Source organism: Podarcis bocagei (assembly GCF_964188305.1).
Source record: "Podarcis bocagei genome assembly, chromosome: 5".
NCBI classification, from domain to species: Eukaryota; Metazoa; Chordata; class Lepidosauria; order Squamata; family Lacertidae; genus Podarcis; species Podarcis bocagei.
In genome coordinates, this window is record NC_138129.1 from 69,482,112 (window position 1) to 69,626,290 (window position 144,179).

Below are 144,179 nucleotides of genomic sequence, written 5' to 3' on the forward strand. Positions count from 1 at the left end.
TGGGACCACCCAGTCAAATGGGTGTGGTATAAATAGTAAAATTATTATTAATATGGAACAGGATGTCCCTATCTTCATCAGAGAAATGTTGGGGGTATGTTCTTCATATCAGACAGTGATAACAGGGCGTCTGTTCTGCAACACTACGCTTGCTGCTTGAAATTTCCAGTGTTTTGTTTACGGCAAACATAATTAAATCCTAGTCCCCTACATAACTGCAGAGTCTTTGAAAGTCAGTTCCAAATACAGGATGGAATGGTGGACGGGGAGGGGGCAAATTACTTTTAGTAGAGCTAAGTTTTCTTTTCTGAACACTGATCTGTTATCATTATCATCATCAACATTATTAGCAGCCGCTCTGGTATTGCAGCACTCTTGTTGACAGATTTAATAGAAGGGATTCATTTCACTGAATAGGCGGAGAGTTTAATACTTAAATCTAAGCAATTATGTTCACCTGCCATTTGAATGGTCCTGTAAATTTAGTTTTTTTTACCAAACCCTCTTGGAGGAACCGTGCGCTTCTGAAGGACTCTCTATCTGTAGATCTCAAATAAGTTTTGACTCCTTAAAATCAGTCTATCAGTGATTAAATTGGACATGAAGAGCTCTTATTGGAATCAAATTTGATTGTTTTATGCAAGATACTTTGCTCAGACACAGGAAATTGTGTTACACTGAGTCAGACCATTGGTCCATCAACTTCAGTATTGTCTACACAAACTAGCAGTTATGCTCCAGCATTTCAGAGAAGAAGCCCATCTGTCTCGAGAGTTGATGGAATGTGATTCCGGGACTGAAGGCAAGCAGCTGTGTTAGCAGGACATAAACCTGGCAGGCAGGGGTTCCCAGACATCAAGACCCCTTCTCAGCCTTGCTGATGTAGTCCAAAGGAAAGCAGAGCAATACATTTGGCACCAGCTTGGCTGCAGGAGTTGCCAGAAGGAGGTTACAAGATTCCATCCAACCATCTTAGGGATTCCTTGGCCTTTTCTTCTACTTAAGATGTTCTGCAAGGCAGTGGAGGTTAAGGATAAGAGTTTTCCTTATCTTAGATGGGCTACATTCACAGGTTGATGAGACCATCTGCCCCACACCTCAGCTTAAGTACAATGTTAATGTGGCATACTACGGGGTACGTATGGATTGTGACTAGCATCTTGTGTACTCAGCTTCAAACAGCAGTGGTGGAGAGCACTGGAACTGGAATAAATGGGAATGTGTGTACCGCCTTCATGATGCAAGCCCCTTAATTGTTTCCATGTAAATGAGGCATTGATGCACACACAGAACCACACAATTACATCTACAGAAAGAGAGAGAAACCTTATTTTTAATCTAGCTGTTTTCAACAGTGGACACTGAGTTTTGATAAAAGTAAAATCTTTTTATTAACACTCTAATGGAATTTACTCTCTTTAAACAGCAATAAGCTAAATTATTTTCATTTCCAAGTCAGCAGGTATGACATTAATAGCAAAGCCACTCTCAGAAACAGCTTTGCACACTGGGTTTGCTCCCTTCTGAGCTACAACCATTAGCCCTGAAGAGTCCTGAGCTCCTTTAGAAGCCTTATTTGTTACACAATAAACCAGTCTGTCTTGTATAGATATGCTGTTTGTACACAATATAGTGTGCCTGAATGCACATTTAAGTACAATATCTATACTGGAGAGAAAGTAATTGATTTAAGAGAGATGACAGCTCAGTAGCTCATTTCATACTTTCACAATATAGCAATTTTTCTAAAGCCTCTCGTTTTCTCCTTTCTTCCACGGTGCTGCTCATCTTAGCTTTCCATCAATTTACCTTAAGCATCCAAAACAGCAAGGGACGTTTCTGAACAACCTAGAGTATTCATCCTGGATCTGAAATGAAAAGATGGAATGAACACAGTGGCTTATTAACAGGTAAATATATGTATTTTAAGCATCTTCCAGAGAGTGTGGCTTATTCTGTTATAAAGGTTTTTACATAATTTGGCCTCAGAGAGGATTAGGGACGATGCCGAAGGGGTTTTCAGAATGCAGACTGCAGGATCTTACATAAAGGCTTCAATCCAGAATCGGATGACTATAGTTAGTAAACCTCTTTAATTATTTCATAGGATTATTGCTGTACAATCTGAAATGCATTGCTTCTTAAATAGTAGATCTGTGAGACATAAATCAGATTTCAGAGTCTTAGGACATGATTGTGAATTATGTATGTGCACGAATTATTTTATTCATCTACGGCTGCAATCCTTAATACACTTACTTGTTAAGTGTGGCCCATTTAAATAAATGGGACTGCCCAGTTAATATGGATAGGACAGTAATGTAAATCTTCTAGCTTCTCTGGCTCTGACAATCTATTACCCTTTTCTCTCTGTTGATGCTTCTCAGACACAGAGTACACCATGCTGCCTTCTGCTAAGGGGCAGCACAATCCCCGAGCTGGGGTAAAAAAAGGGGTCAGCTGAATCAACTTCCCTTTAAATACCCTACCTGGTGAGCTTTCCCATGCATGTACCTTTTGGGATGACTCCTGTGCGAGAGCAATCTCTGAGGTTAAAGGGCGGGGGGCAGAAAACTTCTGAGAGGGATGTTTAAAAAGGAGGGGTCTTTTCAGTTTACAAATTTCAAGGGAGGCTTTGGCACAGGTGTGCCACATGAAGCATTTCTAGGTAGAAGAAGTACTCACTTTTCGTGACAAAACACAAAGAAATATGAAGATGAACAGTCCTTGAAATGCATTGAAGATTGTAAAAAGGTATGCAGTGACCACAGATCCCTGGATGACATGAAGCACGCCAAAGATCCACGTTGCCCCAAGGAGGAAGAGGAGGGAAAGAGCCCCCCGTGCACAAGATCTAGGTAGAAGCAAGAGAGTTAGAATTCTCTTCCTCCCTCCCTCCCTTTCCCACCATATGCAGAAAATGATTTTTGCAGTTGAAAAATCCCTGAACGCTGCATGGCAGTTACATGGTTCCTCCTTTAGGGTGTGCTGCGGTGCTGTTGCCGAAATGATATTCTCTTGCTCTCATAACGAAATGGAAAAAACACAACAGCAACAAAAATCGCAGAAGAAAGAGTAAAAAGTGGTCGGTTTTTTAAAAACACTGCCTGTCTTAATCTTCAAATCTGTTTTCTCTGGTGTATTGCAGAGCCATATGATTTGATTTTAAATCTACTGTTAGTGTAATTCCCCAAGGTAAAACATATGTCTGTTATGAAGTATACCCCCTAAGAAACCTTGGAAAAAATGTATAGTATGCTCTTAGGTCAGCACATGTGCATGACATCAAAGGGATCTTTTGGCTGTTTCTCAGTTTCAGCCTCGGAGATAGTGCTGGCTGTAAAACCAGACTTTCTCTTTATATTAAAAGGATTTCGCTTTTACAATGCAAGGGAACTTTAAATTGTGGCAGGGTCAGAATACTGATGTCCTAATAGCATACAAATCAATTGCCTCTGATTCCCCCACCCTCTTTTTTTGTTAACACACTGTAGTCTAAGTACACCCAACCCTGCTCATGGACTCTGACAAATTACACCATGTTGTCTCACAAATGAGCTCCTTGATTAGTTTTTCTTTTTCATTTTCAGTCCAGCAGTTGCTGGACTTCCTTTCCACAAGAAAGCCTTTTCTCTCCCCCCCTCCTCTTTTTTTTCTTTTTCTTTTTTGGTGCTGCTTCCAGAAAAATGAATAATTTTTTGACTTCATTAGAAGCAGTGCACTGTGTGAAGCTGATAGGGCGAGGAACAGGAGAAAAGTGATCAATCAAACAATTGCTAAATCCTAACTATAAATCTAACACAGCAAGTTGAAACTGCAGGAGTGTTTCTAAGCAACAAAAACAGTAAGTTGTTTTCAGTGGTCCCTATAGCACACACACACACACACACACACACACTCCAGCCTTGCCAGCACAAACGGTTTTCAAGGTCTCTATAAATCAGTTTTAAAGAAAATGAGTTGATCGGGAAATCATAGCAGCACACAAAATAATAATTAAACAATCCCGAGAGACAGAGACAGAGGCAGGTTTGTTGAACCCTCCCCCTATTTCCCTCTCCTCCACCAACAGAGTGCATCACCCAGAAAGCAAGGAGATGGAAGAGAACTGTTTTTTTCAACCCCATTGATTTGAATGGGAGAGTGAAACAAATTCTGAGATCTCCCTTAGTGGAAAAAATGGGCATCCTGACTACAATCCTATACTCACTTACTGGGGAGGAAGTCTCTGTGAACTCAGTAGAACTTATTTCTGTGTTGGCATGCATAGGATTTCACTGTAAGTTGGGACTATGCCTGGAGTTTGGCTTAGGAGTTTCCCCCCAGCAAAATGTATTGGGGAAAAAGGACATATGGCAACAAGTATAAAGCCTAAAAACTTAATTTTGGGGGATAACTTTGCCCCTCAAAAAAAGCTCAACAACTTTGCCCAACCCCCAACAAAGGCATCCGTTGGTCAGGGTTGTGGCAGTGATGGTCAGGGTTTTGGCCGCTTTGGGGTGACAGGTTGTGTGGGAATCAGCCGCGGCAGCGGTGGGCGGTTGCTGGCAGCCCTGAGGGGGAAGTTCTGCCTGCTTCCCTGCCATGCATATGTGAGGAGGTGTCTTCTCCAGGCACTGAAGAAGTGCCGAGAGCAGTGGTGGTGGGGCAACGGATCACATTGTATGGAAAGGTGAGTTGTGGTGCAGGGTGGCTGAGTAGCCGGGCCCTCTTGGGCCCATCATCCTCTGCCCGGGAGACATTGATCACCCCTGCCAAACCACCCTGCGGAGGCAGCTATGGCCATGCCCTGCCACAACTGCCGCTCACCCCACCATATGGCAATCCTAATTCATTAACAAGATTTCTATTTCCATTTGAAGCACAGTTTTAAGACCCAGATTCTTAAAACTGCAGAATTTAGAGTCCCCGGAACCATACCAATCCATCCTTACTGCCAACTATTTTAATAGGGTGCCATCCAACTAAATAGTTTAGCTGGTGCAAGGACTTTAAGCAGCAGATATTCCCCACCCTCTCCTTTCCCTGTACACACTGTGCACGCCCTGTGAATTCCCAGAACAGATTTAGGTGTTGTGGGGGTAGAGGAGAAGGTGGGGAAGTTCCGCTACATATCCTGTTGAGTTCTGTGGGGCTTACTCACAGGTAAATGGACACACAAGTACAGTCATAGGCTTTTGTCAGCAAGAAAAAAAGCCTCAATGCAGTGTAAAGTACACTTTCCTTCAGGAGTGATGTTAATATAGAATTACATCAGTGGGTAGCTGTTTTCAAATCAACTGGTTTTAGTTGTTTTAAAAAGAGTCAAAGTTGAAATTTACCTTATATTTTCATAGCAGCTAACTTCTGGCTTTAGCATGGCTGTTTGTTGAAATACTTTATAGATAATGACACCAAAAGCAATCAAATTAACCTGGAAATATATACATATATGTATTCAGTTTAACAAGATGAACGTTGGAATTATATCTGTATTTCATATTTAAAGCAAACAAATCAAACCCCTTCTTTCTGTTGAAAGGAAAGAGCCATTCTGATCCTTTTAATAGAACAAAGAGTACTACAGTAACCTAGGTCAAAGACGAATGTAACTCTATATCCTTTCAAGTGTATAATTAACAGCAGTCTGCAAATGTTTATTGAATTTATTGGCAAATCTCTTTAGGTTCTGGATCAGAATTCTCCCCCAAAGTAGATGTATGAAATATGTATTCTTGGTTAGGCATTATACAGATATTTCATTTGAAAATACAAACCCATTGTTTCCTACTAAGTAACATTAGCAACATCACGGGTGCGTTGAAATCTTTGGGTGTAAAAGATACAAGTGAAAAGTTTTGAATTTCAAAGGTACTTTGGTAAAAAGGATAACATACTAGGGACTTGGTATTAAGCTTTGCATTTGTTTGACTAAGAAAAAGCCAGAAAAATATGGAAACGAGGCATGGAACAAATAACAGTATACCATAAATCATAGAACCAACCACATACGAGACAACCACAAACAATACTACTGAGCAGTGATGGCTTTGTCTTGGAAATAATCTGAGCTACCACCACAAAAATGAGCAATAGCGTGCTTTATCTCTGGGTCAAAGCCCTCTTTCCCCTAGCCACCCAGCCCTTTGATTCCCCAGTCCTCCTGTCCCATTTTCTGCTGGTGGCAACAGTAGCAGCATATAGTAATCCCACAACTTACACCTTCCCTTGTCCGGTGCAATATATAGAGGGCACACCAGGAAAAATGGTGCTGATGGCCCTCAGGTGCAGTACATTTCCCCAAAGACTCCAGGACCTTTTCTCCTTCTCCAGGCTCTGGAGAAGGTAGGGAGAGACCATACCTTCTTCTCTCTTCCTGTGACTGGAATGTCATTATTGCTGCTGATGCCATTGCTGGCAACTCAGACTTGTAGGTAGAGTCTAAACCAAAGGGAGACAAAGGGTGTTGTGGAACAGGTGGGAAGGGGGGTAAACCAGGAATTCCTCCATGGCTTGGATTTTTAATTAAGCCAGAAGAATTCAGGGCCTGCAATGCTCACATCTTCTTTGACGTGAATGCTGTGAGCCATGAAAAATGTACCTGTGAACCTCACTGATGTTTGTTGAGTGCATATATCACATGGAATAAGAAAAGAAAAGGTCCAAATGTATACAGTACGCAGCATAATGTGATATAGTATCCGATATAATATCTTATACCAATATATCTTAGAGATCAGGTGCTTTTCACTTTGAAAGAAAGCAGCTCTCCCACATAGGAAGTGCTCCTTAGAAAGTAGCAGGGAAGCACTAGGTTAGGTACCTGTGAGGTTTGTTCAATAAAGTTATGCTAGTGTTTGAAGTAAGTGGAAGCGTCTGATCAGCTATTCACAAGCAGCCGTTATTCACCAAAAATATCCATGAGTAACAGCAGATCAGTATTAAAAGAATTATATTGCGGAGTCCACCTGCAACTCTATCAATAACACCAGCACATTCCTTGGACAAAGTTTGCCTGAAGAAAGCTTCTGAAGTAGTCTTTGGTGCTTTATAAAAGCTGTACAATACTCCTCAAAGTAAAATAGGGACACTTGGATATGTATAATTCTCTCTAGTTGAAGAATCAGTGCCTGAGTATCCCCCTTCCGGTATTTCTATGGTCCTTTGTATGCTATGGTCCTTTGTATTCTTAAAAAGCAGAGACATCACCTTGCCAACAAAGGTCCGTATAGTTAAAGCCATGGTTTTCCCGGTAGTGATGTATGGAAGTGAGAGCTGGACCATCAAGAAGGCTGATCGCCGAAGAATTGATGCTTTTGAATTATGGTGCTGGAGGAGATTCTTGAGAGTTCCATGGACTGCAAGAAGATCAAACCTATCCATTCTTAAGGAAATCAGCCCTGAGTGCTCACTGGAAGGACAGATCCTGAAGCTGAGGCTCCAATACTTTGGCCACCTCATGAGAAGAGAAGACTCCCTGGGAAAGATGGAGGGCACAAGGAGAAGGGGACGACAGAGGACGAGATGGTTGGATGTTCTCGAAGCTACCAGCATGAGTTTTACCAAACTGTGGAGGCAGTGGAAGACAGGAGTGCCTGGCATGTTCTGGTCCATGGGTCATGAAGAGTCGGACACGACTAAACATGTCCTAAACTAAATGTGCTACTATGTGCAGAAAGAGGTAAGTGGTCCACCAAGACCCTAAACAACAACAAATTGTATGCACAGGGCTTCACCCCCCTGCCTTGTTTATGTGAAAGATCCTACACCAGGTGTTCCCAGGCTATGGTCCATGGACAATCAGTGGCCATTGACTTTCCTTCAGGTGGTCTCTGACATATCTGTGAAGGACACTTAATATTTTAATTTTATAGAGTTCTATGGTATTCAGATTGTAATGCAATTAAATATGATATAACAAATAATAGACACAATTAAAAACTACATCTGAAAATCACACAGCATCTAGCCTAGTGTATTTCAAGTGCTACTATATGCAGTAAGAGGTAAGTGGTCCACCAAGACCCTAAGCAAATGGTCGGGGGAGGGGAAGTTGGGGAAACTATGGCCTGCACAATCTAAATGGTATGCAAATGGTATGCAAATTGTGTACAGGCAAAGCCCACACAAGTAGAGTTTGTACGTGCCCACAAACTTGTTCACACCTTATTTCCCCAGCATGCATGGAATTGGTTCCTCAGATAAAGAAATCCATCTGGCATAACTGAAGGGCAAGCCAAAATCTTTTACTTGAGAACTGTCAGCTTTAATTGGAGGTGCTGCTGGTGAAAATGGTGGTGAATAATATCTATTGATATTAACCAGTTGGGACACCTTTTTATCGATAAAACTATTCAATTAGTTTTAAATGTGTTGTTTTCATTTGTTGATGTTGTACACTACATTGAATGCTTTTATAGTGGGAAAGTGGAATAAATATCTTTCCATGAAGTAAGTAACCCCGAGAAAAAAATGTGTTTGAACCACAATAATTAACATAAAACAGGAACTGTTGTAGGCACATGCATCTCCAAGCCTTACCTAGCTGTTTCCTGACTTCCTACCCCACCCTGATTCTCCTTTCCGATGAAAAGCATCCTTTGAGTTTAGTCCTACCTGCTTTTTCATTCACCCAACACCACAAACCTCAGTTTACACAGTGACACTAAGTGGGTTTGTACCAGACCAAAAGTGCAGGTAGGTGGGCACACAGAGAGAGCCTGCTGTGGAGCAATGCCTGAGGACTCCTGCTGTTGTGGGCCATTGCTGGTGTCCTACCCCTTCCACTCATCTTTCCCCTTGGATTTGTGAAATTCTAAAAATATACTGAATGAGCCAATTTCAGCTGGCTAGCTTTTTGCATTCTGTCTGTGAATTCTTGATTGCAATTGTGCCAGTTGGTTCTTATGGATTTGCATCTGCTGACTGAGTAATATTAATGAAACATCCACTTGTTTCCTCATCTATATGCTTCAAGAGGAGGGGGAAAACCCCCACTCATATTTAAAACAGCAATTGGAAGCCCAGTGTAGGATCCATGATGGGAAGCCTAGATGGGAGACTTTGGTGGGGTGGACAATTAAGAATTTGTCTTAACCACAGTCTGGGTTTGATCACATGCACCCCTGCAAAGGCATTATTTCAGAAATACATATGCTTTCTGAACAGAAAATCCTGCATGTAGGTGACCCAGGGCTATGTGTGCCAGCCCTGCCTCCAACATCTCTCTGTGTGCAGACTGTACAATCTCTCTATTCCATACCTTCCTGTGTTGAGCAAGGAAGATCTGATGGGAGCATCTACCTGCATTTTTTTGTTCTATCCACAGTGTAGGGAGGCTAGTTAGCAGAGCTCATGCTTGTATGGTGATTTCTACTCACCTTCAAATGGATATGGATAGAATCCCCTTCAGACCTTCTATGTTCAACATCAAAAGGTCTGGGACTAAGTGGGCAGGCATAAGGATGTTTGGAACAGTGACCCCCAACATGGACTGATGTTTCCAATTCAGGCATAATGCCAAAAGAGGGGGCAAAACAGCTCTGTGATGTATTATCACACTTAACAGTTCACAACCCCTTGTGCTTAGTAATAACTACTAGGTAGTTAGTGAGGAAACAATTAACTACCTGAGATAGTCCATCTTTTCAGGGGCCACATAAAAGAACTGAAGAAAGTCTTGGGGGTGGGGGGCAGGGAAGAAGAGAAGTCCAGGCCAGGAAGTTTATGTCATGCATTTAACACATTTAAAATATTAACTTTGTTAAATACATGTTTGCTAATGTACAATAGATGTGGAGGTCAATATGAATGTGGCAGATAGAAAAATGGGGCTAAGGCCTTTCCCATGCATACGGAATTCCTAACACCAAACCCCGAAGATGCTGTTTGGAGGGAATCTGCTATTAGCACCAATATTTAAAATTCTGATATACATAATACTTCTGAAACCAGCAGTTCTTGAAGTTAATTATACAATTAATTTGACCTTTATAATAATTATACACAGGCTTTTATATAATATACATATTCTGGTGAATAACAGAGGAAATAATTCACTTTATCTCTAGCTGGCATAATGTGAGTTTGGAATGCTCTTATTAAAAGTGGGGCAAAATGTAGTCGGAACACAAAAGGGTAATACTTGGAGGATGCCAGAAGTTTTAGGAAACTAGATAGCTAATGTAAGTGGCATCAGCCTAATCATCTAGTCCACACAATGCTCTCATACTCTTTGACATCAAGGTGGCATCTAAGAGGCAAACTAGGAATTTAATTTCAACTTCATGCGTCTCTGTCCTAATTATGGGTTGGTTTTGGAGTGTAGTTCTGCTCATGGAATGGTCATTCCAGGTTCCCACTCATGGAAGAGAAGAGGTGAATTTCACTGATTCCCTATTTACCCATCACCATGCATCCTCCCATCTACTTTTTAGTGTAAGGATCCCTCCAGCATAGTGTGAAAAGTAATGTGAGAGTTTACCAGAGGAAATGGGAATCCAGAAAATTGCTTCCCGACTCATGGGTAGGAGCTTCCACAGATGGAAGGGCGCCATTGGATCTAACCCAATGTGCCTCCTGTTGTATGTTTAATTCTTCTTTTCTCCATTTGGCTAAACATACCTGTCATCATCTCCCTTAATTTCCATGCCCTATCCCTCTCTTTCTGTCTTCTGCCATGCATCTTTCTTTGCTTCCCTCTGTTTTGAAAATGTGATTATGTCATTTTAAGTGCTTTCTCAAGATATGTTCCTGTAACAATGGATGCTATCTCTACGTAGATTTGGAGACATTATTGTAATGCTCACATCCCCCCCCCCATAATTTGTGCCACACCAAAGTCCTGGTGCTTGAGATACACTATTTATCAAAGTTTCTAAGCTTGTATGGAATTTACAGATGTCCTTTGAAAGTTCTTAAGTGTTTAAGTAACAGTTTTGAATATATTCTTAGAAAGGTGGGTCCCCTTCCCGCCTGTTTTTATTTTGTGGTCTTACACCATCTGCTGTAAGTGGGTGAGTAGTTGAAGTGTACTAGAGGGAGAATTAAACTATCGTCTGAGTTTTAAATACACCAAGAACACTCATAAAAGCAAGAAGTTTCTGGACAAGAGCCAACTATAATTCCTATTGCTTGACAAAGGAAAAGCCTTGGACTCCCTGTACAATTAAATAAACAAATACCTGTCTTCTCATATACAAAAGAATGTAGCTTTCAACCCAGAACCACCCACATGACTCTGGCCCTAATGGTGTAATTTTCTGCTTGTGAGAGATTATGTGCTGTTCATGATTAGTACTGTTTAACATTAATGGCTACTAGTATTTATTGTTTCTTTTTCATTGGGTGAAATGACATGTCGGGTCCAAATAATGCTGTTAATAATAGGATGATGTTAATAGCGGGAGGTTCAGAGATGCGACCCATGAGGCACAATCCACTGGAAAGATCTCCTGCACAAGTCCCATTGAAACCAATGCGTATTCCTCAAGAACACATTAAATGACAGATGGAAGATGTGCAAGAGCATGGTCAAATGTGCCCTTCTGTCATTTCGATGTCCTGTATCATAGCTCTCATTACCTCTTTACATCATTATCTGTGGTAACAAATGTCTAAAGTGAGCTGCTGTAAAAAGATAGGCTATGCAGGAGACTGAAATCTGCAATTTTTGCATTCTTACATCAACATGAAAAGGCTTATGCTTTTTCCTCAACAGTAATGTGAATGCAAAATCTAAATGGGCAACAATGAAATTAGCCTTATTTTTTCTGTTAAGGTAGCACAACTCTCCACTACATCCCCCCAAATGCACTTCCCCTCTAAAGCCACTCCTCTTTGAGTTGAGAGAAAGGATTCAATGATTCTATCACATATAAATAAATGGTTGGACGAGTCAGATATGTGTGGGTCTCAAAATCAAGTGCAAAACTCTCCACTGCATTTTCCAAAATGGGAAAAACTCAAAACAAAACTATATTGGAAAAAAGGTCACAGAATCAGAGAATCATAGAGCTGGAAGGGACCAGAAGAGTCATCTAGTCCAACTGCCTGCAGTGCAAGAATCTTTTTGCACAACATAGGGATCAAACCCATGACCCTGAGATTAATAGTCTCATGCTCTACCAACTGAGGTCATATGAATCCATCATATGATTTAAAAAACAACAACAGCAAGGAGAGAGGTAAGAAGAGAGAAGATGTGAACTGTGGCTAATGTCATGTGTACACTGCTTCCCAAACCAGTGGTGGGAGCACATTGGATGCAGATTAAATGGGAGTGTGTGCATAGCCAAAGAATTAAAGGGAGGGGGTATGGCTGAATATTGTTTAGTAGCTCAACGGGCAATGCTGTGTGATCCTTTTGGGTTAACAAGCTGAGAAGCTTGTCTTGCACAGATATCCATGAGAGCCAAGGTCACTTATTAAAGTAGAGCTACTCTCAAACAGCAGGGAAACCCATTTTCAGTGTCCAACTGTGAGAATGCTTCCTAGAAAGAGATTCAGAAAGAAAAGGCTTCTGGGCTTTTGAGGGAATGCAGACATAATACGGTAGCCTACAAATCCGCTCCACTTCCCAGTGGGGAGGAGTTACGGTGGACCACGTGGCCATCCACTCCCCTCCAGGAGCAGGGGACGAAGTCCCACATCATCCAGAGATTCCCGGCCACAACATTCACCAGGCAGCCAATCTGCTGGCGGGGGGACGGGGGCGGCGGGGATGGGCCCCATTTAAACTGAGGTGTGAAACAGAGAGCTTCCTCTTGGCTTGCTTCCTCGATCATTAGGCACTGGTTGATCTTATGATGGGCGAGGGGAGGTGTGGCCATCACCTGCCCCTCCAAGCTTAAGGGTATTCCATTAAAGGAATCCGGGGGTGTGGATCTTGTCCGAAGCCCGGGGTAGGGCTAGGGCCATTCCATGACCCCGTTGGGAAACCAGGGGGAGCTCGAGATGGTTTGCATCGACAGGGCTCCCCCTACTGGTGGTTGAACCTTACTGGACTCCCTACGTGATGGGCAGGAGTCAGATATAGTCGGGTCAATTCCAATGTCTATGCCAATCCCGCTCACATTCTGTAACCAATGAAACTGTGGCCTAAATTTACCCAATAACATTAACCTAATATCCATGTTCTTGTGTCTTATTCACCAACAAGGGGGTGGTCTCGGGGTCTCAGCACGCAACATTTTTTCTTTCTACTAGCTGTCGTAGAGAGAGATGGACTGGTAGCATTACAGGAACAGTGAATGGACTGAATCGAGATTCTCAAGTTATGAGAACGTGAATCTGGATTATTTCCAGGTACAAAGGATATTGGATCATTCTTGTGGTCCCCAGCTACAGCCAAGCCTGTTGTGGGGTAGCGATTTGTATTTGTTCCTGAAACCATTTCAAACTGCTTGATCCCAAAGGTATCTGACAAGGCATAGCTGCCCATACTGTAGCTTATTTATATTCTTAGCAATATCTGATTCCACAGCTTTCTGTGTAAACAACAAAAAAGTAAAACATCTTTTAAATGAAAAGCTATTGAACACTACAGTATACAAAGAAACCCGCCAATGTACTAACACTATTGTGCCTGCTTACAGATGGAAAAAAACAGCAAGTATGAATCATTGTAATTCTAAGTTCCTTCAGAGAGAATTACAAGACCATATGATATCCTAGCGTGTTAGATTTTGCATTAGGATCCATGACTGAGTTGTAAGACATCCAGACAGCTCCATATTGAGCACACATCTGAGGAATACAAGTTATTTCATCTTCTGTTGGCAGTTTGCTTAAACAGCTGGCTTTGAATGTGTTTCTTGCCTTATGCTGGCATACTGGAAGAAGAGCTGAATTTTGATTTGCCTAGCCATAGACTTTGTTCAGAATTATCCAAAGAAAGGCCACAAGCATCTAATAGTTTTCTAGAGCAATTTTTGGTGTACATATATATGATTGCTTCACTTAGATTTTGTCACCTCAGCTTCAAAGGAGAATAATTTATCCTGCCTATTCATAGTAAGTTATGGGAAATCTGATGGTGTTGGCAGGAGGAGGGTGAAGCATGTTAAATTGCTGTGAGGAGAGTAATTAAATCCACCAGCTGTAATTTTGTGGTAATGGGTGGCATTTAGCAGAGGAAGACAAATTTTGATGATGGAACCTCAGTTTGAAGAATGAGGGAGAAGAAAGGATAGTGTTAGAATAGGCATAATACACTGTCTTGGCTGACTGGTAGTTAAGGATGGCTGAATCAGTCAATTCCGCTTTCTCTCATATTCTCATATTCTCAGTTGAGCATTCCACATTTCCACATCAGTTTCAAATATTTTGAACAAGTTCTCATGAAAATTCGGCAGCATTTTTACTGTGAATTTCTCCTGATAGACATCTTTTAATACACATACCTTTGCAAAGCAATATTGCTCTATATAATGCAGTTCTGAATGCTATTTTCACAAACATATGCCTTTCCGTGCAGATTTTATCCTTATATATGCATTTTTTGTACACATTATTTTGCCGGACAACTGTATTGAAAAATTCAGAGAAGTGTGAATTTGAAAAGATGACTGGGTTTTGGTTTACACATTGTTTCAAAAATAGCTTCATCTATAAATGTAGATCAGATTTCTCCCCTGTCCCAATCTGGTGGGCATTGCACTAGGTGAAATGTGGTTTTTAGCAGATAGGCAATGCCCTATATAGTATGACATGGAAAATTACAAATGAACTAAGACGGAAGCACTACAATGTTCTGCCTTAGTGGGTTTGTTACGGTTCTTGTGCAGTAACTTTTAAACAATAAAAGAGTTACTGTTAATCTTCTGCAGTCTCTGGCATTCATTAAATTAGGCAGGGATAGTGGAAGCATATACTTACTAATGTTTTTGATCCCCTTCCTTTGTTTTCTCATTCAGCCTGCGTAATAATTGTGAATGTTTGTGATAGAAAATAGTTGTTATTTTTACCTGCCCATAGTCTTTAAGATGGGGTATAATTACACTGAAACAAATGAATGGCAGCTTTCTAAAGATATGACTGGGAACAGGATGGGAAACATGACGTGTTCTGCTTTAAGTTACTAACAACCCAACAGAAGCTCATTCAATGAAAGGCAGGTGCATGACATTGCTTTATAGTTTGTTTCCTTTAGCAATGACAAAAGGCTTCCAGTTTCTCTCCATTAACCATCACTTTGAGCAGCAGCGAAACTGCAATCAGTAGTGCTGTAATGTCCTAAAAAGACCCAATGGGAATGATGCTATGTCATGATGTAACATTGTTCCCTTGGCCATTGTTGGGAAGAACAATGAGATATTTAAATTCAGACATGACTCACCAAGAACACCATCCTATTCATACCAGAAGTCCACCGGCAAAGTCACTTGGAAGAATGTGTGTAAATTGCATTGGGCCATTCTGTGGGTCATTTCAGTGCCGTGAAGCTGCTGGCTGAAACTCTGACAGTACTTCAACTGGTGGGAAACACTTTGTTTGGTTATGGGAAAGAAACTGGAGAATCTCCTGCTGCCTCTTCTCAAAATGGGTAAGTCTCATTTGCCTCCTCCTAAATTGCCTCACAAAATGGCTTTTCTCCCTGCACACTTTCAAATGCATCTTTACATTACAAATCTCACAAGGGGAAAACATAGCTTGGGGGATGCAAGGCAGGACTTGGAGCAGAAGGGTAGTTTGTGGGAAAAGAAATTATCTTCACACAATGCACAACTTCTCCATTTTTAATTGCCTGCTCTGAAACTGCTTTTTAAAAAGAAAGAAAAAGAAAGGGGGAACTTATATCATGGTTCTAATATGTGCATTTGCACATAATGCACCGTTAACCCAGAAGAAAGCCTTCACTTGTTAAAATGCTAGTCATTGGGATGATAGGTCTTCACAATGTTTTTCACAGAGCAGGAGAATGCCCTGATGTTGTCTTATGAGTACATATATTAGTGCTTGATATTATGTAAAACAATTCTAGAGTTAGCATAACCAACCATAATTTTTAATTGAGTGCTAAGGGTTTTAAAATACACAAAAATCTGTTAATGCATATGCAACAGATCTGTGTTGACTTGGAGTCATAGTCACAGTGGAACCCATCCAATCAATTAATCATAGATTGGGGTGTCCCCCCCATTCTTCTTCTTCACATAGTAAGAAGAGTGCTTGCTCTTACAAGGTGCTATTGTTCCTGCTGTTTTTCCTTGTGCAGTCCCAACGATTTCAGAAAGGCTACTGTGGGTGGCATGTTTGCAACTGGAGATGTAGGCAGCAATCTCAAATGACTGGTTTGAGGACCTGCAGAAGATGGTGAAGCCACCCCCTGCCCCAGTATGCAATTAGCCTGCCCCAACATTTGCTTGAATTAGCCTGTGATTTTATATTCATTTACCTGGAAGTAAGCCCCACTGAACTCAGTAGGACTTCTGATAGGCATAGGATGTTAGTGGATTATGTATGAATGTAAATATCCCATCGAGACCAAAGGAATTACTTCGACGTCCATTGTTAGGCCAAGTCTTAATTGCTCCTGTCAGTGAGGCAAGCTATAATTTTTTTGCATCTTTATGCCCTATACGTTTTGCGACTGTTATTATTATTACAATTTATACAGATCTTAATTGGCAAAAGCATTCCAATTTTACTCGGCTCCATTCTTACTTTTCCGTAATGCGCAACAACACACTTTTGTACCTGCATGAAAAAATATGAAGCTGAACAGTGCAGAAAGGGGGGGGGGGAGCATTATAAAAATAATTAAGGTTAAACTGCTTGGGGGCAAGTGCAATCAAAACAATCCTTTACAAACTGTACTTTAGCTGAACAATTCAAAAAGCAACTATTCTGAATATAAGCAAATTCAAAGGGAGACGATCCCCTTTTGTACCCCCCCCCCGGCCTTCTGATAGAAGACTACTGAAAACTGTCTGGTATCAAAGCTTCTCATGGATTAGACCTTCTGTGGCTCTCTGTTTCTACAAAAGAAGAGACAACCCAGGAAAGGGAAAGCTAATTCTAAAGATTTTGACACACTACTTCTGAGTCTGTTGAGTGCTTCACATTCAAAACTTCAAAAATGAAGCTCCCAAATCATATCTTTTCTACTTTCTCAGGCTCTTGCTCAATAATTGATGAAACCATCTATATGCTGATGTCAAATCTTAGAAAAACGGGGATGGTGGTGGTGGGGAGAGAGATGTCTCCTGCTGCTCTTTTAGTTATATACTTGCTTTAAAAAAATATCATATTAGATATGGCTCCTTCAAAAACGTCTGATGTTCAGGAGCAGCTGCATAGGCATCATTCTCCCCAATGACCCTTATTATCAATGTTAGAATTAACAAGCTTGAATTCTGATGTGCAATCTGGCATGAATGAGGACAGATTTCTGTCTTCTGGCTAACGGATGGGTGAAAATGCTGCTTCGGTGCTGTTCAGTCAGGATGGCAGGGAGTTAAGCTGATAACAATGCAACAGCTTAAGCCGGAAAACGAAAATGTATGCCATATTAATTGCCCGAAATTGCACACAAGCTGGCAGTCAAACAATGAAAGGTATGTCTTGCTGTCTGATTTCTCTCATTATCATCTCCCTGATGAATACACCTGCCCAAATGCTTTAGTTATTTCCTCTAGTTTGACACAGCACTGGAAAATATTTAAGAACAACAACAAGAAGAAATACTGGGAGGGGGGAAGAAAAGAGGGGAGAAGAGATTAAAGGTTCTGTGAAGGGTATGCCTAATTTTTTTTTAAAAAAAAATTATTGTAGAAAAACTGGACACAGATACCAGTAATAAATCCCACTGAACTCAATGGGACTTGCTTTTGAGTAAGACATGCATTCGCTTCAGGGGTCAAAACAGACATGACATTAATTGCATGATTGCAAGTTTAAATAGCTGGCATTCAGCATCAACACTGTGTGCAGGGGAAAGTTTTATGTTTAATCCTTTCCCCTATGTATGGTCCTGATGAAATCCAGTCCTCCCACAGTGGAAATTATTTAAGAAACCCACAAATGGGGCATTTTTGGGGGCAGAACTGGATCAGCACCCTTTGCCGCTGTTGCATGATGTCTATGGGCCTGATCCAGGCCTCTTCACCATACCAGCCTTGAAGTCTGTTCAACTTCAAGTGTATTTGTCCCTGCCCCCACTTTCTGCACTGGCGGCGAAAATGGTGATGTCTCTCAAGCCCTGTTGTTACTGGAAAAGGTTTGGGTTAACCCCTAAATAAATATAATAATTATTTCACCCTATCATTTTATAGCACATCTTGTCCATGGATCATAATTATTCTTGCCTACTTATGCTGGCAGCTTTTCTTTATTTCCCAATCTCCTGCACCACCTTCATTACTCTGTTTTAAAATTAGATAATTGCAAACCCTCCCCCGCCCCATCCTACATGACTTGTGTGCATTGATCTAATCTGAAACACAGCCTTAGATATATTGGTTGCAGTGCTGGAAAGGCTGTTAAGAGAAACAAGTTGGGGAAATTATCTTTAGCTTGCAGCTTGTTTTATGCAGGTTTAAAATACTCCTTTCCCCCTGTAGTTCAATCTATCAAATGTCTGACCCAGTCCTTTTCATGTATACTTACCCAGAGAATAACAATAAAAAATGCTTGATATGATCAATGAGGCTAATGGCATGCACTTCAGAATTCTAATGGCAGATTGGTATTAATGAGTATGTATGTTAGAGGGGAAAAGGTGTTGTTGATATGCTCAGAGAAGAACAAGTGCTTTTAGAGAAATGCCTAGGTGAACTAGGCTTTTCTATGAAGACATGTCAGATTTGCCTCAAAAGAAGTATCTGAAGTACCCAATGCAATCTACAGTCATGCACTCATTAAGTTATATGCAGCCTTCAAATAATATCACAGCATAGTCTAGCTCACTAAACTCCCCTAACACAGTCCTTTGCAATAGCAAAAATATGTGTTTAAAATATACGCCTTCTATCCACAGGACTGTGTGACTAGTTCTGTCTGCCCAAGAGAACTTTGGACTTGTGTTTCTTCAACACTTCTTTTTTGCAATGAAAAGATAGTTCAAAAACAGTTGGGTTTTGGCATGGTAAAAAGGTAAAGGGACCATTAGGTCCAGTCGCAAACGACTCTGGGGTTGCGGCGCTCATCTCACTTTACTGGTCGAGGGAGCCGGTGTACAGCTTCCAGGTCATGTGGCCAGCATGACTAAGCCACTTCTGGCGAACCAGAGCAGCGCACGGAAACGTTGTTTACCTTCCCGCCGGAGTGGTACCTAATTATCTACATGCACTTTGACGTGCTTTCGAACTGCTAGGTTGGCAGGAGCAGGGACCGAGCAAAGGGAGCTCAGCCCGTCGTGGGGATTCAAACTGCCGACCTTCTGATCAGCAAGCCCTAGGCTCTGTGGCTCAGCCTCTAAATGGAGTAAGACAAAAAGTCCCACTAGGCCCATGTCTATTGTCCAAGCCCTTTGGTGCACCCCAAGGAGTTATTTGGATCTTGGCTGTTTTCCTGCTCACTAAAGGTATCATGTTTCTAAGAAAGCAGTAAAGCTGTGGCATATTTGTGTGTGCTTTACTTGAGAGCTGAAGTCCAGAAAAGCCTGCTATGAAAAGGCTATGAAATTGTTGCCATCTACCCGAAACAAAATAAATCCCCCCCCCTTCCAATAGCACTTTAGAGACCAACTAAGTTTGTTCTGGGTATAAGCTTTCGTGTGCATGCATACTTCTTCAGATACACTGAAACAGAAGTCACCAGACCCTTATATATAGTGAGAGAAGAAGAAGAAGAAGAAGAAGAAGAAGAAGAAGAAGAAGAGGAGGAGGAGGAGGAGGAGGAGGAGGAGGAGTTTGGATTTGATATCCCACTTTATCGCTACCTGAAGGAGTCTCAAAGTGGCTAACATTCTCCTTTCCTTTCCTCCCCCACAACAAACACTCTGTGAGGTGAGTGGGGCTGAGAGACTCCAAAGAAGTGTGACTAGCCCAAGGTCACCCAGCAGCTGCATGTGGAGGAGTAGAGACGAAAACCCAGTTCACCAGATTACGAGTCTATCGCTCTTAACCACTACACCACACTGAGTGGGGAGGGGTATTACTCAGAAGGGTGGTGGGAACAGGTGATTGGCTGATAGGTGTGGTAAACCTGTTGACGACTGTTAACGACTGCAATTGGTCTTACAGGGAAAAGCCAGGGGTGAGATGGCTAAAATAGCTTTATCATGTATAATGAGATAAGAATCCAATGTCTCTATTCAGACCAGGTCTCTCCATGGTTTTAAGTTTGGTAATAAGTTGCAATTCAGCAACTTCTCTTTCCAGTCTATCAACCCATTAGTGCTTGAAAGCCACAATCATGTACAGCTTCATTCTGGCGGTTTCAGTTATTCTTCTAATTCCTGCTCCATAAAACAACACAGTGCCCTATTTCTGAAAACTCCTGCCATCTTGTTCAAAATAGCTTCTTCACTCCACCCAGGCAAAAAATAAAAATAAAAATGGAATGCAGCTTACTGAAACAGAACACTGCAAATATTTATGTTAACAAAATTTGTAATGTTGCCATACGGAATCTATATGCAGGGGTTACCCATAACTCAATGCCTCTCAATGAATGACAGCTGCCATTATATTTTGGATTGCGCTTCACTTCCTCAACCTGAAATTCTTGTTTGCAATTGGGTACTAAGCCATGTTTACTTGTGAATATTTCAAGATGTTTTGATTGTCAGGTTAACATCATTGCTGATGTGTTCAGGAATGTGTGCATGAACTCCAGGCATCTGGGCATGTGTGGGGACTTATGGGTCCCTGGATCAGGAAAAATCAGTTTATCCTTTGGCCACAAATTCCTATAATCTGAAAGAACTTGTATGTACGTTGGTCCTAATGGTGTTCAGCACATTGGTTCACCAAAGTTTCTGTTAGTGGAATAAGGATTTGATTCTTCTTTCCTGATGAAGACCCCACCACAATCCACTCTGAAAGGTTGAAGGAACACATAGGAACAGAGTAGCTGAAGTATGGAGAGGAGATCAGTTAAAAAAACCCTTCCCTTTCCACTAATGGACGCCTTTGTCGGATCAAAGACAGCCTTCTGTCTGTGTAAGGGATGACATTGGATACAAGAGATGGGCGTGTGCGTTATTTTGCTTGCCTTTTCATGAGAAACTACTTAATTCACACTTCTTGAACCAATACACAAACTGAAACACATAAATCTTTGAAAATTCACACTTTTCTAAACTTTGCAGTGCAGTTATCCAAACATATGTACAAAAATGCATATACTGTGGAAAATATGTGCTTCGACATGCATATATTTGTGAAAATGACAGATTATATTATATGCATTATATTAGGGGGGATTGCTGGGGGAGATATCAGTGATAGTCAAAAACTACACAACATTGTGTTTATTAGGAGAAATTCACACTGAATTGTTGACGGATTTTTAATGAGGGATTTTTATTTATTTTAAAAGTGCAAAGTGTGGGTAAATTCAATCATGCTTATGATTATTTATTAGTTGCTTTCCTCACAAAAGTGGCTCAAAGCATCTTACTAAAACAATATTACAGTAAGAAGCAAGTATAGCAACCAACCATGAAAACCTCACAATGCAACTGTACTGATAAAAGACAGGTCTTACAGACCCCACCTCACAAAGCAGGCTACAAATACCTGAAATTCTTCAAATTAAGGCCCAAAAACCAAGGTTAAAAGGAGAAGTTTTTAAAATTGGAAAAATGAGAAAGTGAGAGAAACTGAAACTGGCAGATCCCTATTAGAAACAGCCCTCTATCTATCTATAATCTATCATCTATCTATCTATCATCTATCTATCTATCTATCTATCTATCTATCTATCTATCTATCTATCTATCTATCTATCATCTATCTATCTATCTATCTATCTATCTATCTATCATCTCTCTATCTATCTATCTATCTATCTATCTATCTATCTATCTATCTATCATCTATCTATCTATCTATCTATCTATCATCTATCTATCTATCATCTATCTATCTATCTATCATCTATCTATCTATCTATCTATCTATCATCTATCTATCTATCATCTATCTATCTATCAAACTGCTTTATAGATTGATAGTTGCAGTATTGTGTGCTACTTTAATCACATTTTATTAACAAATAAATAAGGACCAGAAGCTACAGCTTAATTGCCTACTCACAGCATCTGCTCTATCGCTTTGCCTTCTAACATTTCTTACTTGATCTCAATCCATTTTTACATGTGTAACTTAGCGGCACTTTGAAAATATCTTCATGCACTCAAGCGTGTTGTCATTTTAAAAACACACACCATGTTTTTGCTGCTGTTGTTTATAATGGGACACCAAAAGTTTCAGAAAGATCAAACCTGAAAACATTTCCAGTAGGAATTAAAAAGGCTCCTTTTTCCCAGAAGAAATAGAGGCTATCAATTCTTGACTTGCCTGCCCATGTGAAATAGTGGGTTTTTGTCTCTGATGTCGCAATTTTGTTTAAAATAGCCTTGATGATGGCAGGGTACACGCGAATGATAAAATCATAAAGATGACAGCCTAATCTTCAAAGATGACCGATCACAGATAAAAGATTAAGTAACTCAGCATTTGAAATACCAGATTATCCGTCTCCTGGCATAGTGTCTGTGTATCCCTCCTGCTGAGTTCTGCAGAGATATCACTGACATGTAAAGATGCTACATCTTACATACCAGAATTGCTACAGAGAATGCCGTTCCCTCAGGCCGTCAGGTTGAAAGAAACAGGCCCTCAAATGAAATATTAGTTAATCAAACATATGTCTGTGAGACAGGCAAAGTACTTGGGCGCGTAAAAGATAAGCATATTTTAGCGTGGCTATTTAAAAACAGCTAAAATAGTTCATTTTACCATATAATTAGCACTCACAGGTGGGACAGTGATGGGTTAGTGATTATTATACACCTTTTATTATCAATTTTATGTACCCCAATAATAAAAAAGCCATACTTACAAGAATGATTAGACATGCTGGTCCTATAAAACTCCATATAAAGTTGTTCTTTGTGCTGAGCCAACATCTGAAAAGTAAACAGTGCATAATGTTTGCAAATTTGCTTACAGATGAATCACGCCTGTCTTTGGAATCAGGTGTTTCTGAAGACTGGAAATGACTGCTAGTTGTGATGACTATATATTACCTCCAGTATCAGAATCAGTATGCTTCTGGGTACCAGTTGCCTGAGAACATGAATGGAAGTGTGTCATTGAGTTCATGGCCTGCTTGTGGCAGGGCCGGATTTAGGTTTGATGAGGCCCTAAGCTACTGAAGGTAATGGGGCCCTTTATATGTCCAGCTGTCCTTTGTCAACAACAAATTGTCACTGTTTTTGTGTGTGTTGAATATATGCTATAAGGTAATTTATGGACCTAATAGGTATGTAGGTTTTATTTTATTTGTTTTTTATCTTATATTTTGGAAATGTATATGCATTTTTTCCCCTTTAAGTTTTTTAGGGGGCCCCAAGAGAGTGGGGCCCTAAGCTATAGCTTGTTTAGCTTATATGTAAATTCGGCACTGTTTGTGGGCTTCCCATAAGTATCGGGTTGCTCTCTGAGGGAACTAAATGCTGGCTTAGATAGGCTTTGAGTCTACCGGGCTCATTTTGTGTTCTTACGTTATGGCCACTAGATATGTGGTATTCCTCATTATAGGAAGCCTATTGCTGAGGGAAGCCACAAGCCTGATTGTCTGAATTACCAGACTAGTGACCCTGCATGATATGTTTTTTCACCCAACATATCATGTTAAACCCGAAATAGTAGTCATCATAAAATAATGTTGTACACCACCCCAACCTCTGAGTGTTGCGAGATTCTTTTATCAATGCTGGGAAACCATCTTGTTGTGGTTTCAACAGAAGGAAAAAAGGACCATTCATTTCACAGAAGGGGGCAGTTCTGTACAGACATGATATGCCCACCTCCTTATAGATATGGCAGCTTGGGTTGCACATCTGAGCTACCACAAGCATAAAACCCCATCTGGATCAGGGCATATGCCTTTGCGTCTAGAACTTAACAGTAAAAATTTCAATAAGTATCACGGTATGTATTCCCTGCAACCCAAGAAGCGATGTGTGCAATCAAGTGTCTATGCATTCATACCCTGGTGGGTGTGGCTTTCATGCCCAAACGTGCATCTGTCTGGGGCTAGATTCCTTCATCTAGTACTCAGAACTGCCTCAGAATATCCAGAGACTGGATTGATAGCAGTGTGCACAGCACTGACAAAATGGTAGGGGTGGTGAACATTAGCTTCAATAATCTGTTTGAGGGAAGAGGAGATTGCATACACCTTTCATAGTTGCAGAGAGGCCACACATCTCTTTCTGAAAAATAACCACCATAGTTGTCAAAGCTGGCTGGGCCAACCGTTTCTTCGATGGGTAGTCGCAGTCCAATATAATGTACACAGGAGTGTGCAGGCAACTCACTGTTATGTGAACATAGTTTCCTGTCAGAAACATGCTTAGGCGATCACATCTCAGTGGGCTGACGCAGGAAGAAGTCATGTCAGAACTATCTATAACTAAAGTCAATATGTAAACAATGAATTACACATCAGTTCTTTCGTAGTATTTCGATCCCAGTGCAGCAGAAATGCCAACCACCACTGCTGGGCTCACATAGCCAAAGATATAGAAATTCTTGTGTAAGAATCCTTTATTGTAGATTACTCCAACAACTATAAGGTACAGGTGAATGCCTTCGATACACATCCACGCGAAGGCAGCTAAGAGGAAGTAATGGAGTAATCCAGCAGTGATTGAACAGAATAGCTAGAAGGGAAAACAGAAAAAAAGCATAAGTGAATAACATAAAAGACTCCATATCTTGCAATGCAGGTTAAAAATGTTGTCATAGTACAGTACCAGCAAAACCTCTTCCACTGGAAATTTGTCTCGATAGGAAAATGGCCCAGGCCCTGTCATTACTTTTCTGTAAGTACACAGGAAACCACCAAACCCATTTCATTTTAAAACTCAGACCTCATTCTCATTTCTTTTTGCCTGTGTGCCTACAATCACATGAAATACACAAACTGATGAAGCAGATGATATATATTTTCCGCAGAATGTGTTCAACCTTATATATACCCCCTGTTCCACATGGGCATGTATGCAAGCAACCCCTTTTCACACTGAAACAAGACCAGGACAACCCCTGTCGAAGTAACCTTCTACCATCACCATCAATCCCCGGCATTGAATGTGTTGGCCTAGTGTGGGGCTCCGAGGAGAGCTTGGCTGTCTGGCGGGTGTACTGGCCACCTAGCGCACCAGCAGCCACCCTGTCAGGCCTATTGGAGGCGGTGGCCGGCTGGGCCTTGGAGTTCCCTAACCTATTGGTATTGGGGGACTTTAACATCCATGCTGATGCCACTCCCTCCTCACAGGCTCTGGACCTGGTGTCTTCCATGGCAACACTAGGGCTCTCCCAGTTTGTTTCGGGCCCAACACAGCAAGCAGGCCACACGCTGGATTTGATCTTTGGCGTAGGTATAGATGTGATCATGTCTCCTTCGATGAAGGTGCCATGGTCTGATCACTATGCTCTGAAAGCCAGGATTGACTTTCCACCCCCACCCTGCTTAGGTGGCGAGTCAATTTGGGCTCGCTTGCAGAGGCTGATGGACCCTGATAGATTCCGCCAAGCCTTGCGGGACCTTGCTCCCCCTGGCGACTCATTGACTGAGCTTGTTGAGGGCTGGAATACCCAGCTCCTGGCAGCCATCGTGTGCCCGTGACGGAGCCTCAAGAACATCTTATAGGGCTTTTATGAAAACCTACGAGATGGCAGTGAAGGCTGCTAAGAAGCCATACTTCTCGGCCTCCATTGCATCCGCTAGCTCTCGCCCAGCGCAATTATTTAGTATAATTAGGTCTTTAACGTCCCTTGAGGGACAGCCAAATTTAAATAACAATTTGACACACAGCTGTGAGGCATTTGCGAGCTTTTTTGCGGAGAAGGTCTTGTTGCTCCGCCATGACCTCCCTGCCAATTTGGATACAATAAAGGAACTGGAGGCCCCTCGACTGTCCTCGAGTCCAGTATTGGACCATTTCGACTGGATATCCCCAGCCGATGTGGACAGACTCCTCCGAGCTGGAAAGCCCACCACCTGTCCTCTCAACCCGTGCCCGTCTTGGCTGATTAGAGCGTGTCCAGACGAGGTGCGGGCCCTCCTGGGGGATGTCATCAATTTGTCCCTTGGCACGGGGACATTCCCAGGGGAACTGAAGGAGGCAGTGGTGCGCCCGCTCTTAAAGAAAACATCATTAGATCCTTTAGATCTATCCAATTACCGCCCGGTTTCGAATCTTCCATTACTGGGTAAGGTGATTGAGAGAGCGATTGCTGAACAGCTTGGTGGGTTTCTGGATGAAACATCGGCTCTGGATCCATTCCAGTCCGGCTTCCGCGCTGGTCATGGGACCGAGACGGCTCTGGTTGCCCTAACAGATGATCTTCGTAGACAGCTGGATCGAGGTGATTGAGAGAGCGGTTGCTGAACAGCTTGGTGGGTTTCTGGATGAAACATCGGCTCTGGATCCATTCCAGTCCGGCTTCCGCACTGGTCATGGGACCGAGACGGCTCTGGTTGCCCTAACAGATGATCTTCGTAGACAGCTGGAACGAGGTGGGTCGGGGCTGCTGATTCTTCTAGATCTGTCAGCAGCTTTCGACATGGTCGATCACGAACTTCTGGACCACTTCCTTGCCGACGTGGGGATCCAGGGCACAGTCCTTCAATGGCTGTGCTCGTTTCTCTCTGGTCAGGGACAGAGGGTGGCACTTGGGGGGGAATTGTCATCGCGCCACTCCTTGGTGTGTGGAGTACCTCAGGGTGTGATACTCTCCCCAATGCTTTTCAACATCTTTATGCGCCCCCTTGCCCAGCTTGTTCGGAGTTTTGGGCTGGGTTGCCATCAGTATGCCGATGACACCCAACTCTATCTGTTGATGGATGGCCATCCTGACTCAGCCCCAGACACACTGACCAGATGTTTGGAAGCTGTGGCTGGATGGTTACGTGGGAGCCGGTTGAAGCTAAATCCTTCGAAGACAGAGGTCCTGTGGCTGGGACGGGGCGATATGGGATTGGGGGGGGGCAACTCCCATCTCTTGCGGGGGCGCAATTAGTGCCAGCACTGTCCGTTAAGAGTTTGGGTGTAATCTTCGACACCTCCCTTTCCATGGAGGTGCAGATTGCAGCTATAACAAAGGCGACATTTTTCCATCTTGGCCAAGCTAAGCAGTTGGCTCCTTACCTCTCTCGCCCTAACCTAGCCATTGTGATCTACGCGACGGTCACCTCCAGACTGGATTATTGTAACTCGCTCTACATGGGGCTGCCCTTGAGGCTGACCCAGAAACTCCAGCGGGTGCAGAATGCTGCAGCGAGACTCCTTACGAGGTCTTCGCTGTGAGATCACATTCACCCGGTGCTATACCAGCTGCACTGGCTCCCGGTGGAGTACAGGATCAGGTTTAAGGTGCTGGTTTTAACCTTTAAAGCCCTATACGGCCTAGGACCCTCATACCTACGGGACCGCCTCTCCTGGTATGCCCCACAGAGAAACTTACGGTCTTCAAATAAAAACATCTTGAAGGTCCCAGGCCACAGAGAAGTTAGGCTGGCCTCAACTAGAGCCAGGACTTTTTCGGCTGTGGCTCCGATCTGGTGGAACACTCTGTCACAAGAGACCAGGGCCCTGTGGGACTTGACATCTTTCCGCAGGGCCTGCAAGGCAGAGCTGTTCCACCAGGCCTTTGGCCAGGGCACAGCCTGACTCCCTCCCTCGGCAATCTTCGCAGAGCTCTGGCCCAATGGTTGCCAGTGGCTTGAATTAATTTACTTTATAATGAATGATTTTATAGTGTTGTTTATGCTGTACTTTTGTACTGTTTTATTGTTGTTAGTCGCCCTGAGCCTGGCTTCGGCTGGGGAGGGCGGGATATAAATAAAATTTAACATAACACAAATTGGCATTAACACCTTCTGATATTATTGGAACATGGTCAGTTTAAACTCAGTTAAAAATCTGCTTCTATTTTGTCTTAGTTAAGGCTCCCATTCTCAGAGTAGACCACTGGCAGAAGACCCTTCCTTCTCTTCAATGAGGCTTATACTTTCTGAATGGGATTTCCTGGAATCCTTAAATGAGTGTTTTATATCCACAGCTATTTGTGGGTAAAACATTCACGGGGAAACTGGGAAATGCTACTTGCACCTCTGAAAAAGGCACTTTAGAGTAGACATTTGCTTTCCTACCCAACATGAAATGGCATGAGGAAAGGTCACGTACCTTATTATTGTTCATGTTAATTCCAACAAGAAAAATTAGCTCAGCCAGAAAAAGGCTGCAACAGAGATTTTTGTGAATTGTTGTCCTTGTACTTTGAATTTCACTGAAGAACCAGAAAGTGAAAATGCACATGGAGAGGCAGATCAAGGAGATAATTATTCCAAGCTGAGTAATTCTTGTGAGAATATAATAATTCTTGTCATCCTGGGAGAGGGAAATAATAATATAACATATTGGAGAGAATGGCTAAAGAATAGCTTCTTTAAAACCTCATTTGATACTGGAGTTCTGATTCTATTTCATTTACCCCCTCCATACTCCTTGTTAAAATACCCAGCCAAGTTATTGGTTGAAATGCTTTACACATTTTTAAATTGATTTTATTAAGGTACTAGTTGGTACAAGGAAGTGTGCAAGGAAAAATCATAGAACTTGGACGATAGGACTTATCTCCTCCTCTGCCTGTGCCTTCTAAATTTGCTCTGGAGGATTGGGGGAAACCCCAGAACAGGTTTGGGGGAGTGCAGTGGGGGTGCAGGCTATCTGTTATCTGGTTTTGCATTGGTATGCCTGGATAAATATAGATATTGATTTCTTCAGGGACTGTAGAGATCGTCAGATTGAATTGGCAATTATCTGTCACCAAAAGCCATAGAGCCCAGCATATTTCTTTTCCAAGTAGCTGTCATTAATTTAACTGCCCATTAATACCTTATGACAGAATAATGTAATGGATATCATTTGAAGTGCTTTGAAAATTATCCCACTCAAAGAGATGGAGCATAAACCTGGGGTTTTTTAAGTTTTATTTTTAGAAAACGAAAACAATTCACTCTTGACTTGTCTTGTAACTTGTGCCTCACTTGCTTTCAGATTAATATTTTAAACCCAAATTAAGTAAACACCCCGCAGATGCAAAACACACTCTTGTATTTGAGGACTCCTCATGAGCTGCGAAGGAGTCTAAGTATAACTCGAGGGAGGGAGCTTTTTATTTTTGGACAGAGGATTTAGCCGACTTGAGAGTATTAGCACAAACACATTGCATTGACACATGCTGGGCTCTTCATGCTGACAGATTCTGCTTCTTAGTTGCTAAAAGCAACTTACAATTTCAGTTCAAATGTGAGGGGGTTTTTGGGGAAGTGTTTTGACTCTCTCTCTCTTTTTTCTGTGATCACTTGGCCTGTATTTAGAATCCATGTCCATTTTATTGCGATCTTCCTTTAATCTGATCCTCAGCTATGTACTTCTTTTTAAATTTCTTACTGAGAATATTTCAACTGAACAAAATAAAATAGAAATAAAAAAGTGAATAAAAAAATCTAAAAGGAGGGAGAAGGTATGTTATATCACTATATATGCAAATGACTACAATTCCATATATGATTGTCTAATATTAATGTTATTATACACAGCAGTTATTTTTGTTGAATGCTAAGTGCTACATATTGGAAATGGGTACACATGGCCATCACAATAAAGTATTTCCACTTTTTTGTATCATTCTACATTTGCTTTTTCTTTAAATAAAAAGCACTATGGTTTTGAAAAGTCTGAAGTTCTGTTTGTTCATACATTTCTTTTTAGTCAGGTTTACTTCTGAGAAAAATTGGCCTATTGCATATTCTGTGGTCATATCCGCATCTTACATAGTTTATGCCAATTTAACCAACCTAGCTTCCCCGAAACAATCCTTGGAACTGTAGATTGTTAAAGGTGCTGAGTATTATTAGGAGGCCCCTATTCCCCTCACAATTCCCAGGGTTTCCTGGGAAGATTGATTGTTAAAGTGTTCTGGGAATGGTACGTCTATGAGGGGAATAGGGGTCGCCTAAAAACTCTCAACACCTTTAACAAGCGACAGTGCCTGGGAATCATGGGGGAAACCGTGACTGTTAGTGGCATAAATAGTACTTTTACAGCTGCTCAGTGACCGTGAATGGTCTCTCTGCCCCGTTTTCTGTTTGTAAAATGAAGATAGTAGTGACTTAAGTCTCGAGGTTATTGATAAGCATGAATAATATATGGATAATAAATATTATGGGAGTTGAAAAATGCTCAATGGCAGTTAAAAACAAATAATAAATGGGGGGAGAGTAGAGTAGTTAGCACCCATATAAGAGATAGCATGTGCATTACATTGTTATAGGGATGTGGGTGGTGCTGTGGGTTAAACCACAGAGCCTAGGGCTTGCCGATCAGAAGGCTGGTGGTTCGAATCCCCACAATGGGGTGAGCTCCTGTTGCTCGGCCCCTGCTTCTGCCAACCTAGCAGTTTGAAAGCACAAAGTGCAAGTAGATAAATAGGTACTGCTCCGACAGGAAGGTAAACGGCGTTTCCGTGCGCTTCTCTGGTTCGCCAGAAGCGGCTTAGTCATGCTGGCCACATGACCCGGAAGCTGTATGCTGACTCCCTCGGCCAGTAAAGTGAGATGAGCACCGCAACCCCAGAGCCGTCCGCGACTGGACCTAATGATCAGGGGTCCCTTTACCTTTACATTGTTATAATGGAATATTCACAGCGTAAAGTTCAGGGACATCCTAACCATGAAAATATCTACTGCTGCTAAAGAATTATCCCATTGTGTATTTGCTCAGTGAGAATAAAGTGATAGACCAAGCGAGGAAGGAAGTAACAATTTAACGGCAGAGACCAATTGGTTCTACACACAAACTATTTAAAGAAATTAATAAACACTATATTTAAAAAGAGCACTTACAACTTCAGAGTTGTTTGAGGACATCAAAACAGCAAAAGGGGTAAGATGATTGCATCTGCATGTGGTATGGGTGCTATTGAAATGTGCTCGTTCACATCCTTCTGTAGACCAGTTTCCTTCCATTGTGTCTTCTGAATAATTCCAAAATGCACACTTAACATCTTTTTTGTCTACAGTCTGGAACAGAAGGAAAAATTTTAATGGATGGCAAGAGGCACAAAGCCACTCAACAAGAAGTATCTGCTACATTAGCAGAGGCAATTCATCACAATGCCTTTATTCCACAAAACCCAGAATCTGAACTGTTCATAATTCAGGTTCAGGAGAAACACAGGAATAAAAACAAAGAAAATCAGAACAGAAAGATGAAACAAGATAGGTAAAAGAAGGTAGACTAAAGAGAGGAAGGAAAACTATATCTGCTTTCTCCTTCTTTTCAAACATTGTTCCTGAGTTTTAGAAATCAACAGTCCAAATAATGGATTTAAAAATGTCTGTACAATTAATATGTTTGCTCCTGTCCATTTCTAGTGGCCTTATTTTGACCAGGACTTGCTAATTCTTCTCTTTCCAGAGAGTGTATATGACTGTACTACAGGCCTTGGACTTTTTGCACCACCTGACCTTCTAGTCTTTGAAATGGGTTTGTGGGAGGAGAGGTCATTGTTTTGTTGATTTTGTTTTAACTACTTGCATGTCAAAGCCCCCCCCCCCCCGGAGAATAAAGACACTAGGACACGGAATTTTAGGTTAATGCTAATGGGCAAAATTTAGGCCACAACTTTATTGGAATGTGAGCCATATTGGTATAGGCATTGGCACCAACAGACTATATCTGATTTCCTGCCCGCCTTGCAGGAAGTCTGTAGGGGTAAACCACCAGTAGGGGGAGCCCGCTGATGTGGATTGACTCGAGCATCCCCTGGGTTCCCGATGGGGCCGTGGCATGGCCCTAGCCCCTCCGCAGACTTCGGATGAGATCCAGACACCTGGGTTCCTTTAACGGAATACCCTTGAGCATGGAGGGGCAGGTGATGGCCGTACCTCCCCCCCCATATAGCTATTCCAATGCCTAACTGCCACATGAGCCCAAAGCTCGCTGCCAATACCCTCACACCTGCAACCAAACTCCTATTCTTTTGATAATATCAGCCAACCAGGCGTCATTTCCGCCACTGGAAAGATGAATGCCATCTGCCCAATAGAGGGCCTCATTGTTATAGACAATTCCTGGGTGGCAAATCACATGGCAACCCAGTGCCAACAACTTCCATGTTACAGCACGATCCAAGAGTTTCCTGGCCTTGTTAGTGGAAGCTGGGCAGCGACTGTCGTGCCAAATGTGTCTCTCTATGAGTTGTGACCATAAAATAGCCATTTTGGGGAAGGTTATTGACAAGTCCTCAAAGTCCTTTTTAATGCTTAGTCTCAAGTTGAAGCCCTTCCTGGAGGGAAAGTCATTCTCGCCCAGCTGCACCACCAGTGCTGAAGGCGGCCGCCCTGGCCTTCACCATCAGCAAAAATTCTTCCCAGGGGTGATTCAGCGATGTGCCGGGGTTTAAATTGCCCCGGCCATGCCCCCTGACCTGCCCAATCGGCCGCTCACTGCCTGGCATGGCCAGGCCCTCTCAGCTTAACGTGAGACACAGTCCCACCCCAACGCTGAGGTGGGGGTGGGCCTGGCGGCGAGACTGCAACCCGCCCCCACTCAGAAGTGGAAGTGATTTACTTGTGTTTTTACTTAATATTTTTATCTTGTAAACTGCCCTGAGATCTTGCGATGAAGGGCGGTCTATAACTCATAATAATAATAATAATAATAATAATAATAATAATAATAATAATAATAATAAATGACCCATCTTTCTTGTTTTAGGCCTCATCTGCACCATACGTTAAAATCAGCATCATGCCACTTTAACAATCATAGCTGTAGTTCATTAAGGGAGTGGAGAGTTGGCAGGAGGCCGTTAATTACCTCGCAGAACAACAATTCCCAGAGTTGCTGGGAAGAGGGATTGATTGTTAAACCACTTTGGGAATTGTAGCTCTTTGAGAGGCCTTAGAACTCTCAGCATCTTTAACCAACTATTATAAGGTCAGCCTGGATAGCTCAGTTGGTTAGAGCATGGTGCTGAAAGGGGCAAGGTTGCAGGTTTGATTCCTGTATGCGACAGCTGTGTATTCCTGTATTCCAGGGATTTGGACTAAGTGATTCTCAGAGTCGCTTTTCCTATTCTACTGTTCTATTATTCTAGGATTCTTCAGGGAAAGTCACGACTGTTTAAAGTGCTATGATACTGCTTGCCTAGTCTGGACTTTCATTGTCCATATAATTGCCCTTATCCTCCTGCAAAACAACATCAAAACCAAAAACCTTTCCTCAGCTTACCTGCTAAAGGTGCATACTGAATCATACCCATTTAATATTCTACTTTTTATTTATTTATTATATTTGGATCTTGACTGCCTTCCCCCAAAAATCATGATGACTTCTTCACAAAAGCCCTGGGAGGTAGACAAGGTCAATACATCGTTACTTCGCCAAGAATACTGAGTGGGATTTATGGCTGAGTCACGATTTAATCACAGGATTTAATGCCATTCTACTTCCTATCAACTTCTGTCTATCATACACTATGTAACATCATGTCTTTTAGCACAGGAGGAAAGAAAGTAATTATATTAATTTCTCTAAATTTTCAGTGAAACTGTTCTTTTTCTGCCCCCCCCCATTAAAAGACTTTTGAGTCACCTTTCAGGTCCAGTGCCCTCCCAAGAAGAGATACAAGATAGTTAATAAATTACAAGCACAATAAAAATAGCAATATAGTACAAGAAACAGCAAATTATGCTCCTGAAAATGATAAGTAACTTCATCATAGAGTGGCTGGGGAAACCCAGCCGGATGGGCGGGGTATAAATAATAAAATTATTTAATAATAATAATAATAATAATAATAATAATAATAATAATAATAGAATTGCAGATTTGGAAGGACAATCTGCCATACAGGTATTGAAGTTGCACTCTTGGCATTATCAGTACCAGGCTCTATCCAGGCTTAGCACAGCAGCTAATGAAAAGCAGACTGAAATTAAAGATTTTAAGATTGTTTTTTTTAGAAATTTCCAGTGGTGGGACTATAAATACCTCCTGAGGTGTGAGGCTGCTTCTGAAAGGCCACATCTTTTGAATCTAGCAACCTCTGATCATCAGGCTAGAGAGCAGAGCCCCAGAAGCTTCAAGCTCAAGCATAGAATTGTAGAGTTGGAAGGGACTGTGAGGGCCATTTGGTTGACCCCTGCAGTAAAGGAATCTCTTGCCCAACTTGGGGCTCGAATCCACAACCCTAAGATTAAGAGTCTCATGCTCCACCATCCAAGTTATCCCAATATCCCATTCTCATATTGATGTAGGTAGCCCTTTGGAAAACCTGATTACAAACCATCTAGGGTCATAAATAACACTTTAAATAGGACCCGCAAACAATAGGCAGCCAGTGTGACTGGTACACAATACAGTAGGTGGGATGTGATCTGATTCTTTGTCCCCCTCAGGCATTCATACTGCCACATGCTGTACCAGCTGAAGTTTCCAAATAGCCTTTAATGGCAGCCCACGCACAGCAGATTACAGCAATCTACTGCTGATTGCCCACCATGTCACCTGTTTGTGCGATGCAGCACCAGCACCATTAACTTCAGTGCCCTGCTAAATTTTGCTCATCTGCTTTTGCCTCTCTAGGCAAACGTGGCAAATGCAACAGATGCACAGCTTGTAAATGGAGGATGTTGAGAGGTGAGGAGGAGATTCGTATGACACTAACCAATTATTGACAATTGTGTAGTAGAACCAACATGCAGTTATTAGTCTTGTCAATTCCTATCAACACTTTGCAGCACTAACACACTCCCTCCCTGGCACTTGCTGAGTGGAAATCAGAATTGTAATTTCCCCTCTAATCATATTATATGCACATATCAGCAAATGACATAGGTGTGAGTGAACAACCAAATGAAAACAGAGTAGCTCCTTGTTACAACATAATTGTAGGCTTACTTTTAATCAGGTGTTCATTAGAAAGAAAACCTACCTGTGCATGTTTTAAAGTCAATGTTATTTTCTCTACTGGGTACAGCATAGGTGGCGTGGAGTGAATTGCGACAGCTATAACTGATGACCCTACTGTCTCTCCATGCTCTGAATTTTCCTCCAGTGAGAAGTTCTGCGATGATGAGAAGAGAGAGCCAATATTGCTGTACCGCAGAAACACAACTGCAACGGTGCCTATCAATCAAACAAATTGTGCTTAGTGGGTTGTAGCTTGTTTCCTAACAACCCTGAAGATAATAAGGAAATGACAAATAATAGATATCTGTATTTATTTTGCATGAAATATGCATAACATAATTTTTTTTGCTACACAGTTATTGAAAAGGTTAAGAGACAGTGAAGAATGTCGGCCTCTCAAGACAATATAACCCACCAGTATTAAAAATGAGTGTTTGTGATGCAAAATTAAGCAGATGGGTCCAAACGTTCCCTATTGTGACTAGAAGGGCTTCTTTGATTCAGAGAAGGCATTGAAGTCCAGCAGAGGCTCCTGCTGAAATGAGGAGGAATATTTTGTTGTTGCTGTTGGCAATTTCCTCCATTGCTCTTGCAGCTCCCAGTGCCACCTCCCACACTGTTCTCCCCCCCCCCAAACTTCCAGAGCAGATATTCAGGGGGAACAGGAAGCTGCAGGGAGGAGGAAAATAGCAAAACCTGCCCCTCCTTTCCTCTGATGTCATAGAATCGTTGAGTTGGAAGTGACCATGAGGAACATCTATTCCAACCTTCTTCAATGCAGGAATCTTTTCGTCCAATGTAAGGCTTGAACCCACAACCATTAGATTGAGAGTCTCATGCTCTACTGACTGAGCTACCATGTTTCTGCCTTTGAGAAGAAATCTGCTCATGTGAACTCTGGATCCAACCCAGTGCCAGTGAAAATCTGTTCTGAAGTGTTTGGGAGAAGTTTGCAGTCTAGGGGAAAAAAGTGGCTTGGGAGATGGTGGGAGAAGGAGGAAATGAGTGGAAATCACCTCCCCACTTTTCCCAGCAGGGAACACCTGCCGGGCCTTGGCTCCTTCTGTGTACAGGTCCATTCATGGAAGTTAACTGGATCTATTCCAGAGGTTTGTTTCGTTGTTGCTTTGCAATTATGCTTTGAATATTTCCAAGAGCAGGCATTTGATCCTTGCCAAGGGTGCATTTCTAGTGAAATACCTTTGAGAAATCATTGAAATTGCCTCATTGGGATTGGCTATCCCAAACCCTCCTGAAGGATTTACTTTCCTGAATTTTGCAAAGGAGGAGGCTTCTGGAAAACCCCATTGAACTTCACTTCTATAGCCTTATTCCTTGATTCACATTTCTCTCCCTAACCTTTAGAAGTAGTTGCTTCCTTTTTCTTTGCAGAGACCTTTATAATCTCTCCTCCCAACTGCACATGCTGGTGAATGTGCTCCATGCGCTGTATATCAAAGGCAAGAACTTTGAAAGCTGCAAAAGAAAAGAAGAAAGGGGAAAAACTCCTTTGGAACTCACAATTACATCCCAGCCTACTAAACCTCACACTTCTGCAATTAGGTTTACACTCAGCTGAACATTTATTACAGATGTCAGCACAAAGTCCAGCCAGGTAATTTAAGAGCGAAGACGCATGCACACACACGCACACACGCACCATTGTGTGGTTCATATTTGTTCAGGAGTTCGTTAATTCTAGTAGGCACAAATCTTTTATTTCCATTTTTGTACCTTTCCTTGGAAAAATGCAGCCCCTAATTTGCTTTGCGTTCAATGCATTTCCTAAAGAATAATGGAAACTACTTTCAAAGGAACAACCTTTTTATTAAGAATGCATTTCTGAAATGGAATATCAATTGCCATCTTTAAAAGCATAGTACCATTGAACAGTTTTTATTTTATAATATTTGGAGGTAGAAATGAATATTTTATTATTACTACACAAAGATGCACTGCGCTTTAATGATGTCTGTTGCTGAAACCAAAGAAAGCAACCTAATATGAACCACCCTGGACAAAGAAAATGACATTAGAGGGCATAGAGTCCTTTTTGTTGCTTTGCTCTGATCAATGTAGTGCTTCAGTCACCCATAAGGCAGCATAAAGGTCAATCAGACAGTTAAAAGCAAAGCAAAACAAGCATTTGACTAATGGGGTGGAATTACTTGGCTGGACTGTCTGCTACTTATAGCACAGAAAGCACACACACTTGTGATCTGAAGTTTCCAGCAAACTAAATATCAGCAAATGTTTGGTCCTCTTGACAAGGGTGTCCAGCACAGCTGGCTTATATACATCACGGGTCGGCCAGGCATGAAAGCAGACAATGCCTGGCCAACCATAAGAGTCTCTGATTGGACTGGCCCATTTAAACTTCAGGTTTGGGTGGGCAATCACGCCCAGCGACCGGCCAACCAGAGAAATTCCCAGGTAGGCAGCTGGCAACATGAACTCTGACTGCCCAGGGATGGCAGCTAGGACGGGGGGGGGGGAGGGCGTTTCGAAACCTTCACCCACCTGGGAAAAGGTGTATAGCCATTTCAGAGCCTAAAAAGTAATTCCTGTTAGGGTTGCCTGCAGCTTATGCACTTCTATGTTGAAGTGTTGCAGTTTTATGATGAACTTTTGAGATGAAGAGCTGGGTGATGTATGCTAATAGAACGCAGGTGGCGCAGTAGTCTAAACCACTGAGCTTCTTGGGCTTGCCGATCGCATGATCGGCAATTCGAATCCACACAATGGGGTGAGCTCCCGTTGCTCTATTCCAGCTCCCATCAACCTAACAGTTCGAAAGCATACCAGCGTGAGTAGATAAATAGGCTTCACGGTGTCCCATTGCACCAGAAGCGGTTTAGTCATGCTGGCCACATGACCTGTGGTCAAACACCGGCTCCCTCAGCCTGAAAGTGGAGATGAGCGCCACACCTCAGAGTCAAATTCGACTGGGCTTAACCATCCAGGGGTCCTTAACCTTAATCTGTATGCTAATAGACTGAGTTCTGCAATGGCATGGCACAGCTGTGGTTACTACTCACTAACTAGCATGAGCAACTGCAAACTCTCTGTCTCAGTTTTGTGTCTGATGCTGACCTATCTCATATGAGTTCCTGTGATGCCATGGATGCAGCTCTTGGAAGACACATGCAGAAGGCACAGTGAAGAGACCCTTTAGATTTCCAAACACAGAGAGAGCTGGGCAGAAGAGTAGTGTGAAGACAGATGTCTTAATTGAGACTCTACAACAACAGCCTCTGCAAGGCATTCACACAACATTGCTTTCAATATCAACAGTCTGTCCTGGAAGGAAAATGGGAACAGTTTTCAAATCATTTGCTCCCTTTTGCATACCTAAATCACTGGCATTAACCTCCACTTCTGTTGTCTTTTGAAAGCTCTGTGACATGAGTGCCGTGGTTTCTTCTGCAGCATGCAGCAGTTTAGTGAGGCTTCTTCTTCTGTTAACTTCCGGGATAGCTTCCCACGCTGCAGTTTTATCCTTCTGAACGAAATTGTTCACAGTATTAATGAATTCCTGTTAGATTAATAGTAAAAAAGTACTTTAGGTTATGTACTATATCTTATAACTGCTCCCCACCCTGCAAAAATAGATCAAATCTGCTGCACGGCTCGATTCACTTACATTAAGAGTTAGATTATAGAGCATTTCATTGTCAGAAATCGTGTTATTCACGATGGTTAGCAAGGGAGAAGATACAGATAATGCTTCTATGTAGGAAATCACATCCACAGGTGAAATTTGCCCTACAGTGTTTTGATTGATTTCTTGTAATACAGCCAGGGGTTCTTTTATTTTTCTAATCTGAAAGAAAGTTGAAATCATTAGGCATGACATTCCTAACATTTACAGTCAAATTCATATACATTCATATTCATTTATCAACATTAGTTAACAAGATGAGCCGACATGAGAGAGTGAATAGAATATTGGATGTCGACTTGGAAGGCTCAAGTCTCAGTCTATTCATGGCTTACTGCAGGGGTAGGAAATCTCTGATCCTCCTGTTGTCATTGGATTCCAGCTCCTAGCAGACCCAATCAGCATGGCCAAGGAATGATGAGAGCTGTAGTTGAATAATATCTGGAAGCACACAGGTTCCCCAGACCTGGCTCACTGGGTAGCCTTGTGTAGGTACCCATCTTTCCATATTGACTGTACCATATAGGGTAGCTGTAAAAATAAATCTGGAAAACCCAGTGTACAAGCAGGTGTGTCTAATATAGGCTGTCCTAGATACAGGGCTGGTCCAAGACATTTTGGCACCTGAGACGAATGACAAAATGGTGCCTCTCTCCACCAGAAAAGAAGGGGTAAGTGAAGATCTACATCAGGAACAATGGTGGCAGCAGCAGCGGGCAATGCCACATCTACTGCCCTGTGGATCCTGCTGCCCGAGGCAGTTGTGGTCCCATAGGTGGGCTGCTGCTGGTCTGATATGCTGCAATAAGCAGCCATAATGGCACTGCAACTGTCAGGCAGCCCTGCAGCCCGAGTAGCGTAGGCCATTGCAGCTGCCATCTTCTTAAGATTGTAGTACCAGAAATATTATCAGTATCATTTCAGGACAGAGGGAAAGTAAAAATAAGATTTGACAATAGATAAATATGCTAGTTTTACTTACTTTGGCTAAGGTTCTGTTAATATTTTCAGCTATGCAGTCATAGTTCAGTTCACACTTTGGCGCTGGGATTGCTGCTGAAATCAAAAGGGAATATTAAGGTCTTGGCATACAGTCATTTCAGTCTGGCTGATAACTAAAGCTCCAGACTTCCCCATTCGGTCTGTTTTAAAAGCCAGAGATACTTATTTTGTTGTTAAATTTGGTTGGATTTGCATGCGGCATTGTGAATGGCTCGACATATATTCATTCATAGCTAAGTGTGAGGTGCAGGATTGAACACAGGGTAATCTCTTTGGGGAGAGATATGTACCAAACCACATATGCTCAGCATGTATACAAAATTGAATTGGACACAAAATAGACGAATATCACCCACTCCTATTTTAAATGCATTTACAAAGCCATGGATAGCAGCTACCTTCTCAGAAGTTGCATTTCTCCTCCTTTCACACACAGGGCAGAATGCCCTTTCTAAGCTGCTGCTACTGCTGTGACTTTTACGAACTTTTTGTTTTTATTTTTAAGAATGCTCTTATATATTCAAGAATGTTTTATGAAAGTTAAGATTTATGTAGCTATAATAATAGATGGGCTCCTGCCAACCTAGTAGTTTGAAAGCACATCAAAAGTGCAAGTAGATAAATAGGTACTGCTCTGATGGGAAGGTAAACGGCGTTTCTGTGTGCTGCTCTGGTTCACCAGAAGCAGCTTAGTCATGCTGGTCACATGACCCGGAAGCTGTACGCCGGCTCCCTCAGCCAAGAAAGCGAGATGAGCGCCGCAACCCAGAGTTGGTCACGACTGGACCTAATGGTCATGGGTCCCTTTACCTTTAATAATAGATGGGAGCTCATCTGATTAATTATGAAGCTTCTTTAAAAAATCAGTGACATGCCTGGCTTTGTTCTTTCTCTTTTGTGGTTTTGTAAATTTGATTGTATGGTGTCTTGAACCTTTTCGGGATAGATGTTGAATGGTCAAAACCGACAAGTGTGGCTACCCTATGAGGTAACAGCACTGTAACTCCATGCTATCCATGCTGTGGCATCACAACAATCTGCATTTCTCTGCCCCAATCAGTGGCAGACAATTTTGTGGAGTGAGGGTGAGGAAAACATGGTATATCATGGTGATGCCACAGCATGAGGTAAGCAATACTGCATGTTATGGCAGGTGCAGTTAAATGTGTGATGGCCACATACTCACTGTAATGCATTGATACTTGTCAATGCGTTTGTAAATTTTTATTTTAAAAGCCACTTGTATTTAAACTGACTTGGACGAAAAATTCAATCTGAACCAAAAAGACACGTGCATGAAAGCATTAAGCAAAGGTGATTTCATTGTACCAAGTTAGCATTCCTGTTTACGTGTTTTGCCCAATCTTTACTCAAGTGTAGCACAACTCTGGAATATCTCTAAGGCTCTATTGATAATAGCAAAGCTACAGTCATATAGTGTATTTGACCCCTTAACGGTTAATGGACTTTGGTTGGTAAGTAATAGACGAAAATCAGTTCTGTATTTTATAATATACGACAGGCTACTTCTATTTTTCAGCAAACACACCTATCAGTCTTTTCTCCATCTTTTAAAAAGCACAATAATAATGCAGGTATTCACATCTTGCCACTTTTTTATATCCAGCTGATTAATCTAACTGAAGATAAAGAGTTACCGGTGGGCCTCTCAGAAGATATAGTTTTATAATAACACATAAAGCTCTATAATATCATTTACCTTGGCAGGAAGTGCCATCATTTGGCTTAAACTGTAATTTTCCTGTGGATGGTTGATAACCTTCCTTACAGGAGCAGTTATATCCTCCATACACATTTTCACATTTCGCATGATCTCCACAGGCAGCAGTTACTGGTTCAGCGCACTCATCTATATCTGCAAATATTGTGAGAAATTGAATTTTAAAAAAGGTTTTACATACTAACACCTTGCCGCTTTGTTGGTAGTAGCCTGATGTGCTGCAAGCAATTACATATTGAAATTTCACATCTACATTTTTTTTTAGAAAAAAGCAGCAGCAGCAGAAAGCTAAGCTATTGATCAAATGGAACAGAAACATGTGTGGCAATTAGGCAATTATAGTGCCTTGTAGGATAAAAGTCAAGGGAATGAGAGCAGGGCTAAATCTCAAAAAATGGAGATATTAGTGTGGCTCAAGTGAGACTGAAAAGTAGACCTACATATATAATGTATACATATAAGCTATACATATACATACATAATGTATACATATAAGCTAAACAAGCTATAGCTTAGGGCCCCACTCTCTTGGGCCCCCCCAAAAAATTAAAGGACAAAAAAACTGGATGTAAAATTCTAAAATATAAGATAAAAAAACAAAATAAAACCTATATACAGCAACAGTGTTTTGTGTTGTGTAGGCCCCTATGATGTAAGAAATGGGCCCCGCCTGCTAGCCTGCTCCCTAAGATATCACTGCTTTGCTCATGCCTACATTCTGCTATTTATAATTATTAGTAGTTTGCAGCATATATTTACACCTATTATTATTTCATGTTATAGGAAATTTCTAGAGACTAGATTATGAGTCTTTCTAAACTGTGTTTCTAAAGGAACTTTTGTTATTGCCAAATGCCAATGTGTTTGCATTACAGTGGTACCTCTGGTTGCGAACGGCATCCGTTCCAGAGGCCCGTTCACAACCTGAAAAGAACGCAACCCGCGTCTGCGTACATTCGGGTTGCGATTCGCCGCTTCTGCACATGCGAGTGACATCATTTTGTGCTCATGCGTGAGCGGTGAAACCCGGAAGTAACCCTTTCCGGTACTTCTGGGTCACCGCGGGACACAACCTGAAAATGCTCAACCTGAAGCAAACGTAACATGAGGTATGACTGTATTAAGTTTGTTATGAATAAAAATTCATTTTAAGTTAGAGCTTAATAATTATTTCACTGTTAATATACTTCTTAATTGTATTTCAGTCTAGCAATTACTTTGATAAAATACATACTTTGTTATGTGCAAATGGCTTTAGATACCTATTAGGTCCATAAATTGCATGGACAGGCGGAGTCCCCAGATCCCGCACGGTCCCCCCGTCATGTGGAATAACGACTCAAGACAATGTGCTATGGGATTAAATTGGCCACAACTTTATTAAATTTCAAATGTGGGTAGACCTTGGCTCAGACATTGGGCGTTCTCCCTCCCCGGTCCCCAGCCGGGGACCTAGGGAGCACCAGGGTTATCCAGTGTGTGTGTGGGGGATGGGCCGGCTCTGGAGGACATATGTTCAAGCAGAGATGGCCGCCCCCATAACGCCGCCACCGCAGGAGAGAGCAATGACGACCTTTCGGTGTACGGCCAAAGCCTCCCTTCAGAAAACCCCTTTAACGGGGAACCCTGGTATCGCCGCCGCAAGAGGAAGATGGACAAAAGGATTCCGCCCAAGGCCTGATACCGCCAAAGTTGTGACGTTTTGCTACGGGAAAGGCAAAACCTGCCAATGCAGGGAAATTCCTTTCCAGCCCTTTAACAGCGACCTTAACGTAGCAGCGCCCGCATACCTGTGAAGAAAAGTTAACCTGCAAAACCTGTGAAGAAAAGTTAACCTGCAAAATAAGACATTAACTGAGGGTGGGTAGGGTGGGAGAAGCTCTGGAGCCAAGTGAGGATTCCTAGGTAAGATCCTCCCTCTATTGTGTGGGCAGGTAATCCCTCCCCTACCTGGCCTGGTCTCCTTGGCAACGCTTCCCCCAGGTGGGATTGGACAACTGACTGAGGTAGGCGGAGACCTCCAGGTATCCCACCTGAGGGAAGGCAAAGCCAAGCCTATGCTGTTGGGGCCGCTCCAGATCCAGGGGCTGCATGCGTCCACGCAAAAGGCGCCCCCCATTTTAAGCGGGGAGCGGTCATTACCATATAGCATATATTCAACACAAAAAACAACAACAATTTGTTGTTGACAAAGGACAGCTGGACGCATAAAGGGCACCATTACCTTCAGGAGCTTAGGGCCTCATCAAACCTAAATCCAGCCCTGGACCTACCTGTACCTGACAGGAAATCCTGGCCCCTAATCTCGATTGTGCGAGAACTAGCTGTGGTTTCCCTGTGTGACAGAAATGCACTATGCTGATGTTCGGGGGGGTGTACTTTTGTATGTTTTATTTATTGCAGTGGTGTAGCGTGGTATGCTGGTGCACAGGGAACACTAAATGATCCCAGCCTCGCAAAGTGGCTCAGGGCTGGCAGGGCGGCGTGAGAAGGATTCAAAGCTCTTCAATCCCAGCCTTGCCCTCACTTGAAATCCTGATCTCCAGCCAGCACTCTTTACCTATCCCAGGATAGGGGGCACAATATAAAGCTCAATGTCTTTCCATTTATCATGCTGCATGGAATATCATTGCTAAAATTTCCCACAGGCAGCATCACCCTTTCCTCTCTCGACATGATAAAAGAATAGGCTCCACGTAACCTCTGCATAGTAGGAAACTGTAAACAAGACTAGTTTGATAAGCAGGATAATGCAGAACACACTGCTACAACATAGATTCACTTGTCAAAAAATGCAAGTGTCAAGTACAAGGAAACCGTGGCAAAACATCCCTTTTCATAATGGTTGAATAGATCAGTCGGAGATCAGTTTATTATTACAAGGGTTTTTCTCTTCATGTCAGCTGCAAAAAAAAAAAAAAAAGGGGGGGGAGCTGCATTCCTAAATACAAATAAATGGCTTTCTACCAAGGGACAGACAAACTTGGAACAGCCCGCAATGCCTTTTAAGCTGAGTGACAAAATAATATACTGCATATCGATCAGGTTTAGAAGTGCACTTATAAATAGAGTATTAAAAATTAATGCATAAATTAATACGAACAGCACTTTCTCCCCAAATGCGATAAACACTGTGCAAAGATAGTTATACATAATTCAGCGTAGTTCAAAATTATAAGCACAAAAGGAAGAAGTTAATCACCACCATAAATCATTTATTATAAGTTCCTTCCCCACCCCAACATATAATTCGTAATTTTAATAAACTCAAGGTGTAGTTCAAGAACTGCTTACACAAGGACTGGCCAGTTGAGGCCAATTAGAAAATACATTGGATTGTCTTTGGAAATCTAAGGCGAGCTTCAAGGATGCCCAAGCATGCTGGCCATCTGCCAAAATGCCCATCATCCAGCAGGGGGAACACTGTCATGAACCTCCTGGATCTACCCTTTGTCTTCACCATTGGATCCTGTTTGTTTATCTGCTCCTCACTCCAGCCCATACGATATAAGGGAGAAAAGGAAGGGCAGTAGATCCCATGCCCTGCTTGCTCTGTCTGACAAGCAACCAGAAAGTGATAGCCAGAGGATGAGGAGCAGCAGCTGATAACTGGGGTGGTGATGAGATAAAGCTACTGTGGCAGGCTAGGAATATTGCAGTTAGCCCAGTACTGTTTAAGGTGAAATAGAAAGTTGCCAGGTTGCACAATAATCTCTTCTCTCTCAACCCGGTGGCTACCACTGACAGCTCTGATCATCTTTTGCAGGGTGGAAGTGGAGAAGATGGGTTTTAAGCAAGCATGCTCACATTTTCACACCCTTAACCAATTAAGTGCTGCCATGGCTGACGGTCAAAGATTACAAGATCAATGTAGGATCTGAAACGGCAACCTTAAACAGAGTAATCCCCATTGAACACAATGGGATTAATGATACATAGGACTGTGCTGCCAGTGTCCATTTTGTCTGCCACTGATATTCTGCTACTTCTCAAAAGCGAGATGGGCGCCACAACCCCATAGTCGCCTTTGATTGGACTTAACCGTCCAGGGTTCCTTTACCTTTTACCTTTACTTCTCAAAACTGCTATTTTTGTTGTTGAGTCCAGAGATATATTCTTGTTAAATGTGTTTGTGGGAAGGGGAATTATTGGGTTGTTTTTGTTTGTTTTATTATGTATTTTGTATTCTCATTTTGTATTTCATGTTTTGAACTGCCCTGGGAATTTTGGCCGACAACAACAACAACAACCGCTCTTCACATCAAATGGGGGGGGGGTCTTTTTGCGTGGTCGCACACAGCCCCTCCTGATCCTACGTGACCCCTGGAAATACTGCCTGGCTTCGCCCGCCCCCCCCCCAAGCTGGATACCTGGAAGTTCCCATCTAACCTCAGACAGTTAACCAATCCCAGCTAGGGAGGCGTTGTCAGGGGAGCTGGTCTGCCCTACTCACACAATAGAGGGTGGAACTTACCTAGGAGTCCTCAATTGACTCCAGAGCTTCTCCGACCCTGCCCTCCCTCAGTTATGCTTTCTTTTGCAGGTTAACCTCTTCTTCACAGGTGTGTGAGCGCTGCTACATCATTGGTTGCTGTTAAAGGACTGGGAAGGACTGGGTAGCCTTCCCCGTAGCAAAACTTCACAACTTTGGTGGTTTCAGGCCTTGGGCGGAATCCTTTAGTCTATCTTCCCTAAATGGGGGGGGGGCGTGAAGCGGTGACCCATGCCCTCTCCACAGTGGCGATCCCAGGGTTCCCCGTTAAAGGGGTTGTTTTGAGGGGAGTCATGGGCCATACACCAATAGGTTGTCAGTTCTCTCCCCTGTGTTGCAGCGAAATGGGGGGCGGACACTCTGCTTAAACATACGTTTTCCAGAGCCAGCCCAATCCCTACACTTTAGGATAACCCTGATGTTCCCCAGATCCCCGACCGGGCACTGGGAGGGATAAAACGTGTTCTCCCTAACAGAGAGCACGTGTTGCGGTTGGGGGAACAGGCCACCCTGTCATGACTAGGCAAATTTGGTGGAACCCTAGCCTTTAAGAGGTTAATTGGGTTGCTGGGGAATTTTGATTGTTGCCAATTCGGAGGAGGGGTCAGAGGCTTTAAATACAGAGGCCAGACGATGGGATGTCCTCTTAGCCGTTTTGCACCGGATCACCCGCCCTCCCTCCCTTTTATAGGGTGGTTTTTTGTTTTGCTCGCTTGACCTTGCTATGCCTGTCATGGGGTCGTTCGCCTTGGAGCGGGGGCCTGGTAGGAATTTTGCCATCTGGCTGATTGGCTGGTGCCATTTGGTTTTTGCCTACTGCGTAGCAAATCGTCACAACTTGTAAGGTTGGCGGTTAGGCATTGGTTAAATTGGTGCTTGGAGGGGTAAGTGCCTACCCCTCCAAATGATGCGGAAAGGGAATTCCGTTAAAGGAATCCAGGGGCTTGCCATTCTTTTCGTCCTTGTCCATGGACCTGGACTTGGGCCGTGCAAGCCCCACAGGAACATGAGGGTGAGAGGTGTGGGTCTGTGTCCCAGCTTCATCTCTCACCCAATACTTGTTTCCCACGCTGGCTTCCGGTGGTGTCCGGAAGGGACCAGCTCTGTCCTTGGGGGGCAAGGACAGATAGTCATAACCAATGCCTAAGCAACCACTCACATTTTTTGCATTTGAATAAAGTTGTGGCCAAAATTATGCCAAAAACTTAAACAAATATTGAAGTGTGCAGTGTGAATTATTTTGGGGGGTGGCATTGTGGGACTCAACACGCAAACACCCAATGCCTAAGCCAAGATCTCCCTACATCTGAATCTTTTAATAAAGTTGTGGCCAATTTCAATCCCATAGCACATGAGTCATTATTTCATCCGGGTGTCGCCTGGGGTTGGGGGGGTCTCCACTTGTCCACGCAACAACAACAACAACAACTAACAACAACAACAATAATAATGACCACTTTCTCTGTGTGATCTCCTATCAAGCCATGAATCCCATTTATGGACAACAGGGTCTCACATTCTCAAAATCAAGAACAAAATACTTATGGCATTGGGGTCAACAGTGTTAATAAAAAAGAGTTTCACAGAAGTATGAAGCAATCTTAAAAAAAAAAAAGTTAAACAGTCACCTCCATAGGCATTTATCTTATACTGGGTGTACAATGAGAAGAATTAATTAACCAGTACGAGAAAGTGTGAGAGATGTATCTCAAACAAGCTGCAATCAGCACAGGCATAATATACTTGCCAAGAGAATGTGGATTTATTGATGTTTTCCCTAGTCCCAGAGGGGGCAGCACAGCATCATGAGGAAAAATGCCAGAAGAAGAAAAAAACAACAACACAATATATATAGTTCTTCCAGAAAAGAGGAATCCATTGGGTCTATAAAAAGGTTAACGCATACATTTTTCTAGTAGATTTTTATTCAATATATATCCTAAATATATTCTGTTTCAGATATGTAAATTCCAAAGAGTACGTAACATATTGTAGAAGGGTAGACTACAGTATATTATGTTTATTTTACTTGTTAACTGTGGTTTGAGCTTGATAGGATATTGAATAGAGAAATGGGGTTCATGGCAAGCTTTTCCATTTACTATAATTTAAGGTAGCAGATATCCATGTCTGTAATGAATAAGAGCACAGAGCCGTTCCTGATACAGTAGTGAGTGGGGAGTTCTTTGAAACACCATAGCCATAGCTCAGTGTTAAGCACCTGCCTTGCATGCACTACTGTGGGTTCCAGGTTCAGTCCTCAGCCTCCCAAGGTAAGGCTTGGAGAGAACCTCACCCCAAACCCTGGAGAGGCACACCCAGTCAGTGTAGACAATCCTGATATGCATGGACCAATTGTTTGACTTGGTATAAGGCAGCTCCCCATATTCCTGTTTCAATGCACTTCTCCTGGGCTCCTGGATCCTTCAGCTAGTGAGAAGATGAATATGAAGACGTATGAAGTTAACTTGGTGAACATAGTTCTGAGAAGCTTGGACTGGGAGGACCATTTCCAAAGGCTCATCTCTCAGGAATGGGCCTTGCTGCTACACCCGCTGCTATGTCTGAATCCTGGGTATGGGGCAATGTAAGCGATATTACCCTGCAACCTTATCAGATACCCGAACCCTACTTTTTCCTTCTCTTTGCTAGAGCTCCAATTCTAGCAGGACAGGGTATGTCAATGATGGGTGACTATGAAACCTCCATTTAACTTCCTCAGAACATCAGCTATGGGGTCGGCCACCCCTTTCCCCAATTCATGGTAGGAAATGTGAGGTTGAAATCCTTCTATTAAAAAAAAAAATTATTAACCGGCCAATCAAATCAAATTAAATCACTTCACATAAATTCCGAATTACAAAGCCGAATTTTAAATTTTGTTGGGGGGACCCATATTTCAAGATCCGAAGGGGGATTCTGATCATCTTCTTGCTACTGCATTAATGTCCAAATCAGACCAAATCAGTCCAAACAGGGTTCATAATTCTATCCAGTCTTATCTTGCTGTTTCCACATCACATCTTGTTCATATATTTTCTCTTTTTTCTTTATGATCTCTTCTGATAGTCCCCTTAAGCCGATAAACACCAATATTAATCCTGTGTGAATTTTTCCGTTCTTCCAATCCTCAAATCGAGATGGTTTCCATATATCATCGCCTTCATAGATAACATCGCTCTTTCCATCATTAATCTCGCAAAACTGTCGCTCTTAAGTCCCTCTGAGGAGTTTCACCCACAATATAAAAGCAGCTCTATTTCTCTATTTCTCCTCCCAGACTCAAGACCTCCGACAGAACTTCCCAATATGGCGACGGCATTTTTAACTGCGTCATTCCAAAGCTCTTATACATTCCACACTCTTCTTAAAACATGCTTTGGTTCGAAAGTTTATCTCCACACAGCCTTAAATCCATAGCTTAAGTCCTTAAAATGACATTTCTGACTCGTGAGGGGAGGGGATTCTTGTTTAATCACATAAGGAAAGAAAGCAAAGTTTTTCCTCCCTCCCCCATCAGTCATTTGCCATACCGTATCTTGGCGTATCTTCTCATGATTTATTCTTGTCTTGTTTTATCAGAGATCTCTTCTGTTAGCAGTCTTTACTCCCCCTCCTTCCTTGAAATATGTGCATTCCTTCATCCAAATTGTTTCTTTTGAAGTTCTTGCAGCTAGTGGTGCGGATCAGGGACGGCGTCTGGGAGTGCTGGAATCCCACAGGAGGGCTTTGTGCCTAGTGCCCCGATCCCCACAAATTCGGGGGTGGTATAGGGCACAGCAGGCAAGGGCAGTCCCCCCCCCACCATCCTGGGGGGGTAGGGAGGCTAATTACTCCCATCATAGCCTCCAAATTACCTCGTGTGGGTCGGAGAGATGTTATTGTCAGCCATCTTCCAATGCGCCCCCTAGTGGCCCCCCAGAGGTTGAAATCCTTCTTATTACTTATCCAGTCAAGTGGATGGTAGACAAAAAAGGATAAGGCAGAAAAAACTATTTGTGGAACTATTATGCTTGAAATGTCCTGTGTTCTTTGTGGGATGACTGAAAAAGGTTAGCTGAGGCTAACTGAATCATGTTTATGGGAGGATATCAGAACTTACAAGTTTATGATTCAGAAGCTGAATGAAAATAGAGTGGAATATTTAAGTAGAAGTTTCATGACTGGCAACAAGAGACTCAAGCTCTACAGTTCCATACAATTTTTGGTGGTTTATATTGAACCAGAGAAAACACGCAGCAAAAGAAGCATATCTCCTGGTATCTTACCTACACAAGAAGTCCCATCATTGGTCACAAAGGTGGTATTACGATTACTTGACCGGAATCCAGGTACGCACATGCAGTAATAACTTCCTACTGTATTTGTGCAGTTGGCATTTTCTCCACAAAGTTGTGTGACATTTGTACATTCATTGTCATCTGCAAAGAAACAAAAGCAAATCATTCCCAAGCTCTATATTCAAATCTCTCTCCTCTTCTGCAGAATTCCAGGAAATTATATCTGTCTTCTGTCTTCTACTAATGGAAATGCTTGAAGAAAGGATGAATCCATTTCCAAACAACAGATTCAATATTTATCCAGACTAGAATCCTTCAATAAACACTGATTTGCTTGTGAGTTTATGACAAATACTCATTACTTGTAATTTTTTATTACAGCTGCTCTATAGCCATCAGTGAGAATGGAGAACCCACACAGTGGCTTTTTAAGAAAGAATCATAGAATTGTATAGTTGGAAGGGATCCTGAGGGTCATCTAGTCCAACCTCCTGCAACCCAACGCAATGCAGGAATCACAACTAGCTCATACATGGCTATCCAACCTCTGCTTAAAAACCTCCAAGGAACAAGTCCCCCACCTTCTTTTAAAAATAAAATAGAATTGAAATGTTCACATTTGCAGAGGTCTCTAAATCCTAAGCTATATAATTTGAACCCACATTATGTCAATATATATAATTTCCCTCCCTTTTCCATATTCAGATCTTTGCATTGCAATCCTACACGTCTCCAAAGAAGTAAGCCCTGTTGTGTTCAGTGGAACTTAGTCTCACTGACATGCGTATGGGACTGCAACCTTCATTTGCTTGCCATTACTCATTGGGTTTTTTGTGGGGGGTTTTGGTAAATGATTCATTGGTTTTTATAACAGGTTTTAAGAAAATAATGTAGTTCACATTTCTTTTGATGGAATAATTGAATTATCAGGAAAATTATAAATTCAAAATCTGGAAACTAATAGAGATGATGAACGTGTTCAGAGAGCAGGACTATGCAAGGTACAGAAAGCAGGTATTTGCTAGTTGAGTATGGTGAGATACCCCTTCATGGATCACTGCCTTGTCGTGGCAAAGGGGCTTAAATAACTCCAAGAAGCTATGAGTTATGCCGTGCAGGGCCACCCGAGATGGACAGGTCATAGCCGAGGGTTTAGGCTAAATGTGATTCACCTGGAGAAGGAACTGGCAAACCACTCCAGTATTTTGCTGAGAAAACTCCATGGACATAAAAAAAGGAGAAGCTTTGAGAAGAAAGTGACAGTTTGCGTGGACAGGCGGAGTCCCCAGATCCCGCGCGGTCCCCCGCGTCATGTGAAATAACGACTCATGACAACGTGCTATGGGATTAAATTGGCCACAACTTTATTCCCAGGTAAGATCCTCCCTCTATTGTGTGGGCAGGTAATCCCTCCCCTACCTGGCCTGGTCTCCTTGGCAACGCTTCCCCCAGGTGGGATTGGACAACTGACTGAGGTAGGCGGAGACCTCCAGGTATCCCACCTGAGGGAAGGCAAACCAAGCCTATGCTGTTGGAGCCGCTCCAGATCTAGGGGCTGCGCTCGTCCACGCAAAGGGCGCCCCCCATTTTAAGCGTGGAGTGGTCATTCCAAAGCATGCTCTGGTTCATGGGGTCACGGAGAGTTGAACATGACTAAGACGACTAAACAACAACATGGTGAGATAGCAAGAGGACAATGAATGAAAGTATATAGCTTTTTTGTAGGAACATACATATGTTTCTAGCAATTGGTGGCTGGACCTTATTGGTGCATATTTAGCTATTTAGTGTACGCATTTCCCAACGGGCTGCTCCAGATGAGTTACACCCCCTTAGCCCCTCACTAAATAGTTTGTATATTTCAGCAATCTGCTGATATTCTCATTGGCCTTGTTTGCCTTCATTTGTGCACCTCAGATTGCAATCAAAGAACATGGTGGGAGTTTTGGGGTACCCTAAGTTTTTTTTTGGCAGGGGGGAAGCACACCTTTGAATATTAGTCCAGAAACTTAAAGTGTTGCCCAAGGGACAATTAATCAACAACATTCATAGCAGCTTGCTTATTCAAGGCTGCTTGCATATACAGAAGCATTGAAGTGCCTACAGAACATGCATGCCGGGTTTTCCCCATTTACTGTCATGTTACAGACAGTTTCTGTCAGCCTATTCAAGCAAGGAACCATTCCTGGCACTGTGCTGACTGAAGGGAGAAGCATTCAGTCACTCACTGAATGTGAGAGGTTTATCAAACAGTAGAAGATAGAATCTTAATCGTTCTTTATGTGAAGGACAATTGACATTTTGTTTAAGAAAACGATGGGCTTCAATTCTTAAGTGAATGAGCAAGAACACTGCAAATGTGAGCCTTTATTTCATTTCAAGAATACATGGCTGCTTTCAACCCTCTGCTTATTATTGTATCCACCTCCTCCAAACCCTCTCTTCTGCTAAGATTCAAGTATAAAAGTTGCAACATGCTTTCCCCCCACCTTCAACTTCAGATATAAGTGGCACAGTGTAGAAAACATGCTTTTATTACAACCCTCAAGGGGTGCAAGGAAAACTCCCAAGTGGTATAAATTGTCTCGTATGGTGTTCACTATTAAAAACTTTTACAGTTTTGGCTAATTAACTTTATCATGGTGTTGGCATTACTCCCTCAACTAGATGCTTGTAAAGATTTTACTGGAGACTCATATACAGTGGTCACACTCCTGTTCACAAATTCGTTTTAGACCAGTGCTGCCATTTCCCTCCATTTTCTAAAAGGAAACAAGCTCCTTTTATTGTTTCCTTACAAGGCTGGCTTGTGTTTAGTCACTGGGCCTGACTGACTAAATTCCTGTGGAATTAAGTTGCACTCAATGACCATCTGCAGGAATGACGGACTTAAATGGACATGCTCTAAGAGGCGCCTTCTTATTTAATACTAGGAAGCCAATGAAGTTGCGCCAGCAATATTACTCTTGATTTATTTCAGCGTCAGCCCCAGGCCCTGTATAAATAGGGTAGAAAAGGATTTCTGTAATCAAGTGCCTGGAAAAAGTTAAAGCAGTTCCCCCCTTAAAACTATGCTTTATCGTGATCTCTTCCTTTTAGTTTAATTTACATTCACATTTGTATAGTGCTCAAAGTGCTTCATATATATTGAACCTGTAAGGTGGATTAGTATTATTATGCCCATTTTCTATATACTCTAATGCAGTATCATTTCTACTAAACTATTCTGGTGTTAATAACAAACATTGTCAAGCTGCCATTTATTTCAACTCTACCACCCCTTGAAATGGCAGCAATTTTAGGTTGAGCAAAATGTAGTCCTCTGCTGCTTTGTCAATCATAGTAAGCTATCTGCCCCCTCCTCAAAATATTAGAATTCACCCACCTTCCCCCCAGTCTCCAAATATCCATTTATTTTCACAGGAAATAAGTGGGTCTATAAAAATGGTGTGTGTGGAAATTTTTAGTTTGGTTTACATTTTGATATATACCTCTGCTATTTGCACTTCCTGAAATAATACATAACCCTAAATGTAGGTATCCTTGAAATCCACACTTATCCAAATTTTGTGAGGCAGCTGTCTAACCAATAATGCGTACAAAAATGAGTAAATTGGTAAAAGTGTGCATTAATAATAATAAGGGCATAAATTAGTGAAATTATCATACACAGTTGCATTACGTTAGGAGAAATTGCTTGCCAAAAAATGACTGTCACATTTGCATGACTAAAGCATTGATTGAACTGACATAGAAACAACTAGTAGCTAGTGATGTTCAGAAGGAGCTGGTAGACCTTTTCCCTCTCATCTGGAGGGCCATCCCACAGGTAGGAGAATAGACTAGGCTTTGCCTACTCTTATTTGGATATTACTGGTTATTGTAAGCAACTCTGGGAATTATTTAAGGCTGAATACTGGGGCAAAATGCTAATCCTAACCCTAAAAATTATTCTTTAATGAAATCATTTATTTTTCTGCCAGATGTACATTATGCAAAAGAAAAACTTATTGTCACATATGGTATGTGTACATAGGATTAAACCTCTATGGAATCAAGGTATGACACTTTTCAGTGTAGTTAGATGGCAAACAATTGTACTCTTGTGCTTGTTAAGTGTCTCTTGTTTCTTTACAAACAAGAAGAAGGATAGGGTGAGAAACAGAAGATGTAGAGGCCACAAGCAAGTTTCCCTGGCCTAGAAATAGCTGTGACAGCAGGAAAGCCTTCTTAAGTAAGGCAAAACACTTTAGGTACTAAGTACTTATACAACTATACTGTTTAAGTGTGCATTGTTTCTTTTTCGAAGGAGGAGAATGGGAAGCTCTCATGCACTGCCCATGTGAGTACCACTCATGTGACTTCCTAGGCACTGCCTCTAGGTTTAGCATCCACCAGCCATGTGTGAATGGTTGTACTGAAGTCAGGAGGAGTGGGTTGTAGCCACTGAAGTAATCCCATTTGAACAAGGACTTCTGCTTGTGCAATGAAACTGTCTGTTCCTCTACTTTCCTCTCTAAATATACTCTGGCTTTTCCTCCAATCTAGAGAAAATGTGGGGTGCATGAGAGGACAGAGAGGAAATGTTCCATTGTGCAAGCAGAAGTCATTCCGTGAATGGGATGTGCGAGCATATTTTTTTTAACATTACCCTTATAACCATTCTTGTTATTGGCATAAGGAAATCTGACCTTTCTAAGCCAAATTTATTTTTTAAAAAAGGATGAAAAAATTATATAAGGACAGTGAATATCTATCCTAAAATAGTCCTCTTCACTTCGTACAATATATTCAAAACATATTAATCAACAACATGTTTCTTAATAAATCAAAGTCTTGAAACGCATAACACAAATCAATTCTGGGACCCAAGGGCTTAAATTTATTCTTCAATTTTTTTAATCATAATTTACAATGCTATTGAATGCTGCATGGTTTGAGGGAAGCAGCAAACTGCAGGGTTTATAGATCGGGAATTTTGGAACCTTTGTAAACAAGTTTGTTTTTCTCATCTTGGCCAGAGTAGATATTCTTGAAAGCAATCAGGCATTCATTCTGTGGTTGCATTACTACCTGGGTTAATTATGCCCAACCAAATAACCACTGGCAAAGATACCTCGCAAGCATTGCAAAACAACGTTTGGGGAATGCACTGGAAATTTGTGAAAGGTCCAGATATAACTGAAATGCTGTTGTTATTACTATTATTTTAAATAGGGGAAAAAAGAAAACTTTACTGGACAAGCAATGATCGGTAAATATTGACTTGCTAGTGAAAAAAGCTATGTTCAAATCAGTTCTACATTTTTGTTCTTTCAGGAGTTCTATGCTGCTCAGATGCTTTGCCTGAGACACATGAAAAGGCATGAACACATTGATTGGCTCCCTCCATTCAAAGGGATGGTAAAGTCATTACAGTCAAATGCCATTGGGCTTAAGGCGTCAATGGGACTAATGGAATTCAGATACAATTTTAACAGCGTACAGCAAATTATTAACATCGTATTTTTATTTGATGGCAATGGTGTATTGTTTGCATCCTCCTTGTTCCCATTAAATGTCTCAATGCCAGGAAATCATGAATCATCCATATGGATTAATACAAATACAGTTTTCTACATGATGTCAGAAGTTATCAAGGAATGACTTGGGCACTTGCTACCTATCATAGATAGAGCTTTTTCATCATTTGAAGAACTCCCTATTAAATAATGTGTTTGCCATCATATGGCATATCACTGAATATCTATTTTTCATTCACTTAATATACAGGTTAAGTGAATGAAAAATAGATATTCAGCAGTATGCCATATGATGACAAACACATTATTTAATAGGGAGTTCTTCAAATGATGAAAAAGTAGACTAAAACCTAAATCTGTGCCAAGGCAGTCAAGTCCATTGGTTTCATCATGGTTAGTGCACAGGTTGCCCTTAAGGGCGACATATGTATAGCTTTATAAGAATTATTCTTCTAAATGTGTGTGGAAGCCAACAAAATTGATTGAGTGGCCATGAGTGGTTAAACAAAAGCCAAAATGTCAAGGGCAAGTGTTTAAACGGTGCAATAATCTGATGGTTTGATCCAAAGGGTTAAATGATCATAAGATGAGTTATGCATACCCTAGAGATGTTTGAAAAAGTCAATATTTGTGAATTCCAATATGGCCCAAAGTTATCTGTGCACTCTGGACTAACGTGCTGATTGCAACTATATAGCATTGCTCAGTGGAACTCTGTCTTCCTCTCCTCTCTCCTGCAGCCCTTACATATATTCAACACCTACTTCATAGATTTGGGAAACCTTCCAGAGCAGAGTTTGGGGGCATGCATAAAGAGGATAAAGGGAAGTCATTTTATGCAAGCAGAACTCTACTCTAGCATTGGCTACAAACCATAGTTATGCATTAGGTTTTGCAGTTCCAAATGTTGCAGAGCAATCCTCAACTCAAACTCCGCCTCCAGCATTTTTGAAAGAGAATAACATTTACAGTGCAATTCTATAAATATCCACTCACTTCTGAGTGGATATTGAGTAATGAGTAAGTCCCCTTGATTTCGTTGGTGTTGGGAAGCCAGGTAAGCAATGCTGCCCTGCCAGACTCTACTGGCTTTCCCCCCACATGTGAGTGCCATTCTGTGAGCTCCCCACATGGGTGGGGCAAATCTTGCCACTGATAAAGGCAGCGTTGTTGTTGTTTATGTTGTTAGTAGTACACACTGTGATTCTGTGGCTACTTACTAAAAATGAGTACAAGTTAACATAGTGGGACTTACAGCTACACAAATATGCTAAGAAATCCTAGCTACATGAATCTAAAAATAGATTAATTTGCGTAATGTTGTAAACCTATTTCTTGTATTCTAGCCGAAATTGTTTAAAACAAATTGTTGGCTTTATACCCTTAATGATAATTGAAAATGAATGCGCTCATGGTCAGTATTCTACACAGAGCAGGTATTTTGTATGTACTTACTTACACAGTGAGTTTTAAGATGTATAGTAAAACATGATCTAACCCGGCTGAGATAAGAAGAAATATTTTCATGGAAGTCATTTTTTCATTAAAACAGTCTGTCTCGGCTATTATTCTGAGTGGTCAGCAATACAATCAAGGACATAGCCTTGGTTACTCTTAGCTCTACAAGAGATGACTTGAGTCTTCTTTCTCACCAATGTTCCTTGCTCAGTCGCCAGACCCACCCCTTTTGCAATTCCTACTCTCATGCCATCACGGCACTGGCCTGTTGTTGCCACTGCCATCCTGGGAAGGATAGGGATACATGGTCCATAACTGCTGTTGAGGAGGTATGGGGATGAGGATGGACTGCTGGCTTCTAGTCACCCACAACACAGCCTGTATCTACTGTTAGGCTGCTGCTGAGACGGCCCAATCTTTCATTTGTCACCCCTTACAGCCAAGTTATCAGCTAACAGCTAATAAACATTACACTCATTTTACTGAATGCCCACATTCACTTAACTGGAGCTTCTACTGGAGTAGTTCTTGATAGACTCTGTCCAAAGTTTCTATAGTCAGTTTTCCTCCACTACCACAAGAGAGACGGTTCAGGCAAAAGGATGAAATTCAGCCTGATTCCGTCCAGAATAAACCTGGACACCAGGTCCCCTGTGGCCAAAACCTGTCGGGGGCGAATTTGACAGCTTCAGGCTGGAGGCCACTGAGGGGCCATCACAGCATGAAACTGGACAGCCCTGCCTCGGAAGTAAGCAGAGCCAAGGCAGCTGGGGAATACATTGATTCATTGCATCCTGCTGTTCTCCTCTGACAGCGGCTCTCTGCTGGCATAGCCTCTGGGGAAAACTGGAGCTGCCTTTACGTACTGTAACCCCCAAAGGGAAGCAGTGGTTGAAGTGGCTCACTTAACCCCTCCAAAGCAAGGAAATGAAGGCTTCCTGTAAAACAAATCCCAGCGACATTCACCCTGCTGTGCTCAGCTTGTGTAGAGGTCTCAGCACAGTGGGCAGTCTGACATATATTACCCCTTGTGCTGCTGTGCTGAGTCTCCAGTTATACAGAAGACAAAACAAGTTCATGGCCGCAGTGCCCGGATTAATCCTCACCTTGCCTTTCTTTCAGGTGGTGCCTTGAATAAAAGTTTTAAATCTATATGGATAAGAGTGAGGTTAACTCTTAAAAAAAAAGTAGAAGACCAGAATAATCATTTGTATCAGGACATGAATATTCACATGAATATGGACATGTTTACTCAAATCGTGAAGCATGGGAACATTGTATTGAAAATTCACCTGGGAATAAATTCCTTATTGCTCACAGAATCCTTTTATATTTGAAAAGGATCCTTTAACACATCAAATACCTGGAGAGGAAAAATCAGACTGTTATGAACTTAACCATACACAAAATCACTGTGGTTAGTCTGAACTATGATTTACTTGAGCAATCCAGTTTCAAAGCATGGTTTAGGAACTTGTTTTAACAAACCAAAGTTAAAATCAACCACAGCTCCCTTTTTGAGGGCAACATTAATGCTGATTTACTTTTGGTGTGGGAACTGGGCATGGAGGCTATGAGGTGGAGGCTGCATAGGTGTACTGGTGGACACACATTTATATTGCGTCAGCCCATGCGTTTGCGCAGCACTGACCTTGCCACTGCCTCTCCCCACACCGTCCAAGGAAGCAGCACCTATGCTCTCTGCCAGCTGCTCCTATAAAGACATTTCCAATTTTGATTGGAAAGAAGATACATGCTGATACATAATTTGCCCAGTTCCCTCCTGTCTCATGGATTCATGCCCATAATTTCTCATTATCTAACTTGATTAATCTAGCTCCTCGTCTTCTTTATTTTTGAGTTTTCCTTGATATCTGGCCGACTGAATACTTTACTCGCAGCTGAGCTGAGCTTTAATGTGTTTTGCTCTTTTTATGTTGTACAAATGAAAGATTACAAATGAAAGTTTTTCTTCTGAGGATACTTCCTAAGCAAGGCTGAATTGTTCTTTGTGGCTAACCAAATTGTTTCCCTCCTTAGAAATACTCATCCCAATCATGCTATTTCTTTTGTGAAGCCTGATCTTAAAATTTAGAAATGGGGTTTTGGGGAATGGGTTACTGGTTGGGGTGTGAAAACTGAAATTGCGTGCCCAGCCACAGAGTCCACCATCCAGCACGCCCAACCGCTAAAGGGGGTGAAATAACTGGACAACGCAACTGACTGGGGTTTAAAATGGCCAAAACTTTATTGATTTCAGATGTAGGAAGCCTTGGCATAGGAATTGGGCATGGTTAAAGCAGCAAACAACTTAAATGAAGGTTGGGGAAAGGGTGGGTGATGCTCCCGGCTGACTGGATGAGGAGGGCAGGGTAGGCTTTATTGTTGGCAAGTGGAACTGAATGAAACCTGCCTCCCTCAGGTCCACTCACCAAGCCACACCCCCAGAGGCCATTGCGAATTAGCGCATTTGAATCGGCGAGTTTGGCGGGAACCCTTGAGCCTCTGCAGTGGCCAAGGGGTGTGTGATATGCACAGGTAATGACATGCAAGTGTGAATGAGCTAGTCAAGATCTCGAACATCAATGATAACAGTTTCACATAGCAAGCCCAATTCTTTTCCTGTGGAGTCAGTTCACAAGTTCATCTCCCCGTGACCAACTGTTGACGAATCAAGGATCAAGCTCCAAAGTTTGTCTAAGTCTCACAGAGTGCAGAGTGCCTTTGCTAACAACTCCTCGTTCATTTCAGTCATACGTCTAAGAGTAATTTGAAGTATGTGTCGATTACAGAATCCATTTCATGGATTCAGGATAAAACAGAAGCATTTTCTGTACGCTACAAGAAGTGACGGCTCTCCCCCAGAAAAAAACATGTTGAGCAAGACCTCACAATGGGATGTCACATTTGAGATGTTCCCCTACCAAATGTTCCCAACTCAGGAAGCCACAATAATCATGAAATCAACATTGTTCTGAGCCCTAACCAGTCACAAAAACAAAGAAACAAATCATTGGAGGAATACAAACGTTAATGCGGCTGACATTTAAAATAGCTGATAAGCTTATCCAGTGGTATTTAATACAATGAGTATATAATTAGAAAATATAATAACTTAAGGGGGGCATTTCTTTATACTCTTTATCTTTCATTCATTTTTCTTAAGTAATAATTTTTTTGAGGGGTGGGGGAGAACTTAAGGGGGCTTGTGTTTAGCAAAATGGGTTTAGACATCCAGCTGAGACCCTTCCATTATTGGGGAGCCTTATATGGAGGGCTTATGTGCATTCAGCTTATTATAAGTAAGGAAGCCTCTCTCTCTGCAGATAGAGGTCTTTCCTCAACATGTGCATATCACATGTGACACTGTATGGTGGGGCCAGCAGGAAAGTGCTTGCATCCCCTCCACACACTGAACCCTCTAACTGTATGAGAATCACGGGCATATTGCCCCCTGCCCCCCTGCAGCACGCAAACCGTACACATTTAGAGGCCTCCACAAGTCTAAGGGTAAAGGTCTGAAGTGAGAAGCCCCCTCTATTCATGCGGGCTCCCGACGTGATATTAGAACCTGGTACTATCACAATAACTACATGTGAAATTTTCACACATCTAGAAAATACAGTAAATTCTCTTAATCATTTGCCTGCCTGTGCATAAGAGGCATGGTTATGTTACTTGGTTAATTCTCTAGAAAACTGTTTCAGGAAGACTTTTCTATATGATCCCCATAGAAATCCCATTTACACTGCTACATATTGCACACAGCTGTTCCTGCTCTGCAGTTACCAATAAAAAGGACTCGGAGAGCCCCAGAGAACGCAGCAAAGAAAGGCACATAAAAGGCTACAAAGAAAGCACAATTTAATTGTTTCATAGGACATATTTTTCCAGATTTAATAGGAAAAATACAGATATTTGTCTGAACTGAAATTCTGTCAGTAAATATAGGAAATGTACTTGTTGCACTTTGCTCACAAGCCCTCCATTTTTTGTGCAGTTCTGCAAAACATCAGAAACAGAATAACAATCCTCTTGATATAGGCCAGCCATGGATGCATGGATTCCTTCTGCATCTGTGAAGCAACTCTTGCGCTGCTTCTAACAACCCTTCAGCTGGTCTTTGGTTGGCTATTGGCTTGCTTGCTAAGACTCATTCAGAACAGATCATTTCCTAGACACAGCAGTGTAAATTCTTGCAGATGGATCAAGTTGTCTTTGGACTTAAAATCTCAGAACGTCATCACTAAAGCAAATGTATAACCATTTTGACTAGTATCTATTGGTCAGATTTAAACAGGCGACATATATTTTAGATTAACACATTTTAAAGATGTTATTTGGCACATATTTTTAAATACAGTGTCACCTACATTTCTTTTCCCTTTATCCCATCATTATTTGATATAGAGCAGCAGCAAAAGATTTCTAGTTATTATGTGAAATGTAGAGTGGGTTCTCATGAATTAATCTCTTGACCCAGAAGAGCAGATCAAAAAGCTCCATGCTCTGCTGTGATATGGTAAAACTTACTTTCTACCTTCAGGAAAGCAGGAGAATCCAAAGGCCAAAGGTATACTTAGTTGTAGGCCTTATTCATAACCCACAAGATAATCATTCTTCTTCTGTACATTTCTCCTACGCGCCGTTCAAAGCCTACTGCGACTGGAGCCTTCGTCATTGTGCACTTTCACATTTAAATCTCTTCCTCTGTGAAAGGGTACTGACAGTATTCCAGGTTTCTCATCTGTATTTCAGACACTACTTAGATCAAAGCAAGGAAAAGGTCAACGCATGAACCCTAGAATTAAGTTGTTTACGCTCCCACATGCGACACACAGGAGCTACAGAGCAAGGACACCCAAGGCAGCATAAACAAATCGAATACCTTTTCCTTCCTTGTTCCCTGAAAATACTGTTCTCGGTTCCTAATCAGAGTGTTGCAGTATATTTTCCAGCCAAAAAGATTCTTTCAAATTCTTTTGTCCATCAATCACAACAGAGAAGTGCTAGTTGCAAGATAATTGCAAGTTGCCAGACCCACCAAGGGCATCCTCAAGTTCCCAGCTTCTTTGCCTAGACAGTGGCTGGCCCTGACAAGCATTTTATTAGCGGATGTGTTGTTGTCCTCATCAGATAAAATTATATTGTGTGTCCCCCCCCCCCACTTTGCTTTTACAGCTCTGGGCTTTTCCGTTACTGGACCAGAACTATCAACAACGTAATTGGGAATGGATGCAGGGACAGTTTATGTGGTTTGCAGGCAATGTCAACCAGTGTAATAATCATACTTTTATTTGAGAAAAATGGCACATGGTTTATGTTGCAGTTTCTTCCTGTCAAAACATAATTGTAGAGTCATTTTGTTTGTCTGTGTTCCTTTCCCAAGGGTGGGGTGGGGTGGAGGAAGTAGATAAAGAGAGGGAGAGAGAAGGAGGGAGAGAGTTCCTTCAGAGAAAACATTTAATTGAGAAACGCAAGCCACTTTTTAAAAACCCAATTCTAAAAACCAATCCAGTTTTTATATATATAAAAAAACGCAGTTGCAGAGATAGGCAACAACTAGTTTCTACATTCATTGTTCTTCACAATGAATTATTCACCTTTCACAAGTATATATCTTATTTCCACATGCCTGGCTAGATCGTATAAAAACTGAAAGCTAATAAAGAAAACCATTTCTGCGGTATGAAACAACTAGTGTAATAATAATAGTATGAAAGCCCATTTAATTTTCCATTGAAATTCTGTTCTGACATGGTGGATACCTCCTGAATTCCAAAACAGTCAATTTATTACTGTTCTATCTGTATCTTACTACAATATCACCTTGGAAATAAATTGATAAGCTCAGCACTTTTTTTGTTTAATCTCATGCTTGCAAACACTGGCTGGGGATGAATTGTCATACAAGCTTCCATGTCAGTATCATGGAGGAATCACATTTAGAAATGGGTTACGATTCTTTCGGTGGAGTGTGGAATGGACTGACAAGAATTCAGGTGATGTCAAAGCATCCATGTCACTCACCCTGAACTAATATTAATAGGGATTTGTTTGCTTTGTGCAACAGATAAGGAATCTCAGAAAGCCAGGCCAACAGCACCTATGCAGAGGTCACAATAAGTTCTAAAGATCCATAGCAGGGAATTTCTTCCTCTTTTGCACAAATAGGCTAATTTTCTACACGTGCAATGATTAGGAGCAGCCACCTTATACTAAATTGGTTGGTATTTGTCTGTCTCAGGAGATGATGGAAGAGTGAGCCTTCAGGGGTTAAGTCAAACTGTAGGAGAGTTACAGTGCTTGCTGTGGCTGTAGACACCAATATGGGAGAGGCGTATTTTGTTGCAGCTGGGGCAGAAGAAGGCATCCGTTGTGCAGATGCAGGTTTACCACATTATTTCCCCCCTAAATTATCTAGTCCAGATTACAGTGACTTTGCAAGGTATCAGTCAAAGGCCTTTCCTTCATCTGGTACATGAGATTCCAAGGGAACTAACCAAGGCTCCAGCAATGTGTTCTACTGCCGAGCTACACCATTTTCCAATGGGCTGATCTCTCTTTGTGTACATAGTATTCTTCTTACTCATAGGAAAGAATATGTATCTGTCCACAAGCAGTGCTAAAGACCAATTTAAATGTTATCGATACCATATTAAGATAACAAGTGGAGCTCACTGTGGTGTGGATGATACTCATCATGGGCCCAAATGTGTGTGATCTTTTCTCCACACTATTGCTGTTGGTTGTTAGGGATAGATACACACTTCTGGCAGGAAGAGACTAATCTATTGGAATGATTCATGAAGTGAAAAGCTTTTGTTTTCTTTCAGGTAATTCTGGTTAAAGTCAAGATGACAAGACATTGCAGCATATATGGTTAAACCCTCCTGTACCACTATCGCCTGTGGTGTGGATGAGGAATAAAATGTTTGAAAGCTACCACATGGAAAAAAGCAACTCAATCCATTCCTGCCTGTGGAAAGCTAGCTTATCAGGAAGAACTGTTTTCACATAGTTTTTTACCCTGACATACTAGCTTGTCAGATGCAGGAAGTGAGCAACGCGCATTTTTTATCTGCATTCTGAAATCCAGATGAACTGAACTGACTGCATGATTGCATTCCCAAGAGCACAATTGCATTAGTTTTCCATGCTCCTATTTTGAAGTTTGAGGGCTAGGTGGAGAAAAGAACATGACGTCCCTCTATGAGCGGGGATTATGTGGTACTTTGGGACATAGTATAACTCACTAAAACAATGCAGAGGATCTTGACGTGTTAAGTCATATTTCCCCAAGGAATATGGCCTCAAACAATGGGGAAATCAGGAGTCTGTCACTAAGAAAAGATAAATCTGAACAACACAAACATAGTGAACACAAAAGTCTATGTAGGAGATGTTTACAGTTACTAATTGTACAATTACTGAGAAATCTCTTGCTGATAATATAAACAGATGATCTTAATTAATTGAACAGCTTAATTCCAGTGGGTGGAAGTGACAACATCAACACTTTTGATTGTCTGCTTCCCATAGGAAACATTGTCTTCTTTTTCTTTTTAAAAATGTAAGGCATCTATCGCTAGAAGAAACAGGGTCCTCCTGTGTGAGCTCATGTTTTGTTCCAGGACCTACAACAGGATTTATGTAACGTGATCAAATTGCCCTTTCACGTCAACCATATTTTTCAACATCACTGTTTCCACAGGCACTTCTATGCAAAGTAAAACCTGTTGCGGCTGCCTCTCTTATGATGCATGTAATCCAGAAACTAAAGCTAGAAACTAAAGAAAAGAGAGCATTCAGGATGAGGAAGGGGGAGGAAAGCTAAGATAGTGTATTTTCAACATGTTTCCTTAAAAAAAAATAGGGGAGAAAAATTGGTTGACATGCCAAAGTTGGTACTGAGCAAGCCAATGTTTGGATTCCAATTCTGCATGGTATCTCCTGTAGTTAAACCACTCCAAACACACACATTTATCCCCCGCAAGAAAGTTTGAGGCCTGCTAAAAACATGTTCATAAGCCCCTAGGACATTGCAAGAGTTCCTACCATTGTTTATCAGAAAAGGTTCCTGTGTACCTAAATGTTACATACAGGTAGTTGCATGAAATGTGACAAGTTCCACTTGGCCATCTCTGGATATCTATGCTGCATTCAAGTGTGTGTGTGTGTGTGTGTGTGTGCGCGCGCGCAACTTCACAAAATGTAGACCTGATTCAGGAGAAGGAGAAGGAGTATTAGACAATGACAAGTGTAGTGATATGAATGGTTGTCAGAAGTGGACACAAATAAAGTATGATTACTTGCTAAGCTTGCCATTGTTTCCCATTCTCATGGGGTTTTATGAAAAATCTACAAAGATTGACCTTTTTTTACACAACTGCAATTTTCTGCTTAAAGTCCTCCAAATATTGTATCTGTAAACCACTCCCTAATTCACATAATGTGGATTCAGAATGTGCTGAAGTGGGTCATTGAATGTGTCACCCAGTTGTTAGTTCTCAATTCAACACAAAGTTGATCATACCATTGTATTAAGTAAACTTGAGATTGCTCTTAATCTCTCTCGATCTCTCTCTTCTTGAAGCTCCCCCCCCCCAAAGGCTTAGAGCAACAAAAGAACTCCAGAAAAATGGCACCAAGCAAACTACATCATGTCAGAGATTCCACCCATCACTGACAGCCTGGATCTTAAAAGCCCTCTCCAACGATAGATCTCACAACACTTCCTAAAGTTGATTTTACTTTTATTCAGGTCAATCTTCAATCAAGACAGTTCCATAACAGAGAAGAAGCAAGCCAATAAATTTCAAGATCCCTCCACAATGAAAGACAGAGTCAGGAATAAATACGCTCATTGATGACCTGGGAAGAGACCAGCTTTCTCCAAGCTGGTTCCCTCTAGGTGTTTTGGGCTTCAATTCCTATTAGCCCCAGCCAATGGCTGGGGAATTTGTAGTCAAAAACGTCTAGAGGGCACCAGGTTGGAGAAGGCTGAAACAGACTAATTTGTCCATTCGGAACACAATGTAAGAAGTGCAAACACTTAAAATATTTCCTGCCTCTCTCAGCTCCCTGTTTCCTGCAACATTTTCTCATGCTAAGCAGTAATTTCTTTATTCTCACGTAACAAACATTACAGTTAGCCTGGAGTGCTGCTGAAAAATGGCTCCCCTCTGATAAATGACCTCTGCCTCAGCCTAAACTTATAGAACTGCATCCCATGTGGGATCTCAGCTATTTCAAGGCCCCTGATAACAACAGCCACTAGAGGCTCAAAACACGATTGCAGGAATCCAAATGCTAAGTAGTTGTACACATGGTGATCAGCATGTGAGGCCATTTCAATGCTTGTTGTGTGCGCTGCAGCGTTTTCAGAAAAAGTTGGCTTTTGAGCTCTTGACTCTATTTTCTTCTATTTCTTTGTCAGAGAAACAGGTTGCACAATATGCAGAAGGATGAGTTTGCAAGGAAAATACGTTTTGCTTCATAAAGCTCTTTCAGTGCATCCACTTCCAGTGAATAGATTGCCCTTTGCCCACTGCCCTGACTTTCAGATTTTTAGAATACATGGCAATGCTATTGAATCTGAAGGAAATGCAAATAGCAGTCATCTGTGGCAGAGACCCAAATCTCCCCTGTGTTGTTGTCATTTGGGGCCCTTCCAGGCTGTCATGATTTTCTGGTGGTACTGAATCACATACCAGCAAATCCAGGCTACACAATTATAGCTGATTGGGAGATATCTGGCAACAAACCCATTCTTGGGCAAGGTGATTGAGCGAGTGGTTGCTGAACAACTCCAGGCACGCCTGGAAGAAGCGGACCATTTGGATCCCTTCCAGTCGGGATTCAGGCCTCATCATGGGACTGAAACTGCCTTGGTCGCACTGGTTGATGATCTCCAGCGGGCTAGGGACAAAGGTGAGAGCTGTTTCCCAGTTCTGCTGGATCTCTCAGCGGCGTTTGATACCATCGACCATAACATCCTTCTGGACCGTCTTGAGGGGCTGGGAGCTGGGGGCACTGTTATACAGTGGTTCCGCTCCTTTCTCCTGGGTCGTGTTCAGAAAGTGGTGGTGGGGGATAAGTGTTCAGACCCCTAGGCTCTCACTTGTGGGGTGCCTCAGGGTTCTGTCCTCTCCCCCATGCTTTTCAACATTTACATGCAGCCGCTGGGAGAGATCATCAGGAGGTTTGGGCTGGGTGTCCATCAGTATGCAGATGATACCCAGCTCTACCTCTCTTTTAAATCAGAACCAGTGAAGGCGGTGAAGGTCCTGTGTGAGTGCCTGGAGGCGGTTGGAGGATGGATAGCGGCTAACAGATTGAGGTTGAATCCCGACAAGACAGAAGTACTGTTTTTGGGGGACAGGAGGTGGGCAGGTGTGGAGGATTCCCTGGTCCTGAATGGGGTAACTGTGCCCCTGAAGGACCAGGTGCGCAGCCTGGGAGTCATATTGGACTCACAGCTGTCCATGGAGGCACAGGTCAAATCTGTGTCCAGGGCAGCTGTTTACCAGCTCCATCTGGTACGTAGGCCGAGACCCTATCTGCCTGCGGACTGTCTCGCCAGAGTGGTGCATGCTCTGGTTATCTCCCGCTTGTACTACTGCAATGCGCTCTACGTGGGGCTACCTTTGAAGGTGACTCAGAAACTACAACTAATTCAGAATGCGGCAGCTAGACTGGTGACGGGGGGTGGCCGCTGAGACCATATAACACCGGTCTTGAAAGACCTACATTGGCTCCCAGTACGTTTCCGAGCACAATTCAAAGTGTTGGTGCTGACCTTTAAAGCCCTAAATGGCCTCGGTCCACTATATCTGAAGGAGCGTCTCCACCCCCATCGTTCTGCCCGGACGCTGAGGTCCAGTGCTGAGGGCCTTCTGGCGGTTCCCTCATTGCGAGAAGCAAAGCTACAGGGAACCAGGCAGAGGGCCTTCTTGGTAGTGGCGCCCGCCCTGTGGAACGCCCTCCCACGAGATGTCAAAGCGATAAACTACCACCTGACATTCAGAAGACATCTTAAGGCAGCCCTGTTCAGGGAAGTTTTTAACGTGTGATATTTTAGTGTATTTTTGGTTTCTATGGAAGCCTCCCAGAGTGCCTGGGGAGGCCCAGCCAGATGGGCGGGGTATAAATAATAAATAATAATTCTTCTTCTTCTTCTTCTTCTTCTTCTTCTTCTTCTTCTTCTTCTTCTTCTTCTTATTATTATTATTATTATTATTATTATTATTCCCCCCAAAGATTGGACTATATAAGGAAAGTGTTGATAAAATGCACCAGAAGGTGTGGAATAATGCTGGCTTTGATGCAATGTCAGCAAAATATTTGCAAACAAATCAAAATGAATGTCTAGAAGCATGCTTAGTAAAATCAAATAAAATCCTGTTGTCTTCTTAAAACGACTGCAAGTAATCTAAGGCCCCATCTGTGCTAGACATTTAAAGCCATATCATGCCACTGTATACAGTCATGGCTCCCCCCCCCCAAAAAAAAAGAATAGGGGAACTGTAGTTTGTTGGGTGTGCTGGGAGTTGTTATAAGATCCTTATTGCCCTCAGAGAGCTACAATTCCCAGAGCTCCCTAGGAAGAGGAATTGGTTGTTAAACCACTCTGGGAATTGCAGCTCTGTGGGGGTGGAAATTTGCTTCTTAAGAAAGACAGCTAAAAATTCAGAAAGGCTGCTGAAATATCTCTGAGGAGCCAAAGGCCCCAAAGGGAGTTGCTGTGAATACAGTCCTATTCTGAAGATGAGTATACGCAAGAAATTCAGGACGACTATCACAGCCACTATATGCCAGCCCCAGACAAGTTGTCCCCATGATTGAGTGGGCCCGGCACATGATGTGTGTGTGTGTGTGTGTCACATTGTCCGGAGGAGGTCAAGTACTCTGGAGGAGCTGGCCACCAAAGCTGTGCCACAACTCAGCTCTTGGCCTCCTTCACCCCCTCAACATTGAGGGGACTGGCCCCTTTCCAACAAATATGGATGGGCCAAAGACACCTTCACCCCCTAGAGTTGGCACACATGGCCCTAGACACCTACTTTACACAGCAGTTGTGCAATGAATGATTCACTCGAGGATACTGAAAAGGCCCATAATGACACACACATATAAAGGAGTACTTTCCTGAACACACATTGATCACTCCTTTTAAATTTAAGATCACAGTATCATTCTAAAGAGAGAGATATGTCCAACTTTTTCAAATGTGTGGCTATGATTGGCCTAGGAATCAGAGGATAGTTTCTTAAGGCTAGAATAAAAGCAAGTGGTCTTGGGTATGAAGCAATAGATCCCCCTCAAAGTGCACAGTTTATCGTATTTTTGCAATTTAGCTGAATGGAACAATGAATTTAATAAAGTTTATTCTTTAGCTACTATGGATAATATATATCCTTTTCTCTTAATAATCAAATTGCATTAAGGTAGAGGCTATTTACCAGATACGGAATGTAACTGAACAACAGGGAGACTATTTTAAAATTACTTTTAAAAAAAAGTAACACCACCAAAACAGTATAGATGAATAATACTGGAATGATGATATTTAGAACAATGTTTTGGATTCTCTTTACTGCTTCCATTTTAATAGCAAGTTTCATGTATATTTTAACCACCAAAGAAATGAACCTCTGCAGCAAAGGCAGACATAGAAACTGTTTAAGCACTGTGCTGCTCAAAATAAGAAAAAGCTCCATGGGTATTGCAACCAATAAAACCAGCCATAATGCTTTTCTTCTCCCTTCACTGATGTTAAACACTGCAATAAGATAATGTCCTTACGATTTCCTAAATCTCCTCAATAAGGAGGATATTACCTACTTATTTAATTATTGAATCTCCTGTGACAGAGGAAGCTTTACTAGTAGCAGATCTAAGTCTGCTACTTTCCCTTTCTCATTAAAGTGCTTTTGCTTAATAATAGCTGTAAGACCCACTTGGCAATAGAAAAGCAATGGCAAATACTGGCAGAAAGTTGGGATTGATAAGGGGCAGGTGTTATGTGGTATTTATTTAGCACCAGAACTACACAATTTGTGGTCTAGTATTAGTTTGAGATTTTGTGCAGTCCTTGGATCACAAGACACCCTTATTGGACCCCTCCCCTGAGTACAGCCATCTCCTTTCTACTGGACACTGCACTTTCATGTGGTCTCCCTCTGAGTCAAGTCCACACCATTGCCAAGAAGTAGAAGGTAAGGCAAGTGGGTGGCTCCTGCCTGCTGCCTGCTGCTTCTCATTTGAGATTTCCCCCTACAATCAAGCAGTATACGCCTCGCACCATGGCAAAAAACATGGGGCACCTTTGTCTGGCAGCGCTGAGGCCCATATTTGGGGACAGCAAAATACTGGGGAAGGTTATATGTGGGGGCACTGGTGGAGCCAATCCACCAGCAGCACACCTCCCTCCATGCTGCTCCACCCCTCATGGAAAACCACTGCCAGGAAGCTATGGTTGTGGTTCCACTCCACCAGATCAGCTTCTTCTAGTTTGGCTCACCTAAAGGTGGGGAGATGTAGAGAAAGAAACAGCGCAGAAGCAGACCCAGAAGGCTCTTGGGGGAGGTCATTAGTGGTCCATTGATGGAATGTGAGCTTTGGCAGATACACCAAGCCCAAGATTGTTCTCCAGGCATGTAAAATATCTTGGTAGAGTCTCTGGTTTGTGGAGGGCAGGGCTGCTAAACCTGTGGGTAGGGCAGCTGTCATGCACTTCATGGACCAATCTACATGACTGTTAAGCTTTGTTTGCCTTGGTCTGATTTATAGATTTATTTACATTTCTGCCACTTTATTCCCAAAGGCAGGTCAGAATACATGCCAAAAGAGGACATAATCTCTTCTGCACGCACACTTGGAATGACAATATGAATCTGCCAGGGCAATGTAAGCACAAGGCATGCTTGCATGAGCCAACTACCTGTTTATACAATAGGATGTACTCGATGTTCAGCTAATGAGACTTTCCTTTACGCTATGCAGCTGTATAAATAGTGCCAGTTTACATGTTCCACCCCCTTCATATCTATTTCCTAGACTGGGCACACAGAGACCTCCCAGTCAGGATATGGCTTTTGTAACCCTTTTGTAGTCCTATGCTAAACATCTATCATGCTATGAAGACTGAAGTCTTGGTAAAAATATTGCACAATTGTTTGGCTCTGCTTTGAAAAAGCTGGGGTGGAGTTCACTGTGGGAGGCCAGTTCTTACTACCGGCAAACTTATCATAATAAGAAATCAGGTCAATTAAAACTATTTCACAATTACTGCCCAAAATCTCTGCAAGCTCGACTTGATGTCCACTTTAGAAAAAAATAGATCTGAGCTTCCTTTTCACTTAACAGCTACTGCCTGCGTTCCTGCCTCCGACTACTCTAGATGGAAAGTCATATTAACTTTGAAAAGTGTTCCTGTGAATAGACTTTCAAGTCAATACACATTTGAAGCTATTTGTTTTCCTATTTTCACTGTGGTTGTTATGGAAATAAGATTCTTTCTGCATGCACTATGAACTGCTTATGCAATAAGACTGCAGAACCGATATCACGCATTTGACTAAATTTTATATTAAACATTTATACCACATTGCTCCTGCCTCTGCAATAAGGATAAATATCTAAATTTCAATCATTAAAATATTAGGTTTGTGATGCACTAGGAACAACCCCCCCCCCGATTTTATACTGAGCATGACTCTAGCAAACATGTAATGAACATCTGCACTGTAAGATGGATCACAATGAAAATTTCCTCATCTGAATGTCTCCCCAGTTGTTAGGATTCTGAATGATCTGAAATTATTTTTTGAAGTTGTTTCCCATGCATTAGCAGGTTTTGTTCAGGTCTTTTGCGCATGCAAGCTTTGTGGCAGTTTTTGGTTATGTCTTTTTCTCCCTTGTGGTTGCTTGTGGTTGATGTGCAGAAGCCCATCTGGGCCTCAGTTAACGCACTGCAGAAAGAGGAATACTGATGTAATCATTCCATCACATTGAAGATTTCTTTTGTGCACTGGTTTGCAATCAGGGTGCATTGGTAGTTGTGCACATTGGTATAATAAGTAACAGGAAAAGGATGCGAACTGAAAACTATGAGAGGCTGTTCATGTGCAAGCACTGAAATTTATTTTAAGAAATTGTCCAAGATATACCAGAAAGAGGAAACGCTGAATGTAGGGCATCTAATATTTGTGGAAAGTGGGTTATAAGATGTTTTTGGTTTTGTTTTATTACCGGTATGTATTTTGTTTTCACATTTTTGTATTTTCATGTTGTGAACGTCAGATGAAGGGCAGGATATAAATGTAGTAAATAATAATAAATGAAATCAATCTAGAATGAATCTATGGAAAAATAATGGAATTGAAGGAGGGAAAGGTATATCTGCTCGTACCTAGACTGTAGCTTTCTGTACCCCAAGTTCAGTACTAAATAAAAATGTCCCTGGAAAGTACATTTGGCATGATGAATATACAGTGGTATCTCAGGTTAAGTACTTAATTTGTTCCGTAGGTCCATACTTAATCTGAAACTGTTCTTAACCTGAAGCACCACTTTAGCTAATGGGGCCTCCTGTTACTGCCACGCCGCCGGAGCCCGATTTCTGTTCTCATCCCAAAGCAAAGTTCTTAACCTGAAGCACTATTTCTGGGTTAGCGGAGTCTTTAACCTGAAGCGTATGTAACCTGAAGCGTATGTAACCTGAGGTGCCACTGTAAAGCTAAATATGCATAGCCAGTGTTGATCACTCAGTTATACCCATCAGAATAATGGAGAGATGGATACCAATTTCAATTCAAGACCTCTTTCGTGAGATGTGTGAGGATTGTCCTAGAATAATGAGATCATTAGTTGTCTATGGTGACATTATATGCATTGCCTCTCTAGCTTTTCTTCATGCAGATACTTAAAGGATCACTTCATCATGTCATCCTACAAACACCAAAGACTGCATCTGAATGAACCTTGACAGCAAGGAAACAACATCACTATTAGTTAAATTTTATTTGTTAAGAATATTTGTATCCTATCTTTCCAGTGGAATGTTGTTCAAGGCTGCTGGCAATAAAAATAAAAATCATCAGTGTGACAAAATTTTTAAAAATACACAATAATCCATTTTTTTAATAAAAAAAAGATATACCAGCAATATCACTCACCAAACAAATAAACAGCCCTAAAAATGCAGACAAAACTCTAAGCAGAAGAACACAAAACCTGCAAGCCAAGCTAGTCAAAACAGAAGAGTTTTTTGAAGGATGGCTGTGTTTTGGTTCACATATTGTTCCAGAATGTCTGAATTGGATAGGTTCGGCTTTAAATGTACACTGAATCTCTAGTCATGGTCCAGATGTTACCATAGCCAAAGTGTCCAGTGCTTAGCAGTAAAGAAATTGGGACCTTTGACATAACATAGGAAGCTGTCTAATGCTGGGTCAGGCCATTCGTCCATCTATCTCAATATTGTCTATACTGACTTGTAGTAGCACTACAGATTTCAGACAGGGCTTTCTCTCAGCTCTATCTGGATATTTTGGCGGGTTGATACTGGAACCTGTGTTCATAGCAGATGTTCTACCACTGAGACGCAGCTCTCCCTCCAAAGCTGCAAAACACTGCACATTAAAAAGTACTATGAATATCATTAGTAATAGAAGTGAATTGAAGGAGCTATAGGTAATCAGAGGTTACATTACCTAGGCTATATTATTCTGTTTTGGTGAACTCCTTTTTGAATAGATCAATGTCAGCACAATTGTCCTTTTTGTATGAGTGTTATGTGCCAGGGCCAGTGGAATAGCAAAGCATCTGTTCTTCCACTTAAGTGTCCAGGATGTGATTTCAGAAATAATCTTCCCCTTGCTACTTTTTTGAGCGAGCAACAATGTGACCTTGCTGTCTGAGTCATTCCTCTTCCCTTCTCTGAGCAAAGCTGGTATGAGACACATTTTCTTTCCAAAGAAATCTAGGCTCTTTGCAAGAAACATATATTAAATAAAGATATATGCTAGTCACTGCTGAAGCTTATGTCCACTCTCAAAATAACTTGTTTAGATGGCTGGCCATGTGAACAGCCTTCATTATGAATAAAGCATCAAAACCGCTGCATAGCCACTCGAGCTATTCTTTCAAATTGCAGCACCCATTACATGGCTGCCTTTAAAATAAGCAAAGATTGGATTCAACTGTTTGGGAGAAAATAGCCATTTATTGTGGTGTGTGTTTTGGGGGCAAGTTTCATTTTCCTTCTTGCAAAAACAAGATCTTTGTGTCTAGGTAACAAATGTGCAACATTAAATCATAACAAAAAGAATTGAGTTCTCACTTTGGCTTGTACAAAACTGTTCTGTACATGTGGATTTAAGCTTGAGTTTCATTGTTTTTAACAGGCTGTTCAAAGACTGACCATATGTATCTTGCAATGGATATAGTTCTGTAGAGAGGGCTAAAGTCCTGATGCAATCAATGAGTGGATGGGGCTTGGGATAGCGTGCTCCATCCTTGACCTCCATGAACTACTTGTGTACAAATTTGTGTGTGTGTGCAAGCTGTGTGTATGCTGTCTTCATGTGATCTATGCCCTACACCAAATGCAGACAACATTACACCCACTCCAAGCATAAAAAGAAAAGAACCCATTAATCATCTCCGCAGTGGTGAAACGACACACATGGAGGAGGCAAAGGTGTTTTTAAAACCATATAATTAATTAAAACCGTGCGTAAATCAAACAAGCCACTGTTTGCATCTCTTTCCAGAAGTCTGCAGGGATCTACAGTGGCTATCAAAAAGAGTCACTAAAGTACTCAAAAAAATGAGAGGATCAAACAAGTTACAGCCAATTATTCTCTTGCTATTGCCATACAGCGGGGGTGGGGGTAAATGTGACCAAACTGAAAGCAGCATGGCCACAATAAACCTTATTCATGACAGTTAGTCTTCCCGAGGAGGAAACTATAGTCAGGATAAACCGAATTTAAGGACAGAGCTAAGCCAGGGTGGATGAGGACAGATGAGATGGAGGACAGGTGATAGACCTGCTGCCCTTTCACAATGAAAAGATGAGGTAGTTTTTAGACCCTTTTAACTCAGTGGTTGCATGACTCAATCCATTAAGAAATATAAAGCATTCTGGATGCAGTAGAGGGTTGTGTATTTTCATTAATATCAATATAAGGAAATCTGTACTGAACCTATTGAAAATAAATACAGCCCTGAGTTTCTGTTCTTCTATGTTTATCGTAAGTGATGACATGAATACTCCAAACTCTTACATAGGCTATCATGCAACTGAAGTAATTCCCATAAGATCCCACTTTTCAACAACGAAGGCAGATTATTAAGTTTCCTCATCCTCCAAGCAAAACAAAACCAGCAGTTTCCTTCCCACACTATGAGAAGAGTTCAAGGTGAAAGAACAAATTTGTTCCAAACATCTATTGTTTCCTTTGACCTTCCAATATACATAGAAGCCATTATTGCAGCTACCATTGCCACAGAATCAGTTTGTATTAGACACTGTCTACTCCACAAGTTGTGTACTGTCTTTTCAAACCGTAGGCTATAATTCTCCAAAGTTCTGATAGGTGGCATGTTCAAGCTGTGGTGGGAGATGGCTAGAGGACGTGGCAGAGAAAGGGGTTTGGAAATGAGCTTTTAGAAGAAGAGTCTATGCATAAACGCAAATCAAGCCCCATCTCAAAACAAGAAAAAGGAGTGCCATTAAGTGGATTAGTTAGGAAAAGTTTTGGGCAAACTCCAATTACCTCATTTATAGGCTGTGCTTTTTTTGGGGGGGGGAATGGTGTGCTGGTACACATACCTTGATAAATGTAATGTGGAGCCAGCACAAAATGACTGCCATGAGCATCAAAGAAAGAGGTGGTGGTACTATGTACAGTAGCCCAATAACACTGCATTAGAAAATTGTTTAAAGCATAAGAACCTAGTGCATCCAAGTTTGAAAAATGCCTTCAGGTGGTATAGTGTGGAATACAGCTAGCTAAGAAATTTATATTCTCCTTTTGAAACTGGCAGTCATATTTCAAAATCAAAAGCTGCTTTATGACAAAAAAGTGGCACCTTCAAGAATATGTTTCAGAGTGGAACAGTGCTCCTGTTCAGGGTTCCAGACAAGCACACACTTTTCTGAGAATACTCAATTCCATTCCTTCTGCCCCTCAGTTTTCCCCTTTCTGTCCCTGACAAACAGTTAGCAATCTGTACCCACTCAGCATTCTTAGTCATCATTAGGATTTTGGGGTTTTTTAAACGCGCCCCCCATTTTTTTTCCTCCTCAATTTTTATTTTAATTTATTTTGCATTTCCATCATGGTTCCCCTGAGCATGCTGATGCCTTCTCTTTGTCTGTGGATGGTTAGGCTTGCCATACGTCAGGAAAATTCCTGACATGCCCTGGTTTTCAGGTGTAAAAATGGCATCGGGGTGAATTTTGACATTTTGGCTGCAGCAGGAGACAGGCATTTGGAGAATGAGTTCATTGCTCATAGATATTTTGAAAACTGAATTCTTGCACATACAGTCAAATAAGCACGCACAACACCTTCTGCTTACACATCCATTGACTTCATTTCAGATCTGGAAACTAGATCAGTACTTGCTGCGTACGGACATTGAAATGGCTCTTCTTTACACTGCTATTTGTCAATGGAACAATATATTTCTCAGGTAGGTACAAGATAAACCGGATGTTCGGTTAATACATTTATGATTTCTTAAGCAAATCCTAGAACATCCTCTTTAAACTTAATCTGATTGACTCAAGAAGTAGAAAACAGACACTTCCCTTCGGAAATGGAACAACAATTGGCAAAAGGTTAAAGATGCTGAATTACAGAGATGTGCCTGAATCTATACGAATAGCAGAACGATTATAGAAAATTGTGGGTTCTTTTCAAAGAAACAGGAACTGGCTTTTCTGTATCATGTCTTGTTATACAATTTAGAATGCTCCTATGGCAGCAGAATAATGAGCAGAGCATCCCTGTGTTTTGAAGTCCTACCGTGTTCGATATGACTCACTTCTTAGTTCAGGGGAAGTCAGCACTGATGCCTTTCAGAATCCAGTTGTTGTTGTTCAGAAATTCTGGTCATTGAACATGTTGACTGGTGTTGATGGGAACTGGAGTCCAAAAACATCTGAAGGGAGCAGCATAGTAGCTATCCCTGTCCTAGTTAATGTATTTAGGACCGCAGCTTAAAAGGGCAAATTTAGGGAAGCCTCTTTTTCAACTTCACTCTATACTCAAACTGAAAAAGCAGTTGTAACTGAATAATGCTTTACCAACACTAGCTTCTCCTGTAGGTGGATGAACTGTGCCAATCCTACATGACTAACAGGATTCATATGGCATTGCCAATGTGCAATCCTTCATGTGGCAATGTAACTACGTTAAGTTAAATTGAAGAAAGCAGAAATGTTTGTAGTAATTGGCAAGGGCTAGGTGTGAAGAACGAAGACATCTGAAAATTAACATTCAAAAACAACATTTAATTTCTAAAGTGAGGATGTAGTGGAAAGTATCTATTTCGCCATCCCTGGATTCCCTAAATTGTAAGTCATTCATTTTTTTTGAAGTCAAATCTAAAACTATTTTATTTAATGGTGGCTACTGAGTCTAAATTGCAACCTGTACTCAGACATTGCTTATCATTTAGGCAGTGGTAGTTAGCTTCCATTGGGACTGGTAGGGTAGGAGGCAGAAAGGCCAACAGTAGGTGGAGCCATAGCCAAAAATAAGCAGATCCAACCATTTTTAGCATTGTTCCTTCTTACTTCAACAGAAGGAACACATTTTCAAGAAAAAGCTGCAGTATTGAATAAGGAATACGGAAAGATTTTTTCAGCCTGAGGGCCACCTTCTCATATGGAAAACCTTTCACAGGCCACATGCCAGAAGTGTGTGGGGCAGAGACAAAAGTGGCAGAATCATAAATCCACATGATACCTTTTATTCAGTAGACTAGTTTCTACATGGACTGTCATCTATCTGGAAGCAAGAGGCCTTATTAGAGTTGCGTGTCAAGGCCCCCAAGCCACCCCCCAGGAGAATAAAGACACAAGGACACAGAATTTTAAGTTATTGTTAATGCGCGAGGCCAAAAGGGAAGCCTCAGAGTCGCACCACAGCTTAAATCAGCCCCGACTACACCCCCGAAGCGACCTGATTGGCCACCTGGCTACATGGTGTGGCTGGGGTCTCCCACAGCATGACGCAGGATGCCGTCCTGCCCGCTGAGTGGGGTGGCCAGGAGGCCTGACTGCAACCCGGCCCCACAAAAAAGTGGAGCTGATTTCAAGGACACATTCCAGCCAAGCAGAAACATTCAAAGAGGGTGTGAAGCCAGGCCAGTAGAAGAAGTGACTGGGAAGGGAGTGTGGTCTGAGGCAAATACCCCAGGTCAGATGGAGAGGCTTGGGGGGCTACATTCAGCTCCCAGGCCTGAGGTTCCCTACTCACATACCTTGTTTTTCCTTTGTGTTGCAAGGCTAATGAACCAACTTTCACTGTATAGTTATCATTTGCTTCTAATTTCCTGCAAGCTTCCCTTCATAAATAATGTGAGTGCAAAAAATAAACTTGACTTTTTCAGCCTATCTAGTTTCCTATGAGGGAAACTGGATTGGTCTACCTATTCTGCCAAAGTAAACATCACCCAAATTCTTAAACCTGAAGGGGTACTCCTGTGCTCTTCTTAGGGATAAGTGGCCCTGTCAATTATGATTCCTCTCTGTTCACCACATTTCCACATCAGTTTGTGCGATTTGTTTTAAAAAGTTGTCATGAAAATCAACCAGCATTTTAGTGCAAATCTCTCCAAATCTACAAAATTTTGTATGCAATTTTGCTTAACGTATATTTTCACTAAGCTGTTTTTTCATGATACAAAAATGCATTGTATGTTCTTACCATATATATATATATATATATATATATATATATATATATATATATATATATATATATTTGCTTTCGTAGATTTTCACGGGTATAGGAATGCAGGTTTTGGTGTCTTCGGGTGTCTTCCCGTGTAAGAGTTGGGGTGTCTAGGCGACGTTTCGACGAGGTCTCACTCGTCATCTTCAGGCTGGTGCTTTCGGCTTCTTGTTACTGGAACAGAGCAGGATCTCAGTGTTTGAGTTCCTATAAATACTGTTGGGGGGGTGTGGTGTATAGCCTCCAACGTTCTGGGCAGAGAGGAAGTTCCCAGGTTAGTGTGCCTTTTCTTCTTTTGTTCATTAATTACTTGAGGGATATCTTGAGTGATTTCTTGAGTGATATTCTGAGTACCACTTAGGAGGGTCATTAGGTGTGGATTAGTTGCTAAAGCTTTCGTGTCTTGACCTCTTGACCTTGTGAAGAGTTTTTTCTGAGAAGATGGCTGTACTGCACTTAGTTGTGCTCTGGCTTGGCTTCGTGTATAGGGGCGAGCTGTGGTTTTGTGCCCTGTGCCAGCCAGATCTGTGTAGGGATTGCAGGGGGGTGCAGCATCCGGAGGTGCCACTATGGTTTGGCTACTGGATGGTGTCTGTAATTTATCTGTGGAGAGGGTCTGGGTTTGGGTCTGGTGTGGTTGATTGGAGATGGCGTTCTGTGTGCCTCTGGTTCTGGTGTCCCCACAAAAACCGACACCAGAACCAGAGGCACACAGAACGCCATCTCCAATCAACCACACCAGACCCAAACCCAGACCCTCTCCACAGATAAATTACAGACACCATCCAGTAGCCAAACCATAGTGGCACCTCCGGATGCTGCACCCCCCTGCAATCCCTACACAGATCTGGCTGGCACAGGGCACAAAACCACAGCTCGCCCCTATACACGAAGCCAAGCCAGAGCACAACTATTTGCAGTACAGCCATCTTCTCAGAAAAACTCTTCACAAGCTCAAGAGGTCAAGACACGAAAGCTTTAGCAACTAATCCACACCTAATGACCCTCCTAAGTGGTACTCAGAATATCACTCAAGAAATCACTCAAGATATCCCTCAAGTAATTAATGAACAAAAGAAGAAAAGGCACACTAACCTGGGAACTTCCTCTCTGCCCAGAACGTTGGAGGCTATACACCACACCCCCCCAACAGTATTTATAGGAACTCAAACACTGAGATCCTGCTCTGTTCCAGTAACAAGAAGCCGAAAGCACCAGCCTGAAGATGACGAGTGAGACCTCGTCGAAACGTCGCCTAGACACCCCAACTCTTACACGGGAAGACACCCGAAGACACCAAAACCTGCATATATATATATATATATATATATATATATATATATATATATATGCATTTTAATGCAATCTTCACTCTAGTATATGTGTTTATGCAAACTGAATTGAATTTCTTCCCCATCTCTAGGCCTCGTCTTGAAAACATTTCCTGGGTCAAGAACTATGAGAACTAGAAGAACTTGGGACAAAGTAACTCGCTCCAAACCGTAAGAATTTGCTTTTGCGTGGACAGGCGGAGTCCCCAGATCCTGAGCAGTCCCCCCCGTCATGTGGAATAACGACTCAAGACAACGTGCTATGGGATTAAATTGGCCACAACTTTATTAAATTTCAAATGTGGGTAGACCTTGGCTCAGGCATTGGGCGTTCTCCCTCCCCGGTCCCCAGCCGGGGACCTAGGGAGCATCAGGGTTATCCAGTGTGTGTGGGGGGGATGGGCCGTCTCTGGAGAACATATGTTCAAGCAGAGATGGCCGCCCCCATTATGCCGCCGCCGCAGGGGAGAGCAATGACAACCTTTCGGCGTGCGGTCAAAGCCTCCCTTCAGAAACCCCTTTAACGGGGAACCCTGGTATCGCCGCCACAAAGAGGAAGATGGACTAAAGGATTCTGTCCAAGGCCTGATACCGCCAAAGTTGTGACGTTTTGCTACGGGAAAGGCAAAACCTGCCAATGCAGGGAAATTCCTTTCCGGCCCTTTAACAGCGACCTTATCGTAGCAGCGCCCGCATACCTGTGAAGAAAAGTTAACCTGCAAAACCTATGAAGAAAAGTTAACCTGCAAAGGAAGACATTAACTGAGGGTGGGTAGGGTGGGAGAAGCTCTGGAGCCAAGTGAGGATTCCCAGGTAAGATCCTCCCTCTATTGTGTGGGCAGGTAATCCCTCCCCTACCTGGCCTGGTCTCCTTGGCAACGCTTCCCCCAGGTGGGATTGGACAACTGACTGAGGTAGGCGGAGACCTCCAGGTATCCCACCTGAGGGAAGGCAAAGTCAAGCCTATGCTGTTGGAGCCGCTCCAGATCTAGGGCTGCACGCGTCCACGCAAAGGGTGCGTTTTAAGCGGGGAGCGGTCATTCTGAAACTCAGAGTTATGGCTTAGCCAGGCTGTTTAATTAAGTGAAAGAGAGTGGGACCGACTATTGCACTTTGGCAATTTGGAAGTCCTGTGTTTTATTATGATAAAAATCATAAGAGGCCTTTACGTAGTTCAGGACTCTGTTTTTATTTCAATGTTATCTAAAAGAACCATTTCTACTAAACTTCCTGAAGATGTGGTTTTAAAAAAGTAAAATATACACACACACAGAGAGAGAGAGAGAGAGAGAAAGAAAGAAAGAAAGAAAGAAAGAAAGAAAGAAAGAAAGGGGAGAGTCAGTCTTTGGTCTTTGTATCACTTGGTTATCTTGAAGGACTTATTGCCTCATATTCAATAAACCACTTTGCTGTGTGTTGCTTAACTGGTAAGCAGTTATTGAGTTAAAATCAGAAGACTGCTATAAAATCAAACTGTCCCCTTTTTGTGTTCCAAGAAGGGAATGTTCTAATTGACCTATTGAGGGCCGCCTTCTCAACTGCAACTCTTTTTGTAGATGCTGATAAAATTCCAAGCATGCAGGGAACCCTTACAAGAGTCTTGTCTGAACTCAGGTTGAGAAGAGAATTAGTGTGAAGAGCCTCCATAATCACTAGCTTTCGGAATGCTTTTACAGTTCCATGCTGTGGAGCTATGCCTCGGGCCAGACTTGGCAAGAACCAGCTTGTAACCTCAGGCTAAGGGGATGTGAGCTAGGTTAGACATTCAGCCCACATGTTTCTCATAAGAGAAAGACCAGACATATCATAGAAATAAGATATTAAGAGCTGCTTGATACTGAGTCACACCAGTGTGGTCCTTCTACCTTAGCATCATCTATACGGAGTGGTAGAGGCTCTCCCAGGGAAGTCATGCAGAGAGAGAATGCTTTCCCAGCTTACAATCTTTAGATCCTTCAAGATCTTAGAACATATTCTTTATGTGCTCCAAGAAAATATACTTTGTGTGTATATCACCGAGTTCTGGTTACACATACAAATTAAAGAACAAAAATATTCAAATCCTACTATTTTCTATCATAACTAGTCAAGTTATTGAAATACAGTGGTACCTCAGGTTACATACGCTTCAGGTTACAGACTCCGCTAACTCCGCTAACCCAGAAATAGTACCTCGGGTTAAGAACTTTGCTTCAGGATGAGAACAGAAATCGTGTTCCGGTGGTGCGGCAGCAGCAGGAGGCCCCATTAGCTAAAGTAGTGCTTCAGGTTAAGAACAGTTTCAAGTTAAGAATGGCCCTCCAGAACAAATTAAGTACTTAACCCGAGGTACCACTGTACTTATTTTTTATTGATTCAGTTGTGTCCTAATACTCAAAATAGTTATGCCAGGGACAAAAGCAAAGTATCTGCTTGAATTTATTGGGTCTCTTTCCTGGGTATGTGTTGTTTTTTCCCCCTCTCAGCTTCTTCCATTCTCCATTTTGTTGCAGTCTAAGCTTGTTCAGCATTGCAGACCTTGTCTGCAAAGCTACACTAGCCATCACCAACAAGCACACACTGACTTCTCAAGTTTCAGCTTCCTTCTGTGAGAGCTCTGCTGCTCCTGTTTCCAGTGATGAGTCGCCAGCTAGCTTAATTCAGATCAGCTTCTGCCAGAGTGAAACTTTTTAAAGGTAACCTCTTTAGAGCATTCCAAATACAATGAATTCAAACATACATTTTATGTACATTAAATGTATAACTTTGACATAGATCACATGCATGCAATACATGGCATGCCCCCAAAGAATTCTGTAAACTATAGTTTGCCCCACAACTCTCAGCACACTTAACAGACTACAGTTCCCAGGATTGTTTGGGGGAAGCCGGGTGCTTAAAATATATGGTGTCTATGTGATCACAGTGTTGGGTGGGGTCTTGTAGGCCATCCTCCTTAATGCAGACTGCCCCCAACAGTTGGCTATCCATCTCTGTTTGAAGATCTAAGCTAGGGCAAAGAGATCCAGCTTTTTGAAGTTCTAGCTACAGCAAAGCCATCACCCCTACAACTAATTGGTTACACTGTAGTGTAAACTGTCAATAAATTTATCCTAATGCTCAATTGGAATCGACCTTCCTGTAAATTAGGGCCCATTATATATAGCCCTACCTTCTGGAGCAGGAGAGAACAAGTCCTTGCCTTTTTACAAGGCAACAGTCCTTCAGGAATTTGAAGAGCACTATCTTAATACCTGCTGAAAACACATTGTCTTCCAGTGGAATCAGTTAACACTTTAAGTTTTGCAGGGGCGGACTTTGTTAATATGGCATGTGAGTGAGGACAAAATTTTGTGGCTCCCCTCTTAAATATTTCTTATGTTCACAATAATTCCTTTGGGTGCAGTTGCTTTTTAATGGATCTTTTCAGTAGGTACCTGTATAAATATTATTATTATTCCTACTACTTTTGTGCTTCCATGGCTAGGCACCCTGTACGTGGGAACTGCCTACACTGCCCTAAACCCAACACTGAGTTTTGAGAGATCTTAAAGTTAGATAAACTGACTTGATTGGTATGTGGAAGGGGGGGGGGAGTTCTGAGTTTTCATGTATTATGTGCAGCCTGTGATTTTCAAAATATCTTTGCTGTGTCTGGGAAATCATTGTAGCAGGACAGCTGTGGTTACATATACACAGGCTGTACAATTACTTCAAAAACTCTGGCAAATATAATTGCTGTTCAGTTGGAAAGGAGAGACATGATGGCCTTTCAGAGCCCCAACTTTATATGGCACTATAGCTGGATGAGCTGCTAGTATGGAGATTGATTCATCTCTCAGAGTGTAAATTGCGACTGACGTTTACAAGGGATTCTTGTGGCTATTGTCTCTTCCCCTTCCTGCCTGCCGGCCTGTGCAGAACAAACAGCTCAGCTTCATTGTCCTGCCATATTTTAGAAAGTTAAAGTAAACACTGTGATCACGCTGTTTACTTCAATATTGTGCCAGCGAAACAGCAAATTGGCAGTCAGCAGTCATCAGGCAGCCAGCAGTAAAACTATACAACAGGACCGGAAAGCTGCAAGTATGTCAGCCCTTTTTATCCCTAATATAGGAGGGGAAATTCCCAAACATTGCATTTCTTTGTCACCTACTGTTATTCAGTCGAGTCTGAATTATTTTTCTGGATCTGGGTTATCTGCTGCACGGAAGTTCCATTTCTCTGTAATTTAGATGTGGTTTATATTCACACCTAAAGCTGTAATTGCAATTTAAAGAAGCAGCTCAGTCCTCTAATCTGAATTTGTCATCTGACTCCTTACCATCCTCTTTCACATCCAACATCACCATCAGCTTCCTTCATGATTTTAGCAAACGTACGAACACACACATTATCCACAGCAATCCTCCCAAAAATCTGCACCTATGAGATTTGGGTGGCCTTGTTTCCCCCACTATGTATGACAGGGATGGGGAACCTGTGGCCCTCCAGATTATGTTGGACTCCGAATCCCATAAACCCCAGTCAGCACAGCCAGTGGCAAGGGATGATGAGAGTTGTAGTCCAACAACGTCTGGAAGGACAAAGGTTTTCCACCCCTGATTTATCCCAATATTGTGAGCAGTGTTGGCTTTCTAGAGCATTGAACAGGAGTCTTTCCATCCTGAAAACTGAACCATAGCTCCCTGGTGTATTTGGCAACTTTAGCAACTACCACTTGAAAAGAATAACGATAAGATTAGGATATATTTATTCATGGCTCATCTTACAACATTTGTTTAAATGTGACCTTTGCTGGTGTCTTTGGCTTCATCTGCTCTTTTTATATTTTTGATAACTGCCTTTTTAAAAATTCTTTTTAAACATTTGCAGCATGATGCTGCAGAACTTGCGCAATAATTTTTAAAATAAAATTTGCTATTAGCTGCAAAAATGTTGAGATCTGTTCTTAAGATCGAAAAAATGAGAATCTCGGAGAAACAAAAAAGACAGATCCTTCCATCTCTACTCAGAGGAGACTCATTGCAATGAATGGGCCTATGTTAGTCATGCCCTTTCATTTCACTGAGTCTGCTCTGAATGATATTAACATGGAACACAGCACATTGATCTTTAGATCCCATTCCCTACTTGAATTATCCTACTCGACAAAGTTCCTTTCATGGACAATCTGGAGAAGACAGATTGCGTTATTGAATCACTGTCTCTATAAAGAGTAAAAACCAGTTTCATAGCAGTATACACATTAAATGAATTAAACTGACAACTGTCAGTTCAACCTCTTTTTGCTTTCAAAAATATCATACAGATCCTTTGTTTAAAAAAGGTTGAATGTTACTTCTGAAACCAATAGCTACTACAGCTTCCTTGATTATATCAACACAAAGCTCCAGAGTTAAGAGTGGAGAAGGGAGGTATTTAAATAACATCATTAAGGATATCATTAAAAGCCAGCTATTACTGAACAGGTGCAAAATTGTTAAATTGCTGCTAATGACAGCAACAGTGAGCGTTGCCACCTATCTAACTAACATGCTTGCACTGTGTGTGTCATTTGGCGAGCTGCGGCTTATATGCGTACATGAAAGAGAATCTGCATTGATAATAACAGAAGGACTGTTGTACTAGCAAGCAAACATTATAAATTGAAGAGTAACAGGCATTTATCTCCAGAAGCCCTTCCTAGGAAAAAAGTAGAGGAGAAACACTCACACTCCAAGATCTAACATATCATTAAGTCACAGCATTGCTCCACTTATGTTAGCTTCAAGCTAATAACTAACCTGACTATCTTTTAATCTTTTTAAGATCTTATCCAATTAAAAGCAGATGGTAAATATGTTCTTAGAAGACTACAAAGAAGATTAGCTGAGTTGTGTGATCCACTGCCTTAAAAAAGTGCCCCTTTTTTGCTTCCCAATAATATTTCATGCACCACCAATGAAAACCAACGAATGAATAGATAAAGAACCCATCCACATGATGCTGACACAAAATACACATACACTATGCAAAAAGTGGAAATAACATTACCCCCTTCTTTCCTCCGCCTCTCCCTCCACAAACTCACAATGCCCACGATAACAATGTCTCACACCAAATGTAACCAACCTGTAGAAAAGACTATGAATTGAAAACAGATATGCTATATGTAGCTTTGTTATTCCTCAAAATTTTCCAGTAAAAACCATTTAAAGAAATTTCCTACTATCTTACCCACCTTCACCCAGAAAGCTTGGGCAACTGCTGGGGCTCATGAACTCTGCCAGGGACCACCATTGATGCGGGCCCTGGGAGCCACCAACCTATATAACTCACTATGGGGTACTGTGGGGAAATTTAAAATGGTGTCCTGGAGTTCTCTAATGCAGGAGACAATTCACCTTGCCAAAGCCAGTGAAGATGTTCTTGACCATAAACCACAATAAAACAGTGACCAAACGACAAAAAACACAGTATGTCCAAAATAAAAGAGACAAAGGCTAGGCAAACAGAAACAGTTCAATGCCTTGGGAAAGCACCCACAGCCACCACTGAAAGGGCTTTGTCTCCAGTCACTACCTACTATCAGAGCAATCCCAACCTCCATCATGCCATGCTTGGGCAGGGCAGATGGTTTGAAATGACCAGAGGTGTCCATTTGCCCAGAGGCAGCAAATTTCAAAGGCCAGATTTTGTATGCTTAAATTTTAAACTAGCAGTATGTGTGTGTGTGTGTGTGTGTGTGTGTGTGTGTGTGTGTGCAGTGCTTTTTTCTGGGGGGGTATGCATTTTGTGAATCTTTGTACTTTTGTTCATTTACTGTATTTATTTCCCCCGATTTGAACTATAAAATGTTGATTTTCTTGAATCAAAATGACGGTACCCCTAAATATTTTTTTAAGGAAAAACACACACTCTCTCTCTGTGTGTGTAATGTGTCACATTTGTTAATGTTAGTTTAAAACTTCCCACAATCCAGGAGCTTCAGATTTCAATGCTCTACAACTCCCATAATCTCTGACCATTGGCCATGCTGACGGAAGGGGCACAGCTCAGTCATTCCTGGTTTCATGGAATAATTAAGCATGTATTTGGCTCACATTAGAATCATAGAGTCATAGAATCATAGAGTTGGAATAGACCACAAGGGCCATCGAGTCCAACCCCCTGCCAAGTAGGAAACACCATCAGAGCACTCCTGACATATGGTTGTCAAGCCTCTGCTTAAAGACCTCCAAAGTAGGAGACTCCACCACACTCCTAGGCAGCAAATTCCACTGTCGAACAGCTCTTACTGTCAGGAAGTTCTTCCTAATGTTTAGGTGGAATCTTCTTTCTTGTAGTTTGGATCCATTGTTCCGTGTCCGCTTCTCTGGAGCAGCAGAAAACAACCTTTCTCCCTCCTCTATGTGACATCCTTTTATATATTTGAACATGGCTATCATATCACCCCTTAACCTCCTCTTCTCCAGGCTAAACATGCCCAGCTCCCTTAGCCGTTCCTCATAAGGCATCGTTAGTTCTTTTGCTGTGTGACAGCATTAGTTCTTTTGCTGTGTGACAGAATACCCCCCCTTCCCTTTCACACAGTAGTGAATATAAGGGATTTGGAGTAGTAACAAATTCATGTGATCACATGAAAATTAAAGACTCATCACTTGATAAACACGTTTCTCAATGACAGGAACATGATAGGAAAAATTGCTTTCAGGGTAACTCCATTCCAATAAAATCCATTCCAGTCAGCCATGTAGGCTACCACACAAATATAGTAATTGTCCTCTCCTTTTCCGTTATAAACAGAGATTAGACTGACTATGACAGTATTTCACCTTCTAGAAACAGCGCCATTTTGTGTAATATTTTCCCCCCACATACCTTTGTCACTATCAGATTTCTAGAAGCTATGAATACACAGGCAACCTAAAACTCATTTATGTTTCCATAATTTTTATTTCATGTGTCTGTGTGTATGCCTGTTGACTAAACTTGGCCCAAGGGGATGGATTAATACAGTTAGATGATTTACTGTTCTGTCCTTGATCCTGTCATGTCTGGATAGCTCAGTTGGTTAGAATATAGTCCTGACTGCAGGTTCGATCCCCGTATGGGACAGCTGCATATTCCTGCTTTGCAGGGAATTGGACTAGACCTCAGGGTCCCGTCTAACTCTACAATTCTATGATTCAATGTGTTTTGGGAGGGCCATTTCGTCCACCTTGGGGCTCTTTTCTTTTGTCTATGCAAAAGTCTGTTTAGGAATGCATAGTTGACTATTAGTATTCACGGAAAATGGAAATTATTTCAGTATTTATGGATAAGGAATGGGTGTAGGGGCAACATGCTCTATCCCAACCAATGCACATTAATTTGAATGTCTGGAATGGATCCCTGTAGCTCCCCATATATTTATTATTCACAGATACTGAAGAACTAAAACATCGGACATTTTAAAACAAATGGGTCAATATGGTTTCGGGAGTCATGGACAGAAAAGCTGGGCACTTTTCTGGGAGCAGGCCTTATTGAACAAGGTGTGACTTTTGTCTGAGTAAGAAAGAATAGGCTTGCTCTGGCAGGGAAACAACAGTGGAGCAAGTATGAATGGAACCCCCCATGGAGGACTTTCTCTCATCATTTTTCACTTTCCATTTTTATTTAGGTGAAATCCAGTGAGAACCTGGTGGGACCCCTCTAAGAAAGTGAGCTACTTTCATCCATTGCATTTGATCTTCCTGTGAAATCCCCTCAGGTATTCTACATGAAGGCAAACTCTCAAAAATTAATGCTTTAAGTGAGGGGAAAGAGAGCGGGATCAACACCAACAGTCGGAGACCATCCTGACTTCCTAACCTGAATCCTCCTATCCAGGGCTCTATTCGAAAGAAGCAAAGAAAGAGGAGATGCATCAAAATGATGCTAACAATCAAACTTCATCAAATAAGAGAGTCATTATAGAAGACTGAAAAAGCCCCACGTTTCTTTTGAGAGATGTTGGCTCGGTAGGATATCCGAAGCAATCTTCAACTGAAATAAATCAAGCCTTTCAGTATTTTGTACAAAATACAGTCATACCTTGGATCCCGAACACCTTGGCACTCAGACGTTTCGGCTCCCAAATGCCGCAAACCCAGAAATGAGTGTTCTGTTTTGTGAACTTTTTTTGGAGCCCAAACGTCCAACGGGGCTTCCGATTCAGTATTTCTTCCTGCAGCCAATCAGAAGCTGCGTGTTGGTTTCTGAATGTTTTGGACTTCCGGGACAGATTCTGTTAGACTTCCAATGTATGACTGTATATAGAACCAGAGTTGGAAGAGACCACAAGGGCCACCCGCTGCAATGCAGAAATCTTTTACCCAGTGTGGGGCTTGAACCCATGACTCTGAGGTGAAAAGTCTCATGCTCTACCAACTGAGCGATCCCAGGCTTCATTTGTTAAAGTTTTTTAAAGCAGTTTTGAGGCTGTGCAACCCTCCCCCCCCCACTTTCTTCTTCTCATGACGTTTGGTTCTACCTCCCCATTTAGCCTCAGGGATCCAGCCACACCAGAATACTCTATTCCATTCCCAATCCATCTTTTCTGCTTTTCCTTTCCAAGTGACTGTACCCCCCCCCCCCATGGCCACTGCACATGCTAATTCCTCATTGATTTATTTGGGTGTATATGTGTGTGAACATTAATCTCTTAATTATATTTAAAAATATTTGTCATACTCTGCAAACCCTAGGGTTTTCCAGGGCATGCTCATTCCACCCTCACTTTTTTCTTTCACAGGTCCCCCCCCCCCGGGTCCCAATCCTGTCAGCGCTCACTACCTGAGCTCACTAGCAAAGGGAGATACTTTGGTGACAAATTTAGTTTCCCATAAGTCATTCAAAAATGCAGGAATTCCAGGAACAAAGTCTAAAATAATCATGTGACCTTCCTGTGTCTACATCTACAAATCATGCTGGAATGACAAGGTTGTCAGAAGAAGAGATTGCTAAAGATAACCCAATAAAATAAAATAAATAATGATTTGTAAGAAACACCATGAATATTAGCTTGCTTACCATAACATCCATTTCTGTCTGGTTTCTCTATGCCGGGCCCACTGAATCCTGGGCTACAAAAACAGCCTTGGCGTCCATTACGAACTTCACATTTTGCACGCTCATCACATGGGATGGTACAGTTCTGGGAGGAGTAGCTACTGTCCAGCAGTGTGGACATGAACACTAAATGGAATTTAAAAGAAATGTGAGTTTGGCCTTTGTAGTTGTTGAGTTCTGAAATCAGTTTTAGGCAAACACATTTGGGACAAAATAAAATTGGCATTAAGCTGAAAAATCTTATTGCTAAAGAATCCTGTTGAACAAGGCTCGAAAACAAAATTATAACTGCTGAATGAATGATTTAAGCTCAGATATCTAGGCTTTCAAGTATGTGGATTTGTCTTGAAAAGCATCTGCCTTCAAGTGCGCTCAGTAAACACAAAAATACTGCACATCAAACAAAGCTCCACAGTATTTTTGAATAAACTATAAGTGTTAAATTCTACCATGTTTCCCTGCACAGGGCAAAAGTGGCAAATAGTTCTTAGTCCAAAGAACACAACAGAGGAGACAAAAAACATTGTGCATCTGCAGGACACCTCCCCTCCCTGCAACAAGCATTTTAACATTACTTTTTAATAGCACTAGTCCAACAATGTAACTTCATGGAAGATTACATTTACACACAATAACAGTATCATTTCGGAACACTTTCCCCATTTTTCAAGGCTACAGTATGACTATCTGAGCTATTTGCTTCATCTTGAGTGTGATAATGGAGCCCAGGCCGATTTTCAAATTCTCCTTACGTCTGGTGATTGCAACGAGTTTCAGCATTATGAAAGTTTGCTTTTGAAAACATTAAGTATAAATTCATTTCCCCGTAATGGCAACCTTTATTACTATTTCACATAAGCCACTCTGAGCTTCCCTTTCTCCCCCTGAAGAGTGGCAAATCTATTTTCTGAATAAATAAATAAATGCATTAACACAAAGGAAAAGGAAACAGAATGCAAACAGCACAGACCAAGCCATTTACTCAGACGAAATCCCTGTAACTTCAGGGGAGCTTACTATCTTTTAAGGGTGCTTAGGATTGCAGCCTAAACTTCATAAAGTAAGCAGTTGTTGGACAATATTCTCCTAACCCTAATATTACTTTCTAATATTTGAATCGCCATCTTAGTGCTTTATGTCCAATATTAATTACTGGAGGAAAAACAAGAAGTAGCTTTCTATGAATAATAATGTCCAAAAACATTTTAAAGGTCATGATTATACAACTTTGTAAATATATAATTCTGTTCCCTTCCTCTATTACATTATGCATTATTTATGTGCTTCTTCCCTACAGAAAACCTCTTATTATTATTTCTGAATCTGGCCATCTGTGAGATGTGGCCTTGGTTTAACAAACTGGATAATATTCACATTCACCACTGCCGCCGCCAATGCAATAGCATTTCTGTCTTCTCAAGGTCAGAATTCATTTGAGCTCATGGGATTATTGTCGTCAACTTCTATGCATGCCAGTCTTCTGCAGTCATTAGAGTTTCTTTGCCAAGGTGGTTTTGACAAATCTAGCACCTTCCAAAGCTGGACCTGAGAAACTACTTGAGATTCAGACCATTGGTCCATCCCAGTCCTACTAGAAGGTGCCGGGGACTGTCTATTACTGTGCTTTGGCTGCCCCACATCTCCCAAACTTTCTCTTCCCTATTTCCACACCCTGCCCACCAGTTTTGTCTCTTACATCCAGCTTAACCATTCATGAAATAAAATTACCTACCTAGGACCAGTAGAAGTTTCATGGGTGGTGCTTCTAAGAAGTGCTCAGTCTTGAATCCCTTTGTAACAAAATATCTGGTCCTGCTGAAAAATGTATGATCGTGGGCTAAAGGGTTGCACATGCCCATTAGAAGAGGGGATCACGGCGAAACGCCAGAGCTCTTTATTCTGCCATTTGCCTGTCCGTATGCTTCTTCAAATATTTAGAGGGAAGGATAAAGTGAGCTAAAATGCTGAACAGCAAATCAGCTGGAGAGCAAAGGAAAGGAACTGTGTAGAAAGTTTGATCAAACAGATGAATGAATATGAGTGAGGATAGGCGCAGGAGACAGGCATGAGTACAGAGTTTGAGGAGATGGAGTGTTAGGGACCAACAGGAAGATTTAAGAAAGATACAGGGATAGAACCAAAGACTGAGGATAGCACAGTGGATGGAGATCACAATGGACTTGGAAAGCTGTGGGGAGTAGACCGGGAATAAAAAATGAGCAGTAAGAAATGGTGAGGCAGTTACCAGGATCCCACCAGCCTTGCCTGAAGTAGGTTGAGCAAATCAGAATTCTAGCACCCCAAAAGAGTTGGTGAAATCTGTAGTTTGCTTCCGTGTCGACTGCTTTCCTTGGCTATGCAGAGATGTCCAATCACAGGCTGAAATTCGGTCACTTTAAGAGCAGCAGCATGAGAAGGAGGCACAGGAAATCCACTGAGATTTCTTTTGTGTGGAAAACAAAGATATAAAGCCATGGGAGGAAGGAGGCAGGAAGCCAAATGTGCAGCAAGGAATTTCAGGACCAGCAGGGAGGCTCAAAGCAGGGAGGTACGTGTTAAGGCCCTAAAGGGGTGATGTAATCATAATTAGAGGGTAAGTGGCAAAGAATATTGGGGGTGGGGAGAAGATGAATTTTGCTACACCTAACAGAAAAGGGGAGGGGTATGGCAACATAATGCAGGCAAGAACACATCTCTTTCACTTGGATATATTTTGCTTCCTGCTATACACCTCTTTCAAATTTTGTATTCTGTTATTACTATCATTGAAAATATATTTCTATCCCACTTGTTTATGGTGGGAAAAGGACCTTGCTGCTGCTGCTGCTATCTTATAGTATTATCTCTGGACCTTTGATTTTACTGGAACTCAGCTGCAAAAACTCAGCTGTTCAAGGTAAGATGATGTGCGGAAAAGAAATGCTTAGAACTTTTAGGATTACTTGAGTGTCTCAATCTATTGAAATATATATATATACCGTACACACACACACACACACACACACACACACACACACACTATTTTTTCCTACATGCAGAATTTTTCTGTGTTGGATTTTTTAAAAAAACCAAAGTGAAAATAGTGTATGAAGTCAATAAATGATATTATCAGGGAGTGCACAGTTCCCAAGAATAGAACCACACAACTTTTTCTTTTGAGGATAGGCAGCAACTGGGTGTGGTGCTAGGTGTGGACCAGCTTCACAGTCATGGGTGACTTTGCATTGTGAAAACCACACTAGTTATAACTCCAGAAGAACTGCTGGAAGCTCCCATCCTGATGGCAGGCCAGGCTTTAGACTTTGGAGGCCTTCAGCACTGTTTACCGGACCTCATCTTCCATTGCACCTGAAGGCAGGAGGCTAGCTTATGGGGCATCTATGGGTTACATGGTACATACAGCTCTGTCTTCTAACAGCTTGCCAGTGCTATCTGCGCCTCAGGCAGCAGAATGTGAGGTGTGGTAGGCAGACCCTGAAATATCACACCTGTGCTCTCTTCACCTAACAGCTTGTCTTGGTAAGCTTGGCTCCATCGGCTGGGTCACTTTCTCCTGGAACATCCACAGCTTATGCTCCTAAACCTGACTTATCCCTAGTTAGTTTTCCCTGCTGAGGTGAAAGAGTACTTCCTTCTGGATCTCTGAGAGCCATATCCATCTGGTCACCACAGAATTCAGGCCTCTCATATCCATCTACATGACCTTCTCTCCTACGTTTATGGAAGACAGGAGCCCATTTGGGAGGGCACTACTGTTTTTCTGAAAAAAGATGTTCTGAAAGGCTATGCGAGACAAAACACATCTCACAACTGCAGTCATTCTGTCACTACACATGGAAGTTTGCCAACTCTGTAACAGCAGGCAAGAGCCACAGTGAGAGGAAATCTCTCTTTGCAAGAGAAAATTTGAAAGTAATATGAAAACAGTGTTTCCTCTTTGCACACCTACTTGGTAGGCTGGAGGCCGCAAGCACATTTCCCTCCATTTTTAAATTCCGCTTTCTTTCTATGAAGGCAAAACTCTCATTGCCTGCATCAGACTACAGTGTAGTCTGCAGGCATAGAGTGGAGAGAAGCCATTTCTACTTCCATTTGCCTTGGTTGCAACACCTGCCATGTTACCCAGGGTTGAATTATTTAGCCAGATGATGGGACAGCTTCTGCTGGTGGCACACTGTTGTCCCCCTGCACCACAGCACACAACTGAGCAGGTGCTGGGCATGCTGTCATGCACTTAATTCTCTTCCACTACCCCCCTCAAGGCACTAATGTGTCCTCACATCATGCAACAGGGAACTGTTCTTATTTTCCCAAGAACCAGAAAGGTTGTTGTTGGGAGTTATTATGACAATAGTGTAAAGTATTGTGTAAAATATCTTCCCAACCATAATATCCCAACTGTACGTGGGTGTGGTTATGGAGGATGCTGAAAACAGCAACTTCACATCTCACCTTCCCTTTCCCCTCTCATAACATAAATCTTGAGACATTATAAATTTCTCACCATGGTGGGGACCTCTAAAGTTGGGAGCCTTTCTGCTTGTGTAAGCTCCCTCCACATTTTAGAACCACAATCTTCCATGATCCTAAATTGAAAAGGGAACCTACACAGGTAAGCAGCCTCCCAACTACAGAACATACCCCCCCCCAACACACCTCAGAATGGGTGATGAAGACAGCCTGGGAGGCTGAAGTTAGCATACTCATCCCAACTCTTCCTCATCAAGTGAGGGATCTAGGATGGGACTATAGTGACTCATGTGACATGACATCATTCTGCACCAAGTTTTCCCGTCTCAGCTTTGCTTGATTGTCTGGAACTTGCAGAAGCAAATAAATGTGAAGTGAAATGACTCAACTTTACCAGGAAGTTTAGAGAACATAAAGTTGTTCTTTGTAAGAAGTTCTACTTCTGGGATGAAAGCTGTTGTAGCCCTGTGCAGCCAGCCACAGCAGAGCTCAATGGAGGGAGAAGCCAGCCAACCAGTCGAGTCTCAGGGGGTATTCACCTGGAGGCAGAGTCTGTATACAACAGGCATAGGCAAACTCAGACCTCCAGATGTTTTGGGACTACAACTCCCATCATACCTAGCTAACAGGACCTGTGGTCAGGGAAGATGAGAATTGTAGTTTCAAAACATTTGGAGGGCCGAGTTTTCCTACACCTGGGATACAAAGTTCAGTCCAGTCCTAAGGTCAGGAATATCTCAGTTCATGTAGCCAGACGATCCAGGGGTCAAAAAAAGCTGAAGAGCCAAGATCACAAGAAGCAAGAAGCAGCAAGGTCTGGCCTGGAATGACAAATGTTGTTTCCAGCAACTGACTGAAGTTGGAAACCCTGCTTAAGAAAGCTGGAGCCAGCTGGTTCTCATCAAGAGCAAGAAGACTGATTAGCAGCAAGTGGAGGCACTTCACTTTCTGCTTCTTCAGGCTGCTGCTCAGCAGGTGAGGCCGACTGCTGGCCCATGACAAAAGCACTTTCTGATAGGTGCTTCCTGTCCGGGTGGGTGTTGCCCTAATATCCAATCTACATGCAGCTCCACTATCACTAGCCTGATGTGCCATTTCAATAGACTATATCAATTTTGACCCTACTTGTTCCGAGCCTTCTAAGAATTGGGTTTAAGAACTGGCTTGTGTCTCTCCACAAAAAGATTTCCCCAAGGAATCACGTTGTATTCTTGTGCTCCATGACAGACATATTTCTAATCTCTTTTGCAATGGGAAACTTACCATATTGGTTAGATATACACATGCACAAGAACTGTTCCCTGTGTATTTTCAGTAGTATTTCAACAGTATTTTTTGAGGACAGACAAAGAGGAGGAAAGCACATAAGAAGCTCATAGGTGAAAAGGAGAAAAAAAAAAGAGAAGATCTTGATGAGGAGCTTAGATGAGCTGAGAAGGTAGGAATGAAAGGTGAAAAGCAGAGAGGAGCAGGAAAGGGGTCAGCTCATAAAACCATTAAGGATAATATGAGAAGCTTACATCAGATGTTAGCAGGCAACGGGGAGCCAGCAGAGATGACAATTTTGGGAATGTCAGAGCACTATCTTAATGGAGGATTATTTTCACAACAGATTAGTGGTAAAACTGAATGTTGAGGGTATCAGCTGGAGCCTGAAGAAAATGAGGTCGCAGTAATCAAGGATGAAGAGGATGATGGACTTGACAAGTTTTATATTTTTTGTGGTGAGAATGAAGAGGAAATGGAAGATTTTAGAGACATTTGGGAGATAAAACCACCTGGATTTAGTGATAATATCTACCAGTATATAGGGATAAAGAGTGGAGTGACACATGAGAAGGAACAGTAGACCATGTGAGAAAATGCCTTCGAAATCTGCAATGTTGCCAAGACTTTCTTATTGCTGTGAAATCTCAGTAGCCGCTGATGGGGGGGGGGGGGAATCCCTGATGCAGTCAGAATCTGCAAAACTTTAGAGATGGGTATATAGAGAAAGAAAGAGAGTTATTTCCAAGAGTTGTGTAATTTTTTGCAAAAATGGTCTCAAAGTTAATTATATATTAGGAAATGCAAGGGACAACTGTATTGCCAGAGACAGTAGAAATTCTGTGAAAAACAAAAGTAACATCTATTCACATTAGTCTCTTGCCCACTTCATTGCTATCTTTAGTTTGAGACTCTGTATAGATTCTTCAGAAAGTAAGGCCAGCTCAGAGAAGATGTTTGATGGTGATTGTCCAATAAGCCCAGGCTTCACTAAACTAAATTTCACAATCTCAAGGGAGAGTTTATATCCCATTTATCAAACAACGAGAGATACTCACTTAGCTCACAACACATGCAGAATCTGGCCTTTGCAAATTCCGATATGAAATTACCTGATTTACACATCTCAGAATAATGTGTCAATTGGCACTTAGCTAATTGAGCTAATGTTGAAAAACAGTTGTCAGCAGTCTAAATGTATCAAAAGATGAATTTAAAACTTTATTTTGAGAGAAAACACACATTTGAATATAGATTTGGAAAGAATTCACACTTCACAATTCATTTGGGTTTCAAAGTACTTTGAGGGTTTTTAATGCAGATTAATCTGGAAGTAGCAAATAATGGAATCATCAGTAAAAATATAGACCAGAAAAAGAGCTGTCCATCCCTCTATGTAGCAGAGCAATCTGTTTTGGGTTGTCATCAGTTACTGTTGTTGTTAATGTTATTGCTTGTAGTGCATTCAATTATGCTTTCTATTGATTTATATGTTTATTTCAGGGGTTGCCAACCTTTTTGGACCTGGGGGTACATTGTGAGAAAGGGAGTGAGTCACAAAAAGGCTGTCATGGAGGCATGATAGGGTTGCCATATTTCAAGAAGTAAATCGTGTCCTCCCTCAAAGAGGGCATGTATTGCGGTAAGACCTGGAGACTGACCTCCTGTGTTGTGGGTGGGTAAGATTGGTCAGCCACAACACCTGATTTGTAGGTCCCTCGATGTTGGGTTCAATCTGGCCAATTGGGGCGCAGTCCAAATGGATTGAGTGATCTATATAAACCCATGCATGTGACCCAGAGCTTCCTCTTTCAGCGTGTGCATTCGGAACACCCGCCAACCTCTCCCTACTTTTAGGGCTTTTGCGCTTGACCTTGCTATGCCGTCGTGTGTCGTCTGTCATTGGGACAGGGGCACGGCAGGAATTTTCCCCACTTGGCTAATTGGCTGTTGACATTTGGGTTTCGCCTGCCACGTAGCAAATCGTCACAACTTGTAAGGTTGCGGATAGGCTCTGTTTCAGGTGACAGGATGGGAGAACGGTCTCGCCATCCCTATGTGAAGGGTATTCCGTTAAAGGAATCCAGGACTCAAATGGTTTGGTCAACCCCTGAGAGGAGGTTGTGCCAGTGTATGAGTCCAGGGGGACATGTGGGTGGCAGACATAGTCTGTTCCCGGCTTTCTGCCTATCCGGGTGTTCACCCCTGGCTGACCTATGATAGAGCTTTGGCTCTGCGCTACCTGCAAGGGTGCAGGGAGCTAGTCGAACCAGAGCCTATGCAACCACTCACTTTCTGTAATCAATAAAGTTGTGGCCTAAATTCTACCAAAAACCAAACTAGAATTTGAGTCAAGTGTCAATTTATTTAGGGGGCAGGTCTCTGGGTCTGAACATGCAAACATCCAGACAGTTGTTGAGCCCCTAACTTGTTGATTTTTTTTTGCGTGATCACCTGCCCACGTCAGACCACGATATGGAGCCAGAGCCTGAACCCAGGTTGCCCTCCCACAACGCCCCCCCCCCCCCACAACTGGAGCCACCAGAGCCCAATATAGAGCCCAAGCCCAAGCCTAAACCCGAGACGCCGGTGCCCAAAAAAGTAAAAAACCAAAAAAACCAGAGCCAATTGCACCAGAGCCTGATACAGAGTCAGAGCCCAGCAACTGTTGTCAAGCCCAAGCTGCCTGCACACATTTTTTTAAAAACAAACAAACAAACAAACAAACAAACCCCTTTTGGTTAAAAATGAAAAAAAATCCCTTGAGTAGCCAAGTTGCCCTCCCAAAACAGGCCATGTCCAGGATTTCCCTGACATATGGCAACCCCAGCATGGCATAACAAAATGGCTGCCAGGGATAATGACATAACTTAAAGTTTCAGATATAGTTATTGCCAATTTGTCACCCACTGCCCCCAAACAACTTTATACTTACCATGGTAGGTTAGCTATGTCCTGGTGGTCCTGATTTTGGAAATATAGCTTTTAAAGGCACAAAAGCCTTGTTTTCCCTAATACCAATCCTAAAAAGAAGAATAAGCTTCTATCCTGTACCTACTTATTAATAGCCCTATTAATCACAAAGAGGCTTACTACTGAAAACTGTACAGCAAATTCTTAATGAGTGCCTGGACATTTGAATAAAGTTAGTCCATACTGATTGATTTTATTCAAGGGGGAATTACACATCACTTTTACAGCAGGTACTGTTAAATACCAATTAAGCATGAATTTGCAATGGCATTTGTACATCCATAATTTTGTTCACACAGGAATGAACATTGGTAGCTGTTGTCGTTAGCTTTGCAATGTAGGAAACTGCATATTAAATGAACCAAATTTCAACAACACGTTACTGAGCAAAGCGACTCATACCAAAAATAAGAGAAATAAGTATTTATTGGATAAGGCACAGTTAGTACTGCTAAATTATAGAAATTGAAACTGCAGGCTAGATAACATTTTTCATGGATATACATCTATAGAAGAACAACCAGGAAATTATATGTGCAGTGTCTGTGTTTATTTTGGACAAAGCAGTATAAGAGATCTTAGTTTAAAGACTGTACTGGATTTAATGTCACTTGCCTCTGAGAAGAACCTTTGATGAAATCATTTTTAAATAGAGGGTTGCAGGGGTGAAGGGGAATTGCTGAAAATTGCCTGCCATACTTTCCCATTGACTGTTGCCTTCTATTGACAGGGCGAAGCCAATTGGACACAACTCATAATGGATTTCTGTGATCCATAATTATAACTCGTTTACATCTACAAACATCTCCTATTTGGCATTTTTACCAGAGAAACATGACTCTTGTATCTTTCATAGTACTTTAGTAGCATAATCCTACATATGTTTGCTCAGAAGTAAATATAAGTTGTTTTGATGGGCTTAGTCTTGAAGCAAGTGTACATAAGGATGTAGCATAAAAGTGGTGGTACTTAGTTATTAACAATAAGCTTCTACTATTTGATGTATTAGCTTTTTTGTGTACAAGATGTTGGCAGGGGACTGATTTTTGACAAGAGCCCTCCCCCCAGTATATCCAGTTGTGTTGAGACTATACACATGCAAGTCAGCTTGCTTGGGTCACATACCTTTAAATTTAGACAACCAAACTTGGTACTGGATTTGCAGTTTGCACAGCTGCAAATTTGTACAGTGATGCTATACCTTTTGTATTTCTTTTTTTCTAATAGTTTGTCATATTCCATTTGCCATATCGACTTCTACAGCTTATTGAGCTGATGTTTTCTGTGAACTATCCAAGAGGCCTCAGTATTTTTTTGCGCTTCTTAAAAGTCCGTTTTGTGTTTTATTGCTCCTTGCCCACATAAAGAGCCTCTCAACAAACATACTACTTTTCTATTTAAAGCATCATTTACCTCACTGTCAGGGGTTCAGGGACAGAGGCACAGGTGAGGGGGGAGACGGAGAGCGATGGGGAAGAAACCCAGGACAGTGAGGAAGAGGATGACAATGACTTGAGGTCTTCCATGAGTCTCTCAAGTGAATTGGAGGATTCCCAGAAGGGGGCGCCCCTGGTCAAGCCAAGGGGGGTCACAGGGGGGACTTGCCAGGAGCAGGGAAGCAGCAGGGAAACCCCGAGTGGGAGTGGGAGATCGGGGTCGGCTTCCCAGGAGGAACGGAGTGAGAAGGGGGGAGTTCCCAGTGTGACACACGGAGCAGAGCAGGAAGGAGACAGGGGAAGGAGATCGGAGCAGGACGTCCTGCCGGAAGGGGCGGAGAGTAGTACAGGGAGTAGTGTAGCTGTCAAAAGGAAGGTCAGGGGTAGCGAACGCGCGCCAAGTTCAAATGTGGAGGCGCGCGGAAATGCAGAGAGCCCGGAGGAGGAGCCTGGCCCCAAAGCACGAAGGAGGGGGGAGCAGGCATCTGAGGGATCCGCGTCAGGGGAAAGCAGGAGGGAAGGAACCCAGGGGGGCAGAAAGACCCTGCGGAAAAGAAAGGACAGGAAGAGGTGGTCTAGCACAAGCCTCTTAAACTGGTGTAGAGGCGGCACCGACTCAGAGGGGACTTCAAACGTCTAGGCTAAGAGACGCGGGGCTGCGCGCCTCGGTTGTGGAACCAATAATGAACTGCAATAAACATCCTTGTATATAAGAAGAGCTTGGCGTTCGTCTTTCGTGAGCTGAGACCTGAGGCAGCCCCTGACACTCACTATTTTCCCCTCACTGATTAGGTGAATAGGTGTCAGGAATATTTACCTTTACCCCTATTAACTGTGCCATTCTGACCTCTCAAACCGTACAACAATTACCCACAATTTTGGCATTGTTGCGCCTGCCCTCATTTCCAGAAGAAACTCCAGGTTTCAGAAAGTTATAATTCAAGTTGTAAACTCTTGTAGACATTCAGCTAGAAGATCTGTTTTAAATTAAATAAGCATCTATTTATGAAAAAAAGTTGTGATTTTAATAATTTCTTTTTCATGCCTGTTGCTATAGCTCCCAACAAAAGAACACAGGAAATGTCAAACAGACGTACAGAACCATGTAGAAATAGTGTTAGGTGCTATTAAATTTTACTTATTAAATAATGTATCCTCTCGAGAGACAGACCTGAAGAATATGCAGCAAAAGCTTACTCCCAAGTAGCATTGCATAGGATTGTAACTTAAAGCCTATATTCACTCAAGGGATAGTCTGTTATTGACTGGATTCAATCTTGCACTGCTGTTTATAAAGATCCTGATGAATACATATTTTGATTTTACAGTTCCTGAAGTCTTGCCCTGATAGCTATTTGCACTGTGATACTACATCTGAATATGTTGTTGCCATTGGTATTTATTAACAGTGACAACGACTCTTATTTGTATAGCGTACAAAATTCTTCATCAGCCATCACACGTTAAAATGGTGTGGCAAACAATTTTATGTGGAATGCGCTTTCTCCAGATACTCCAATTTCCTTCCCTTTGCTTTAAGGGAAAACAAGATGGTCCCAGTCCAACCGTAGTCAAGGATGGAAAACTGCTGCCCAAACTTGCAGGTGTGCATTGTGGCAGGACTTTCAGGGCAGAGGTATGGAGCACCGCACACGAGAATTAGCAGGAGGGCTGTCAAATGCAGCTGGGCTGGATTTCCACATTTTGAAGTACGTGAAGTAATGCAAGTAATTATCTGAGAACATCTCCACCCCCATGAGACCATTAAGTCCAGAGACTGTTATTACCTAACTGCACCACTGCCTCCAAAATTATGTTCATCTAGATTTGTCCTGGCTGATAAGAGTTGAGTTTTCCATTTCTGAATTTAGCACTGAGCACTGTTCATGCTGCTTTAATTTATTCCTGCCTCTTCCCGTTTCAGCCATTTAAGAGGCCTCTTTGTGATATCAAGTAACTCCAGTGAGGACCAAGTGTCAAGTTCCCATATTCTTTAAAGTATCACAAATGCTAACTTGCAAGGAAGGCATTATAAATGCAATTATATCATATTTTAGTAGTAATGATATTATTATTAGCTGGACTATCCAAGTGTTTAAGATTTGGGATGAGCAATCTGTCAGTTTTCATTTCCCTCAGCTTCTCATTTTTCCAATCTTAAATTCAGATCTCCACACTTCCATGTCAGTTTGTAACTTATTTTACTTATTTATTTTACAAAAAGCAAAAAGCTTAATGGAAATTCATCAGTGACTTTATGCAATTTTTCCTAATATAAACATTTTTGTAAAGCAATTTCCCCCTAATGCAATGCATTTTCTTATGTTATTTTCATGAACGTTTGCTACTTTACCCTTGTAAAGGCCTGCTGTACTTCGGTTCATCTGTTTCAGAAAGTGTGACTTGGATAGGTTTGTCTTTAAACATGAACCAAAACAAATTTTTTTTATATGCCTGTTGTCTTTGTCCATGGAGTTTTCTTGGCAGGGATACTGGAGTGGCTTGCCAGTTCCTGCTCCAGGTGGATCACGTTTGGTCAAAACTCTCCACTATGACCTGTCCATCTTGGGTGGCCCTGCACGGCATAGCTCATAGCTTCTCTGAGTTATTCAAGCCCCTTCGGCACGGCAAGGCAGTGATCCATGAAGGGGTGAGAGCTCCATGGAAGTGAGAGCTGGACCATAAAGAAGGCTGATCGCCGAAGAATTGATGCTTTTGTATTATGGTGCTGGAGGAGACTCTTGAGAGTCCCATGGACTGCAAGAAGATCAAACGTATCCATTCTTAAGGAAATTAGCCCTGAGTGCTCACTGGAAGGATAGATCGTGAAGCTGAGGCTCCGATACTTTGGCCACCTCATGAGAAGAGAAGACTCCCTGGAAAAGACCCTGATGTTGTGAAAGATTGAGGGCACAAGAAGAAGGGGACGACAGAGGACGAGATGGTTGGACAGTGTTCTCGAAGCTACAAATATGAGTCTGACCAACCTGCAGGAGGCAGTGGAAGACAGGAGGGCCTGGCGTGCTCTAGTCCATGGGGTCACGAAGAGTCGGACACGACTTAACGACTAAACAACAACAAAATCAAATTTGCCTTCTATCCTTATTTAAGAGCCTTCTTGATAGCTTGGTGGGATTTGGAGAGCATATTGTCAGACTCACTTTCTCAAATTGTTTGCATTTCTGTGATCTGTTTAGTTCATATTTGAAAGATTCTCTCATACTCCTCATAAACTCAGTTCTTTGTTTTATTTCCATGTAGCTCAAGCTTCTCTTACTGGAGATTTAGGGCTATGCCCAAAAGCTGGTTAGAGTGATAAAGTTTTCCTAAGTTGAGCTGATTTGTGCCTGTTGAAAAGAGGGTGCCATCTTTCCCCTCCTGACATTGCAAGGATCTTCCCTTTCTGAAACTTGTAAAAAGAAGTCTAGACAGAATGTTGTTGTAGGACACATTCATCTGTGTTTATCATGTATTTGGGAAAGTTGCAATTAATTTTTATTCACTGGTGATAACTTTCTGTAGAAAGACTGGAAAGGTTGATGGGTACGTTGCAGATTTAAGTGATGTGCCTTGTTTATGCTGCTTCCTTGTGGGCCATTACTGTAGGATTTGAGTGGAACCATATGATTATAGTCTTAGGTTGTCATGCAAATAGACTAATTTTGTTCCATTTCCCCTTCCCTTCCCTGTCCTTGTCAATAGGATGGATAAATCTCACACCTTATTCTGTTTCTGATAGACTTGTAAGGCTGTCATCAGAGTGGATTAATCTTGTGCCTGTGTTATCACAAAATTCTTTCTCCTAAGAATGACTTATCATTGAATTTAAAGCCCAATATACTTTATACACAATCTGCAGCCTTAGGCTAGTGACAAAAATGTAATAAGAGCTAAAAATGGCACACAACTAATCCATTCTTATCAGGATATTTAAATTATAATTTCATGGTCTTCCCTCAATGCCTCATATAATCAAGGAAGAATAGGGAGAAAAATAATGTATTAGAAACTTCAGCTTCAAATGTCATTCTAAGGGGACTATTCACACACCTGGTGGATTCATATTGTCAATGGGCACAATTTATCAAGCTCCATTACTAACAGTGGAAATTTCCCTATTGGCTCCAATGGAAGGTGGAGTGATAAAGTTTTTATCTGGTGAAATCAGTTCAGGTAAACACTCTGCATTTGGCTGGACACCTTTCCACCCCTTTATTACATAGGGTAAAGGTAAAGGACCCCCAGACAGCTAGGTCCAGTCAAAATGACTATGGAGTGTGGCGCTCATCTCTCTTTTCAGGCCAAGGGAGTCAGTGTTTGTCCACAGACAGCTTTCCAGGTCATGTGGCCAGCATGACTAAACCGCTTCTGGTGCAGTGGAAACCAGAGCACACAGAAACACTGTTTACCTTCCCACCGCAGTGGTACCTATTTATCTACTTGCACTGGTGTGCTTTCAAACTGCTAGGTTGGATCACATAGGAGAGTGGGTTGGCCAGATCATACCCCATGAACACAAGCTGTGATTTGCCCTTTGACAGAAGATAATGACAAATCATGGCATGTGATTAACAGTTTAAACATGAGCCTATCAATGGTTTCTGAGACCCTACGCATTGAAACTGGGAGAAAATTGTTTGCAAAATGCAAGTTTTGTCAGTGTAGCTGAAATGGGGAATATTTCTTAATTTTCCACAAGTGCTGCCCAAGCAATTCATTGTGTAAAAATTGCCATCTAGAAAGGCTGTTATTCTTTACCACATGCATATACAATAATGTTAAAATAATGGGAATTATTTGGATTAAACCCCAAAGAAGAAGAAATGAAAGTTACTGGGGGTTTTTTTATCCCCTTGACATGGATCTTTGTGTGAAGTTATAAAATGGCTTGGAAATGAGAGGTTCTGTGTCATCATAATTTAAATTGTCTTAAGTGTTTGGACATGCTGCTGCAAACCTTTGAGGAAAACAAGCTCCAAATATAGATTTGAAATAAATTATTATGCTATGGGTATCTCTTGCCAGACAAAACAACATCTCTTCAAAATTCTAAATGAAATGGTTTAAAACAACTGTCCCAAAGAGTTTTGCCAAGCTATTACACCCCCCCCCCATTTTGCCAGTGTGGATGCTGGCAGCAGTCTTGCCCCCAGTAGCAGCCTGCAGTGGGGCAGGGACACAGATTTGCCCTCCCAACACCAGCATTGTTACATGATGACTCAGGGCAGCACTGTGGTGAAGCTGATGCCCCTCTGTGGAGCCAATATAGTCCACACAGCTAAACTGGCCTTTAATCATAGAATCATATGATTTTGTGGGCAAAGATTTGTGGCGATAGATGAGGGGGCTTCTTTTGTGGCAAGGAAGGAAGTGGAGGAGACATCCTGCTTTCAGCCCCGCAGTCAGCTTGGCATGAATCTTTTTCTCTGCAGAAAATCTCTCCCATTTTGGCTTCTTAATCACCTCTGTTGTGGTTGTTTTGTGAATTATTTTGTCTTTTTTACATCTTTCTTCCTGCCTTCCTTGTTTGTCTTGTCATCCCCCTCTTCCTTCTTCCTTCATTTAAATAATAACATTTTTTAAAAAAGCTAGGTGCACACCCTAATGAGATGTGCTGTTCACACCTATGGTAAGGGGAAGGTAAAATGACCCCTGGATTGTTAAGTCCAGTCAAAGGCGACTATAGGGTTGTGGAAATCATCTCGCTTTCAGGCCAATGGAACCGGCGTTTGTCCGCAGACAGCTTTCTGGGTCATGTGGCCAGCATGACTAAACCGCTTCTGGTGCAATGGAACACTGTGATGGAAGCCAGAGTGCACAGAAGCACTGTTTATCTCCCCACCACAGTGGTACCTATCTATCTACTTGCACTGGTATGTTTTTGAACTGCTAGGTTGGCAGGAGCGGGAACAGAGCAACAGGAGCTCACTCCATCGTGGGGATTCGAACCGCCAAACTTCTGATCAGCAATCCCAAGTGGCTCAGTGGTTTGGACCACAGTGCTACAACACCTATGACAACTGGCTCTTAACCATTGTTCGTTCCTTGCTTTTGTAGAATATGAAATCAGATGGAATAATTGCATTGAAGAAAGAGTCTGCTTTGTTTCCAGAGACCGGAAAATATACTAATAACTTTTTTATTTTACTTTTAGGCCACTGAAGTTTGCACACATTTAAGAAGAATGACACAAACATAAAAAGTCCTTAAGATTACCAAAGAAGCTTGCAAGATGCCTGCTGTACTCCATAAAGTAATGAAACTTGCACCTAAGCAGCCTAAGGATAGTCAGAAGAATACACTACCAATCAGGCTTCTCTAAGAGTGTGACAGGAAGTGCTTTCTATAATGGATGTTGAGCACAAGCACTGCCCACTGAATGGTGCTTTGAGGTTTAACAGACAACATTTATTGGTTTTTAAGAGTGTAACTGATATACTCTTAAGAAATACTTGACTGGTATGACAACTTTATTAATAGACACATGGCACTTAGGCTTTGCTGGACACATAGCACAAATAGGCAGTATTTAATTTTATATGCAAACGATAGGCCATATGGTGCTTTTTTCTTTTTCTTTTTAAGCTTGCCATCAGTAGAACAAAAAAGATTTTAAGAGCTATGCAGTGGCTATTCTGGGAATCCCACACGTTATACTGTATGTATGGAATAGCTCTATGAAGCAGACATTTTTTTAAACAAAGGAAGGGTGGTACATAAAGCTCATAAGTCTAAAATGTCAAGAATTAGAGCACCTCATTGTGCCTGTGAGCAGACAAGGAAAAACAAAGCCTTGTGGCATAGCATAGTAGAATTGGGTTGAATTCCAGGGTAACATTTTTGATACCTACCTTCACAAATCACCCGCATAACACAGGGACAAGGGCTGTAAAATGGGTTTCCATAGTAGCAAGGACTGTACAGCTTAAATAAATACATAAATTGTGTGGTCATTACCAGTAAGGAAACCTATTTAAAGGCCCTTGTCCCTATGCTACATGGCTGATCAGTGCAGGGCAGGTATTGAAAATGTTACCCTGGCATATAGATGATCTATTTTTATACATTTTAGCAAGTTTTTCTGGAATTTGGAGATGTCATAGAGAAACTGGGTCTTACTTGCATATGTGGTGGAATAGTACAGATATCTGTGTATTTTGGAATATTATATATGAAGAACTTAAAAAAATATATTTAAATTTACATTCAAAAAAAGGCCAGAAACATTTCTATTAAGCATATTGCCAAAAGAAATAGGGAAATCGAAAAGAACATTGTTCACGTATGGGATAACTGTGGCCAGAATTGTAGTAGCAAGAAATTGGAACAATACAACAACACCTAACACTGCAAATTGGCAAATCCTAATGGTAGAATACCTGCAGGTAGCAAAGGCGACAGGAAGGATAAGAGGCCAAACAAAACAAATAGTCTATAAGAAATGGAGAATTTTTAAAGAATACTTAAAAAACTATGGTATAAAAGGAAACCTCTTGGCAGAACTAGACTGACCCTTGTACTGTATAAAAATATAAGTTCGCAGAGATGTAAAAAGAAATTATATAAGAAATAAGTAACTGTGCGGTATAAGGTAATCAATAGATAAAGTACAGTGAGACTAATTGGAAGTCACTTTTAATTTTTTCTTCTTCACAAGTTTCATAATTATTTGCATTGTTGGGAGTATAAATGATGTTTGTTATATTAATTTTGCTGTTTTTTATATTATTATTGTTGATGTTTGTTTGTTTTTTATTGTTTGTTTGCTTGTTTGTATGTATGTTTTTTCTTTTTCCCTTCTATAAATGTATTTATTTGAAAACAATAAAGACATATTATCGAAAATGTTACCCTGGGATTCAACCAAAGGAGGCATACATACAATCAACAAATCTAAAAGATGTGACACAAAAGGAACACGGGATTTCAGATAAGACATGAGGGAAAGCACTAAGCTTTGGCATGCTTGGTGGGATGAGGCAATTTGTTGGGATTTGCTACAGAGGCAGGGAGAGCTCTGAGGAAAAAAAGGCCAGGGCGACCCTAAGACCAAAACTTCAGCTAGGTGGCCTGCTTCAATCCTTTCTTAAAGACCAACCAGATCCATTATCTTGTTATAAGGCCAGTTGCTTCCTAGGGAGAATGTGAGAAAAAGAGAACAAGGTGAAACAATATCTGTACTCCTTCAGCACCACTTAAGGTAAAGATAAAGGTACCCCTGACCGTTAGGTCCAGTCGTGGACGACTCTGGGGTTGCGCGCTCATCTCACTCTATAGGCTGAGGGAGCCGCCGTTTGTCCATAGACAGCTTCCAGGTCATGTGGCCAACATAACAAAGCTGCTTCTGGCGAACCAGAGCAGCACACGGAAACACTGTTTACCTTCGCTCCGGAGTAGTACCTATTTATCTACTTGCACTTGACGTGCTTTTGAACTGCTAGGTGGGCAGGAGCTGGGAACGAACAACGGGCGATCACCCCGTTGCAGGGATTCAAAATGCTGACCTTCTGATCGGCAAGCCCTAGGCTCTGTGGTTTAGAGCCTGTGTCCCTCAGAACCTCTTACCTTCCAATAAAAGTACTTCCCTTGCAAACTCACCTGTGGAGATAGAATCCTTTGATGTAGACTTGTTCCTCCACACACCAGGAATAATATATTCACAAATCCCAAATTAACTCTCTGTTGTTGTTGTTGTTGTTTTGGGGAGGCAATCTCTTTTGTGAACTAAGACCTTTTACCGGATCCCACCACATGAGGAAAAGAAGGGCTGCCCTGCTTTTTTGCATGTAGAAACATACACAGAATGCCACTGCATGAATGTCTTAGATGCATTTCATGGAAACAGGCAGGGTGAATTTTCAGTTCTTTTCCACACTGAGAAATAAAATGGACACCGTTGTATTGTATGGATATCACTGTTGTATGTGTATATCTCATTGCACAGGTGGATCTGTATAACTACGTGCATCTTAATGCAGATGCAAATGTGTGTCCATATCAAAATACCACACATGGCCATAGACATCTGGCATGCCCTTTCATGCAGAGGTATTTCCAGATTGAGCCCTTTATCTACTAAAAGCAGAGGTTGCTGGCACTTAACATTGTCCTTATATTTATTCATTTCTTAAGGCTTATGCTTCTTCTACCATTTAACATTTATATTGCACACACAGGCACACACACTCTCTCACACAAGTGCTAATATGTCCTATCTTGGCAAGAATTACAGCAAACAAACGCTTCCTTTAAAAGTTGTTATCTTTGTCAGACATGAGGTAACCAAGTGCATGGGATTTGAAATGGTGAGAAACGAAATGAAGTGATATGAGGTAAAAATATTTAAAAAGCGGCTAAGGTCTTCAGCCTTTTCTCAACACTCACTTTCTGTATTCTTTCCATGCTATACAAAATATGACTTTGACAGAAAAGCCTACAGATGTTCATTTGTGTGCTTCTTGCGGTTTCTATTGGAAACGGCTAGATTTCACAGAGGGGTGGAGACCCAGTGCTTATATTTTGTAATCATAATGCAAAAAAAAACCTCTTATGGATCTTTCTGAACATATACAAAATAGGCAAAAACTATTCACTGTAAGTGAAAGTGCACATAGCCACTTAGAAGTCTGGTCAATATTGCCAAGGCTTGAGAAGAATTCTACCACATATTTATCTGTGTGGTATTTCTTTGTTTGCTTATCATTCATTCTGACATTTGTATGCCATCTTTGAAGGCAGAGCCCTCCAAAGTGGCTCACATAAAACAATAAAACAGAAAACAGATTATTTGGGATATATATAAAACCATTATCCAAATATAAAAACAACGACACTCAATTAAACCACATAAAGCCTAATACACACAGAAAGCTAATGGTCAAAAGTCCTCATTGATCTTCAATTCTTCTTTTGCTTACAGATCACAGGATGTTTTCATAAATAGCTCCATTAATCATATTGCTCTCATGCTTTGAACAAGCAGATTTTTTTCCTAACAGGGGGAAGAGCAGAAAAATGTTAATATTTAGTATCGAAAACAGTTTTAGAGATCCTGGGCAAAGGATCTTTTCAAACGACATCTAATCATTTTTACGAAGTGGTCACATGGACTTCTGGTTCCTGTTGGGTAAACTGGATGTTCATCTTTAGTCTCCAGTAGGTTTTTACCACATTAGTTCCAAATTGTAGAAATTGTGTCCTCCTTAAAGGAGGGCACGTGTTGTGGTGAGACCTGGAGACTGACCTCCTGGTTGTGGGTGGGTCTATTGGATAGCCACAACACCAGATTGGTAGGTCCGTCGTTGCTGGGTTTAATCTGGCCAATGGGGTGCAGTCTAAATGGACTGAGGGACCTATTCATGTGATAGGGATGGGAAAATGGTCTCACCATCCCTATGTGCAGGGTATTCCATTAAAGGTATCCAGGGATTCAACTTGGTTTCGTCAACCCCCAAAAGGCGGTTGTGCCCGTGCCTGAGTTCAGGAGGGCATCTGGGGAGTGAACAGAGTCTGTTCCCAGGCTTTTCACCTGCCTCAGGTGTTCACCCTTGGCTGACCTACGACAGAGCTCTGGTTCAGCGCTACCTGCAAGGGTGTAGGGAGCTAGTTGAACCAGAGCCTATGCAACCACTCACTTTTCTGTAATCAATAAAGTTGTGGCCTAAATTCTGCCAATAACCAAAACTAAAATTTGAATCAAATGTGTCTTTATTTAGGGGGAGGTCTCTGGGTTTGAACACACAACTATTTGTTCCACAGTGGCTGTGTGGGGAGGTGGCCCAGCTGTAGTAATCCTCCCTGGAGGGCCTCTCTATACCAGGCCCCACCCCAGGCCCCACCTCATGAGAGGTTGTGTTCCACACCCGCCTTGAGGGCTTTTGCCCAGCTGGAAAAGAACTTTGAACACCCAGGTGTAAAAAAAGGTTACTTATTTAAGCTACTACTGCGGCCCGTGTTTCGTTAGCCCCCAAATGGAAAACGAGTGAGGTCCCAACTAAAAAAGAATGGCAACTTAAGCTGACAGAATATGTGCAGCTTGCAGGCTTAACATACAGAATAAGAGAACAAGAAGAACATACGTTTAGAGTAGATTGGAAAAGGTTTATTGAATACATGGGGGGAAATTATGTACACTTGAAAACGTTGGCAGCACTAAGATAAGTTCAACAGTGTTAGTAAGTAAATAAATAAGTTTTGATGGATGTAATAATGGAATACTGAATGGTTTAGTTTTTGTAAAATATGCAGGGATTTATGATATGCAAAATGAACATGGAAAGAGAAGAAGGGAAGTCATTGACATTTTAAGGATGTTTAAATGAGTATTTTAAATTGTAAAACAGAATATATATATATATATATATATATATATATATATATATATATATATATATATATATGCTTTCGTAGATTTTCACGGGTACAGGAATGCAGGTTTTGGTGTTTTCGGGTATCTTCCCGTGTAAGAGTTGGGGTGTCTAGGCGACGTTTCGACGAGGTCTCACTCGTCATCTTCAGGCTGGTGCTTTCGGCTTCTTGTTACTAGAACAGAGCAGGATCTCAGTGTTTGAGTTCCTATAAATACTGTTGAGGGGGTGTGGTGTATAGCCTCCAACGTTCTGGGCAGAGAGGAAGTTCCCAGGTTATTGTGCCTTTTCTTCTTTTGTTCATTAATTACTTGAGGGATATCTTGAGTGATTTCTTGAGTGATATTCTGAGTACCACTTAGGAGGGTCATTAGGTGTGGATTAGTTGCTAAAGCTTTCGTGTCTTGACCTCTTGAGCTTGTGAAGAGTTTTTCTGAGTTTTTCTGAGAAGAGTTTTTCTGAGAAGATGGCTGTACTGCACTTAGTTGTGCTCTGGCTTGGCTTCGTGTATAGGGGCGAGCTGTGGTTTTGTGCCCTGTGCCAGCCAGATCTGTGTAGGGATTGCAGGGGGGTGCAGCATCCGGAGGTGCCACTATGGTTTGGCTACTGGATGGTATCTGTAATTTATCTGTGGAGAGGGTCTGGGTTTGGGTCTGGTGTGGTTGATTGGAGATGGCGTTCTGTGTGCCTCTGGTTCTGGTGTCGGTTTTTGTGGGGAGGGCTAATTTCCAGATGTCTGGCAGGCGGGACGTGTCGTCACGCTTGTTCATGTTGTGAGGGTGTTTCTCTATCTCGATGGCTTCCATGATTATTCTCTTGTGGTGATGTTCCATGTTAAAGAGCAATTTGGAATCTGCAAAATTAATTTCGTGTCCTGTTTCTTTCATGTGTTGGTAAAGAGAGGAAGTTTTTTCTTCTTTTTTGACGGCATTCTTGTGTTCTGCGATACGTGCATTTATTCGTCTGTTTGTTTGTCCAATGTACGTGGCTGGGCAGACTTTGCAGGGTATTTCATAGACCCCTTGGTTTTCTAACTGGATTTTATCTTTTGGGTTTCTGAGGATATTGGCTATTTTTTGGTTGGTGCAAAAGGCTGTTTTGATATTGTGTTTATGGAGGATTTTGCTAATTTTATCTGTGGTGCCCTTGATATAAGGAAGGAGGGCCATGCCATTGTTTTCTTCTGTGTCTTGGTTTTTGGGGGGTGTTTCTTTTTGGATTAGCTTCGTAACCCTGTTTTGCTGGTATCCGTTGGCGATTAACACATTTGAGAGATTCTGTAACTCAGTTGTCAAGTGGTCTTCGTCAGCCAGGCGTTTGGTTCTGGAGATGAGAGTCTTGGCTACGGAGTTTATTTGTGCAGGGTGGTGGTGTGATTGTGCATGTAAGTAGCGGTTGGTGTGTGTTTTTTTCCGGTAGATAGTGTGTCCTAGGGAGCCATCAGGTTTTTTGTAGATTAGGACGTCAAGGAAGGGAAGTTGGTTGTTGGCTTCTATTTCCATAGTGAATTGTATTTTGGGGTGTAGGCTGTTGAGATGTGTGAGGAAGCTATCTAGTTTTTCCTTCCCGTGTGGCCAAATTACAAAGGTGTCGTCAACATATCTGAGCCAAAGTTTGGGTTTGTGTTCTGACTTGTCTAAAGCATTGGTTTCAAAGTGTTCCATGTACAGATTTGCGATGACCGGTGAGAGGGGTGATCCCATAGGTGCTCCTTCTATCTGTTTGTATCTTTGTCCATTGTGGATGAAGTACGTGTTGGTTAGGCAGTGGTTGGTCAGGTCCAGGATGTATTCGGGGGGATTGTATTTGTTTTGAATGGCTGTCAAGGCTTCATTAATGGGCACTTGTGTGAAGAGAGATACAACATCGAAGCTCACAAGTAGGTCATCGGGATGTAGGTTTTGCTTCTTTATTGTTTCTATGAACTGGAAGGAGTTTGTAACGTGTGAAGCGATAGATTCTGCATAGGGCTGAAGTTGCTTAGCGAGAAATTTAGCGAGATTTTGTAGAGGTGAGCCTATGGAGCTGACTATTGGTCTGAGTGGTGTTCCTTCTTTGTGTATCTTGGGGAGACCGTAGAGTTTGGGGCATCTGGATGATTTTTCTCTGGGGATGATTCTTAGCTGGATTTCTTCACTGATAGGAGAGGCTTTTATTTTGGATTTGGTGGTTTTTTCCAGATAGGTGGTGGGATCTGTTTTTATAGGTTGGTAGGTAGGGTCTTGGAGTAGATTTGATAGTTTTGCTTGGTAGTCCGATGTGTTCATCACAACAGTGGCATTACCTTTGTCTGCTGGGAGAATGATTATGTTGTTGTCTTTCTTCAGGTTGGTGAGTGCTTTCTGTTCTTCTTTGTGTAAATTGCTTCTGGGTGGTTTGCTGGAGCAGAGGATGTTGGTGACTTCGAGTCTGATTTTATTGGCTTCATCTGGGTTGATTTTGGTTAGGCTAGCTTCGACTCCGCATATGATGTTTTCCGTGGGGATGCGTCTCGGGGCGACTGCAAAGTTGAAGCCTTTGGAGAGTACTTTGGTTTCAGTTGAGGTGAGGATCCTGTCTGATATGTTATGTACTGTTTGTTTCATGGGTTGTTGTGGAGGGTGGCTGGGCTTCTGGCGTTTCTCTAGTTTGTGGAGTTTGTTGGTGTGTCTGTCTGTCTTATGTATATATATCATATATATATATATATATATATATATATATATATATATATATATGGAATAGTTATATATATGGAAAATAACTTTGAACAGTTACAGTGTCTCTGGCTTGCGTGGATGGAGATGAGAACAGGATTTTAGAAACCACTGACTGCTGCATGGCTGGATTGCAGCTTTTTGTACCTATTGCTCCACCCACCTTTGCTTCTGGCCACGTCCACCACTATGTATGTGGCCCAGGTGAAGGTGCTCAGAAGGAAATGTGCCCTCGGGTTCCCTACCACTGCCACAAGCAAGGTGTTTCCCTTTTCCCTTTTTAAGTCTAAAAGGTGGGGGGAGGTAGAAGTGATTTGGGTCTCACAGCAAAACCCTTGGGCATTGCCTTCCCCTCTGCAAGCCACTCATTTACAATGTCCTTGATTGAAACAATGTGCTTAACTATCAAGAGAGGTCCTCATAAGACCATGAAGTATAGAGTCTAGCATTCACGTGCACAATGGAATGTAAAGTAAAATGACAATAAACTGTATTGTGGGGGTTCTTATGAAACGTCTTAGCAGTCAATTTTAAAGGCACAAAACATGTCAGCTGAAGCGCAGAGGGTATAAATTTTGCCAATTAATTAACTTGATACAATATGTTTCCCATAGAGAGGTTTATGCCACTGTCTATATTTCAAGCGCTAGGCGTATTATGTATATAGAAGCTAGTGAGCTTAATCGCAAATGCTTCCATAAATGATGTCCCACTAGGCAACAATGCAGAACCACAAGCGAATGATTATGCCTGTTGTCTGAAATACAGCAAATAGCGTAGTTATGGCAAGTGTGACACCTGAGAGCAAAATTGAAATTTATAGAATGCATATGGCAGAATTTCACTTTTCTTTTTCATTTACTGATAAGACAACATGACAGATGTCTTAAAACGAAAACAGATGAAATGAATTTCCACATGGAAATTCTGCCAACTTTCATTTTCCCCCCAGGTTCCTAGGATCTATTCCCACATGGACAGCTAGAATTTGAAAACCCTGTAACACTCTTCAGCATTTTTCCATTGGAGAATGAGACAAAACACTGAATGTTACAAAGCAGTTAAAAAGATAAGCTTCCACATAACTGTTCCAAGATCTTTCTGATTTACTTAAGAAGGAGGGAAGGGGTTGGGATGTTGGAACTCTTCAAAGCTGTGCTCCTTGTAGTTTGTTCCCGATGAAACTTACAAAAATGGCTAAAGCATGCAATATAATGAAAACCTTACTATGATTTGTTTTAACTCTGCTGAGGTAAGACTTAGGTGAATCAAATTAACTACCGGGTACCAGATCCTCTTACTTGCGTGGACACAAAACAAGGCCCTCTGTGGAATAAGTTTTAGAAGGGCATGGATAATTTATTTTTAATCAGTTCTGAAATACAGGCTTCTGTAATAAGAATTCCCTTTGGCAGTCGTAGCCTCACTTGCATACTCAAAGAAAAGGAAAGGGGCAGGTCTGAAAGGCAGTAGGAGAAAACATGAGACCCAGTAAGCTGGAGGCATTATTTTCATACTGTGTCGGCTCCACTCTTGTTGAGTATTCCAGCATCCTCTTTTCATCAGGAACTAGTAGGCAGACGACTCAGAAACTGTGTGTTTGTACTTGCTGAAATCGATAGGCTCAAGATGAAAGGTAGTGTTTAAAGAGCTAATGCGTGAGACATTAAACACCATGCCGTACAAACCATGCCTAATCCTGGGGACCGCAACTGAAATTGCATCAGGCAGAACAAAGGTTATGACACTCTTTCTTTGTTATTTAATCTAATTGGAAGTCTTGGGATTGAGTCTCTGTTGTTGATTATTATATGGCATGCAGTCTGTATAGCTTCAGGGTGGCTTGTTTGTTTGTTTGTGCCTCAGTGATCTTTTCTGGCAATCCTAAGGCTGTTGGGCTACTTAAGGGAAGGGCACAGAGACCAGACTTATTTTCTTGCTTCCCCATTTAGAGAACAAACACCACCTTCATGATTGTCAGAGGTCTGTCTTGAGAATGACAGTCAGCATGATATATGACACAGCTTTTGAGCACAATTATGCATGAGATTAAGGGTGCATTTACCAAACCACTTTCCTTAATCTCACACATAATTGTGCTTAAAAACTGTCCTATATCTTACATACCTCATGTGTGCCAATACCCTTTGTAAACCCTAGCTGGATGATATAGATGATCAAGCTTCCCGTGTCCTTTGTCAATTTTACAGATGTTTTTATCTCATTTAAATCCATGGATTTTATAGTTAATTCGCATTTCCTCTTCCTCAGCTCTTGAATAGTTGTTGTGTTCATTTATTTTAGGTATGCTGACTGCTTGCAAAGGGTTGTCTAGTACTCTCCCATCAAACTGCATTTCTTTGCTGCTTTTAGCTATCTAACAGCTAGTTCCTATCAATGGGCCTGTATCCTTAAATTCATAAGATTAGCTTGCCAGGGTGATTGGTGGTAGTGTGCAAAGCCATGGGAAAGGAGTCAGGAAACCTGCTTCCCTAAACAAGGCTGCCTTCAGATGTCTTCTAAAAGTCATATAGTTGTTTACTGTATTTCTTTGACATCTGATGGGAGGGCATTCCACAGGGTGGGCGCCACTACTGAGAAGGCCCTCTGCCTGATTCCTTGTAAATTCACTTCTCGCAATGAGGGAACTGCCAGAAGGCCCTTGGCGCTGGACTTTAGTGTCCGAGCTGAACAATGGGGGTAGAGAAAAAGGAAGTGTGCTACTATGCACACATATGGAGAGAGATAGAGACGGGGGTCACAACATATTGGATGGGGTGGCACTGCTTATAGTTAGCAGTGAATCACACTTTCTGCAATGTATTACTAAACTGTCTCTGAGGCTTGGCTGGTTTTGCATTGCAAGCAGTCATTACATAGGCCAGAAGCAGTGAAACCTGATTGTGGTGACAGAGCTAGTCTCTCTGTGTGTCTCATAACAGTGTAAAAGGTAAAGGTAAAGGACCCCTGACAGTTAAGTCCAGTCACAGATGACTCTGGGGTTGTGGCACTCATCTCGCTTTACTGACCGAAGAAGCCAACGTTTGTCCGCAGACAGTTTTTCCGGGTCATGTGGCCAGCATGACTAAGCCACTTCTGGCAAACCAGAGCAGTGCACGGAAATGCAGTTTACCTTCCCGCCGGAGCTGTACCTATTTATCTACTTGCACTTTGACATGCTTTCGAGCTGCTAGGTTGGCAGGAGCTGGGACTGAGCAACGGGCGCTCACCCCGTCGCGGGGATTCGAACCGCCTACTTTCTGATTGGCAAGTCCTAGGCTCAGTGGTTTAGAACACAGCGCCACCCGTGTCCCCACAACAGTGTATCATACCGTTATAAATTTCAAATAGACCTCTAGAGTAGTTTGGGTTATTGTTTATTGGGGTAATTGCTTGCAAAATGTGTATATTATGGGATTTTGCACAGAAATGTATATTAGAAGAAACAAACACTAAAATGCTGGCAAATTATCATGACAAATTAAAAAATCACAAACTGATTTGCAAGTGCGAGGAACCGAACTGAAGATTGGACAACTGCGATAACTGTGAAGCACCCTGAGACCTGTGGGTATATGGTGGTATACAAATTTTAGTAGTAGTAGTAGTAGTAGTAGTAGTAGTAGTAGTAGTAGTAGTAAAATAAAATAAACTTGACATTCATCCCTTCCTCTTCTCTTGAAACCCCAGTTCTGATTAATAGTGAAGCTGCTACTTTCATTATACACCATGTTACTTTCTCTAGTTTTTGCATCAGAATAATTTCAATCCAAACATGAAATGTCCCCTACTGAGGGGGAAATAAGCAGTTTAAGGAATGCTAGGAAGATTTACATAAAATATTGTTCAAGGGAAACAAAGAAAAAAATAAATTATATGATAGCGGTCAAGCACTGTAAGAAAAAAAAGAAAAGAAAAACTTTAAAATGAAATCAATTCACGTTAACTGTTGTAAAGAAAGGAAAGTTTTCAACTATATCAAAGGACAGAGGAAAAAAGAAAACCCAAAGGATAAAATACAATCTCCACATAATAAAAGGTGGAACAAATAGCAAGAATTCTGACACAGAAAGCTCAGATAAATACTTCTGGTATATGTTTAATTGAAAAAAAAATGGAAGCAGACATGCATTGGGAGGAAAACTCAGGAAATCAAAGCAGGGCAGAAGAGAACTAATTTATAGTAAGGGAAGTGTCAGTAAATTCTTGAAAGAAGTCAACAAAAGAAGACTCTAGGTTCAGTGTGTCTCCTACCTAGGGAGTTGAAAGAATTGCTTGACGAACTAGCAGAACCATTAGCAGTAATATTTGACACATTTTGGAAGCTAGGCTGCTGTGAAAGAGGAACAAATGCAGTCTGGGTTCAATTGTCTTAAGGAGCAAACTAGGAGAATGTGACTGTGACGGATAATCTGGCCAGTTTCCAAACTGCTAAGGGCTTTTGGAGGACATCTTCCCTCCAGATTATGCATTTTAGAACACTCAGTACCCTATCCTTGTTTAACACACAACTTCATTCAAACTTACATTACATTTGTAAAACGCTCTGTAAAAGATTTTGGAGTTGATTCAGAGGTATCCCCAAGGTGTTGGCACTGCATGATGTACTTTGATGTGGATATGCATTCATCTTTGAATTCAGTTGTTTTAATGGAGTCATTTCCACACCGAAGTACAGACAACGCAGGCAGACTACTATAGCTCTAACCTTTCCCTTGTACATGCCTCCTGCATGTGCGCTGCCAATATCCATGAAATTCCTTTGGTACTTTGTATGAGTTTTTCATGCATAGAGTGAAGATCAGTGAATTTGTTATTGTTTTCTGCAAGTACAGTAGCAATGGGGAGAACTCCAGAGTGCTCCTCATCTTGGAGTGGATTTACCCCCCCCCCATGTCACCTATGTGCATTAGAAAGTAGATATGTATAGTACTTTCCCATACCATAAACGGCCTCGGCCCAGTATACCTGAAGGAGCATCTCCACCCCAATCATTCTGCCCAGACACCGAGGTCCAGCTCCAAGGGCCTTCTGGCGGTTCTCTCACTGCAAGATTTGAGGTTACAGGGAACCAGGCAGAGGGCCTTTTTGGTAGTGGCGCCCATCCTGTGGAACGCCCTCCCATCAGATGTCAAGGAAATAAACCACTATCCTGCTTTTAAAAGACATCTTAAGGCAGCCCTGTTTCAGGAAGTTTGATGTTTTATCATGTTTTTAATATTCTGTTGGGAGCCACCCAGAGTGTCTGCAGAAACCCAGTCAGATGGGCGGGGTATAAATAATAAATTATTACTGTTGTTTTTGTTGTTGTTTTTCCCCCCTTGGAATGCTCGATCAGGCGGGCGCCGCCCCATTGGGACGACTCTTGTATGGGCAGGCGCCTCCCCCTTGGGGAGGATGGGAAGTGGAAAGCTTGGCATGGTATGGGCATGGCAGTAGGAGCATGGGATTAGCTTCACCACCCTGCCTGAACTTGCCATGCTCCCTGCTGACTTTCCTCTCCCCTTCCTGGTAACTGACAGCAATATGTGGTATTCTGAAGCTGGGGAAACAATGCTGCCCCTCCAACATTGTGTTGATGGTGGCTGTTTATACTTCATGCCCTACGGTGGGTGGGTGGGATGCTGAAGAGAAGAAAAAGGAGATTCCTTGGGGTAGGTCTATAGACCAGCGCCAGCCCCATTCTGACAGCTGCCCCCATCAGAAAGATGGAAAGTGGCATTTAGGTGTTGGTCAACAGTGACAGGTGATCCAGATCTTGAGCATATGGAAAAAGGTCTACTTTATCCACAGATATGATGAAAAACTGTTTGTAGTACTGCATTCAGCCAGCAGTTTAGATTATCTCTAATTCATAAACTATCCATGCATTCCTCTTTAACCGCTGTATTCAACACAATAGAAAAAAGGCACACAGATCAGGCCTTCCTAATGTGTTTTCCATAATGCAAATTGATCTTTATTCCTTTTCATTTCCTTGACAATGAAACAGTGTGCGACTTGTGTTCCCATCACTCTCTACGCAGCACCCAAACATTTCATTACCTGATCCTTTATTGTGCCAGCTTCCTTTTTTATGAGGAGTTGATCAAAATTAATATAGTCCCTCTACCCAGTGGCATTTATTTCAGTTAGGAGATTAGAAATGTAAAATTTCAATAAAAGAAAAAAATTAAGAAGCTATTTTAATGAATATTTTACACATGACTAATTAACACAATCCCCTCCAGGAATTTGGAAGCAATAAGAAATTGACGGAAAAAATAAATTAAAAATTAATAAAGGGGTCTCCAAACAACTTTGTTTATGAGCATTAGCAATTGCACTCTTAGTTATGAATATTTCAAACTGTTATGTTGTTTAAGAGATGTTATTCTTGGAGTTTTCATAATTATAAAGGTGATTAGGGATGGAGGGAGGGACAGACAGTAACATACCAGACATAATGTTCTGAAATTATAATGCCCGCTTGAGGAATATACGCATCTCCTGTTAATACAGTGGTTGTCTCACATGCAAATATGCTTAGGGAGAGAAAAGGAGTTGGTCCTTTTTATGGAAGAGATACTCGGAAGGCACACAGAAAAACCATAGAGGGTGAGCCAGAAAAGCCACACATCATTAAAAATGGCTGAGCCCAGGGAGGGGACGAATCACTGGGCAATTGTTGAATTTAGAGGATGGGTAATGGTAGTTTAGGGCTAAAAACATGCCTGGTGCTACAAATGGACTGCTCTCCTTTGCTTGCATTCCACTCAAGGCCAAACTACACATTACATTTTGTTTAATGCTTTGCATACGGAGACATCTTTTAAGAAGATAAGAAGAGTCTGCCGGATCAGGCCAATGGGCCTTACGCATATTCCAACATTCCCAGAGTAATTTAATTAGTGGGCTTTGGGGGCATGATATACAATGGTTGGGTGACTTGTGTGTATGTATGCGTGACATTTATGTGAAAGCCTCTGAGGGGCATATGTGGTCATGGGTTGCCCTTATGTGACTTGGCTACATTCACAACATCCATTTTAAACACTTTGGTACAACTTTAAAGATACACGGCTTCCTCCAAAGAATTATGGGAGCTGAAATTTGTTAAAGGTGCTGAGAGTTGTTAGTCTCCTCACAAAGCTACAATTCCCAGAGTTCCCTGGGAAATAGGGTTGCCACCCATCCCTAAAAAACATGACAATCCTCCCCCCCCTTGGAGAAAAGGGTTCCCTGTTCTGTTTGGACATCAAACAGGACACCTTTTTTCACATATTCAAGCTCATCCTCCTCCTTCTCAAAACTGTGTGTCCAGAGGGTGGGTCCAGTGGGAGGAAAAGAGCAAGAGCCAGAGTTTGTGTGGGGAAAGGGTGGGTCCATGAGGAGGAGAGCCAAGAGTGACAGCGAGAGTTATCAGGGGATGTGGGCAGATGGTTAGGTGGGACCAGGAGGAGGAGTTTGAGAATTTTTTTGTGCGGGCAGAGAGTGGGCTGCAGAGATTGAGAGAGGAGGGCTGCTACAGTGCAGTCTCGGGTTTTGCATGGGCAGAGCGGGCAGCAGATAGGTCAAAGAGTGAGAGAGGGGGGTTGCAGGGGCCTGGTCAAGTGAAGGAGAGAGTTTTAGCTTGAGCAGAGGGGGCAGGAGTGGCTCAAACTCGGAGAGCAAGAGGGGGGGTTTGCACAGCCCTGGTAGAGACCTGGTGAATAAACCACCGTAGCAATCAAGTGCCATGGTAATGAATTGCTTCGAAGTCATTTCTGCACCAAGTAAAGTAATTTTTATCCCCCTAATTGCCCCCCCCCAACTGTCCTGTATTTTGCCTGACCAAAGGTGGTGATCCTGCTATGAATGGTATTGATTGTTAAACCACTCTGGGAAACCACAATTCATTGAAGCAGTATCACAGGGCTTTAAATGGATGGTGTGAATATGGTCCTAAACTAAATTTCTAAATATTTTGCAAATGTGTCATTATCTGGGCTGACTCTACAGGACCAAAGCAGTCTGTCCTCTAACAGTATACAACAGCAGTCTATCGTGCTTTAGAAGGGTTTATTCCAAGAGCATGTAAAAGCAGCATAGTCGCACGTCTCAAGAATGTAAGCAAACAGTAGCTTATCTTTGGTAGTGGCAAATTTTGTTTGCTTTATTTTAGATACTAGTGGCAGCTGCAGAAGTATCCTTAGTGGCTGGAGACTTCCATGTTCCATGCCCCAAATGCCCCTTGACCAATGCTAAATCATGACAAGATAGAAAGTTGGGGGATCGAGGAGAGAAATGAAACAGGATGCTTAGTAGTAAGCACAAAAAATGCCAAATGTTCAGTTTCAATCAGCATACCTTAAAAAAAATACTTCAAAGAGTAGCATAAGTGATAGAAGAAATGAACGGTAACATGCAAAATATCATTACTGGGAAGAAGAAAATGATTACATGTGAATTACTGCCTCACGTGTACGTAATCACTACTGTTTAAAAGGGGCTCTTTGAAGTTAGAAATAGTTTGAAGTTACCAGCAGGAAGACAGACAAGGGCAGGGGAATAGGGAAAAGAAACACAATCTAATAGAAATTACTTATGCAAATATAATATATGTTATGAACAAGAAGTATATGTATCAAAATCATCTAATGGACAAATGTTTCATAGACATAAAGTGATGTTAGTAAAAAAAATAATCAAAAGGTATATTTTCAACCAAAAGATGCCTGGTATTAATTTATAACCAGGAAAGGTAGAAACAGCTATTATTCCAGCTTATTCCATTTCCCTGACGTTTCCCTAACTGTTAATGTTAGGAGTCCAGGTTCCTGGCTTGAAAACACAGTAAACATACGTAATTTAAAAGGAGGATTTATTGCAAAAACAAGCAATTAACTCCGGACAGCTCTATCCAAGCCTCCAGCATCATCACTCAGTTGACCCTTCTGAGGAGTGCTTTCTGTGATGACAGAAGATATTGAACCTTTGACCCTTACATCTCTTATTTTGCTTCCTGTCTAGCAGCTGTCCTATTCGCCTATGCCTTGGGCTTATTTGGTCAGCTACAGCCCCTTCCTGTGGTTTTTCGTGCCTGTTTGGGCTTCCAGAGAGCTGTGGCTGTGTTCCAGCATGCTCTCCTTTCCTCCCTTATCAGCCACCCGCCCAAAGTCAGATATGTGCAGCTGAGGGCTCTCCTCTGCTGGCATAAAAGCTGCTTGGAGAAAACTTTTGCTTGGAGCTGGCGTATTCATGACAGTTAATGTCCTCATTATATCTGAGCTTTCCCATGATGTCAAAGCAACTTCCAGAAAACTAATAGAGTATAGCACATGTTTATCACTCATTTCCATGTTATTTGATGCAAGAAAAAAATCTGCTTGCAGCACCCTGATCCAGGAAAGCAGTGGAAGTGATTGCTTTTTCAGCTTCCATGGATTACCCACCTGGCCTCCCTCTAGGTTTTGCTTCAGCTCCTGACCTTGCTATGGACCTTGGTTGGTCACCTTGGTTGTCCAAGGGGCCTGGGAGGAATTTTTTCCACTTGGCAGATTGGCAGTGCCTAAGCCAATACCACTCACATTCTGTAACCAATAGAGTTGTGGCCTTTTTTTAGCCCATTAACCTAAATACTTTTGTCCATGTATCTTATTTCATCACCAAGCAGGGAGCAGGGCCTCGACTCACAAGCTCCCAAATGTTTTGATAGTGGTTCATGAAGAGTCAAAATAATATCTGCAGCCAGCCATTAAAGCAAAATTGTTTTCTGATCCCTCCAAATGAAAATTAACACGTGATTTTAAAAAAGTTATCGCTGTATGTGTGAACACTTTATTGAAGTATTGTTTGCTTTTAAATATGCCTATACATTTCTTTCATCACTCCCAGCTCATTCTCTCATATATATATAATAGCAAATGATTTGTAAATGCAATTTGTTTCTTGGAGGGAAAAAATTTGCCACAATGATTCAAATTAGTATCACTAAGAGCTTTTAATTAAAACCTAAAATATGTATGCCACTGTAAAAAAAAAATTAACATTTTTATGGTTTTATTAATAAGGCTGTTTGTTAAGCGCTCCTGAAGCAATGGTGCTTTTGAAGATAAGCACTAAAACAACATTAGTCTGGCACTTATATTAATTCTTTATAGCTCTGGAATCTTTTCTTTCCCTTTACAATGGAAATTTCCCCTCCTATGCATTGTGTAGAAAAGCACCATGGGTGTTTCTGTCTGGAAGGATGATTGTGCTCTCTGTGTGCTATGTGTGTTCAGGGGGAAATACATATGCAAGAGAAAAGGCTTCGTCTGAAATATGGAGAGCTGCCACAGGAACACCATCAAAAGCTGGCAAGAACATTTATATGGAAGAATCAACACTGTTGTTCTAGTTTTGAATTAATGCATTTAACTGTAGTGGGAGAGGAAGAATGTGGTATGAGCTCAACAGGGGTGCAGTGTAGCCATCAGTATTAATAGGAACTTTATTCTAGAAGAATCTGCAGGTAGTGAATGAACAGCTGGGGAACAGTTTGATTCACAGATGCTTCAGCTTTGCTCGAAAGGCCTGTGGTGAGGTTCATGGCTGTATTACAAATAAATCTATTGCTTTTCCAGCTGTGAATCACAAATAACAGTCTGAGTGTCCTATGCCAATTGCCCTAAGAACTGAAACATATTGGGTTGGATAACATAAGCACTTACCCTATAATAGTTTCACCTCAGCACTTTAACAAGAAGAACAATGCTGGGATGTCGGTTAGAGAAACCAATCCCCTCCCCACTCGTTCTGAATAAGATATTAAAAGCAAATGCCAAATTAATGGCATACACTTGCCACGTTCAGGAGTTTTCTGGACTAGATGATCATGTAATGTCTGCCTTCAAAATGTCAGAGCTTGGGGAGATTTCCAAATCCAGTAAAATGTGAACAGAAAGGAAAGGGATGGATGTTCCTTATTTGTTACCTACCCACTAAGATATTCACTGGGTGCCCTTTCAGGTGCCAAGTTGTGTTCTTTGCAATGTGTTAATTGGGCTGAAGAATCATTTGCCCCAAGGCTATGTCAAGTATGGTTGCCTGCACATTGTGACTGCAGAAAAATGTTTCTGTGATACTCCTTGTGGGGCTGTAAAACTTGGAAATGGCTCTCCATATGGACACCCCAATTACACAGGAAGTCTTCCTACCAGTGAAGCACATTCCTGGCAGCCACTGCTTTTGGCATCTTTCAACGGGATCATGTGGTGTAAAATAGGGATTAATGCATATACTGAAACAAGCAACACAGTATAGTAAAACTTCACTCACTTCATATGACATAATGGTTTTGTGGAATTCCATCGGTCTTAGAAAAATCTGGCAGCAGGCAAAAGCATTTAAGATAAAATGGTGCCAGGTTGAACTGCTTCCATGTACAAACTAAGAAATGGGCTAATAAAGATTTCTTAAAGTTTTCTGGCCAAGTCACTTATACTCTTGTCTTTTCTGTGCCATGGTCGAAATATACAGATAGCTTGATAATATTTCCTTCTGAAGTGGAATTATATACAAGCCTTTCCCCACATGACACAAGTATGGAATTACAGTTTGGTTAACAGAGACAAAACAAAACTCCTTTATCTTTTTATTTATTATTTTTTAAAGGAAGAAATGGCAGTAAAACAGGAGTCGTCCACTCGTCTATAAAGTGAAGAGATGATCAAAAACACATTGAGAATCTTGCTCAGTTGGTATTTCCAGCTCTCCCTTAGTCTCATCTTCAATTAGAAGTCAAATTTAATCAAAAATATTATTGGTATTATGCCATGTTAGATTTTCCAGGCTTACATTTCATTTTATTAAAAGCAATATTGCATGTTACTGTGACTCTTTGAACCTGCCGTCCTTAAATATTCCTACTTCTTAGTGTATTTCACCTCACAAGCTGAGGAAATTTTATAGTGGTGATATGATTTATTTAAATCTAGGGGCTTCGGTAGGAGTATTGATCCCCCAATATAATTCAAATTAGATATGTAAATAGTAGCTTTCTGTTCTCATGCATGACTGTAAGAACTGGGAGCCCAATTTTCCAGGCTAGCTAATGTAAGTCTCCCAACCTAATATAAATCTCCCAGAAATAGCCTTTAATGAAAGAAGAGGAAAGGCATTATGTCCAAATTTCCAGTTCCTTCTGTTTACAAGGAGCAGTGCTGGTGTGGAAGTCAGGAAAGGCTGAGACTTACTGAAGTATACTACTTGCTGCAGTGAAAACAGGTTTGTTCCAATTTATGTAGGTGTATAATGCTGTAGTCATAAACACTGAAAAGGAAGTAAATCTCCCTCAACTCACCGGGACTTACTTGGTTGGGGGAGTGAAACTGAATTGGTTCTTTTATAGGTGAACATACTTACTTACTGCTTTCAACAACAATATGGAAATCCCTTCGCCCTGCCGCTTTCCCCCAAGAAAACTCACTGTTTACTGCTGATTTGAAGCAAAAATCAATTGGGTTTCTCTGGATTAATGTTTGCTCTGATTTTATGCTAAAATGCTTTTTTCTGGAGGAAAGCAGTGTGGCAAAGGCAAAACCATAGCATGGGACAAGCGGAAAGCCTCTCAGACCTATGCTTTCTAGGCAAGTGTGGACGAGCCCTTAAGCAGGAAAACTGGCTAGCCTTTACTGCAGCTAACTTCAATGCAAATGTAAACATGGGAGGAAGAGGGTTTTATTCTGGATAAGTCATAATCCAATGGTCAGCTCGTCCATGACAGTGAAAAAAATGGAGCTGTTATATTTAAACTAGCCAGAAATATAGCACACATGCGGCAATGTGGCCATTTACCTGTTACATGAATGTCATAACATAAAGTGTGTCCTCCCTCAAAGAGGGCACGTGTTGCAGTGAGACCTGGAGACTGACCTCCTGTGTTGTGGGTGGGAATATTGGACAAACCACAACACCCGATTAGTAGGTCCCTCATTGCTGGGTTTAATCTGGCCAATGGGGTGCTGTCTAAATGGATCGAGGGACCTATAAATACCTATGCACATGACCCAGAGCTTCCTCTTTCGGCTTGTGCATCGGAACACCCGCCCACCTCTCGCTATACTTAGGGCATTTTGCGATTGACCTTGCTATGCCATTGTGTGTCATCTGTCATTGGGACAGGGGCATGGCAGGAATTTTACCCACTTGGCTGATTGGCTGTTGCCATTTGGGTTTCGCCTGCCGCATAGCAAATCGTCACAACATGTAAGGTTGCGGATAGGCACTGGTTCAGGTGATAGGGATGGGGGAACGGTCTCGCCATCCCTATGTGAAAGGTATTCCATTAAAGGAATCCAGGGACTCAACTTGGTTTGGTCAACCCCCAAGAGGGGGTTGTGCCTGTGGCTGAGTCCAGGTGAGCATCTGGGGAGTGGACATAGTCCATTCCCGGGCTTTCCGCCTACCTCAGGTGTTCACCCTTAGCTGACCTGTGATAGAGCTCTGGGTCAGCGCTACCTGCAAGGGTGCAGGTAGCTAGTTGAACCAGAGCCTATGCAACCACTCACTTTCTATAATCAATAAAGTTGTGGCCTAAATTCTGCCAAAAAACCAAAACTAAAATTTGAGTCAAATGTGTCTTTATTTAGGGGGAGGTCTCTGGGTCTGAACACGCAAAATGGATCTCAGTGTTATTTAGCTTTTTTTTTTTAAAAAAAAGGAAGGATTCACAATATCCAGTCTCTAAGTATCTCAGTTAAATACCATACCTTTCCATGTTTAGTCATCTAAAATTATTACCTACTTTTGTTCTCCATCATGACTTTGTTTTCCACAATATATCATAGAATTCTCGGCAGGACAGAGACATTTGAGACTGAGCACTAGCAGCAAAGCAACTCCATTCAGTGAATAATGCAGAGGGATGTCCCTGTGTTTCCCATCCACTTTCTGGTCATTTGCAACCTCTCTCAGTTGAAGAAGGCTATCCCCCCCCCCCAGTTATAGGAAAGCGTAGAGAAGATAAAAGATCTGGTTAGGTAGTTGGGAACCCTGAACAATGACCTTTTCTTTGTTAGAAACTAAAAATGTGAACACCCAGCAACAATAAATCGAGTCTCTTGTCTTTCATTTCTTTTCCTCCCTTTGTTCAACATGTCACTGGATTCTATGACACATTCTCCTTCAAACTTCCATTATCTATTCTGATTCCTCCCAAGTCAGAAGGGTTCTTTTATGTTTCTTGTGCTTCTGATGACATCCTCCATTTCTTCAGGTCAGTGCTCAACTTTCTTCCTTGCCCTTCAACCTAACAAATAAATGTCACTCAAATAACAGAAGAAGCAAATCCACCAGGGCCTAAAACAAAACAAAACTGCATTGATGGTTTTGATTTCATCCTGCTTCTCAGTTTGTTTTCATGTCGTGGAGAAAATGATCTCTAAGCCAATGATAAATATTTTCTTCCTATATATTAAGTGTTTCAACCTAAACAGGACCCCCACCCACTCTCGTGCACATGTATCTAGATATATGTGGTTTGTTTGTTTATTTGTTGGTTGGTTGGTTGGTTTTTAAAATCAGAACTTTCCCTGAAATGTCTCAATCAAGCAGATAAGGAATTATTATTGATCACTAAGTTACACTGCTGGAAATAGATTCATGAAGCTCCTCTGGAAAGAAGGATGAGATAGAATTTTAAATAATAACAACACTGATTTCATATATCTGGTGTATATTACACTTTGGAGGTGTTCTTGTGACCATGAGCCTTTGGTGGGGAAGACTGGTGTAGTGGTTAAGAGCGGTAGTCACGTAATCTGGGTAACCGGGTTCGCGTCTCCGCTCCTCCACATGCAGCTGCTGGGTGACCTTGGGCCAGTCACACTTCTGTGAAGTCTCTCAGCCCCACTCACCTCACAGAGTGTTTGTTGTGGGGGAGGAAGGGAAAGGAGATTGTTAGCCGCTTTGAGACTCCTGAAGGGGAGTGAAAGGCGGGATATCAAATCCAAACTCTTCTTCTTGACAGCAGATCAATGGAGAGGTGTACCAAGACCCGTTCCTGATTTGACCCATCTGCCTCACTCTCTTCCTCTCTTCTGATGTCTCCATCACTAATCGTGGATGATCTAGTCTACACACAAAAGTTTCAAAGAGCAATGGTGAACTGTTCACTCCCTTCTCCTCTCTGGATGACCACATGCTGTCAAAAATAGCATTCCCATTGTGAGCTCTCTCCTTTCCCCTAGTAACACTTACCCTATCTGATATGGAATGCAAGGAAGGAAACGATATAAATCATGGAGTTATTGTTCCTAAATGTTACAGAGAGATGGGGACAACTTGCCATGAAGATGTCATTCTGCAGCACCCTCATGACAAATCTCATGTGAAACTGGGTCAAAATTACAATCCAAGGGAGCTAGTTTATATCTTATCTACATGCTTGCTTTTGGATAACTTATAACTGGAATGTTAAACTTATAAGACATACTGGTGTTTTTGTTTTTTAAAAAACCTAATCTTGGTAGTATTGGGATTCCAGAAGCTATGTTATTAAGGGTGTGTATGTGTAGCTGTAGAGGAGATTCTTCAGCTGGGATGAGGTGATTCATGCTCAGTAGTTGCAATATCTGTGTGATTTCCCCCCCAAGAACCTCTTCACTCTTTCTATAATATATTAACCATCTTCAGTGACAACAGAAGGTGTAGCTTGACTGAGATAAGAAATATATAGAAGCAATTTCCATTCTCATATGTTTATTGAAGAGTCAAATCTGTCCCTTTATTCTGTGCAGTTTTTCACTATTCCATTCCATGTTATCAGATATTGACAGATACCCTGAGGGGCACCTCAGACACCTGTAAAATTCTCAAACAACTTGATGTGTCTGTGTGTCTGCCAGAAAAGCTGTATTTTCTCTTCCTTATTTGCTTGTGCAACAGTTTGCATCTCCAGCTGCTGGCTATAGAAAGTTCAGCACTAATTGGAAAAAGCAGAGTGAAGCTGACAAACTTTCTTCTCATCTCCAGTGAGTCCCAAGACATCCCCTCTCTGCGCAGGTGCTGTTGAAATCAATACGACTTAACATCACTTATCATGGGTTACATGATGCCCTTACTTAACTTTTTTTTGTAATAATGGAAATGATATAATACAGTTCAAATGATACTATAGAAATATCCCTCTGGCAACAATACAAACTCTATCTTGGTAGTCTGTGACTGGGACTCAGCTACATTCAGTATGGAACAGATTTGCCCTCCTGCAACTCCAGAATGGAGATCACAAGTGGAGGGGGTATGGTGGTGTCCTGATGTTTGTGAGGCATTGATGCTGGCAGCACTCTAATAGGCATGACTGCCCCTTCTTCTCTGATGGTGGTTCCAGGTGTGTCACAGGGATATTGCAGGGGGTTGGTCTAGTTGACACTTTGGGTGCTTTCCAACTCTGAAATTCTATTATTCTCTGATAGACATAATGCAGGAGTTCCTCTCATGAATCTTTTTCAACATCAGGAAGTGCAGGCAGTTGGGGAGGCTTCAGAAATGTTTATTGGAAAGAAAGGCGTGTGCACCCCACAAAACTGAGCATGTTGTTAGGGTAAGGTAATTGAAAACCCTTGAAAATCTGTGCCCTGGAATGACACAGACAGATGGTAACCACTTTTGCAGTAGAGAAAATCAGAAGACAAGTTTCGACACATCACTATACAAAATTAATTCTCTTTTATGAGCATGTTAATGCTGGGGAACTTCATTTGTGTTGTGTGCAGTGAATATATTTCCTTGATTATTTGCATTTCCTTGATTTCTATAAACCTATGGTGAGTCTTCCTTGCACTTTTCTTTGAAGATGGAATAGAAGAATGTATGAGTTATGGACACAACCCTCCCAAAGTTAAGTCCTTTTCTAACCCATTGGTTTCCAGAAGCACGTGCTTACCTCTCCCTTTGAAGTAAATGAATATCAATAAATGAATATATAAATAGCCTCGGTCTCAGTTTCCCTAGAATTCCCATCCTTTCCCCCCATCTGATATGCCATACTTTCTTATTTCATGGATATCTTGGATTGTCTCATTAGAGCTGAGCATTCATGAATAGAAGCAGTTATTGCCAAATAAGGCTTGAAATGCCACTGCACTTTTGCTTTTATGAACAGCTTCCACATGATGATGATCATCTCGTTCACTGCTCCTCAGTCCTGACTGTTAGAGAGCTATCTTCAGCAGATCATTGCACCCAGCCTACGGATTTTTATTCTCTTGTCTGGCTCTTCAGATGTGCAGACATTCAGAAAATATTAATGTTGGATTTTGGTCACAGGATGTGGAGACTCATTGCAAACAGAATATTTAGCCAAAAGGAACAAATGTGAATATGGGTTCCTTCAGATCAAATCTAGTACAGCAGCTTCAAGTGCTAATGGACTGGGGGAGATATATATATATATATATATATATATATATTCCAAAAATACATTTGGGGAAATTAACATTTAGGGTATATTGAGCAATAGCCACTCCATACAAAGGGAAGATACAGTTGCTCCTGCTGTGGGTATAGCATTCGCAATGCTCAGGAGCTTGTCAAGGCATTTTTGTACCCTCTATCAATGTTCCTATTAATGTAATGAGAGACTTTTAGAACATATTGGTATCACACAACATGTGTGTTAGAGTGAAGCTGAAAACAGTCACTGCTTTCCGATAACATTCCCAACAGTATCCAAAGATATCCCATTTACATGATTACTTCAAAAGCAACCAAAGCTTTTCAGGGACGAAAGCTCACCCTTCCTCTGATATTATTTTATTTGGCTTCATTAAGAGCAGAATATAATCAAATCTGAAAAGCTACATGACAGTGGTATGCCATCCTTTTAACGTTATGATTCCTGGTGATGTGAGATAACCCTGATAGAAAAGTATTGTCCTCACTCTTAATTGGTTTTACTCTTAGTGACTTTGTCACCTAAGTTAGCCATGTCCATTACTCTCAGTGGGTGTACTCTGAGTAGGAGTATCATTCTCTACAACCCTCTGTGTCAATTCTGGTGCAGCCAGCTCACTCACTGAGGTCTTGGTAATGCCCGCCAAGTGAGCCATCTCATTCTCAATTGCGGAAGAGAGTTGTTTTATTCTTACATCAACAGAAGCATCAGCTCATCAGCTCATCAGCTCATGATAATCCAAGATTTCCTGACTGGGGGGTGGACCAAGGAAGGGAATAATGTTTGCTGCCCTTTCAGGTAGCTGGCATGGACAGCTCTCCATGCTATGCCTCCCAAAACCAATAGTCCTGCCAATGACACCACTCTGGTTTCTTGGATATATATTTCCTTACTCCAGCCAACAGCAACCCTATAGTCAGCAAGTAAATAAATAAACAGCCAGTATAAAGTTTGAGCAATATATAAATTGTTACGACTCCATCAAAAACAGATTTCCACGTTCCAGCAAAATAAATTCCTGTTTCTTCAAGAAAGATTACTTGAGCAATAATCTAGCAGGATTAACATTGCTGTGAAGTATAATTTCAGTAATCTGTTTCCCGTACTTTAGTCATTGTCCTAAATCACCCTCAACTAACATTTGCTGCAAACCTATGTAACAGCTTTAGGCATGGACCCCATTGGCATCTTCCAGCAATAAATGATAAGTTGTAAACACACCCATTTAATGTTCCTTGTTGATCTTTTATAGGCTTTTCATATGTTGTGATTCTGATCAGCCCATTTCCATGGACAAAAAAGAAATTAGAGGGCAGACATCAAGCATCCCTGGATGTTTTGTGCATGAATATTGTACAAGCAGGCAGAAATATTAATGTAAATAATATAATATTTCTCCCCAAGGCAGTACTATAAATTAGAATGTGGCATAAGACAGAAAATATTCAAATCAATAGCAACAACCTGCCACTGAAATCATTATTTCATATTGACTGTTGACGCCATAAATTGTATAAAGTCAGGGTGAGATGGAATATGGTGGACGCTGAGATGACAGCATGTGTGAGAAAATAAGCCACACTGAAAGGAGATGCCAAATATAATGTTATTTAGTGAACTCTGTTTCAATAGATCCTGGTAACAATTAAGAGTGACTCAAAAGTCTTAAAAAACAGTTCTGCTTATTTTTCTCTTTGCACTGTATCTGAAGCTCTCTCTGACACTGTTAATGTCATCAATAACACTTCCTAGTTATTCTCCCAATCTATGTCTTTCTTCCCGACTGCTTTAATTGTTCCTTTAAGACTGATCTTTCTGAAGTTGCACTGGTCTTTCTCACCTGATGCTCTGATAGGTGCGGGCCAATCCTATATATTAAAAAACTTTTTATAAAAAAATGCCTGCTCCAAAGGTCTTATCTTACGACACTAGGGGTTATATAGCTATATCTGAAATTTCATGCATATCAGTTAATATCTTGACACTCCTCCATGAAAATAGCTGTTTACTTTCCTATGTCATTAAGGCTGAAATTTCAGTGAAGCAAGGTCAAGATATTAACTGATATGCATGAAATTCCATATATAGCTATATAACCCCTAGTGTAGTAAGATAAGACCTTTGGAGCAGGCATTTTTTTAAAAAAAGTTTTTAATGAACCACCCTTTTAGAAGCAGTTCATCAAATGGAGTGGTGTTGCTATGCTAGCTTCCCAGCAGGGGTTTGTTGTGGGAGGGAGGAAACAGTGGGGAGGTCAGTGTAGTGTAAATGCACCAGAGGAGCCAATCTGGCCCTGTTTGAGTGTGCACCGTGCTGCCCTCCCACCCCCTCCTCTTCCTGGTAAGCAACAGCAACCAATCTACCGATAAGCTACCATGCTGACTCTGGCCCACATGGTGAACCACTTTTGCTACTCATGTCTCCTTGGAAGTAAGTCCTGCTAAGTTCTATAAGCTGCAAGTGATACTTGCTGGCCTGGGACCGTTCTTATATGTGTGTGGATAGTTGGGTAGTTGTATATTTTTGTGTGTGAGAGACCAGTGGGTTGCAGGGTGATCTTGAGACAAGAGTGTGAGAGAGTTTGGGGCAGCCAAATCTCTCCTGGTGCCTTTATCCCCCATGAGTTAAAGATCAGTGCTGGGTCCCCACATTCAGAAGTAGCACAGTGACACCAAATGCTCCTCCCATTCTTCCAGCAGAGTCAGGAATGGAGGTTTAACAATGCTTCAGGCTAGATAATGATAAGTTGCTGAAGAAACTGAAGCATGCTTGCTGTCTTTCCTTTTATTTTATCTTATCCTTAATGTGTTCTACTTGCTTGCAATATTGTGTTCCCTTGTCTTTTTATTTAAAAAGCAAAACAAAGGAGACCCTCTGTTGCACAATTCCCTGCCTCCTTCTTACTCCCACAATGTTGGGTTAGCCATAAAAGCACCAGGATGGATGTATACACTAACATTAAGCACTTCTATCTTATATCAATCATTAGGCAAGAGAAGACACTGGCATCGAGGGTTGTTAAGGCAAAAAAGATGAGCACTCCCTCTGTGGAATTCTAGATGAAGACTGTTGACTAGGACAATTTTGACCCCAAACACTGCCTGAGTCCTGGGATGGGTTGAGAAAATCTACCCCATATAAAAATTCTTGAGTTGCTTCATTGCTGCCCAGCCAATTACCTAGCCCCCAAAAGGCAAATCATGTAGGCAGCAAATCTGACACGAACTCGTAGTTATTCAAGTCAGCTTGGTCTAAAGAGGGTGTTTTTTTAAAAGAAGAAGAAGAAGAGAGAGAATTTTGACATTATTCTTTTGATTCTGCCTGACTGCAGAAGCTATATCTTAAAGAAAAGGATTGTAGCACTGGCCAAAATAGTGGAATTAACACATCTGCTCTTACATAATGAGCTAATGGAGCTAAAGTTACAGGCAGTTGTCATGACCTCAATTTTAGGTGCTACTTAGAAGATGTTATCTTCAGCAGAACAATTTTCTCAAATAGTTCCAGTGGCACAAATTGATGGATGAGTAAGTGTTGCATTGCCTACTGATTAGCAATCTTTCTTCCCATTTAAGTGCTCTGTTATCAAAACCTAGCATGTCAGCTTGTGATGACTGAAATGGGGGAAAAACAACACCTCAAGATGGCTTAGTCAAAGGTTGCAAAGGCATTTTAAATGCTATATGCATTAAAAGTCTGACTCAAAGCCCACCGGACTCGTTTTTCTGACCTCTGAATTCCACTAGCTCATAGGCGGCAGGTAGTTCAGAGCCCTGGGTTCAAGCTTCCGTTTTGCTGAGAATCCATGGTGTTTTCCCTGTTGATTGCACTCATGATTGACCTGTTCGTTTGAAAAAACAAAGCAAACACCCAGTAAGAGAATTACTAAAAAATAAACAAACTTCAATTATTTGTTATAGGAATCAAATAACAAAATGTTTATTTCTTAAAATGCCCTGGGTTATACTGGCCAGCAAGAAACCAAACAATGACTGAAGAACTCGAGATAGCCATCAAACTGTTCAACAACTATTCAACTATATTTGAGCAGCTGCCAAGGGCTTAGAAATGGATCATTCGAGGTGGGGGGAGAGCTACCACCAACCTGTGACTCTCACTTCTATTTCTCCTTCCCTCTTCTTCATCATGACCTCCTTGCCTCCTCCCAGCTCTGCTTCCTCTTCTCATCTTTATCCACTGGAAAAAGAAGAGGAGAAGAAAGAAGACCAATAAAAACCATGGAACTGCCTCAAGTCAGACATTGGTATGTATATGAATTATTCCTTCTGTATACTGGAATGTATACTTTGGAATATTCCCTTATTTTTTTCTTGTGGTGGTATTTCTAATATTCCCACTGATGATTCTACACCCAGTATTCTGGGAAGTAAAGGGAGAAAGTATGTGGATTTATTTAGAACCAGGATTTGATTCAAGAAAAAATGGGTTTAAGCCTTTGGTCATGGAAGTTTATAAGACTATTAGGAACTATTGTGTAGCTTCTTTGGGTTAACCACTGCCAAAGAAGAATGCTAGCATCGTATATTTTATTTTGTTATGTAAAACCATCTGCCTGATAATGTTCCCATTTCATTACAACTTCAGGGAATTGCATGCGCTGAATTAAACATTGCACCTTTCTCTTTGATAATATATCCACCCCATCACCAATTAGAAAGCCCTGCCAAATGGTAAGGTGCCTTTATGTTGCAAAGACAACTGTAACAAGCCTCTGCCATACAGAATGTTGTTCCTGTACGTAGCCATGAATGCTGAGGATCCGTGCACCGTGTGTGCTGTCTTGAATAAATGAAACTACAGTTCCATTGCCAGGAGACCCTGTTTTACTGATGCATGTAATGACACGTTTGGACAGCATCATTAAACTTTGTGAGGTATCTGAAATGATGATCTCTTATATTCTGGCCACATAAAAATAATATATCTCCTAAACTTTATATATCAATGAATATAACACATGTGGTTTAAAATAGTTCTAATGTAGATACACATTCAGGAAGAAAAGCAGAAGGCTCCTCATTTTATCCTCTCGTTTTATACCCTACAAGGCTTTCATGGTATTTTAAAATGCTGGGAGCTCAAAAGTATGTTGGGTTACCCCTACCTGTTCCCACTGTGAATGTAAAATAACTCCATTTTCTAGCACCCCAAAAGTTATCGAGGGGACTTTTGATTGCTGTACTTAAACAACAGTTACAGAATTCCCAAATCGGTGCTGGTGTTATTGTACAGGAATGCTGTTGAACTGCACTGACTTTTGGAATGTAACCTCATACCCTCAAACCAAGCGGGAGTGATTCTGATATAACATCTTGCACATGTGATAGCCCTTGGGAGTCAACTTATATAGATGGGAAATGTATATGATAGAATGTGTTGTGCAACTTTCTTGCTAATGACACCGTACACAATGATCCTAGATTCTAGGCTATGGAAGTGCACATTTAAAAGAGACCACTAACAGCCCACAATTTAATAATTTGCAAGAACTCCACCTATCAGCCTGCCTATGTACCCAATGTTGGGGTTTCTCCCCTAGTCTTTGGCCATTTCAATGTCTTTTCCTACCCTTTATACCCTAATCTCCTTTGCGATCTTTGTCCATTGAGTAGTTTGGAACAAGGTGACGAGAACTGCCTTGCAGAATCAGATAAAAGGCCTATTTACCTCTGCACTCTTGCCATCAACAATACAACAGAGATGCTGATATTACCCACCCTTCACCCTAAGGTTCCAGGGTGGGTTACAATTAAAGCACCATATTAAAAACAGCTTTAAATTACTGAAATAAGTTGGGTCCTGAAAATATACACCTCACATGGCAAAAGCCAAGGTAAAGAGAATGTCTTCAACATTCATCGAATGTTGCATCACAATGGGAAGGAAATACACAATTTAGGGCTGCAACAGATTCAGGGCTGTCACCCTCTGAGCTTCCAGTGTGTGTTTGGCATAATCAAGAGGGTCCCCTCCATGGATCTTTGCACCTAAGAGGGTCTATAGGGAATGAGTAAGTGTTGCATTGCCTACTGATTAGCAATCTTTCTTCCCATTTAAGTGCTCTGTTATCAAAACCTAGCATGTCAGCTTGTGCTGACTGAAATGGGGGAAAAACAAGGGAAGTAAGTAGGAAAATGTAGCACACAGCTTTTTCTATGCTGCTGGCGTGAGCCTAGCAGGACTTTGGATTTGTCAGCTTCTCTGGTTTTTATTCTTCCACCCCCAACTCAGTAGGATTGTTCCTTAAATTATTTTCAATAAATGAGGTTATTAGTATGTCTGGCAATTCTTCCCACGCCCCATATGCCCAGGGTTAAAATGTAACATTTCCAGTTGGAAATATTGTGCATGTATGCTTGTACGAGGGTGGAGGACACAAATTAATACTTTACACAGGGGGGAAAAATCAGATTCTAAAACTAACAGCAGTAACTGAATTAGTAAACCAAGAGCAATTTAATTCAGGATCTGATTACATCTTAAGAAAAGCACAGCTTCAGACATACTGTGTGAAATAGTGACATGTGAGAACAATGTGTGTGTGTGTGTGTGAGTGTGTGTGAGAGAGAGAGAGAGAGAGAGAGAGAGAGAGAGAGAGAGAGAGAGAGAGAGAGAAGCAAATCCTTAGCAATCCCCTATGGGACTGCTTGTACACCCTGCTTTGAATTAAATGGGGGGGAAATCACATCAGTTTAAATTCTGTAACAATTTTGGCCTGAAGCAATCTAAGCATTTCCCCCAACACAAATCAGCACCATTTAATTCCCCAGACAGCTGGCTTGGACACAGTCTCTCCACAGGACACCTGAATTACAAAATTAGCACATTCAGAACTCTAAATCACATTCCATTACATCAAGCCCTAAGGTCCAACATTATGGAGAGCAAGAATAAATTGCAGAGTTTCTCCTGAATTAACACTCTTAGTCCAATCTCAAAGTAAAATTACCACAGCCTTCTTTTTAAAAGATACATAGAAACTTAAGCAGTCCCATTTGGCCCACTTTCAATATCCTCACTATGCTATTTCGGTCATTGTCAGGTGGGTTGTTTTCTCTCTTGGGACTGATGTTGGACACCCTTCATGAATTCACTTCAGTAAATTAGGCTCTCGAATGCAATACTGGATGCTTGAATTATTCTGACATATTGGTATATCTAAAGTACAGTCCCATACATGCCTATCAAGGAGTAAGTCCCACTGAATTCATAGGGGCTTTCTTCTAAATAAAGAACACATTATTAATTCCCTTTTCACACCAACTAATGATTTTCTTTAGCCATTACTTTGACCTCAACAGTGCATTGTTATTTCCCAACTACTGATGCATCTCTTTTGAGAAATTAACTTATCACTTTTTAAAATGGTTGGCTGAGTCAAGAGTTTTCCGATGTAGGTAGTTCTTAGAAAAGGTGGAGTATAAGTTTCTTACATAAGTGTGTGATGCTGCACTATTAAAGGTGAAACCTTGGAGAAAAGCTATTTGTGCCTAGGAACATCCTTTCAAGATGGAGAGGGTGCTTGACTTTCGTGTTTGTTCCCCCTTTTCAAAAGTTCCTCATAATTTTGTGTGTGTGTGTGTGTGTGTGTGTGTGTGTATGCCATCCTTACACTCTGTAATATTTCTAACAAGCAACTTATTTTGCCACCAGTTGATAAGAAACATAAAGCATCCCACTTACAAAAAGCAAAACAAACAAACAAACAAACAAACAAACAAACAAACAAACAAACAGCATCCCAAAGCCCAAATCCTTCAAGTTTAAAATAACCCCTAGGCTTGCCATCACCCCCTGCATCCTGCTGGGATGTTTCACGAGAGCCTACTATACCGTACTATATTGTTGTCACTCAAAAGATGGGGATAAGGGCTAATGATGGGCATTTTTTGCCCCATCTGAGGATTAACAGGTGTATATGTCCAAAGACTACTTCTTCAGCCAAGGGCACGTTGCATGCCCCTCTATTGTGATGGAGGATAGAGCAAAGGATAGTTCTTTCATTAGGTAGCTGGAAGTGCTAGGGGCCATGAGAGCCAGCCAATCACTGGAAAGGCTGCTTCTGTAGGGTGGCACTTTGACATAAAAGTGCCCCAGCCCTGCCCCAGATTCACTTGCAGACCTTTCTATTGTTTTCCTCTGGGGAACAGAATACAACTTGGGCTATGTCTTCAGCTGCCAAAGACAGGAAGAGACTGCCAACACTTTCACACTCATGTATTATAATGCATCTTTCGGTTGATTTTTTAAAAATAAAAAATAAAAATCTTGACAGAAAAACGATACAGTATATAAATTTAATAAATGCCCATATAAAGAGTTTGTGCCATCAGTTCATTCTGTGGCCCTATTGGATATGAAGGATCTTTGTTTTGTTTTAATTATTAATATTTTAAATTATTAACAATGCCCTAGTGTGCTTGCAAAATTACCTGGGAGAGGTTTATCTATTCCTAGCACATTCTTCAATTCCACAAAGCTGCTTGGGCAAAACATCTGAGGAATTTCAAGGAAAGCTGGATAGCTTTGCTAAGACTAGCGATTTTTTTTTTTGTATGCCTTAGACTGCACCCCAAACTTTCTCAGGGCTGCCAGATTCAACCTTTATTTGCATGGCAAATAATTTGTTTTGAAGTAAAAGTTGTGCTATATGATCAAAATACGATCCAAATAGCAGTGAATGGCAGGGCCAGACCAAGACATTTTGGCACCTGAGGTGGACACCAAGAACTCCCTCCCTGCCAGGGATGAAAAGATGATGGAAGAACAACATCTGGAATGGAGAGAAGGGAAAAGAAAGATCTGCATCAGGATTTGCTGCTCCCATAGATCCTGCCACCTGAGATAGTTGCCTCACGTTACCTCATGTTTGGGCTGACCCCGGACATGCAAAACTCCATCCATTTGAGGCAGAGGAAAATGCAATTTTCACTGATCCCCCAATTATCCTGCGGGCTTTCTCTTTCCCCTGAAAGTTGTTGTTGGGTGTTGGAGAACTTGTAGGAACAGCATGGGAGGTGATACTGGGAGAGGCAGGAGGAAAGGGGAAGCAGTGAAAATCCCCTCCCAGTTCCTCTACGCAACGTCACTACTGGATTTTGGTCACTTCTGTGAGCAGAAGGAACTCTTCCCTGAACAGAAGGGCAAGGTTAGAGCCAGAGTAGTTTTTCAAAAGAAGATAATCAAGCATTGTAAAGCCATTAATGGAGTCTCAATTGTTTGTTCATTTATACTAATAAAGGTTAGGATTGAATTATCGGCTTACAGATAAACACTCATAGGTCTAATGACAAAATCCCCTTAGCCATCTGTTCCCCACATTTCAACAAGGAGAAAATTGCTTTTTTTAAGAATAAAAATCAAAGCCACCGCTTACTTTGATATCTGTGGCTGTAGAAATAGGTAGTGTTTTAGACCACGTATCTGATAATAAAGAAATGAGACCTGGAGTCTGAGAATAATTGATTTATTTTAAATGTGCACAGTGTAGAGTATTTTGAGAAAGGGTGCATGAAATTCAAAGGGTTTAATAGAAAATAATTATAAGCCACGAGAACAATTTGCAACAAGTGGAGCAAATAACAATAACAACAACAATAGGAAACTGGATTCGGTTTAATCTACTGAAACCAACCTCTTAAGACCAAGCACATGATAATGGATATAATTAAAATAACTGATGACATAGCTGATAACAAAGTTGCCATGGAACATTCTGCACTAAAGGACAGGAAAAAATAAATATTTTTGATAGTATTATTATAAGAGTTGCATGCATTAGTCTTCTGGATGGTGTTGTGCCCCTGTCTGTATAAAACGTCAGATGAAGCAACCCTCAAATATTTTTAATGTTTAAATTATGAACTAATTAATATTCCTCTGACAGATGTTCAGTGCAGGGGATTTTCTATATCCGTATCATATGCTCTTTTGCAAATATCTTGCAAGCATCTAGGGGTGTGTGACATGCTCAAATCCCACAAACATCCAGAGGACATCACAAATGTTTGTTGGACCATGGGAGTGATTCTAACTCAAGGATGCCCAGCCCTCTACAGATGATATGAGGCTTCACTATCAATTGACCGCGATTCCTGCTAAATGCAGTGGCAGAAAACAAGAACTATATACATGCTGAGACAATAGCTAAAAAACATGGTCTCATCCATAGACTACACAGCAACTCACAAAACATATAACACACATATACGTAGCATGGTGGCAAGAAATCATTCATAAAATGGTTGGTTCTCTCTCTCTCCCCCCCCCCCCCGCTAGTCTTAGAAGACATGCTGTGCGCGGGGGGGGGGGTCCAATTTACAGATGGTAAACACATTTTGCTTTGCAGGGATGCCAATCTGAATAAAATATGGTGGAGGGGAGGTAAGCTCCGCCCCACATAAACAGTAACATGACCTGGCACACACAAACTATTTGAATGGCAATGCCCATCAACTTTGGGGGGTTCCGGGACCCTCAAACGTTTTATAAAGAGCCAACGTGGTGTAGTGGTTAAGAGTGGTAGACTCGTAATCTGGTGAACCAGGTTCGCGTCTCCGCTCCTCCACATGCAGCTGCTGGGTGACCTTGGGCCAGTCACACTTCTCTGAAGTCTCTCAGCCCCACTCACCTCACAGAGTGTTTGTTGTGGGGGAGGAGGAAGGGAAAGAAGAATGTTAACCACTTTGAGACTCCTTCAGGTAGTGATAAAGCGGGATATCAAATCCAAACTCTTCTTCTCTTCTTTATTGGGGGGAGCGAAATACCCCTAGGAGTTGGCTCCTTTGTTACTGCATCAAACCATTGGTCCATCTAGCTCAGTATTGCATACTCTGACCTGTATTTCACACAGGCATAAGTGGAGGTGCTTGGGATTGAACCTTTGGCCTTATGTCTTCAAGGCAGATGCTCTACAAATGAGCTATGGTATTTGAATGGAAAATACGACAGAGCCAAATGTCCCTGAGGGGGGAAATGAATCAAGAAGCCACAAGCTACAGGTGAACATCATTCATATTTATTCAGTCAAGGTATTTAAGAATGTAACTCCAGACACAGCCTTGGTAGGACCTAGCTAATCTGCCAAAAAAATTAATTCCATTGCCCAAATGTTTTAATGGAGGCTTTACTTACTAATCTTTCCACCCTTCCTGCAGAAACTCTAGCACTCCATTGCAATATTCTTATAACACCAAAGCAGCCAGGAGTGATTTAAAATGCAAACAAGTGATTCATTAGGGCAATAATGATTTAGTAAGGTAATAATGCTTTAGAAGCATCTTATGTCATCCTGGAATTGTCAGTTTAGTAGAGTGACAAGCTTTCCTGCCTAACTAGGATCAAAATTTCAGCTTCTTTCTATCCACACTTTTAAACCACTCACTCTAAAAGAGCAGTACACTTCTCTCAGCCAAAAAGCCTTTTTGCATCCAAGCCCTGAAGCCACCATTTGCTTCTCCAACCAAACGTTTTACCTGAAAGAAAAAAGTGTTTGACAAGATGAAGAATCCCAGCAGGGAGTCTGATGGGAAGTGGAATTCCAACATCCATAGGCAGGGAACAGATTTTGTCTAAAGGGACAGGCCTTGGCATCTGGAGCATGGTCTACTCTCTGGGATGGGGAGTTATGCTGGCATAGTCTGGCAGAGTGCTGGGAACCTCCCAGGTCTGCCAGAGATCTTCTGGGTCTTAACTGTGCTTAGCTCAGTGGATCTTCATGCAAAATTCCCTAAACTGTCTGGGCCCACCCTGTAAAATAACTAGGTCAGTGCCCTGCCCTAATTCCACACCTGAATGGAATGCAGTAACTTGGCCATGTATGGAATAGATTTGACATGTTTCACTCACTTATTTACTTTGAGGCTGAAGGAAGAGTTAACAG

The 144,179-nt window shown here is 41.7% G+C and overlaps 1 protein-coding gene across 3 annotated transcripts; it reads right to left on the bottom strand.

Moving 5' to 3' along the window:
* Window positions 1-1,366: 1,366 nt before the first annotated feature.
* ADGRL4 (adhesion G protein-coupled receptor L4) lies at window positions 1,367-93,116 on the bottom strand. Of its 3 annotated transcripts, none has more exons than XM_081193742.1 (17): window positions 92,938-93,116; window positions 92,405-92,652; window positions 90,634-90,798; window positions 50,314-50,466; window positions 41,533-41,688; window positions 39,793-39,866; window positions 38,793-38,972; window positions 38,501-38,684; window positions 36,509-36,625; window positions 35,172-35,365; window positions 31,075-31,251; window positions 28,352-28,555; window positions 24,600-24,820; window positions 22,993-23,059; window positions 5,322-5,413; window positions 2,686-2,854; window positions 1,367-1,868 (listed from the first exon to the last, which is right to left on the bottom strand). In XM_081193742.1, exons 2-17 carry the CDS (start codon window positions 92,529-92,531, stop codon window positions 1,806-1,808), a joined length of 2,343 nt encoding a protein of 780 aa, XP_081049868.1. In that variant the 5' UTR covers window positions 92,532-92,652; window positions 92,938-93,116; the 3' UTR covers window positions 1,367-1,805. The 3 variants fall into 3 exon arrangements, with proteins under 3 accessions (XP_081049868.1, XP_081049867.1, XP_081049869.1); XM_081193741.1 differs by having other exon boundaries at window positions 92,918-93,116; XM_081193743.1 differs by having other exon boundaries at window positions 39,793-39,863; window positions 92,405-93,116.
* Between the last annotated feature and the right edge of the window lie 51,063 nt (window positions 93,117-144,179).

What these genes read in the sequence shown, in the direction of transcription:
- ADGRL4 (XM_081193742.1), bottom strand. Translation starts at nt 92,531, where the DNA reads ATGGGCATGTGCAACCCTTTAGCCCACGATCATACATTTTTCAGCAGG. An exon ending in AGACAGAAATGGATGTTATG is followed by an intron (nt 50,467 to 90,633) that starts GTAAGCAAGCTA and finishes GTTTCTTTGCAG; the next exon opens with ATGACAATGAATGTACAAAT. An exon ending in TGATGGCACTTCCTGCCAAG is followed by an intron (nt 39,867 to 41,532) that starts GTAAATGATATT and finishes TTTTGATTTCAG; the next exon opens with CAGCAATCCCAGCGCCAAAG.